Source organism: Oryx dammah, unplaced genomic scaffold, assembly GCF_014754425.2.
Source record: "Oryx dammah isolate SB20612 unplaced genomic scaffold, SCBI_Odam_1.1 HiC_scaffold_25, whole genome shotgun sequence".
Classification (NCBI taxonomy): Eukaryota; Metazoa; Chordata; class Mammalia; order Artiodactyla; family Bovidae; genus Oryx; species Oryx dammah.
The window spans coordinates 45,455,272-45,599,450 of record NW_024070209.1 but is presented as its reverse complement, the minus strand read 5'-3'; the positions used below and the strand labels follow the sequence as shown (position 1 = coordinate 45,599,450).

The window sequence follows — 144,179 nt, the reverse complement described above, 5'->3', positions numbered from 1 at the left end:
AAAGAAAGACATGGGAATATGAATTTCAGGGAATGAGGAGCAAGGTTAAAGGTTCTCTGACATTTGTTAAAATGGTAAAAAAAAAAAAAAAAAGACTTTCCTAGGAATATTGCAACAGGAGTATTGCAATAGGGAGAAATATCTGACTCAACTCTGAACACACCAGGACAAGGGGGATTTATAGCCAAAAGGCAGCTTGAAGGGCTCAGTGGATAGAAAATGACTGAGAGGAGACTTCAAAGGATTCTTGTTAAACTGACAGCAGAATTCTTGCTGCTAAAGCAGGTGAAGGACATATGTATCAAAGGTGGGGAATGAGGAAGTTGATCACTTGTCAAAAGTGAGGGCTCAGTGCAGTGCTCAGTCACACCCAACTCTTTGTGACCCTACAGATTGTAGCCTGCCAGGCTCCTTTGTCCATGGGATTTAACAGGCGAGAATACTGCAATGGGTTACTATTTTCTTCTCCAGGGGATCGAACCTAAGTCTCTTGAGTCTCCTGCATTGGCAGGCAGATTCTTTACCACTAGCACCACCTGAGGGAATTCTCCCTAAATTAATTCAGAGGATTCTTTGCTAAGACTGGGCAGTGCAGAATGGACATAGGATGGCAGCCAAGGTTAAGATTTAGTCAAGAGAAGGCCTGGGAGAAACTGACTTAAGTTTTGTTTTGTTTTGCCATTTGCATGGATGGACCTAGAAATTACCATACTAAAGACTCACAGACACAGAACAGACTTGTGTTTGCAAAGGGAGAGGAGAGAAAGGAGAGGGTTGGACTGGGAGTCTGGGGTTAAGTAAGTAAGTAAGTAAATATGGAGAAGGCAATGGCAATCCACTCCAATACTCTTGCTTGGAAAATCCCATTGATTCAGTGGGTTTTCATAGCAAAGAATCCTCTGAGGAGCCTCGTAGGCTGCAGTCCACGGGGTCACTAAAAAGTCGGGCACCATTGAGCGACTTCACTTTCACTTTTCACTTTCATGCACTGGAGAAGGAAATGGCAACCCACTCCAGTGTTCTTGCCTGGAGAATCCCAGGGACGGCGGAGCCTGGTGGGCTGCCGTCTATGGGGTCACACAGAGTCGGAAACGACTGAAGCGACTTAGGAGCAGCAAGTAAGTGTTAGTTGCTCAGTCGTGCCCGACTCTTTGCAACCCCATGGACTGCAGCCCACCAGGCTCTTCTGTCCATTAGATTTTCCAGGCAAGGATACTGGAGTGGGTTCCATTTCCTTCTCCAGAGGATCTTCCCAACCCAGGGATTGAACCCTGGTCTCCTGCACTGCAGGCAGATTCTTTACTGACTGAGCTACAAGGGAAGTCCTGTTTGGGGTTAGCAGATGCAAACTGAAACTGACTCAAATTTGATTAAGGAGAGAGTCTTTGTCAGAAGACAACCAGTCACAAGTGACCAAGACCAGGACTGAAAGGTACTTACTGCATGTGGGGGTCACTGTGGCCTTAGCCAGAGCTGTATAGAGTGTGGGGATATTTTTCAAATGGTTATATGTATATACATACTGAAAATACTTAATTTTAAATGTCATTTTTTATATCCATACAAAGAAATATTATGTAGCCATAAAAAGAATAAGAGACTTATTTAGATACTTGGGTTTCCCTGGTGGCTCAGACAGTAAAGAATCTGCCTGTAAAGTGGGAGACCCAGGTTTGATCCCTGGTTCGGGAAGATCCCCTGGAGAAGGAAATAGGAACCCTCTCCAGTATTCTTGGCTGGAAAATCCCATGGACAGAGGAGCCTGGCAGGCTACAGTCCATGAGGTCTCAAGGAGTCAGACACAGCTGAGCACACACACACACATTTCAGTTCAGTGCAGTTCAGTTCAGTTCAGTTCAGTTGCTCAGTCGTGTCCGACTCTTTGTGACCCCATGAATCGCAGCATGCCAGGCCTCCCTGTCCATCACCAACTCCCGGAGTTCACTCAGACTCACGTCCATCGAGTCAGTGATGCCATCCAGCCATCTCATCCTCTGTCATCCCCTTCTCCTTCTGCCCCCAATCCCTCCCAGCATCACAGTCTTTTCCAATGAGTCAACTCTTTGCATGAGGTGGCCAAAGTACTGCAGTTTCAGCTTTAGCATCATTCCTTCCAAAGAAATCCCAGGGCTGATCTCCTTCAGAATGGACTGGTTGGGGACTCTCAAGAGTCTTCTCCAACACCACAGTTCAAAAGCATCAATTCTTCGGTGCTCAGCCTCCTTCACAGTCCAACTCTCACATCTATACATGACCACAGGAAAAACCAGAGCCTTGACTAGCCAGACCTTAGTCGGCAAAGCAATGTCTCTGCTTTTCAATATGCTATCCAGGTTGGTCATAACTTTTCTTCCAAGGAGTAAGCATCTTTTAATTTCATGGCTGCAATCACCATCTGCAGTGATCTTGGAGCCCCAAAAAATCAAATCTGACACTGTTTCCCCATCTATTTCCCATGAAGTGATGGGAGCAGATGCCATGATCTTCGTTTTCTAAGTGTTGAGCTTTAAGCCAACTTTTTCACTCTCCACTTTCACTTTCATCAAGAGGCTTTTTAGTTCCTCTTCACTTTCTGCCATAAGGGTGGTGTCATCTGCATATCTGAGGTTATTGATATTTCTCATTTAGAGACTCATAATGGAATGATTACCAAGTTAAATTTTTAGGTGGAAAAAGATGTAGAGATTAACATACTAAGTGAGGTAAATCAGACAGAGAAAGACAAAATATCACATGATATCACTTATATGTAGATCTTGAAAAATAATACAAATAAACTTATTTACGAAACAGAAATAGACTCACAGACATAGAAAACAAATTTGTGGTTACCAAAGGGAAAAGTGGGGGAGAGGGAGGGATAAATTAGAGGTTTGGGATTAACATACACACACTATTATATATAAAATACATAAACAACAAGGACCTACTGTGTAGTACTGGGAACTATATTCAATAACTTGTGATACCCTGAGACAGAAAAGAATCTGAAATATTCTTATATAATTGAATCACTTTGCTGTACTAAAAATAATACAACATTGGAAATCAAGTATACTTCAATAAAAATTGTTTATTTTGAAAAAAATGTATAATATTAATAATTTAGCATTTCCATTAAAAAAAAAAAGAAGATCAAAATACACATACAGGGACTTTCCTGGTGGTCCAGTGGCTAAGACTCCAAGCTTTCAATGCAGAGGGACCAGGTTTGATTCCTAGTCAGGGAACTAGATCCTAAATACCACAACTAAGACCCAACACAGCCAAACAAGTATTTTTTAAAAATACACATACATACATGTGGGAATGTGCATTTACTGGTGTATACATAAGATGCTTCTTAAAAGATACACAAGAAACTGATAGCATAGGTTTCCTCTAAGGAAATGAACTTGATGAAGCAAGGGTTCAATTTGCATTTTATTGGACATCTGTTCAGATGACAATATAAGGAGATCTGTCTCCTTTTTTATTTATTAATTTATTTTTGGTCATGCTACATGGCATGTGGGATGTGAATTCCCTGACCATGGATGGAACCTGTGCCCCCTGCAATGGAAGTGCAGAGTGGTAACCACTGGACCACTGGGGAAGTCCCTGTCTTTGTTTTTAAATTATATGCATCCCATTTTTTGTCCAATGTTTTCAAGTTTTCATTATTGTGAATTAGATTTCAAGATGTGTTCTTGTACATTCACACGTGTACACTCATGATTTTTTTTCCCCCTTTTTGGCTGCATGGCATGGCATGTGGGATCGATCTTAGTTCTCTGACCAGGGACTGAACCCACATCTCCTGCATTGGAAGCACAGAGTCTTAACCACTGGACCACCAGGTAAGTCTGTGTATACTCAAGATTCTGTAAGCATAAATGCTTACAAATGAAACAAGATACTTCCACACTGCCTTCCAGAAAGGCTGTTCCAGGCCAAACACCTCTCCCTTCCACACCAGTGTGTTTCTAGTACTGTACCTATTCTATAGCCCTGTGCATTGTCCACAAATTGTGCAGGGTACCTTTGTGGCAAAGACAATACTGAGTGCTCACTTGCTTTGCCTCCAGCACAGACAAGTAGGCCCCATTTCCCTGCATCCCTTGCCATGAGGTGAGGCTGAGTCCTGGTTAGTGGCAGTAAAGATATACACCAGCACTTGCACAACTGGCTTCTAAAAATCCTCCCCATGATCAAGTTTCTCTCTCTCTCTTCCTTCATCTGCTTGACCTGTGCAGAAGTTCAAGTGGGGAGCTCTCCAAGCCCTAGAACATTAGGTTGAGCAGAGAAATAAACTTTTACCAGGGGACTTCCCTAGTGGTCCAGTGGTTAAGCCTCCACACTCCCAATCAGGAGTCCCAGGTGGGCTCCTTGGTCAGGGAACTAGATCCCACATGCCACAAGTAAAAGTTCACATATCACAACAAAGAATGCTGCAACTAAGATGTGGTGTAGCCAAATAAATAAATAAAAATGATTATTTAAAAAGGGATTATGGATATATTAATGTTTAAAAAAGAACTTTACCATCTCTCATTGTTGTCCGCTCCCCTCTCTCTTCCCTGGGAGTTGATCCCATGCCCTGGACCTAGAACCAAGTCTTTGCTCTAATGTGAACTTCTCAGAGGGTATTCCCCACCACCTAACCTAGCACAGCCTCCTGCCCCCTGCCCTATATATCTGAGCAACTTTGAGGGACATGGCTGTCTTCCAAGGTAAGCTGATAATTGCACTTCCAATGACCCTTCTTCCCTAGATGATGGTGCAACCTTGAAAAACTGGCTGGAGCCATTTAGGGCAGAGGTGAGGGAGAACAGTGGTCAAATACTGGGCCCCGAGACCTCAGCTCACCACTCCACCACCACTCTGGGGCCCTGAACCTCACCAGGACAACGCTGGCCACGTTTCTCAGGCTAAAGTCCTTAGAGTAGTCTCTGAAGCCCTACACCATCTGGGCATACTATTCCTGAACAAAGGAGGTGATCAAAGCATGGTGATCACCTCCTTCATTCATTCTAAAATATTTATTGGGGGACTTCCCTGATGGTCCAGTGGTTAGGGCTCCAAGTTTCCATAGAAGAGGTCACCAGTTCCATATTGGTTAGTGCATGCGGGACTCCACAGGCCTTGCAGTGTGGCCAAAATTAAAATTAAATTAAATCAAAAAAGTAAAATATTGGGGCTTTTCTGGCGGTCCAGTGCTTAAAAATCCACCTGCAATGCAGGGGACACAGGTTTGATTCCTGGTTTGAGAAGATCCCACATGCCGCAGGGCCATGAAGTCCACGCACTGCAACTACTGAGCCTACGTGCTGCAGTTACGGAAGCCTGAGTGCCTAAAGCTTGTGCTCCACAACAAGAGAAGTCACTGCAATGAGAAGCCGGAGCACCGCAACTAGAGTAGCCCCTGCTCTCAGCAACTAGAGAAAGCCTCTTGCAGCAACAAAGATCCAGCACAGCTAAAAACAAATAAATCTTCAAAAAAAAACACACCAAAATATCTATTGAGCATCTACCAGACATTATTCTCAAGCCTTTCGATATACCAGTGAACAGATAAGACAAAACTTCCTTCCTGTTCAAGTGGGAGAGACAGAGAATAAGCAATAACACTAATAAGTAAGGTAGGTGAAGAGGTAATGGGGCTTCTCCATTGGCTCAGCAGTAAAGAATCTGTCTGCTACGCAGGAGACATAAGAGATGTGAGTTCAATCCCTGGGTTGGGAAGATCGCCTGGAGGAGAAAATGGCAAACCACTCCAGTATTCCTGCCTGGGAAATCGCATGGACAGAGGCGCCTGGAGTGCTATGGTCTAAAGAACTGGACACGACTGAAGCAACTGAGCACACACACACACATGCACAAACATGTGAAGAGGTGATAAAGGGAAAAGAGCTGGTTATCTGAAGCACAAGGCAAGAGGTAGGTTAGGTGTCCATGCTAAGTAGGGTGGTAGGAAGGTGACATTTGAGAAGAGACTTAGAGGTGACAGTCATGTGTTTCTCTGTGAGAAGGTTCCCAGTAAAACAATGAAGTAAAGGCCCTGAGGCAGGGGCATGCCTAGAGCAGTCCAAGAGCAGGAAAGAGACCTTGTGGTTGGAAACTTGGCAGGAAATGAGGTCAGAAGGAGTGAGTGAGGAGAAGGGTGCCCAGATGGCCCAGGGCTTCGGAGGCTACTCTGGATTTTGGCTTTTGCTCTGAGATGATGTACATTTGCAGTTTTAGATGGGGAGGTGACAGATATTCTGACTTACATGTTTAAACGATCCCCTTTGGGGACTTCCTGGCAGTCCAGTGGTTAAGACTCCCAATGCAGGGGCCACAGGTTGGGTCCTTGGTTGGGGGACTAAGACCCTACATGATGCACAGCACAGCCAAAAAATGTAAAAAATAAAAGGATCCCTCTGCTGCTGCTGCTGCTGCTAAGTCGCTTCAATCTTGTCTGACTGTGCGACCCCACAGATGGCAGTCCACTAGGCTCCTCCATCCCTGGGATTCTCCAGGCAAGAACACTGGAGTGGGTTGCCATTTCCTTCTCCAATGCATGAAAGTGAAAAATGAAAGTGAAGTCACTCAGTTGTGCCTGACTCTTAGCGACCTCATGGACTGCAGCCTACCAGGCTCCTCCGTCCATGGGATTTTCCAGACTGGCCATTGTATTAAGAACACACTCAGGGCAGGAGGAAGGAGTAACTGGGTAGAAAGGACATGGAAATCCAGCTTTGAGGGATGGTGGCTCTGCTGGATTTGGGAAAAGGAGATGCTGAGAGGTAGTGGGATTGTGGATATATTTTGAGGAAGGAGTCAACAAGATTTCCAAACACATCGGACACTGGGTGTGAGACAAAAGCAGGGTCAAGGAGGCTCCCAAGGCTTTTGACCTGAGCGGCTGGAAGAATGGATCTGCCTGATTTAGGAAAAGCAGGAGTAGAGTAGTTTTAGGAGCAGAATCAAAGGTTCAGCTCTGAACACTGTAATACTGAGATGTTTCAAGACATAAAATGGAAATGTGGGTAGGCAATGGATATGCAAGTCTGGAGTTTCGGAGAGATGCCTGAGTGGAGATTAAATTTCAAAAGCTGACCACCTGCCATTGTTTGATTTGGCTATATTCCTTGGGGGATCTTAGCTGATCAGGGACTGAACTCATGCCCCCTGAAGTGGAAGCACGGAGACCTAACCACTGGACCACGACCTAATTCCCCAGTGGTTGCTGTTGCTGTTTCTCCCCCAATTGATAATTTGTGACTCAGAGTAATGAATCCTCCTTTGCTGCCTCACTCTAATGCAGCTTAAACGTGTAACTTCAGTACACTGCAGTTGTATGTGAACAGTCTTAGCAGATTAATTGTGCTTTGCACTGGGACAGTGATGGTTTAATTTTTAACATTGTGAATATAGTGACTTTGTTTCCTAGGAGTCAGGATAATGAAAATGAGAATGATTATAATAACAATGTCATGGACTTCCCTGGTGGTCCAGTGTTTAAGACTCCTCTCTTCCACTGCAGGAGGCATGGGCTCAATCCCTGATCCAGGAACTAAGATCCCATGTGCTGCACAGCATAGCCAAAAAAAAGAAAAAAACCCCAACAATGCCAACATGATCCAGATAGCACATAAAATACAGACTAAATTTTATGTGGGCTTCTGAGGTGGCTCAGTGGTAAAGAATCCACCCACCATTGCAGGAGACACAGGTTCGATACCTGGTTCAGGAAGATTCTCTGGAGAAGGAAATGGCAACCCATTCCAGTATTCTTGTCTGGGAAATCCCATGGACAGAGGAGCCTGGGGGAATACAGTCCATGGGGGTCACAAAGAGTTGGACATGACTAAGCACGATGCACAAATGGAAGGACACATATAACTGAATTAGGAAAGTAAGTAATCAAAATAGATCAGACTGTACACTGTACAGAAAAGAATGTGGGATTGCACATGGTGGAAAAGAGTATCTGAAAGCACATGTGGAAATTGAAACTCACAAGTTCAGGATGAGATAGGCAAGTTCTTCTAAATCTAGCAAAAGTGCATTTGTTTTTCTCCCCAAAAGACATCAAAACTCAGCTGAAAACAGCAGCCACTAAATTGACACAAACAAGCACAATTAGTGCATTGTTCCCTTGGCTGTTCTATGAAATTGAGCAGAATTACATTTCCTCATTCAGATACTGCAACTAAAATATCTTGTGGGTGAACAAAAGGGGAAATGCTAAAGCATAACAGATGTGCTGGATCCTTACAGTGCAAAACTGATTCCAGCAGCTCTCCCCAATGATCCCACGTAGCACACAGACTCGGCCAAGGCAGGGCAGCCACAGCAAATGTTCCCCTAGTGATTAGATTCTTTGATTTGAAAACTGGAGTTTCAAATAATCTCTTTAATTTCTACCAAGGTTGCCTTGAAATTGCAGAAGACAAACGATTGCTGATCTCTTATTAGATACAAACTGGTGGTGGTGGTTTGGTTGCTAAGTTATGTCCAGCTCTTGGGACCCCAAGGACTATAGCTTACTAGGTTCCTCTGTCCATGGGATTCTCCAGGCAAGAATACTGGAGTAGGTTGCCATTTCCTTCTTCAGGGGATCTTCCCAACCCAAGAATTGAACCCAGTTTCCTGCACTGCAGGTGGATTCTTTACCAACTGAGCTACCAAGACTTTGTTTACTAATCTGCATATTTGGCAGAAAATGCAATTGTAAATTTTGGCAAATCCCATTCAGTGTATAAACTGCTTACCAAAGAAAATGAAAAGATGTTAACTTGCTAAGTATCCTGGACATATTTTGCTAAAAAGAGATGTGATTACTTCCCTGTGATATCGAGGCTTTCATAATGCACATATTTGTCATTTTGCCACTTCCTCAAAATGTTAAGAATTAAATGAGATTTTTTTCTTTTTCTTTTACTTTTCTATTACATAAAATTCACTTTGCCTTGAAACTCTACTCTCAACAGGCCCACATCACACTGATTCCTTGTGTCAGGCCAATGTGATGACATCAAGCTAAACATTCTCTCAACAAAAGCTTTGAAAATGGAATCTTGAGGATTCTGTTTTACCAGTAAGTGAAAGAAAACAAGACACCCTAAAGACTGCAGGCAGTTTACGGAATTATTACTGGAAAAGGAAGCAGAAAAAGCAAAACTATTAAATACTGTATCATCAGACAGGAAGAAATATGTCATTATTTTTATTCTGTATAGGTTACATCCCACATGCTAGTAAAGTAATGCTAAGTAATGTTCAAAATTCTCCGAGCCAGGCTTCAGCAATACGTGAACTGTGAACTTCCTGATGTTCAAGCTGGTTTTAGAAAAGGCAGAGGAACCAGAGATCAAATTGCCAACATCTGCTGGATCATGGAAAAAGCAAGAGTTCCAGAAAAACATCTATTTCTGCATTGTTAACTATGCCAAAGCCTTTGACTGTATGGATCACGATAAACTGTGGAAGATTCTGAAAGAGGTGGGAATACCAGACCACCTGACCTGCCTCTTGAGAAATCTGTATGCAGGTCAGGAAGCAACAGTTAGAACTGGACATGGAACAACAGACTGGTTCCAAATAGGAAAAGGAGTATGTCAAGGCTGTATATTGTCACCCTGCTTATGTAACTTCTATGCAGAGTACATCATGAGAAATGCTGGACTGGAAGAAACACAAGCTGGAATCAAGATTGCTGGGAGAAATATCAATAACCTCAGATATGCAGATGACACCTCCCTTATGGCAGAAAGTGAAGAGGAGCAAAAAACCTCTTGATGAAAGTGAAAGAGGAGAGTGAAAAAGTTGGCTTAAAGCTCAACATTCAGAAAACAAAGATCATGGCATCCGGTCCCATCACTTCATGAGAAATAGATGGAGAAACAGTGGAAACAGTGTCAGACTTTATTTTGGGGGGCTCCAAAATCACTGCAGATGGTGACTGCAGCCATGAAATTAAAAGACGCTTACTCCTTGGAAGAAAAGTTATGACCAACCTAGATAGCATATTCGAAAGCAGAGACATTACTTTGCCAACTAAGGTCCGTCTAGTCAAGGCTATGGTTTTTCCGGATGTGAGAGTTGGACTGTGAAGGAGGCTGAGCACCGAAGAATTGATGCGTTTGAACTGTGGTGTTGGAGAAGACTCTTGAGAGTCCATGCAAGGAGATCCAACCAGTCCATTCTGAAGGAGATCAACCCTGGGATTTTTTTGGAAGGAATGATGCTAAAGCTGAAACTGCAGTACTTTAGCCACCTCATGCGAAGAGCTGACTCATTGGAAAAGACTGATGCTGGGAGGGATTGGGGGCAGGAGGAGAAGGGGACGACAGAGGATGAGATGGCTGGATGGCATCACTGACTCGATGGACGTGAGTCTGAGTGAACTCTGGGAGTTGGTGATGGACAGGGAGGCCTGGCATGCTGCGATTCATGGGGTCGCAAAGAGTCGGACACGATTGAGTGAGAACTGAACTGATAGGTTATACATCTACTTTAAAAAAATATTTACTTTTGGCTGTGCTGGGTCTTCAGGGCTACTCTTCGTTGCTGTGCCATGGCTTCTCTTATTGCGGGGCACAGGGGCTTCAGTAGCTGTGGTGCATGGGCTTAGGTGCTCTGCAGCATGTGGGATTTTCCTGAACCAGGGATCAAACTCATGTCCCCTGCCTTCACATGAAGATTCTTATCCACTATGCCATGAGGCAGGTCCTATATCTACTTCAATTGGTACTATTTTATTTGCCGTCTTCTTTTTTAAAGTCTCGCATTTCTATATGCTGAGAACACACATGCTTCCCTGGACCAGGTTTCCTGTGGCTTGCACACTGCCAGGTACAGACTCTTTGAAGTTGCTCTTTTTCTTCCTTTTTCCCATCTGCATTTCCCCCTTTTCCTTGCCAGCACCTCACACTGCTTCATCGCAGTTACCATTTTATCCTCAATGTTGTCTTACTGGGAAGTCAGAGATTATGCTTTGGGGCTATCTACCCATGCTTGGCAGCCAGCACAGCCCAGAGACGGTGTCCAGCCCTTGGCCCTTGGGAGACTCAGGAGGGTGGGTTGCCCTTATTGCACAAACTTGTCTATGTTCTTGACACTTTTTTTACTGCTTAATGCTTTTTAGAGTGACACCTTTTCCTTCTGACTGGTTGAACTGACACACCTTGCATCCCATAATTTCTGGCCCATCAGAGGAGGAGGAAAGGATGTTATTTGAATCTTGCCTTATTTGTATGTCACCACCTCACTGGTAAATATTCACTGTGTTAAAAAGAAATACTATCGTGGGCTTCCCTGGTGGCTCAGTGATAAAGAATCTGTCGGTCAATGCAGGATACACGGGTCTGATCCCTGATCCGAGGAGATGCCATGTTGTGGCGCAATTAAGCCCATGTGCCACAACTATCGAGCCTGTGCTCTAGAGCCTGAGAGCCTCAACTATTGAATCCACGTGCTGCAACTACTGAAGTCTAAGTGCTCTAGAGCCCACACTCCCAAACAAAAGAAGCCTGTTCACCACAACTAGAGAGTATCCCCCCACTCACTGCAACTAGAGAATGCCCACACAGCAACAAAGACCCAGCACAGCCAAAAATAAATAAAGTTAAAAAATACATATTGTGACACTCATGGGCTCCCAGAATCTGCAAATTCTGTTTTATCAGGGGGTTCAGAATAGGGTCAAAAACTTTCAGAATCTTATTTCCAAGCAAGTTAGTGTCATAAAATGTAGTCCATCAAAAATTAGGAATTCCACCAAAGCAGTGGCTCTTGATTGCGTATTGAAATCAATTTTGAAATTGGTATTTAGAGACTTTCCTGGCAGTCCAGTGGTTAAGACTCCAGGCTATCAATGCTTAGGGTATGGGTTTGATCCCTGGTTGGGGAACTAAGATCCCACATGCCTTGAAGCCAAAAAAAAGAAAAAGAAAAAAAAAAAAAAATCAATGTCTGGGTCTTTCCCCAGGAGATTCTGATTAAACTGGTCTAGGATGTGGCAAAAGAACTTTTTTGAAAAGCAGCACATTTTATGATAAAAGCTAGCTTGCTTTCTTTCAAGATTGCCATTTCTTGAGAGATCTGGCTTCTATTTGCACATATTCTGCCTGAAAGTTTTTGATGGTATAAATGAGGTGTTTATCCTTTGAAGATAAATGCTAACTGAACTATTTATTATCATTCACACAGTGAACGATTATCAACTAAGTATGTTCAGTGACAAGCACAAAATGCTCAGTTCAACCATCAGAGATGAAAATAATGATCCTTGAAGATGCTGCTTCCTGGTTCACATACTCCTGCCTCATCACCTTCACACTTCTTTGACTGGAATTCTGCCTCCTCAGAATTCTGAGCATTGTCAGCTCACTCAACCACTTTAGCATCCACACAAGTTCCCTCAACATTGCTGCCTGCCCTTCCCCACACTCTTCCCAGTTCTTACCCGCTTCATGCCCACCATTTCTCATTGGCCTCCTGGGTTGACTATAGCTGTTCCTTGTGAACTGAGTCAAGCATTTTGAAGGCATTCTTACTATCTCAATACTCCCCCCAACAGAGGCTGTAGTGTGATATGGTGATGGCGTCAGGAATGACAGGCAGCAAAGCTGGTCAGGATAATGGTAGCTGCTGATAAGGCAGCCATGACAGACAGGAGCAACAGCAGCTGTGGCCACAGAAGTGAATGGTCACAAGGTGGAGACCACTGAAGAGAACTGTGGGTGAGGCAGCCAAGACAGCAGCTCTCTGCTGGAGAACTCTCTACAGAGCTCGCCCCAACCAAGTGTGTGGCAAGCAGGAAGCGGCAGGAAATTAAAAACCCAACCCTTGAAACTTTGTTGGTGGCCCAGTGGTTAAGACTCCACACTTCACTGCAGGGGCCACGGGTTCCATCCCTGATTGGGGAACTAAGATAAAAATAAAAACAAAGCCCATCCCCTTAAGCAGCCCTCAATCAAATAAATGGTGGGGGTTGGTGTACAGACACCCTCACCACTTGAGTTCGAAACCTATTTCCGTCACTTCCCAGATTTCCAAGAGGATGAAGCTGTTGTCCACAGTGGTAACTTGCTTGCTAATGCACCTCTGATGAGCTGCTTTTCCGTCTGTCTCATTCCCCATACTCTTTTCAGTGCTTTCTGGGATCATCTCCCAAATCCTTGTCCCAACGTTTGTTTCTGGGGGAATCCAAGCTAAGATAATGCATCATGAACTCAGGATTATGATTCAAGCACATATGGCACATAACAAAAACAGACCCTATGCCAAGCCATAAAGTCTCAATATCTTTCCAAAAGACTGAAATCATATAAAATGTGTTCCCAGCTCAACTGCAATTAGACAAGGTAACCAGAAAAATCTCTATGTTTAGAAATTTAAAAACATAATTTTAAACACCTAAGTGGTATCAGTGAAAAAAGCAAAATAGCTATGCTTTGAGGAAACTTAAGTGTGTATATCAGAAAATGGAAAAGGCTAAAAATCAGTGAGCTAAACATTTAAAAAGTAGAAAACAAAATTAAATCCAAGAAAAGAATTTAATAATAAAGAAGAGATTTAAATTAAAAACAAATATAGAAAGTGGGCACCAACAAAGCCAAGAGTAGATTCTGTGAAAAGATTAATAGATAAATTCCTGTCAGGACTGACAAAGAAAAAAAGGAAGAGGGCACAAATAACCAACATCAGAAATGAGAAAGGGAACGTCCTTGGTAGTCCAGGGGTTAAGACTTTGCCTTCCAGTGCAGGGGATGTGGGTTCAACCCACACTCAGTGTGTTCCAGCTGCATCTTGGCTAAACAGAAGCAATATTGTAACAAATAAAGACTTTAAAAATGGTCCACATTAAAAAAAAATAAAATCTTACCCAGAGCCCAGGTGGGAACTAAGATGCCACAGCCAGGCAGTGCAGCCAAAAAAAAAAAAAACAGAAATGAAAGAGGGGCCTTTTATTATAGATTTGATGACCTTTAAAAAATAAGGATAAAAAAAACCAAATTAATAGCAATTAAAAAATTCAGATCATGTGAAAAATTCCTAGAAAATATATTTTACCCAGACAGATACAGGAATAGAAACTGAAGTTTCTGTGGGCAAATATAGGCAAAAATTCTTTGCAGGCAAATGCCATCAAGAGGCAGTCTTCCCTCTCCCTGCGCCTTTAATCTGGGTTGGCCTCAAGACTTATTTGACTAATAGAATGTGGTAAAGGTGGAAATTTTTATATTTTGCTCTCTCGGATCCGAGTAAAAGTAAAGTGTTAGTTGCCTAGTCGTTTCCAACTCTTTCCAACCCAATGGATTACAGCCCTCCAGACTCCTCCATCCATGGGATTTTCCAGGAAAGAATAGTGGAGTGGGTTGCCATCTCCTTCTCCAGGAACCCTGAGACTCACCTATTAGGAAGCTGGTCCAGCCTGTTAAAAGAGAGGCCCCTTAGAGATATTCTAAAACAGTCTCCACCTCCACATTGTTTGTTCTTACCACTTCTTTTATTCACTTGGAGAGAACCCCACAGCACCTTACTCAAGTAGAGAGGGCTAGGCTGAAAACACACACAGATCTGACGGCTCAACCTACAGCCCAGGGAAACTGAAGCTGGGAACAGAAAGACACCGAGACCCACACCACCCTTTCAGGAACCACAGGAAGGGAGAACAATCCACTCTCCACTACCTGGGTTTTCTTGTCTGGGTCTCACGGCGTCAACCTTGGCTGCACAGGACTTCCACCCTGGCTTCTAAGCCAACTAACAACACCCTTTGTTTCAGGAATCAAATCCCCTGGAGAGACTCCCGGCTCATTTTTCCAAGCCAGAGTGTAAGCTTTAGGATCTGGTCAGCACTCCGACATGAGTCCCCTCAAAAGAGAAACAACTTATCTGAATAGTGAAGCTGGGTGCGGACTCTGGACTTGCTCTCTCCCGCACACCTGCCCATCTGCCCTTTAGGACTTGCCTCTGCAGGAAGACAGATCAACCAACTGTGCCAGTGGAGCCTGTGATCCTGAAAACAAACACGGAGAAGCTGCAGTAGCCACAGCTGGCACCTACCCATTCCCTGAGCACGCTCATCCTGTGTGCTGAAGGCTGCTCACTTCATTCCCTGCTGCCCTCTGCTCAGGGTTCTTCTGCTGGTGGGAGGGCACCTGGCTACATACAGGGCAGTCAACGCCTGTGAAAACATCCCTCAATGTCAGATGGGGAGCTGGTGTACATACACCCTGATTTCCTTGCCCCTGGGAAGCGGAAACTGAGGGATGTTCTTTGCTCTCTCCCGGAAGTCGCAGGTGGGACAGAGCCTCAGGAATAATTGGCTTGATGATGCACCTTCCTGTCTACTCCCTACTGGTGTTCCTGGAATCACGCCCCCCAAATACTACCTGCATTCAAATTCACTCCTTTGTTGTTGTTTTAATAGCTCAGTCGTGTCTTGACTCTTTTGAGACCCCGTGGACTGTAGCCTGCCAGGCTCCTCTGTCCATGGGATTTTCCAGGCCAGAATACTGGAGTGGGTTGCCATTTCCTTCTCCAAGGAATCTTCCTGAACCAGGGATTGAACCAGCGTCTCCTACCTTGGCAGGAGGATTCTTTACCACTGAGCCACCAAGGATACCAGGGTTAGACCCTGGAAGGATGGAAACCATCACAGAAGAGAAGTCCAGGGCGGCAAACCCTAAGCCACATCCTTCAATGCAGATGTTTTCAATACAAAATCAAGTATTTTTCACCTACATCGCCTCATGTCCGTGTCTATCATCCAGCTGGTTCTGAACTCAGGCGGCAAGGAGGTATGTTATTTATTGTCCCCAAAGCCTCAAGGAAACACTCAGTGAAGACCTGGTAAATGCTAGAGTTAAAGGGAGAGAGAGCTCTTCTCCATATCCGTGCAGCAGGAACCAGGAAACAGATGTTGGCAGAGCTAAGGACAGAAGAGGGGTTGTCTTAACCCTGGTGAACAGTTGGCATGGCTTGGCCGGTGCCCCAGGACCTCTTTGGTACACTAGGTTAAGGTGGGGAAACAGGACCCCCTCAGGTGCTGAAGGCAGGAGTCAAGCCTGGTATACAGTCTTTATACAGTCTTTATTGTGAATCTTGATGTCCAGGGAAGCCAGGCCCACATGCAGGGCCCTCAGGACTCCACCTGGCCATTCTTCAGGGGCGGGAATATCCTGTGGCCCATCACTCGTCGTTTTCCTACAATCCGAAGGGTCCTCAGGAGGCAGGAAGTGGGTGTGCCTGAGAAAAAAACACATCAGCATCTACCAGCACCTCTTGTGTGCCTGGCTGGCCCTGGGACCATGCTGGGGAGACTGTGTAGACACAGCAGAGGCTGCCCTGGCAGAGCTCAGACTGGAGGGAAAGGGCATCAGGTGATGACCTCAGTTGTCTGTCATGTGAACACCTCGGGAGCAGGGAACTGTCACTGGGGTCAGAAATGCAGCGTTCTGTTGAGTTTACAGAGGACCTGCTGTGTACATACAGGATTGTGACAGGTTCCAGGGACCCAGCAGTGGACACAGACACACATCTCTGACTCCAGGGAGGACAGATAACAAGTGAACAAAAATTCGTTAGCTGATAAATCCCATGAAGAAAACTATGGACTTCCCTGGTGGTCCAGTGGTTAAGAGTCTGTACTTCCAGCTTCCACTACAGGGGGTACGGGTTAGATCCCAAGTCCGGGAAGTAAGATTCCACACGCCCCTCAGACAAAAAAAAAAAAAAGAAAAAGAAAAAGGAAAGGAAAGAAAAGACAAAATAACTACAGCTACATCAGGGTGAAGAGCAGAGGTGTGTGGAGTGTGTGTGTGGTGGTGCAAGTAGTACTTTATGCTGTCAGCTAAGCTAATACGAGATGTCTTTATACTGTGTTATACTAAATGAGTCTGTGCGTTTGCTATTTTGGAGACCAGAGAATACAGGAGGCCCGAATCTCAATGCCCCCATCAAAGAGGAAAAGCTACAACTGGGATGTTAACACAGGGCAGGAAAGGACACTGAGGAGGAGCTGGGTGTGGGGTTAATTACTCTGAGTGCACTGGAGAACCACCTGGCTTTAAAGGAGATGTGACCCAATTTCTGTTTTTAAAAGCTCCTCTGGATATCGCTTATGTATGGAATCTAAAAAATGGTACAAATGAACTTATTTACAGAACAGAAATAGACTCACAGATGTAGAAAAAAACTTATAGTTACGAAGAGAAAAAGGGAAGGGGGGGATAAATTGAAATAAAACAGATTGTGTGTGTGTGTGTGTATATATATATATACACACATACACGAAAAAATCAGTGATAGTCGCTCAGTTGGTCCAACTCTTTGCAACCCCATAGACTGGCTCCTCTGTCCAGCCAAGAGAGAAAGCTGGGATTCTGTTCTCAATGTGGATCGGAAGCTGCTGAAGAACTTTAGACAAAGAGGTAATGTGATCAGTTTTCAGTTCCTAAATATTCTCTCTGGCCACTGCATGGAGACAAAGTAAGAGGGGGGCTTCCCTGATGGTTTAGTGGTTGAAAAACTGCCTTGCAATGCGAGGGACACCAGTGTGATCCCTGATCCAGGAAGATCCCACATGCTATGGAGCAACAAAGCCTGTGGGCCACAACTACTGAGCCCATGCGCTGCAACTACTGAAGCCTGAACATCTAGAGCTTGTGCTCTGCAACAAGCTCGCCACAGCCAAAACCTCAAAATAAATAAATAAATAAATAAATCTTTAGAAAGGCAAGAGGGGACTCAAGGAGACCAGGGAGAAGGCTGAGGCAGGTCTCCTGGCGGTGGAGGTGGCTGGACTAAAGCAGGGGCTATGGAAGGGGTGAAAGAGGACTGTGTTCCAATGTCCTGGGGTCAGGACGCATGGTGAAGCTCTGTGTGGGGCTGAGGGTGACTCCCTGGTCTTTACTCTGAGCAAGCAGAAGGATGATGGGGTGGGACAAACTGCTGAGCCCCATCTTACCTCCAAGGTGGAGGGTCTGTGTGTTGGCTGCACCTGCTCTGCACACTGCAGGAATCGGCGCACATGCTCCGCACAGTTGCCCACAGCGGCCTCATTCTGTCGAAGACATTCCTCAAAGGCCTTGAAAGGCTCTGAACAGGCCTGACGGATCTGACGGATGATTGGGCTGTGGGACGCAGGGCATTTCAAGCCAGGGAGACTTCCACTACTCTGCCCACCCCCACTGCCCCGTACCTGCCCTCACTCACTGGGCGGATGTGCACTGGGCAATGCTCATCTTGAGATGGTGACAGTCTCGCTGCCATGACTCCGGTTTGGCTGCCACACACTGGCCATACTGCTCCAGCTCCCGGCCGCAGTAGCGAGCAGTGATCTCCAGGGCCGCCTGCCTGTGGGACACGATAAACTAGGAAAATTCCAGGCAGAAGGCAAGAAAGGGAGCACTCAGGGGCAGGTACTTGGCCCATTTTGTTCACGGCTGTAGCCCCAGGGCATATAGCAGTGTTCAGTATACAGTGAGTGTTCAAAAATCATTTGTTGAATAAATGAAAGTGTATCTGTGTACCATCCCATTTTAGATACTGTAGAGGACAACCTATTAGTGGCTCTTGTTTTTTAAAAGCATCTGCTTATACCAATGCATCCAATGAAAAGATTGAGACACAACAGAACAACTGAAAAACATGCCTATACTTTTACTGTTCAAGCATTCATATTTGTACACTGCATTTAGCTATTACTATTAGGAAAGAAAAACCATGATCATTTCTAAACCTAAACTAAAATTTAAAATTCTGTTCTTAAAGGCTTTCTGAAAAGAAATGACACGTTTTTACTGTCACATCAAAAAGATGGTTCTACTTGTTTGTGACCTTTCCTAAGATAATAAACAATAAATAAGAAACGCTTTTTTAAAAAGGGAGGTAGTTCTGATCAGAGTCAGGAGTGGGACTGGGGTCTTGGGTAAATCTGAAAAGTTTAAAGAATCCTGGAAAAGGGCCAGGGAGTAGAGAATTAAGCATGAGCCCTGAGGATTATGGAGCAGGCTGGAAGCTTCTGGGGAGACAGTGAAGGCCCTGGGAAAAAAAAAAAGTCTGATCATCTAAGGCAGGTTTTAAGGGTCCTGGAAGAAGGGTCTTGGGAGTCCAAGCATCCCCCAGTTTAGGCCTGGAAATCATGCAGAGAAGTCTTAGGGCCTTAGGACTAACACCTAGAATTCTCCAAGAGAACCTGGGAGCCCTAAATGAGTTTGAAGGCCCTAAAAGTGAGGTTTAGAGGTCCAAGTGGGTGACCTCTTGGGTCCTGGGGAAGGGTCTCTTGACCGAGGGTCTTAGCGATGAAGCCTGAAGACATGGGTACTGAAAGTGAGACCTGAAGCCCTGGGGCGGATTTGGGGGTCCTGGGGCAGGTCTCAGGGTCCTAGGGGCATGACCCCTGGGTTAGGCCGGGGCTCTGGGGTAAATCTGGAGGGTTCTACAATTGAGCTTTTCTCACTCTCAGGAACACGGTCTGGAAATCCAGAGTGAGATCAGAGGTGTCTAGGAACAAGTCTGTGGGCCTTATAGGTGAAGTCTGAAGTACTGGACAGATCTGAAAGGTTCAACAGGTACAGTCAGATGATCCAGGGGGAGGAATATGGAGCTCTAAGGACAGGTTTATTAAAAGTCCTAGAGCTCCTGAGAAAAGTCCGGAGTGGTAGGGTTACAGGGTGAATGACCAGACCTGGGGTTTCAGGGGCAAAGTTTGGGGTATTAAGAGACTGGACCCGAAAGGAGTGGAATTTAAACGCTCAGAGGGCTCTGTGAATACGCAGAGAACTGGGGTCTGTGAAGGACAGAGCTGAATCCTGAGGCTCGAATCTTCAGGGAACAGAGAAGTCAATCCTTCCCGAGGTCCTGGCCTACGTCCAGAACACTGGGGAAGACGAAGAGTACGGGGGTAGGAAAGGGGTAGGCGACCCAGCTACTCACATCTTGAGGCCGATGCTGGAGGAGGATCAATGAGGGAGAATAGTTCCGCCTTTTCCGATATCAAGTTGTCATGGCGGCGCCCAGCCTCCTTAACTCCTATTTTCGGTCGGTCGCAAAGCAGACAGGAAATCCCCTTCCCATCAGGCCCAAACAGTCATGGCGGCGCCCTGCGTAGCGACTTCCGCCTCCGGCCGGCTGGGTAGTTGACGCCCTTCTGTTTCCGGCTTGCCTTGGCTGCGTGAGGAATTCCCCGGAAGTACTGGGAAGTATCGCGGTACCTCCGCCATACTGTGCAGATTTGCGGGACGGTGGTACTTCGCCGTCGCCGATCGCTCTCTAAGCCTCCCGATTGGAGCTGGTGGCGAGCAGCTTCCGCTGCTGCGACCGCTCAACATGCTGCTGTTCGCTGCTTGGTTGGGCTCTGTGGCTGCGTGCTGCTGAGCGCTCCGACGCGGAACCTAACCCCTGAGGCCGCGCTGCACCTTCTGTCTGCGCATGCGCTCGTCCGCTACTCAGGAGGCTGGTCCTGCGCGTGGCTGAGTGGGCGGGAAGGGGGAAATCACCCCAACAGCTGTACCAGGAGACCTGGAAGTCTCCGTTACTCAAGCTGGGTTACCCAGGCTGTGACCGCTACCCGGGGCATACACTCTGAATCTAAGGACGGAAGTTGAGTTTTCATCTCGGGTCCCTGCCGCCATGGGGAAGTTAGTTACTTCTCTGTAATTCTTCATGTTATGACTATTTCCGCCTCCTCGGTGTGTCTTCAGGTGTGGAGGCTCTGTGTGAGTAATCCCTTGGGTTTGAGCGTCAGTCCTGCTCTCTCGTATACAGAGGTGTTCCCAGCCAAAATGAATGTAAAATGTAGTTAATCATAACGTCTAAAAGAAATAATAGCCGTTTGTGAGCAAGTGACAATTGCTTGGGCTTCCCTGGTGGTTCAGCGGTAAAGAATTCACCTGCAATGTAGGAGACACAGGTTTGATCCCTGGGTCAGGAAGATCCCCTGGAGGAGGGCACAACAACCTATTCCAGTATTCATGCCTGGAGAATCTCATGGATAGAGGAGCCTGGCCGGCCACATCCCGTGGGACGCAAAGAGCCGGACACACTGAGCAACTGAGAGATGCACACGTTTAGTGTGCCTGACAATTGCCTGGAGTCTCAGAATATTACCCAACTGAAACAGCACAGTTCAGATGGGGCTGGAACCTATGGACTGGGATTTTAACCTAGTCTTTTAACAGATTGCTCACCTGGTCTCAGGATTTAATGAAGCTCAAGTTCTTTATGTCTCTTCACAGAAACAATTCATTGAGAGACAAAGTGTTAAGTAGAGTTATTTCCAGAGATGCACACTCTATAAGCAGAATGCGATCCTTCTCAAAAGGGGAGAGCAGCCCTGAAATATGGGGTGGTTGATTTTGGGGGGCTGGGTAATTTCTTAGGCTAAGGAGTAGGAGGATATTCCAACTATTTGGGGGAAAGGGGTGGGGATTTCTTGGAGTTAGGCCACCACCCACTTTTTGCCCTCTTGTGGTCTGCCTTAGAACTGTCATGGGGCTTCCCAGGTGGTGCTAGTGGTAAGGAATCTGCCTGCAATATAGGAAATGCAGGTTCCATCTCTGGGTCGGGAAGATACCCTGGAGGAGGGCATGGCAGCCCACTGTAGTATTCTTGCCTGGAGAATCCCATGGACAGAGGAGCCTGGTGGGCTACAGTCCATGGGGTCACAGAGAGAGACACGACCGAAGCAACTGAGCACAGAACTGTCATGGTGCCAGTGGGGTGTCATTTGCATGTGCTAATATATTTACAATGAGTGTATCACGGGGGCTCAAAGTCTATTGGACGTTGAATTCCTCCCTCTTGGGCCTAGTTGGTTCTAACTGGTTTTTGTCATACTGACAACAGCTATGCTGTTCATTTAATTTTTGGCCTTGACACACAGCTTGCAGCATCTTAGTTCCCCAACCGACCAGAGACAGAACAACCTGGGCCCATGGCAGTGAAAGCACCCAAGTCCTAACCACTGGACCACCAGGAAATTCCCAGGGAATGGGTTTTAAAGACAGGGTGAGGGAGGGAGTTGTGGGCTGTGTGATCAGTTCTGGACATTCTTTTAATTGGTTAGTGGTGAGGTAACCAGGAGTCAGTGTCATCAGCCTTCTGGTTCCAATCAGTCGGTTTCATTTGCCTCAACCTGGTGTGGGTTTTGGTATCTGCAAAACAGCTCAAAGGGTATGGCTCAGAATATTAACTATAGCCATGAGGAGGAACTAAAGGTCCTTAGCTTTGTTTAATGGCTAAGCAATTTTGTCTTGTTTGACTTACCCTTTCTGCTTTTTCTCACTTCTCTGATTAAATTTACTCTTTGGAACTTGGGGAAGACGTAAAAGGCTGAAGTTTTACTATAGACAAGAGGCAGGTAGAGGACATGGGGTGGGAGGTCTGTTCTGAGAAGGCCCCATAGCATCCTGCTTGGTTGCAAGTGTGCTCGACTGTAAAGTGGGGACAATGACAGTGACATTTTTCACATAAGACATAGTGCATGTGAGCAGTTGCACGAAGCCTGAAAGAGGAAGGGAACAGCATCAGCATCTCCTCTCTTTGGCTTCAGATGTAGACTAAAGTCTCACATTCTCCCTTCCTGGGAGAATGAAATCTTAAGCTGTTCCCATGCCCTCTCCCTGAGTCTTATCCCAAAGTCTAGGTAATAGCTTCCTCTCAGGAACTGGTTCAAATGGCTGGGCTTGTACGTAGGTACAATGGAGACCTCAACAGGAGACCCCCCACCCCGCCCCCAGCCCCTTTGGGAGTGTGATATTCACGCCTCCAAACTTCTAGTTGCCTTTTGGTCTGTGGCTCAAGAATGTAACTGACTTCCTCTCTAGGGATCAAATGTAAGGGAGACCCAAGTGATCATGGGGTTTGGAGTGAAGCAGAGCTGGGTTTGAACTTGAGCTCTTGGAGAATGCTTCTCTTTGGGTTTCAGTTTCCTCGTGACATGTTTCAGGATACCTTTGGAAATAGGAACTTAGATGACATATACCAAGCACCTGGTATGGAGCACTTGGTATTCTCTTTCTAGCCTCGTCAGAGTTTGTTTAGTTGCTAAGTTGCGTCTGACTCTGGGACCGCATGGACTGTGGCACGCCAGGCTGCTCTGTCCTTCACAATCTCCCGGAGTTTGCTGAGATTCATGTTCATTGAGTCAGTGGTGCTGTCAAATCATCTCATCCTCTGTTGCCCACTTCTCCTTTTTCTTTCCATCCTTGCCAGCATCAGGGTCTTTCCCAATGAGTCTGCTCTTCACATCAGGTAACTAAAGTATCACAGCTTCAGTTTCGGAATCAGTCCTCGCAGTGAATATTCAGGGTTGATTTCCTTTAGAATTGACTAGTTTGATCTCCTTGCTGTCCGAGGGACTCTCAAGAGTTTTCTTCACCATCACAGTTCAAAAGCATCAAATGTACAGGGTGACAATATATAGTCTTGATGTACTCTTCCTAATTTTGAACCAGTGGTTCTGTGTCTGGTTCTAACTGTTCAGCATGGTTTAGTCACTAAATCGTGTCCAACTCTTGTGACCCCATGACTGTAGCCCACCAGGCTCCTTGGTCCATGGAATTTCCCAGGCAAGAATACTGGAATGGGTTGTAATCTCCTTCTCCAGGGGATCTTCCTGACCCAGGGATTGAACCTGGGTCTCCCACATTGCAGGCAAATTCATTTTGGATTGAGCCACCAGAGAAGCATCAGTTCAGTTCAGTTGCTCAGTCGTGCCTGACTCTTTGTGACCCCATGAATCTCAGCATGCCAGGCCTCCCTGTCCACCAACTCCTGGAGTTCACTCAGACTCACGTCCATCGAGTCAGTGATGCCATCCAGCCATCTCATCTTCTGTCGTCCCCTTCTCCTCCTGCCCCCAGTCCCTCCCAGCATCAGAGTCTTTTCCAGTGAGTCAACTCTTCTCATAAGTTAGCCAAAGTACTGGAATTTCAGCTTTAGCATCAGTCCTTCCAGTGAACACCCAGGACTGATCTCCTTTAAGATGGACTGGTTGGATCTCCTTGCAGTCCAGCACCACAGTTCAAAAGCATCAATTCTTCGGCGTTCAGCCTTCTTCACAGTCCAACTCTCACATCCATACATGACCACAGGAAAAACCATAGCCTTGACTAGATGGACCTTTGTTGTCAAAGTAATGACTCGCTTTTTAATATGTTATCTAGGTTGGCCATAACTTTCCAAGAAGTAAGTGTCTTTTAATTTCATGGCTGCAATCACCATCTGAAGTGATTTTGGAGCCCAAAAAATTAAGTCTGACAGTTTCCACTGTTTCCCATCTATTTGCCATGAAGTGATGGGACCAGATGCCATGATCTTCGTTTTCTGAATGTTGAGCTTTAAGCCAACTTTTTCACTCTCTTTCACTTTCATCAAGAGGCTTTTAGTTCCTCTTCACTTTCTGCCATAAGGGTGGTGTCATCTGCATATCTGAGGTATTGATATTTGCCTCTGAACTGTTGGAATTTCCTAAGGTTCGGAGAAGGCAATGGCACCCCACTCCAGCACTCTTGCCTGGAGAATCCCATGGACAGAGGAGCATGGTGGGCTGAAGTCCATGGGTCTTGAAGAGTCGGACACGACTGAGCGACTTCACTTTCACTTTTCACTTTCACACATTGGAGAAGGAAATGGCAACCCATTCCAGTGTTCTTGCCTGGAGAATCCCAGGGACGGGGGAGCCTGGTGGGCTGACATCTATGGGCTCGCAGAGTCGGACACGATGGTAGCAACTTAGCAGCAGTAGCAGGAGCAGCAAGGGATGAGAGGTATCTTTTGTTTTGTTAAGGAGGATCACACCTCAGTTCAGTTCACTCAGTAGCTCAGTCGTGTCCGACTCTGCGACCCCATGAATCGCAGCATGCCAGGCCTCCCTGTCCATCACCAACTCCTGGAGTTCACTCAGACTCACATCCATCAAGTCAGTGAGGCCATCCAGCCATCTCATCCTCTGTCATCCCCTTCTCCTCCTGCCCCCAATCCCTCCCAGCATCAGAGTCTTGTCCAGTGAGTCAACTCTTCGCATGAGGTGGCCAAAGTACTGGAGTTTCAGCTTTAGCATCATTCCTTCCAAAGAAATCCCAGGGCTGATCTCCTTCAGAATGGACTGGTTGGATCTCCTTGCAGTCCAAGGGACTCTCAAGAGTCTTCTCCAACACCACAGTTCAAAAGCATCAGTTCTTCGGTGCTCAGCCTTCTTCACAGTCCAACTCTCACATCCATACATGACCACTGGAAAAACCATAGCCTTGACTATACGGACCTTAGTCGGCAAAGTAATGTCTCTGCTTTTGAATATATTGTCTAGGTTGGTCATAACTTTCTTCCAAGGAGTAAGCATCTTTTAATTTCATGGCTGCAGTCACCATCTGCAGTGATTTTGGAGCCCTCAAAAATAAAGTCTGACACTGTTTCCTTGTTTCCCCATCTATTTCCCATGAAGTGATGGGACTGGATGCCATGATTTTCGTTTTCTGAATGTTGAGCTTTAGGCCAACTTTTTCACTCCACTTTCACTTTCATCAAGAGGCTTTTTAGTTCCTCTTCACTTTCTGCCATAAGGGTGGTGTCATCTGCATATCTGAGGTTATTGATATTTCTCCCAGCAATCTTGATTCCAGCTTGTGTTTCTTCTAGTCCAGCGTTTCTCGTGATGTACTCTGCATATAAGTTAAATAAGCAGGGTGACAATATACAATCTTGAGCTACTCCTTTTCCTATTTGGAACCAGTCTGTTGTTCCATGTCCAGTTCTAACTGCTGTTTCCTGACCTGCATACAGATTTCTCAAGAGACAGGTTAGGTGGTCTGGTATTCCCACCTCTTTCAGAATTTTCCACAGTTTGTTGTGATCCACAGAGTCAAAGGCTTTGGCATAGCCGATCAAGCAGAAATAGATGTTTTTCTGGAACTCTCTTGCTTTTTCCATGATCCAGCGGATGTTGGCAATTTGATCTCTGGTTCCTCTGCCTTTTCTAAAACCAGCTTGAACATCTGGAAGTTCATGGTTCATGTATTGCTGAAGCCTGGCTTGGAGAATTTTGAGCATTACTTTACAAGCATGTGAGATGAGTGCAATTGTGAAGTAGTTTGAGCATTCTTTTGCATTGCCTTTCTTTGGGATTGGAATGAAAACTGACCTTTTCCAGTCCTGTGGCCACTGCTGAGTTTTCCAAATTTGCTGGCATATTGAGTGCAGCACTTTCACGGCATCATCTTTCAGGATTTGAAACAGCTCAACTGGAATTCCATCACCTCCACTAGTTTTGTTGGTAGGGATGCTTTCCAAGGCCCACTTGACTTCACATTCCAGGATGTCTGGCTCTAGGTGAGTGATCACACCATCATGATTATCTGGGTCATGAAGATCTTTTTTGTACAGTTCTTCTGTGTATTCTTGCCATCGCTTCTTAATATCTTCTGCTTCTGTTAGATCCAGACCATTTCTGTCCTTTATTGAGCCCATCTTTGCATGAAATGTGCCCTTGGTATCTCTAATTTTCTTGAAGAGATCTCTAGTCTTTCCCATTCTGTTCTTTTCCTCTATTTCTTTGCATTGATTGCTGAAGAAGGCTTTCTTATCTCTTCTTGCTATTCTTTGGAACTCTGCATTCAGATGCTTATATCTTTCCTTTTCTCCTTTGCTTTTCGCCTCTCTTCTTTTCACAGCTATTTGTAAGGCCTCCCCAGACAGCCATTTTGCTTTTTTGCGTTTCTTTTCCATGGGGGGTCTTGATCCTGTCTCCTGTACAGTGTCACGAACCTCATTCCATAGTTCATCAGGCACTCTGCCTATCAGATCTAGTCCCTTAAATCTATTTCTCACTTCCACTGTATAATCATAAGCGATTTGATTTAGGTCATACCTGAATGACCTAAATAGGGATTGGTTGCTAGGAGAAACAACTGTGTGATTAGATGTTTGGAACTTTCAGTCTCACCCTTCTGACTTCTGGGAAGAGGGAAGGTCCCAGAGGTCAAATCAGTTACGTATGACCAGTGACTTAATTACTCATGCCTGTGTAATGAATCCTCCATTAAAAACCCAAAAGGAAAAGGTTTGGAGAACTTGCAGGTTGATGAACACCTAAAAGGATTTGAGGGGGTGACCTGGTGGAGAGCTTGGAAGCTCCATGCCTTTTCTCCATACCTTGCCCTATGCCCCTCTTCCATCTGGCTGTTTCCAAGTGACATACTCAGTTATATCTTGGTCCAACAGCAAGTAAAATATTTTCTGAGTTCTATTAGCCTCTCTAGCAAATTAATGGAACACAAGGAGGGTTCTGTTGAAAACTCCCATCTTCTCTAGCCAGTTGGCCAGAAGTACAGTTTAGCACAGCCTGGGCTCAGGGTTAGCCCCTGAAATGTACCTGCTTATGGGGCGGGGGTGGGGGTGAGGTGGGGTGGGCGGCGCGGGGAGGGGAGGGGCAAAGGAAGGCAGCCTTGGAGGACCAAGCCCTTAACCTGTGGAATCCGATGCTATCTCCCTGTAGAAACGGAAAGCAGATAAGGAAACAGTTTGCTAAAAAAAAAAGTTTATGTGTTCAGTGCACGGTGAGGCTAAAAAAACTGAAACCTGGAGGTTTGGAGCAGCGAAAGGTTTATTTCAGGGCCGAGCAAAGAGAATGGGTAGCTTGTACGCAAAAACCCCAAACCCTCCAAAGTTGTTTGTTTTTTTTTTTTTTTGGGTGGGGGTGTGTGTTTATAGACAATATAGGGTGAAGGCTGCAGGGTGTGTGACTTTCTTCTTTGTGTGTGTTACTTTCTTCTGATTGAACTTTTCTTAGTTCCTGCTTTTGCCCTCCCCTCCTCCTTAGGTGGAGAGGCCACGCCATGCAGCTTATGGGATTTTACTTCCCTGACCAGGCATTGAACCTGGGCACATGGCGGTGAAAGCACTGAGTCCTAACCGCCAGACCACCAGGGAATTTCCCTGCTTTTGTCCCTTCTTAAATAATTAATTGCTTGAGTCTCTCTTCTGAAAACTTGAGAGGGCAGGGAAACTAAGGTAGATTTTTTCTTTTTCTTTTTCTTTTTTTTTTTAAGGAAGGCAGGAGGTTGAGGAACCTGGAGGGGGCTGCAACTGGGATAGCCCTGTAGGGTTCCACTCAGTTTCCTTAAGATTGGTTGAGACCACCAGCCCTGAAACTGGGCCTGCACAAGTGTTGGATGAATGACTTTTTGACATCAGAGGGCTGGAAACTCCACCCTCAGATCCTGCTAATGCCTCCACCTTTGAGCAGGCATCTCATGAAGAAGCATGTAACTTGGATATCCTGTGCAGAACAACCTCATCTTTTTCCCACCTCTGGCCGGCCACCCCTCCCAATGCCTAAGGCCACCTTGCTTCTTTATCCCATAAATATCCCAAGCCCCTTGCCTTTGGCGAGGTGGATCTGAGACTTGTTCTGCCAGCTCCTCACTTGGCTGCTCTGTGAATAAACTCCTTCTTTGCTGCAGACCCCTGGCTTGGTAACAGTAGGGTCAGAATTCAGTTGAATTGTAGGCCACCCACCTGGTATCTGAAAAATTGAGTTGGTGGTGGAGACCTCCACCCACTGGAATTGCTGCAGAACTTTATGGACCTCCCAGAGAGGGAACACTGAACAAAGACCTGAGACGGGGAGAGAGAGCCCCAGGGACAAGTGTCCCAGGAGAGAAAACAGCAAATGCAAAGGCCCTCACCTGAGGCTGGAACATGCAGGATCTATTCAAGGAGCATGAGGACAGGGCAGTTTAGCTGGAGTACAGGGTGAACAATGAGGGAGGTCAAGGCACCAGGAGGCTGGATGCATGTGGCCTTGGGGGCAGTTACCAGGACTCTGGCTTTTGCACTGAGTGAGATGGTGTGTGGGGCTCCAGATTCTGCATTTTCAGTAAGCTTCCCAAGGCAAATCTACCTGTAATAGTGTTTGAGGATTCAGTGAGAAGCCACAGAGGCAGAAAGGAAGCCCCTTCTTTAGGCTATTTTATCTAGAAGGGAGGTCCTAGTATTGCTGCCCTCTGCTGAGGAATGTCCTAGAAGCAGAAACACTCAAAAACAAACACACAAAAACTGCTCACCCTTGAGGTGGCACTAGTGGTAAAGAACCCACTTGCCAATGCAGGGAACACGAAAGACTCAGGTTTGATCCCTGGATAGGGAAGATCCCCTGGAGTAGGAAATAGCAACCTACTCCAATATTCTTGTCTGGAGAATCTCATGGACAGAGGAGCCTGGCAGGTTACAGCCCTTAGGGTCGCAGAGAGTCAGACATCACTGAAGGGACTGAGTACACTCACTTGAATTAATTTGGGTTAAAAAGTACCTAGTTACAAATGCAAACCCCTCTGGGCAGGGTTAATGATTACTTTCTTCTTGATAGTTTAGCTGAGAATAGCACTAAGAACTGGGAGAGGTTGAGAAGGGAGGAGGAATCAGCTGTTTGATTTTATGTGAGATTTGCACATTTCAGCGGGAAGGGAGGAGGGTGTGGTGAAAAGAAAGGGGAGCAGGTCGCCTGGAAGCGGATTGGCCAGGTGACTGGCCAGGAAGAGAGTGGCCTCCATTGGGTCCCTTCACCCCCTCTTCACTGACCCCAGTGTTAAACATACTGTCTCAAGGGAGGCATCTAAATTTCACTCTTAGAGCACATACTATCCAACAGTGTGCTCTGCCTGGCGCCGAGCTCAGTCCTCAGATTCCTGAGGCTGTTGAACAGTCAACCACAAAGTGAGAAGAAAGATACATATCCTCTCACATTTCAAGCCCGAAGTTCAGAATCAGGGTGCTGGCAGGTTGATTCCTTCGGGAGACTGGGAAAATCTTCACGCCTGTTTCCAGCTTCTGGTGGTTGCCGACAGTTCTTGGCCTTTCTCTACTAATAGATACTCATTCAGCCTTCACTTACATCAACCTCCTCTGTCTGTGTCCTCTCCTCTTGTAAAGATACCAAGCCCCAAGCTCTAGGGGCCATGTTTGCTCACATCCTTTGCCACAGGCTGCACTCTGTATAATTGTCAGTAATTAACGCTTGAAATTCAAAGGCTTTCCAGGACTGACTGGTGTGAGTGGAAGGGCAGTCTGTAGTCTGCTGGCCGATTTCTTAGGCACACCTGCCTCCACCACATTTTAAATGCAAGTGCAGTGGTTTCCCCTCTAATCCTACACTGCTTCTCCCACACCACATGGCTGGGCTGGGGGTGCCAGACAGGTCCCAGAAGTGTGCTCATCCCATTGCTGCTGTTGTCATTTTAAAATTTTCCCAGTGGGAGCAACCCTTACCAAGAGAATCACTCCAGTCACTGAAACGTTTTTATAATACATCACGCAGTACCAGTTACAACCACTAGGTGTGTTGGCAGGTCCGTGTTTCAAGGGCACAGTTGGGTGGACAGAGTTGGCAGGATTGTTACAGCAACACTATATAACCTGAAGATGTGCCAAGAGTGGCAAGAGGTAGGGACTTCCCTGGTGATCCAGTGGCTAAAACTTGGTTCCCAGTGCAGGGGGCATGGATCCCATCCCAGGTCGGGGAACTAAGATCCACATGCTGCACAGCTTGATAAAAAGAGTGATGCAGGACCCCTAACAAATCTGGGTGAGGGTGAGAAGTCTAAGGCTGGATGTCTTGCACTTGCCCAGGCAGGTGGGGCTGTGGCACTGCCCTGTGATACAGCCTCTTGTATAACAAGACAGATGGAATCAAAAGTGGCTTCTCATGAGGAACTTAGGTGAAAGTATTTTGACTGCCCAACGGATCGAAGGCTGAACCTATCCCGTGGATTTGTCTCCAAGTGGGCTAGATCCGGAGGTCTGGCTTCTAGCAGCACCCAGGGATGGGTATCACCAGGAACCAAAATCTGCCATTCAATTGGGTATTTACTTCTTTGAGATACTCAAATTCTTTCATTATTTAACACTCCATTCATGGATATGTTACTTACTCAGTTTTATGTTTAGCCCTATCCTCTCACTGAAGATATTTTCCTGCAAGTTGCATAACATATAATTAAATCTTTTGAATGTATTTTTAAGTAATTTTTTGCTTGTTCATTGAGATTATATATTTATATATATATTTACCCATGAGTGTCTCACATACACATAGATCTTGTATATACCTTCTTATCTGAGTGGATATAATCATTTGGGTTCACCAACACTCCATTCATAGAGACATAAAACATCATTCAACGTGGCAGCTCATTTCCGCAGACACCCAGCAACCCATTCATAGGGAAGAAACCTTTCAGTCTTGTTTCTAAATCCTATTAATAGGGACAGTTACTTGTATTCTAATACTCCATATACATCACTTGTGTTCACAAACACTTCATTCATAGATACAAACACATCACTCATTCTGATTAGATACACGTCATTACACCAACATTCAATTCAGAGATAAGCAATCATTCAGCTATACTCTTGAGTAGATATATTAGTTTCCATTTTAGCCACATTTTATTCCAAATTCATAGTATGTGTTATATAGATGTTTCCTTTCAGTAGACACCTTTTTTCCCCCCCTTCTTTTTGGCTGCACTTTTTGTGGGACCTTAGTTCCCTGACCAGGGATTGAAGCCAGGCTTCTTGCAGTGAAAGCATGGGGTTCTAACACACGAACCACTAGGGAATTCCTGACACCTCTTTTTTCTACCAACGTGCCATTTAGACATATTTTCTATCACTCACTTTTGTGTATAAATCCTTCCTTTTAGTAGATACACTCATTTAGATTCACAAACTCTTCATTCATGGAGATATAAAAGATATATTCAATTATGTATATAGAAATTTCTCTTATGTTGAAATATTTTCTTCTATATTCTGTTTTCCTATTATAGATACATAGCATATAGCTGAGTTGGGTGTGTATAGTTGTTCCCACTCTATAGTAGTTTATTCTCAAAGATACCAATCATTCTTGTATTCAGATTATTTCCTCTGAGTAAATTGTTTTATACAAACTGTCCATTCATAGATATTAATATATTTCATATCATTCCATGTTGAATATAGCTCTTTTAGATTCATTTTTGTTATAGTCACGTAAGTATAAAATTCAGTTTTGAGTTATATCTTTCTATGGGTTTTAGCAACCATTCACTCATAGACATGTTATATACAGATTCAGTTTTATCACTTCTTCAGTAAAGATTGGCTTCCCTGATAATTCAGTTGGTAAAGAATCCGCCTGCAGTGCTGGAGACCTGGGTTCAATCCCTGGGTTGGGAAGATTCCCTGGCGAAGGGAAAGGTTACCCACTCCAGTATTCTGGCCTGGAGAATTCCATGGACTGTATAGTCCATGGGATCACAGAGTCGGACATGACTGAGCAACTTTCACTTTCAATAAAGACATTGTTTTTTTGTTATACAAAGACCCAGTTTCTGGAGACACACATCAATCTTTTGAATAACTTCTTATGGAGCAATATATTAATTTGTGTTCTATCCATAGTCCATAGCATAGATGTCAAGTTCAGTGTTCTTACCATAAAAACACCAAGAAACAACCCAAAGGGGCACAAGGAAACTTGGAGGTGATGTTTATCACCATGACTGTGGTGCATATGTTCAAACCCACCTAATTATATACATTAAATATGTGCACTTTTTGTGTAAACATACACTTCAATAAAGCTGTTAAAAATTTCTACATTTTTTAATGTAAGAAAATATAAAATTACGTATATGCTTACACTGTGTTTATATTGAGCTGCTCTGCTCCACATGGACAGATAAATGTTTGACAGTCACTGCCTGCTGAAAGCAGGATGCAGAGAACCTGGGGTTAGACAGACTTTTCCCTGAATATCCTTTTATTTGTCAATGTATGATTTTTAAAGAACAAATATACTGAAAGTCACTTTCAGTAGTTATACTAAAGCAACTGAGAAAGTCTGCCTTCTGAGTTGCCAGGTCTTGGTTGAGAGCTCTGACAACTATGAAAAACTCCAGAGTAATAACTATTAATAGCCTCACCAAAACAACCTCTTGTTTTAATCTGATAGCAGTCTTGACCCAAAAGATGTGCGTCAGGTTAAACGATGTCCAGCTTCACTTTGATGTTCATAGCTGCCAGTTCAGCTATAAAATACCGAAAGACATAAGGCACGGAGATGGTGTCAATGGTGTCACTGCGGTTACACAGGGCACAGTTGTACTTCCTGTTGCGCAGGGCGGACCACGATGGGGGCGGCTTCTCCAACAGCGGGGAGAGCAGACTGCCACACTTCACACACACGTGGGCCACTGACCGATCTGAGCAGTTGAAGAGGCGGTCGTGGAGGAGAAAAGATGTACCGTGAGCTAAAAGGGCATCCCGCTCCATCTCCCCAAAACGGATTCCACCCTGGACGTTTCTCCCCCCTATAGGCTGGTTAGTGACTTTGTCTCGGGCTCCTGTGGTCCTCACTTGGAATTTGTCGGAGACCATGTGGCGTAGACGCTGGTAGTATACCACGCCTATGAAGATGTCTGCTTCTAGCTCCAACCCACTAATGCCACTGTACAACCTCTCCGTGCCATAGTAGTTGTAGCCAGCGGCCTTCAGCATCTCGCCAAAATATTCCAGGGCCGAGTTCTCCTCTGAGAAGATGAAGGGGGTCGCATCGTGGCAGAGCCCATGCAGAGCTGCAGACTTGCCGGCCATGCTCTCGATCAGCATGCCTATGGTCATGCGGGATGGAAAACCATGGGGGTTGAACAGAATGTCAGGGACCATCCCACTCTCGGTGAATGGCATGTCCTCCACTGGCCATAGCCTGCTCAAGATGCCCTTCTGCCCATGACGACTGGCGAACTTATCCCCAATTGTTGGGTTCCGGGGGACTCGCATGGTGATGCACACACATTTGAACTTGCCATTTCCGGTATCATTACTGCACACTTTGATGTTATCCACAATACAGTTTTCTTTACTCCTAGGAAAAAGTAAACCGGACAGAATGTCAAAATATTTGTTAAAATGAATAGAACGTGCCTTAGAGTGTGGCTGTATTTGGACACTGGGGCTTTAAAAAGGTAATAGAAGTTAATAATAAGACCATTAGGCTGGTCCCTCCTGAATGCAATCTAATAACTGGTGTCACCATAAGAAGAGGAAATTTGGATATAAGGAGAGACAAGAGAGGCACACGAGCACAGGAAAAAATACCATGTGCGACAAGGAGAAGGTGGCCACCTGCAAGCCAAGAGGCCTCGGGAAACCAAACCTGCCTTCACCTTGATCTGGGGCTCTGACCCTCCACAACTGTGAAAAAATAAATTTCTGTTGTTTAATAAATAAATGTCTAGAGATAATTTTATTGATATATTAATATTTAGTGCTTCATAATGGATATTTGCAAAAATTATTCTTACCTCTATTCTTCACTACAAATAGAGCTGGTATCCCTAAAAATACTTATGGACAGGGCTATTGATTACATTCACTACAGAACTGATTGGAAAAACAGTAGCAAGAAAGGCAGCTAAGACCTAAAAAATCCAGTTTTAGTAACAGGGATAATGAATTCAACTTTTTAGCTAAGACACATTATTAACACGTCTGAGAGAGATGATCAAGTTTGAATAATAACAGTTGTAAAACAAATCACAGATAACTCATCAGATGTAACAGACTGACAAGAAAAGTAGGAAAACAAAGGCAATACAACAGACCACACAACTTTATCTGTCCATTCAGTTAATAACTAAGCTACCCTTTGTATTACTCCAAAAATTCTCCTGTTGAAAAATAACATTCACTGACTTCCAGAGATTTCACTGAGAAATAGTCCACAAGAAATAGCCCCAGGTATGCAAACTTACTTATAGTACATCACAAAGCCTTCCCCGGTGTTGAGGTTTAGGTAGCTGTAATATGGATCTCCATACTTCAGTTGTGCTCCAATAAATGGCAATCCATCATCATCCAACTTCTGCATAACCCGTGGGTCTCCAGCTTTGACTCCAAAGACCAGACTATCATCTCCTTGTTTAATTTTTTCAGACAGATCTATGAATTCAGACTTGTAAACACTCCCATGGGCAAAGCCTCGTTCCCAAGAGGCCTTATTCACAATCTGTGAAGTCAGAGGATCATTAATTTAACAGACTGAGGCCAAATGAGGGTTTTCAAAATAAAGCTGGTTCAGCAATCCCACTGCTGGGCATACACACTGAGGAAACCAGAATTGAAAGAGACATGTGTACCCCAATGTTCATCGCAGCACTGTTTATAATAGCCAGGACATGTAAACAACCTGGATGTCCATCAGCAAATGAAGGGATAAGAAAGCTGTGGTACATATACACAATGGAGTATTACTCAGCCATTAAAAAGAATACATTTGAATCAGTTCTAATGAGGTGGATGAAACTGGAGCCGATTATACAGAGTGAAGTAAGCCAGAAAGAAAAACACCAATACAGTATACTAACACATATATATGGAATTTAGAAAGATGGTAATGATAACCCTATATGCGAGACCAAAAGAGACACAGATGTATAGAACGGACTTTTAGACTCTGAGGGAGAGGAAGAGGGTGGGATGATTTGGGAGAATGGCATTGAAACACGTATACTATCATGTAAGAAACGAATCACCAGTCTATGTTTGATACAGGATATAGGATGCTTGGGGCTGGTGCACGGGGATGATCCAGAGAGATGATATGGGCTGGGTGGTGGGTTCAGGATTGGGAACTCATGTACACCCGTGGTGGATTCATGTCAATGTATGGCAAAACCAATACAGTATTATAAAGTAAAATAAAGTAAAAATAAGAATTAAAAAAAAAAACCCAAAAAACAAAATAAAGCTGGTTAGCATTATAACTGGTTTAGGATAATTGGCATTTGATTTTAAAACTCCACATCTCCCAAATCACCTGTGCTAACTATTAAAATCCAGACACATATAGATGGCTTAGAACCCAATCATGCATAAACATAAAAAGTAGATATTTCTAAGACTACTTTACATTCATTTGACATCTGCTTGTATTGTACACTCAAATATGCAGGCTATATGCATATGAAATATCTAGTGATAGCCCTCAAAGCTTGTCACTTTTTTGCGGGGTGGGAGGCCTAGATGAGCAGCATATGGGATCTTAGGTCCCCAACCAGGGATGGAACTTGTGCCCCCAACACTGGGAGGACAGAGTCTTAACCAATGAACCACCAGGGAAGTCTCCTTGTCACTTATAACTTAGACCAAGAATTAATTAATAGAACATTCATACACCAAATATTAGGTACTTGGGCACATAAGGAATACTCCTTCAGTGATCTGCTGGTAAACAGAAAAGTTAAAAATGAGAAAGGGTGGAAGTACATCTCTTGGCAGCACTTACCATGGCATCTTCCATATCATAGCCAGTGTAAGAGATAACAGCCACAATGGCATTTGTCCCAATTGGATAGTTATCCATGTCATAGTAATCATACATGTACGGTCTTACTAAGGGGCTCTGTGGAGTCTGAAGACGATACAGTTTATTATCTGATCGATCTTGAAAAGTGAGAAGTGGAAAGCCCATGGTCTGCTTACCTACAAAGGGAAAAAAAAATTAACATTTTGTTTTTTCCCCTTGATGTTAAAGATAACTTATATATAAAATTGGAAACCAAATATTCATCATAAGGGAATGAATAAATAAGTAAGTCATGCTGGTTATGTTTACTACAGACTAATACCTGGTGTGAAAATGAAGTAGACAAATGTGTATGAACATGACCCAACCATGAAAACAATGCTGAGTGAGAAAAAGTAGGGAATGACATTTACTAGGATATATTCGTGTAGATTTGCCATACAATCCAAACAGTTCTAGACCTAGTTTATGGAAATGTGCAATGTAAAAAAAGCATAAAAAGAGGATTTAAAGGATACATACAAAATTACAGGATATTACTATTACTGGTGGGAAAGGAGTGATAGTAACTGTTATCTAATTAGATTACTTTCTTACACAGACATCCACCTACCCACACACACACACAGAACAAAATGTCAGTATTGTTAACTGTGGGTAGTCAGGTATGGGATAGATTAAGTTTCTTTTTTGTACTTCCTTACAGTATAGATAATCAATTCAAAACAAAATGATTTTAAAAACTAAAATAGATAAATATATACATAGAGGAACTTCTAAAAAACAGAAAAGGAGATTTGCAGCTTCCAGTAAGAGGGGCCACTCCTACAATATCACTCTCAACATGTGTAAGTAAAGGATCCAGAAGAAAAACAAAAGCAGATTATATACATACACATACTAGCTGAAAGCACTGGAATGTAACCACAGGAAGTTACAAACTAGAGAGGGGTTAACACTTGGACAAAAGGAACTGCACTGAGTGAATTTCCAGTTCTTTCAGTTTTGAATGTTTTGTTTTTTATGTTTTGTCTGATGGCCCAGTCAGAACAGCAGTCCAAATCTTTGGTGGACTCTAGAACTATGCGGGGTGGGACAGACATAAGCAGTCCCGCTAAGGCTAAAGAGCAAATTTCAACCACTGGAAGCTTGCTTCCAGAAACCTGAAAACCAGCCCTCTCCAGAGGAACAGAATAGAATCCACTTTTTTTTTTCCTTTGACTACATGGCTTGCAGGGTCTTAGTTCAACTAGGGATTGAACCTGGGCCCCAGAAGTGAAAGTACTGGGTCCTAACCACTGGACCACCATAGAATTTCAGTCTTTACCACATATTTTCCAACTACAATACAATCCAGTATTACTAGATCTACAGAGAAACAGGAAAACATGACCTAGACTCAAGAAAGATGCAATCAGTGGAGATTGATCCTGAGACGATCCATACGTTGGAATTGGGAGGTAATGACTTTAAAATACCTGTTACAACTGTGTTCAAAATGTAATGGGAAAATACGTCCACAATGAATGGAGATCAGAATCTCAGATAAAACAGGTACTATAAAAATGAAACAAATGGAAGCTCTAGGCTAAAAAATTAAGTATCTGAAAGAAAAATTCAGCAACGACAGAAAAGTCAGTGAATATGACAGATCAATAAAATGACCCAATCTGAAGAAGAACGAAAAAAAAAAAGATGGAAAAGAGAACAGAAATTCAATGGCTTATGGGACAATATTAACAACTTATTGACTGGAGATGTATTAGTATGTCTTTTGTTACCCAAATGTTATTTACCAGAGACATTTCAACATTAACTTACACAACAAATCATCGGCCACACGCCTTAGTTTCTGCAAAAGTCCTCCAGTCAATAATGTGTTAAAAGGCTTAACATATATAATGCATAACAGACATCTCAGGACATGAGACAGAACAGTCTCATTATTTCTAGAAATAATGACAGAATATCTTATAGATTTGACTTAATTTTTTAAAACAGGTTTAGCAATATCAGTGAACTTCAAGCAAGATAAATACAAACAGCAACAAATTTAGGTGTATCACAGTCAATCATTTACATACCAAAAATAATGGGAAAATCTTAAGGACAGAAGAAAAATAACACTATAACCAAGCAAACAATAATACACAAAACCACTGACTTCTAATTGAATTGACAAAGATAAAAAACAGAGCATAACAACATCTTTTAAGTGCTGGGGGAGGGGGGAACCCAAAAGTCCTGTCAAATCGGAATTATATATCTAGTTTCTGCAAGTGAAGGTGAAATAAAGACATCCTCAGATAAATGAAAACTAAGAGAATTTGCAGCCAGCAACCTGCGGCTATAAAAAAATGTTAAAGAGAAGTTGTTCAGGCTGAAAATTCCAGGCTGAAATGACACTCCATGAAAACTTGAATCACCAGGCACAAAGGAAAGAAAACACTAGAGATGATAATGACGGGTGACCAAATGGCTTGTACTCTTAACAAATCTAATCACAGGACCTTAGGCAAAACCAAACTGATGGACATTCTACAAAATATATTTATCTTTTCCTTAAAAATAAGGTAAGACAGACATTTAAGGCTAAAGATCTAACTTAAAGAACTAAAGAGACAAGAGAACTGAATACAACATATGGTCTTAAGACTAGGTGCTACCCAGGGAAAAATTTCCACAAACTTTATTATGCTACAAAATAATATATTATTGTTAAATTTCCCGACTTTAGTAATTGTCCTTGGTTATGTAAGTAGACCGCCCTGTTGTTAGGAAATACATAGCAGGATGTTCAGGGGGTAAAGGAGCAGCTCACTTTCCAATAGGAAATAGTGCAAATGAGGCAAAATCTAGGTAAAGGGTCTATGGAAGCTCTTTGTACTATTCTTATAACTTTGAGCTTTTCTCTGAGTTTGAAGTAATGTCAGAGTTAAAAACTGCAGTCGGTTTCTTTTGTGGCCACCACCACTCTGCTCCGTCTTACCCATCTGGCACTGGTACATGTTTCTCGGACTCTGGTTGTGATCTGAGAAAGGGATGAAGTTGGCGATCACACTCAGCATGCTGTGAGGGAAGAGCTCCTGGTGCGTGGTGACCCCGGCCAAAACCTCATCCTCAAAGATGGCAACATTCACGAAGATCTGGAAAGAGGAAGGACCAGGAAGTAACTGTGACTGCTAACACGTGTTAGCTCTTACTATTGATCAGAGTTTAAGAAAACCTTCCCACCCACCCAGTATCACGAACACTGAAGGGATGCACGGTAAGAAATAACACATCTTAAACATTTCATTCTAAATCTACCCTGGTCCAGCTATGAAGGGGGATAGGAAGGAGGAAAAATTTTTTATAAGTAGCACAAAGCCTACAGTTTTGCAACTACAGAGATGTAAGCAAAGATTGTGAGTGATTTTAGCAGAATGTTCCAGTCTCACCACCCAAGGCAGAGCCAGGTGCAAAGAAACTTGGGGAGCTGAGTGGGATGGGAAAGGCAGCTAAGGTGACCACCAACCCTCTCAGGTTTGATGAGCATGAAAACTGCTTCATGCTGATCACAGAGGAGGAAGAAAATAAGTTGTGACTTTCTTTCAAATGCCTGACTGTCATGATAACTGTAACATTTTAACAGTTACTGAGTCTCTGAAAGCTGCACATTATATAATCACAGGGGTCTATGTACCTGTTCCATAGTTCCAATCAGTTCTTCTTTGCCTAGTTCCAAGTTCTGCACAGGCCTCACCAGTCGACAAGGAGTGGTAAAAAGGTACAATCCTGGGTACAGACTTGGTTTTCCTGTCATGGGGATCAGGACCACCTCCATCCAGGGAGGAATTCTTTTTTCTCTCAACACCTGTTTTCAATAAAAAGAGAGTTCAATGAAGAATAAGTGACGTCTGTCCCCCTGCCACCTAGGAGGTGGGTATGGAGAAGGAGATCTAACATGAAAAGCAACATCTTGAAAGGTTTGCAGGTAACACACGTAGTACCCTGCCAGCCTCAGCCCCCCACAGATGGCTATTCACCCCACATTGAGACCTGGCAAAAGCCCTACTTTCTTGGGGACTCAATCTCACTATCAGGCAAACTAGTAATGACTGAGACTGAGCAAAAGGTAAACCAAGAATGTGTGGGTAAACATAGTATATGAAATTCTGTTGGCTGATGTTTAAAATATAATATTACTGGTGTTATTTTAAAATGTATTCAATGCAAAAACTCTTCCACTTGGCATTTAAAAAAAACAAAAAATCTATGAACACTTGGGTGAAAGGAGAAACACTAAAATTACAGAAATGTGAAAAAAAAAAAGAAATCTGTACAGTAGAACTGATGGCAGTAAGTATAACTTTATTTAAGTATATATAATACTTAAATATATAATATATAAGTAGAACTTATATATTTACAATTAAATATATTATTAATAAAATGAAAGAATAAAAATAGATGAATTAATTCTTAGCCTCAAAGGTAAAACAACAAAGTACAAGAAATCAAAGATAAAATCTGAAATTAAAGAAGCAGAGAACAGAAAGGTTCAAACTAATAAAACATTTTTAGTTCTTTTGATGTAATTGAGAAGGGGACGGGTATTCTTTTTCCTTGTGGGGAAACCAAAGGTATGAATATACTGAGTAAAAAAAGGCAAAGGGGGGAAAAGCATGGAAACAAAATTTTAAAACCATGAGCCTGCTTTGCATATTTCTGAAACCAGATGAAATGGATAAAATGCAGGTGACGAGAACAGACCTCAGCAGAGGTAAAAAGCTTCAAGACCAACTTCTGTTATCAAGGAGCTGCCCCAAAGAGACCACTAGAGCCGGATGGCCTCACAGGTGAATTCTAGAAGACCTAAGACCAGAGGACACACTGCTGTGCAAACTGCTCCAGAGCAATGAACACCAAGGAAAACTTTCTAATGCTTTTTATCAAGCAGAAATTTGTGAATGTTGAATTTTTTTTAAATCTTAAATAAAATTGAGAAAGTATCTGTATTTATTAGGTATTAAAATAATAACCAAGTGGGATTTACTCCAGGAATGGAAGACTTGTTATTCATCTTTATTATTAAAGAATGATCTTTGTCAGGGAATGAATACAATACTTTTAATATGTCTAAGGAGAAAATCTCACAATTTTTTTCTCCATAGGCAAGGTATACAAGCAAAAGAATTGTGTGTGGGGACTAAAGAACACAATCTTAAAGTGATCACAGTTAAGCAGCCAGGAGACCAGCCTACATTAAGTGCCTCCTGAAATGATATCCTGAGTCTCATCATAAGAAAGCTACATATATCAAGAGACAGTGTTCACAGTGTTTTCTTTAAAAACAAAAAAGTGAGACATTAAAGGCTGAGGAACTGTCCCAGATTAAGGGAGATTGAAAAAACACGCCAACCACATGTAACAGGGGATTCTGGACTGGGTCCCAGACAAAAAAAATCGGGGTATCAGCTGCAGACTTCACCAACCTGAGATTTTTTAAGTGCATTGTGGTTAATAAAGAGAAAATCCTTATTCTTAGAAAATATACACTGAAATCTTCATGGAAAGGAGGACATGTCTGTATAGTCTTCAAATGGTTTGGAAGTAAAATGTACATAGTATTTATAGAGCATAAAGCACCTGGGGGAAAACATAACAACTGGTGTATCTGGGTAATGGGCATATGTGAGCTCTCTATGCGGCTCAAACATGCTTTCAGTGTAAAACCATCAAAGTAAAACAATGAAAAAACTGAAAAATGAAAAAAACCCAACTAAACAGGATAGAGCATAAACTACAAATTCATCTTACTGCCAAACTCATGGCCATTATCTAGGCAGCAAAGACTCTTTCCCAGAGAAAATTCTAAAGATTAGTTAGTCAAAGAATGTTATTCTATTTGACTTTTTAAAAAAGTATTTCAAGAAACAGAAGGCAAGCGGTTATGACTGCTACCTTGATTAGCTTCAGTATTACTTAAAATAGAAGGCCATATTTTGAGATCCCCTATTTGCCACTAGTATTTACAAAGGGAAAAAAAAAAGTTAGAAATGTGTTAGAATAGTAGGCTAGGGCCTCAATGAAACAAACCAAAAAAAAAAAAAAAAGCATGTAGCTCAAATACCTGTCACTGACCCTAACCAATGAGGCCAGTGTAAGGCAAGATGCTGCCACCAGAAGGACCCTATGGGCAATTCCAGAATTAGCTTCTGACCTCCAACCCCTTGACACTCAATAATACCCTAGGGCTACCTCAACAATTAGAAAAGACATGAAAACCTAAGATGGAGGGACAAAACAATTCACAGAGACTCAAGATCACCTTAAAATGTCGGAGAGAATCGGCAACGCCAGGGGCAATCTCCTTATCGGCCCAGCCAATCATGACACCGTCCAGCAGGACAGGGTAGCACTCACTGTATGGCCGATGTGGAGTTCCATCAACTGGAGTGATCCCTGGTGAAGTGAACAAATGGAATGATCTCATCAGGATGCTTTCCCAACATTTAAATTTCCCTCCAGATTCAACAACAGCTTTACCTTTCTAGGCATCTAGGCACCTTGTCTCTAGACCAGAATGTTTTTATATTGCTTGAGGAAACATTTAAGTCTTTCAGCAAGGACCACCAGGCCTAGGGTCTCTGGCTTTGAGCAGAGTAGCAGGGGTATAAAGGAGGCTTTTTTCTGTATACCTTTTATATTTGTGTTTCTGAGCCAGGTAAACATATTAACTTTTCCCCCAAAATCTAATTACATTTGCTCATTATTCACACATAACAAATTTGCCAACGTGCTAAAATGTATCTGTAACCCCAGCATCAATACTAGTGGCTCCTCTCGCATCATTTGAGGACATCTAGTGAAAATTTTCAATCACCAGAAACATGTTTCTGGCTGAGGTCACACAAGGGGATGCAGGTGCAGCTCACACTGTAAATAACGGTCCTTGCTGCACTGTTCAGTGCCGTATTTTTCGCATCTTTGTGCTTTTGCTGTTTAAAATGGCCTTCAAGCACAGTGCCAAAGTGCTGGCCCCTAAGCACAGGGCTCTGCCGAGCCTTATGAAAAAACTACTTGTTAAGATGAGCTTATAGTTACAGTGTAGTTAGCTGAAAGCTCAGCATCAATGAATCAACAATATATATTAAATAAGGCATCTTTAAACAGAAACATGCATAAAGCAAGGCTATGGACCCAGCAGCTGATGAAAATACTGTCATGAGAGGTATGCAGGAACCTAACCTTTTCTTCCCCAGGACCAATGACTCAGTGTCTGCTAATTCAGTGCCAGTGGTGACTTAGAGAAGTAACGCATACAACAAGAATCTACTCTAGCTAAGTAAAGGACACTCATCCATGAGCTGTCAACACCCTCTGTAAAGGTGCTTTACAAAATGGCACAGGTTATGCACAGTATGACACCATCACCCTTATATGAATTCTCTGCTCAAACCCCAGAGAAGCACAACTTAATAGCTTTGCACCTGTAAAACCCACACAAGCAAACAAGACAGACTGCTGCCTGCCAAGAACCACCTACCCAAGCTGCAGAGTAGAGCCGGAATAGATGCTGTGTACACAGACTGTGTGACGACCTCACAGATGGAGGTTAAGTGGTTCATCAGACCACAGGGCTCCCCGTCAGGGGTGTGCACGGGACAAAGGAAGCCCCAGGATTCCGGCAGCAGCCTGCGCACAGTGGTGGTCCGCATTTTAGCAAAATCGGCCCCTCTGTGCACACAGCGGAAATGGGAGAGATAGCGTATGAAGTTCAGCTTGTCAGCCACGACGCAAAGTCCAGAATCTTGCAGGAAGCCAAGACCTTAATAAAACAGACATCATTGAAAAATGGAATAAACTGAAAAAAAAGAAAAAGCCCCTTTTTATTGGAGGCTCTGAAAAGATAATAAAACTTCAGAACACATTTGAGATCGTGCATGCTCAGTTGCTAAGTTGTGTCTCTTTGGGACCCTGTGGACAGTAGCCTGCCAAGCTTCTCTGTCCATGGGATTTCCCAGGTAAGAATACTGGAGTGGTTTGACATTTCTTTCTCAGGGGATCTTCCCGACTCAGGCATCAGCGGGCAGGTTCTTTATCACTGAGCCACCTGGGAAGCCCACACTAGAGATCACAGAGTGGTTATCATAAAGCTTATTCAGCTGTGGTGAGAGGAAGAGCTTACAAAGGAAAAAATATAGTAAAAATCCCCAGATTTCACAAACTGTATTAGCCTTAACTGTTTCCCCATCTCTTTCTCGTGATGTCTATGGAGAAACATAAATGAGTAACAAAACAGCAAGTAATTAAATGGGATTCATCCGAGAGAGAGTTGTATAACACACAAGCACTTGTTAGCCCTTAAGGAATTTGCATCAGTACCATCTCCTTTAGAAAAAAAAAAAAGATTTCTGGGCCTTCAATAACCACTTTGTAAAGTTTTCCAGTTGTTCTGATATGACTGGTTTAGGGATGGGTATGTCTAAAAACCCTCCCAGACTACCACTTAGTTAACCTTTCCTCAGAAATCTAAGCAGTCTCCGGTTTTCTAGAAGGAGGCATGGGAAATGCATTCATTCATTAAAATCAGATTTAAGCTATACAGACAACCTGTCTAAAGCCCTTCAGCCCAATATACACCTGTCAAAATTCACAACCTGAAATTGGTCTTTAATGAGTGAGCAGCTCACTTTCAAAAAGAACCTCTCCCGGGACTTCCCTGGCAGTCCAGGGGTTAAGATTCTGAGCTTCCACTGCAGAGGGCACAGATTTGACCCCTGGTCAGGGAACTAAGAACCCATGGGTCATGTGGTGTGGCCAAAAAACCAAACCAAACCAAAACAAAAAAACATCTCTCAAAGTAATATACAAACTGACATTAAGCAAATAATTTGAAAAACTGTAACAAAATGAAGCCCATCTATTTAATTTCACCTGTTTTAGAACGTAGATTCCCAGTAGCAAGAAGGTATTCAAATGGTTTTGTAAGGTCTATTCCCAGACTGAAAATCTTCATCAAATTTTCACTGTTTAAGGACACATTGGTCTTCTGAGACTTCTTGTCTATAGCTATTTTAATAGACACTAACCAAGCTTCCAATTTTTCCTGAAATAAGAAAAACAGTTTAATTTTTAGGTGTTTTAATTAACCACAAATTTCATATTTACTCAGTCCGTGGAATTTTCCAGGCAAGAATAGTGGAGTGCGTGGCCACTTCCTTCTCCAGGGCATCTTCCCAACCCAGAGATCGAACCTGCTTCATGTACCTCCTGCATTGGCAGGCACATTCTTTACCCCTGTATCACCTGGGAAGCCCTAATTATTGATAATGACTTTGGAGATTTTTACTTCAGTCCTCTCCATCTTTCCTGTCATTATGTTATCTCTTAAATTCTTTTTAGGGATAATATTAAAAATAGAAAATGCTACTCAATCAACTTTCTTATAAAATTATTGTTAACATGCTCTCCCTAGACACACACAGATAACCAGAGTTCTCATTATCTACAGTAATCACGTCCTACAACGTCTCTGTGAACACTGCACAGAACCCCTGCTCCCAGAGGAAATGCAGGGTCAGATGTCAGTGAGTTTTCATTTACTGACAACATCTTTGTCAACTGATCAACACATGACCTTCTTTTCTGTGTTTGTGAACAGACATCTTAGTTTACACTGTTGATTCTTTGCCACTGAGCTCAGAGCAAACAGCATCATAACTCAACACCTGTACAAAGTGTGTCTAACGCAAGTGTTTCCTCTATAAGGCAGGCACAATGCAGCCTTCTTGAGCTTAGCACCACGGAAAGGGACTTCAGTACTGAGCATGGGGGCCATTTTAAACAGCAAAATCACCAAGAAAAAGCAGAAAAATGTGAAAAACATGGCACTGAGGAGACACTCGTTTACTGCTCATCAGAACTGAGCTGGGCCTTGTGCCTCAAAAGACTAACTTTTCAGCACTCTGTACATGTCTGCAAATGACCAAGAGTGTGCCGCAAGTACTGATATTGCTGGGTTAAAAATAAATGTTAGTGAGTAGTTGAAGTTAATAGTACAGAATCTGTGAATAATGGGGACTGACTATAAGTGAGTATATTGGCCATTTACACTTCATCATTAATGTTACGACCAAGATTTGACAGTTCTTATTTAGCGTCTATAAAGATACTAAAGAAAGTCCTGAACCTGCCATAGCTAAGACCTCTGATTAAGTCCCTTACTGCTAAACAAACAAAAAATAGAAGGAAAAATAAAACACAACCCTACAAAAAAATGCTCAAACTAGAAATTATAAGCATGCAAGAAACAATACTGCTGAATATGGCCACACCATCCCATAAGAGGTAACGATGCTCCAGGGTGAAACAGCCTGCACTTACCTTCAGAAACATGAGGAAGAGTTGACCAGGAGTTAGAACCTCCTGGTTCATTAAACTGTCAGGATTCTCCTCCATGCACTCTCCTTTGGCTAAAGCAAAGAGCTTCCGGGTCATGAGACAAAGCACATAGAACTTCTCAGTGTTGGATTTCAGGTGGATACAGATACACTGGCTGCCGAAAGAGAAAGCTTAATCCAGCTACTGATACTATCCGATGTCCTACTAACCAAGGTCCCCAGTCCACATTTACCCCAGACGTCTTCAGTCATTTTCCAAAAACTGCTTTTCACTTTTGCTGGCAACATTAGCAAAAGAACAGAACGGGCTCACAATATCTAGGATTGTAGAGACAGGCCATAAGTGGCAATTAAAAAAAAAAAAAAAACAGTTTTTCAGTTGAAATGGCCCTGAATGTGGCTTGTGGCTACAGATTGCTCAGTGGAGGACTACAGCAGGGCTCCTTTAACAATTACACAGTGGATACAGAAGACAGAGTCCCAGCCTTGGGGAAATAAAGGGACATGATGCCTGCAGCTTTTAGATAATGCACAAAGAAAAACGACGTATATGTAGAGAAAGTAAGAAAGATGTTAATAAACTGGTGAGTTGGAAGTCTGAAGTTATTTCAACATAAAACCTTAAAAGTAAAATATAAAACAGGAAGCTAGCAGGAAGAGAAAGGTGAGGATGGCTGCAGGAACAAAGTTAGCCCCTATCTCACTACACCAGAATCCCACCCCCAGGGCTATTCTGATTTCCAGATGACTCACCAGCCCCATGTATATCCTTACTGGTAACCACAGACACTGCCCAACCCTAAGAAACAGTTTCACGTACTTGAATAGAAACTCTGCAGCTTGTTCGTTTGGGTACCAGTCAGGAAGGTTGAGTTTCACTCTGAAGCGCTCCCCCAGATAGTTAAGGACCTGTTTTTGTGTGGAACATCCCTCTTCCATTACGATCCTTAACATCTGAGAAACCGAGTTCCTAAAGAAAGAGTCATCCTCCTTTCCTTTGATGAGCTCCTGAAAAATCTGATAATCGGAAAAGCTGACAAGTGCCTAGAAAGGAAAGAAAAAAAGATTCTTTAATTAATTTATTTTAATTGAAGGTTAATTAATTTACAATATTGTGGTGGTTTTTGCCATACATTAACATGAATCAGTCACGGGTATACATGTGTCCCCCATCCCAAACCCCCATCCTGCCTCCCTCCCCATCCCAACCCTCTGGGTTGTCCCAGTGCACTGGCTTTGAGTGCCCTGTTTCATGCATCAAACTTGGACTGGTTATCTATTTCATATATGGTAATATACATATTTCAATGCTATTCTCTCAAATCATCCCACCCTCGTCATCTCCCAGAGAACCCAAAAGTCTGTTTTTTATATCTGTGTCTCTTTTGCTGTCTCGCATATAGGGTCATCATTACCATCTTTTAAAATTCCACATATATGCAAAAAACAGTTGCTTTTTCAAAATTGTTAACCATCATTTAGTAATGGTTCGTTATTTCTTTTTAAAACCCAAGAAAAATCAGCCCTCTACTATTGCTGAGTCTAAGCAAGCTCTTCAAAATAAGGGTCACACTTGTATGGGAGACACCAAGATGTCCCAATGACCCTTCCCTCTTGGTACCCACAACCTTGGTCTCCTCTGCCTTGAACAGGACTGGCCTGTGTGACCAAGGGAGTATGGCAGAGAAGCTGAAGTGTGACTCTCAAGGCTGGGTCGTGACGGGCACTGCAGCTCCAGCCTCATTCTCCTGGTGAACTCTCTGGGGAAGACAGGTACCTCAAGTAGCCTGTGGAAAGGCCTGTGAAGAGGAACTGAGACCCCCTGCCAAGAGCCTGTACTGACTTGCCACCCAAGCTCAATCGACCTCAGAAGGGGATTCACCAGCCCTGGGCAACCCTTCTACACAGTAGCAGCCCCCACTAACATCTCATGGCAACCTCCTGAGACCCTGGCCAGAACTGCCCAAATCAGGAGCTACTTCCAAATTTCTGACCACAGAAATAGAGAGAGAAATATTTAGTCATGTTTTAACCACTGCATTTTGAGGTAACTTGTTATGGAACAGTGGATATTAGCATAGCATGAATGCTGATGAGGACGACCTATTCATTTTGCACTTCCAATGATTTGCTTCCTAACAAAAGAAGTATATTCAGTAAGTCACACCTTAAGTGCAAATCCCAAAGGAAGGAAAAACAGTTCTTTCCGGTAAATAAAGTTCAACATAACCGTGCCATTTTCCAAGTAGTGAAGGTTCATATTGACAGCAGAATGTTCCTCTCTCACACAGTGCATTGAAACTCCTATTGAAACAAACAGAGCAAATAATCAGAAACTCAGCAACACTACCATTAAGCATAGTATCCACGGCTATAATTAGAGACAGATTTTTAGCTCAATTGTAAGAATAAACTGTTTAACTATAGGATTCCAGACTGCAAAATGCTATCTTGAGAAGCCAGGCCCTGTCATGGAGAGTGATCAAACAGAAGTCAGGTTGCTATCAGTCAGAGACCAAGGCAAATGCCGTGCCTCCTGAACTGGAAGAATTCAGAGGCCTAGACCCACCTCTGACCAAGTCAGCCAGGCTTCAGTATCGTAAGCAATAACATAAAAACTCATGTTCAGGGGCTTCCCTGATGGTGGTGAAGAATCCACCTGCCAGTGCATGAGACATGGGTTTGATCCCTGAGATCTGGAAAGATCCCACATGCCACAGAGTAACTAAGCCTGTGAGCCACAGCTATTGAGCCCACATGCGGTAACTACTGAAGCCCACGGCACCCCAAGAGCCTGTGCAAAGTCACTGAAACAAGAACCCCATGAACTGCAACTAGAGAGTATCCCCTGCTCGCTGCAACTAGACCTGTGCAGCAACGAAGACCCAGCACAATAAAAAATAAATAAATAAAATTATTAAAAAAAAAAAAGTTGATTCTGTTCAAAAAAAAAAACTGAACACAGTAGAAACTAGGTGTCCCACTATGAATGTATAGCACAGAATTGCTTAACAGAAAAACAAACCAAAAATTATATATATGAGAGAAAAATATCGGACTCTATGTGGATACATCTACTTTTAATAAAACAGCTTAAATATTTCTGAAAGAACATTCCAAATATCCCTGCAACTTACCATACTGAGTGTAGCCAGGCCCTCTGCTTTTCCACTTTGGTCTTACCATTGCAATGGGGAAATTTCTGCGAGGCATAATCAACATTCGGATGACTTTTTCAATGCCATTGATGATAAAATAGCCTCCCATTTCCTGCCAAAGAGATGAATTAAAAATTTTTAAACAAAGACACATAACTACCCGCAAACATGATACTGAACAAGGGCAAGTATCACCCTCATTCCTAACCAGATGTGCACAAGAAGTGCCCTTAGGCAAGAGGACCTGTGGGTCCCTGGGAAACTGCCAACTTAATTAAATCTTCTCGAGCACATTAAAAAGGCTGTAAAGACTTGGGAGAAAAGTATGGAAGGAAATCATGGTACTTCCTTCGACCAGACAGGTTGGATATAACCTGCCACATTCTTATCCCTAAAATGACTGCACTCTTCAATGACATTAAAAACCAAAAACAATTTACTCCAAAGTTGAAAACAGTAATAGTTTTGTTTCCACACAAGTATGGTTTCTCATGAATCTGGCATGGGCTTCCCTGGTGGCTCAGTGGTAAAGAATCCATCTGCCAATGCAGGAGACACAAGACGATGTGGGTTTGATCCCTGGGTTGGGAATACCCCCTAGAGGAGGAAATGGCAACCTGATCTAGTATTTTTGCCTGGGAAATCCCATGGACAGAGGAGCCTGGTGGGCTACAGTTCATGGGGTTGCAAGAGTCAGACACGACTGAGTCCATGTGTGTGTGCACGCACACGCACACGCACACACACACAGAGCAGGTATATCATGCTGGGTGCTCTATGTCAGCACAAGTGGGACAACTACATGCCATTTTCAAAAGAGAAAACTGGGCCTCAGGGAGATTAAACTTCCCAAAGGTACACAAGGGGAAAGTGGAACAGCTGGCTGTCAAACCCAGATCTGCCACCAAAGGCCTCTTCCCACCACATAATACAGTCTCCCTATTGTAGGCAGAGTCTGCACATCTTGATTACTTCAACACAAGCCACCTAACCGAGCTGAAGGGAGGGTATATGAGGCATTTAATACATCCACAGAGTTCGACTGTAGGTAAAGCAGACATATTAGACACGTTTTGTGGGTTAAAATGTTGAGAGAGCTGTAAAAATTCAAATACATCTCTAAATATGTATCATTCAGAAAATTAGGGAAAAACCTACCAATTACCCCCCACAAATAGTAATATTCTCTAACTGGAGAGTTCTTTTTTTATTTTTAATCACAAATAATGCTTTTAAGTATTTAGCTTCTTATAGTACTCACGTAATAGAAACTGACAAATCCATCTTATTGTTGTTTAAACGTTAAGACATGTCAAACTCTGTGACCCCATGGACTGTAGCCGGCCAGGCTCCCCTGGCCATGGGATTTCCCAGGCAAGAATACTGGAGTGGGTTGCCATTTGCTCCTCCTTTTTTTCCTTTTTTTGCTGATGCCACACAGCATGTGGGACTTAACTCTCCCACCAGGGATTGAATCCACACCACTTGAAGTGGAAGCATGAAGTCTTAACCACTGGACCACCAGGGAAGCCCCTAGAGTGTTCTTTTTCATACTGTCTCATCTGAGACTTGTTATGAAGCCTACACAGAACATAGACAAGACATCAAGGCCCCTGTTACCTATCTAGAAATTAAAGCAGAGAAAGAAAACTGAACTCCCTGACAAGCTTTCTGTGCTCACACTCCCAGTTCTGGCCCTTTCTACTGTCACCAGGTCTTTCAGGGCACGGCTCCCCTGTAGGTACCTCTGGTTCCTCATGGTGCTCGATGAGGGCTTTTGGAGGAAGGTTGTATAAGTTGCAAAGCTTGGATTTCACCATGATGGGAACGTAGCCCAGAAACTGCTTAATGACTCCTTTTGAGATTCCATTCACTGACCAGCTGATATCAGCCTAAGTGAAAATGAGAGAGAGAGAAAAGTTAAAAAAAAAAAAAAAGGGAGGGGGGTACTATCTAGATCTTTAGGAATAAATGAGTATTCTAGGGGAGGGAGACAGAGGGATGGACTGGGACTTTGGGGTTGGTAGATGGAAACTATTACATTTAGAATGGATAAACAACAAGGTCCTACTATAGCACAGGGAACTATATTCAATATCCTGTGATAAACCACAATAGAATACTGAAAAATAATATGTATATAAAAAAAGAATAGATGAGTATTTTAAAAGATTAAGGCAGAGGACCATAAACTAAATGATTTTATGCTTTGGGTTTAAAAGATGGGATTGCTTGGACAACAGCACTGAGGAAGCCAAATTCTGGTATAAACCGTATTAGGCACTGGGCTTATTCAAAAAAAATGTACAGTGTGTGAGTCGCATGCTGTCACTCATACTCACTGTCAGCTTTCCTCGGTAGGTGCTCCTCCGGCCTCGGCACTCTGCTGGATAAACGTTGAGCTCTTTGCAGATGCTCCCTTTGGGAACGGCTGGAGGACTGATGACGGCATCCACAATGGTGAGAGAGATCCGCTCATCTTTGAAAGCAAATTCAAAGGGAGGGACGGCCTGAAATACAGTTGAGACAGTCAACAGCTTGCACTTTCAAGGCACTTTCTCTCAAAGACTCTTTCAAATCCCAAGTGTTCTACAAGCACTGTGTCATGCTAATGCGACACATCTAAGAAGAGCCAACACCACATCTGGCCTACTCATACCCTAAGTACCTAAAACAGCATTAAGAAGATGTTTTTGGTCTACTGACTGTTGGATTCTATAATAGGTTCTAGGGATACAGCTGTTTACGGACAAAGCTGTCCTCTGAACCAAGTACCTGACTTCAGTAGTGTGTATATGTTAATCCCAAACTCCTAATTTATTTCTGCTCCACATTTTACTTTGTACTCTTTTTGTGCATATGTTGTTGTTCAGTTGCTAAGCAGTGTCCAACTCTTTGCGACCCCCATGGATTGTAGTCCCGTCAAGCTCTTCCTCAAGAATACTGGAGTGGGTTGCCATTCCTTCCTCCAGGGGATCTTCCTGACCCAGGGACTGAACCTGGGTCTCCTGCATTGCAGGTTCTTTACCATCTGAGCTACCAGAGAACCCATTTTAGTGGAAAGATTCCTTGATCATCTCAACGCTGGACTCTTTTTCATTGTTTTAATAAATCCCAGGGTCAATTAACTTATAAGCAGATTTACAATTTTTCTCATAGACATGATACAGTGAGTCCCGGCACGATAGAAATTATTTCCCATCAGACAAAAATATCTCATCTTTTGCAAACGGGTGAAGCAGTATTAATCTTCGAAGAAGCCTCAATGGCTCCCCCATTATTTGCAGAAGAGAGTGCAAGCATCAGAAACTGACGCAGCTTTCAACATTCTCTCCACCTCTCCTGCAGAACAAGCCCTACCCAACAAAAGCATAGGGTAGAGACCCCTGAGCTCTGCTCCTGCACTTCCCCTGGAGGGAACGCACTCTTCTCTTGGACTCATGAGGTCCTGGCCTGGGTTAGCTGCACCTCCCTCCTCTGTGCCCCCGAAATACCCTACATAGCCCCTTGGCAAGAGCATTGCTCCAGAGTACTGGCACTGACTGCCTTCACAGCTCCACCTGCTGCTGCTGCTAAGTCGCTTCAGTCGTGCCGACTCTGTGCGACCCCATAGACTGCAGCCCACTAGGTTCCTCCGTCCCTGGGATTCTCCAGGCAAGAATACTGGCGTGGGTTGCCATTTCCTTCTCCACCACAGTTCCACCACCTCCACCCAAAACACGATCGCAAGCAAGAACTATCTCTTACATAGGTCTGCCTCTCCCTCGCTGTCAGAGCCCAGTGCCCGGAGACACCGGGATGCTTACTAAGTGAGACCCTACCCCATTATTTTAACCTGAAGCCTGCTACCATCACCCTCTAGACCAATCACTTTAGTTTGGAGTAAATGTTACCTAATGACGTTACCAATCTCTAAAGGAAGACCAAAGGTTTCCCACTGAATCTCGCTTTAATGCCTCACTGGCACCTTCCTCGACATAGCCCGGCGCTGGGCCTGTGCCCCACTCCCCCGTCTCCTGGATCCCTCCTCCCCTCTTCCAGGCCCCCAGCCTCACTCACCTCTCCCTCTTCCTTCTCCAGCGCCTCACACACCCCGCACCCCATCCGCCGCGCCGCCAGGCCCCTTTGCTCCACCCGCCTGTAGCAGGGGCTAGAGGGGCCGGAGAACCCAAAATTGAGGAACGGCTGGGAGGAGGCCAAGCTCACCTGCACCGCGTGGCTGAGCCCCTCGCGCACAGCGTAGTTGAAAGACTCGACATGCGCCCGCGTCAGCTCCTGCAACGCTGGCTTTTGCTGCTCCCGCGGGATCCCGTAAGAGGGGTCGGTCAAGTGCTTTAGGCTGGGCCCACTGGGCAGGTTTCGCCACCGGCCGCCGGGATCCATGAGTTTGCCTGCACACCGGGCGCCAGGGACTGCTCCACACGCGCCGGAAACACCGCCCGGCGCCCAGCACCCATGACCTGCTGGGAAATGTAGTTCCTCTTGGTCTGCCGGCCCTGGGTCCTCAGATTTTACAGGGTCGACTAGAAACTAATACTTGGAGCAAGTGGGCCCGTTCAAAATTCTGCAGAGTCGGAGAGCGGCGGATCGGCCCCGTCTCCTCTCTTGCGGCGTCCACCCCTGTAGATCTCCGTTCTCCACTCAGAAAGAGGAAGTCCGCTCCACGACCAATTCCGCGTGTGAAATCTCCATCTTTCATTTGCGGTTTAGAACCGGCGGAGAGCGGTGTTCAAAGATTTCCTTCTCTTTCCTTGACCACTTTGCGATCCAATATTGATGCAGACTCTCGGGGTGACACCCAACCAGAGTTCTGGCTTCAGGGAAAAAGCAGTTGGGCACCAAACGATTGCCCTCTACCCAGCTGTTAAGTCGGGAAGGTTCATCACTGGGACCGTCTAGCGGTGGTCCTCCCCCCATTAGCCCCTCCCCGCGTCGTCTAGACTCGAGTCTTGAGCGGGAGCCGGCGACGTGTGTGCAGGCGGGCGTCCTAGCCCTAATATCCTTTAGTTATTTAGTCGCTAAGACATGTTCAACGCCTTGCGACCCCATGGACTCTAGCCCTCTAGGCTCCTCTGTCCATGGGATTGCCCGGGCAAGAACACTGGAGTGGGTTGCCATTCCCTTCTCCAGGGGATCTTTCCCAACCCAGGGATCCGGGGATCTTAGTTCCCTGACCAGGGATCAAACCTGTGCGCCCTGCAGTGGAAATGCAGACTCTTAACCACTGGACCTCCATGGATACTTTGAGTCTCTAAATCCTATACTCCATTCATCTCCCCAGAAAACGATTTATCGGAGACTGTCTGCAGCTGTCTTGCAGCGTAATCCTTCCTGTGTGTGTGCGTTTAACTGCTCTATTGTGTACGCGGTATAACTACACACAATAAATTACACCCGTTTAAAGGGTACGCGCTGGTAAGTTCTGACCTACGTATATATATATACCTCCTGGGCTTCCGTGATGAAGCTATCATCACAATTAAGATAATGAATTCATTCACCACTTACAGAAATGTCCGCCTGACGCAATTCCACCTTTACCTACGTCAGGTGGTAATTCTCATTCCTATATCAATTTTAAAAATTATCTTGTTTCTTTCTTACGTTTACACCATCAAATCTCCCAAGATGTGTGCAGTTGTGACCTAAATTCTGCCTTCTCTTCCTTTACAGCGACTGCTACTTTTAGGAAAAACTCTCTTCCTCTATTCCCTCTCCCTTGGTCAGGAAGGTAGGAGAATGAGGGGATTATGACAGGTGCAACTGTTTCCATCAGCATACAAACTTGCTGGAAAAGCTGTTAGAAAACAACTCACTGATCTCTTTCTTGTCCCCTTTAGAACATGGATCTTAAAAAGGTTGATCATCATTCCTGTCTCTCCACTGCTTTCAAGGTTCATCCATGTCTCAGCATATTTAGTTCTTCATTCTTTTCACAGCTGATTAAGAACCCATTGTATGGAGACCCATTTTGTTAATCTGTTCACCTGTCGATGGACATTTGGATTGTTTCCACCTTTGACTGTTGGGAGTAACACCGCTAGAAACATCCATGCACAAGTTTTTGTACAGACATATGTTTTCAATTCTGTTGGGTACTACAGCTGTTTATGGGACATATGGTAACTAACTTTTTGAGGTACTGCCAATTTTTTCCAAAAGCAGCTGTACAATTTTACATTCCCACTAGCAATGTATGAGGGTTTTACTTTCTCCTGTCTTCACCAGTATTTACCCTCTGTGTTTTAAAAATTATATCCACCTAAGTACATGGACAGGGAGGCCTGGCGTGCTGCGATTCATGGGGTCGCAAAGAGTCGGACACGACTGAGCGACTGAACTGAAGTACATGTGAGGTAGTATCTGTTCGTGATTTCTGTATTTCTCTAATGATGAGTGATATTGAGCACATTTTCATGTGTTACCATTTGTATATTTTCTTTGGAGAAATGTCTGTTTAGATACTTGGTCCATTTTTCAGTCTCTTTTAAGGTCTATTCAGCATTTATCTTCTTGAGTCAGTTTCATCAGTTTGAATGTCTTTCTAGGAATATGCCCATGGTATCTAATTTGCTGGCCTACAGTTGTTCATAGGATTCCCCTATAATCCTTTTTATTTGTAGTAATATCCCTCTTTCATTCTTTATTTTAGTAATCTGAGTTCTTTATATTTTTTGTTCACCAGCTAAAGGTTTCTCAATTTTGTTGATCTTTTTTGAAGCACCAACTTTTGGACTCATTGATTTTATCTATTGTTTTTCTATTCTCTAATTCATTTATTTCCACACACCTTTATTGTTTCTTTCTACTTTCTTTGAATTTAGATTACTCTTCTAATTTCTTAAGGTGGGAGGTTAGGTTATTGATTTGAGACCTTTCTTAAAAATAGTCTTTTAAAGATATAAAATTTCCTTTAGGCATGGCTTTAACTGCATCCCAGAAGTTTTGGTATGTTGTGTTTTCATTTTCATTTATCTCAAAGTTCTAACTTCCCTTGTGACTTCTTTCTTCAATCCATTGGCTATTTATGACTGTGTTTTTTAATATTCATAGATTTGTGATTTTCCCAGATTTGTCAATGGTTTCTAGTTTTATTTCATTGTGGTCAGAGAACATATGTAGTATGATTTCATAATTCATTGAGGCTTTATGGTGTACCATATGGTTTGTTCCTGAGAATGTTCCATGTGTACTTGAAAAAATGTATATTTGCTATACAAATATATTAAATATATAATTGGGTAGAGTGTTCTATAGATATTTGTTAGATCTGACTAGTTTATATTATTTTTTATTTCATTGTTGATCTTCTAGACATTATTGAAAATGGGAGATTGAAAACTCCAACTATTGTTATTGAATGTCTATTTCTGTCCAGTTCTGCCATTTTTTGCCTCATGTATCTTGGGACTCTTTTGTTAGGTGCATGTGTTTATAATTGTTGTATCTCCTGATGGACTCATCTTTTTTATTATTATAAAATGTCCTTCTTTGCCTGTAGTGACAATTTTTTTCTTAAAGCCTATTTTATCTAATATTTGTTTGGCCATCTAAGCTCTGAGTTACTGTTTGCATGGTATATTTTTTCTCATACTTTCACCTCTTGGGTCTTTGAATCTAAAGACCATCTCTTGTAGATAGCATTGAGTTGGATCGTGGTTGTTTTGGTTTTTTATCCATTTTGCCAGTCTCTGCCTTTTGATGGGAGTCTTTAATCTATTTGCATTTAATGAAATTACTGATAAGATAGGAATTTATGTCTACATTTTGCTATTTGCTTTGTATATGCCTCCTACCTCCCCCCCATCCCTTCATTACTGCCTTTTCTTTTGTTAAATATTTTCTAGTCTAATATTTTCCACCAGGGCTTCTCTGGTGGTTCAGATGGTAAAGAATCCGTCTACAATGCAGGAGACCTGGGTTCTATCCCTGGGTTGGGAAGATCCCCTGGAGGAGGGCATGGCAACCCCCTCCAGTATTCTTGCCTGGAGAATCCCCATGGACAGAGGAGCCTGGCAGGCTACAGTCCATAGGGGTCACAAAGAGGCAGACATGACTGAGTGACTAAGTGGCACAGTGTAATATTTTAGTTCCCATGTCTCTTTTTACTATATATTAAAGTCATTTTCATAGTGGTTAATGTGTCTTGGGGTGGATCTCTTTGAATCTATTCTATTTAGAGTTCACTGAACCTCTTGAATGCGTTTTAATGGTTTTCATCAAAGAGGGAAAGTTTTTGACTACTTCTTCTAGTACGTTTTAGGATTCCTGTTATGTCTATGTTGCTGTACATCTATATTTCTGGAGCCTGTACATTTTTCCCTCATTCTTTTTTCTTTCTATTCCTCAGACTAGATGATCTCAACTGAATTCAGATTCAGTGATTCCTTCTTCTTTTGCCAGCTCAAACCTGCTTTTGAACACCTCTATTAAATTTTTCATTTGCTTTATCATACTGTCCAATGCAAAATTTCTACTTTGCTTTATTCAGAAAACAATTTCTATTTCTTTAATGATATTGTGTCTTTGGTGACACATCATTCTCTTTTATTTCTTTAAACATATTTTAAATAGCTGAATTAAAGTGTTTATGTAGTTAAGTTCAATGCCTGCACTTCTTCAGGGATGATTCCTATTGACTGTTCCCTGTGCGGGGCATGCTTTCTTTTTCTTTGCATGTCCCATAACTTGTGATGAAAACGTTGATAATACTATGGGGCAATTTTGGAAAACCACTCTTCCCTCCTCAGGGTTTATTGTCGTTTTTTTAGTGACTTTCCTGAACTAGTTTTGTCAAGCCTGTATTTTTTGATGTATGGCCACTGAAGGGTCTGCTCTATCAGCTTAGTGGTCAACTAATGATTCAACAGAGATTTCCTTAAACACTTGGAACAAGTACATCTCCCGGTCTTTGGCACAGGACTGTGTGTGTATGTTTGTGTGTGTGTGTGAAAGGTATGCCTTCATGCTCAGGCAAGCAGTTTACATCCCTGCCCTAGTCTTCACTTCCTGCTTGTGAATATCCTCCTAGTCAGACAGAGGTGAAGGCTGAGGGAATTCAGTTCTCCTCTGGGCACATACACAGTCTACACTTGTATTTTTAGGAATATACTGAAGCTTTTCAAAACTTATGAACATCTCATTCCCCATCTTTCCCTTCTAAATTTTTTGTTGTTCTTCCAGCTGCTAAAACCATCTCAGCAAGTTGAGGTGTTAAACAGTTGCTGCTGATTATTTTTAACAAATGCACCCAGGGATAGGCTGCTCACAATGGGCACACTCTAAGACAGGTCAAATAAAATAAACTCTAAGATGAGGACTTACATGAAACTGCCAGTCAGGCCAAATAAGAACACCTCATTAGGAATGGAGCTTTGGGTGAGCTCCAGCACCATTCTGCACCCTCTAATGGCTGCTAGGCTGCTGGGTTTCACCAAGACTCTGGGGCTCTTGGTTTCCAAGGCTATCACAGAGATGATATAAAGATGATATCACAGAGATGATATAAAGGAGATGAAAATGGGGCAAGTTAAAACATCACCAAACTTGCTGTTTTTATCAACATGCAAACATTTTTCTTTAATAAATGCTTCCTGGATTGTTGCAAGCTTTTGGCTAATCTGCCACTGTTCTGATTGCTTTTATGCAAGATGGGATTTTCAGAGGCTCTTACTCTACTCTTCCCCCTGATGTTTTCACCTGTGAATTTTGAAAAGGAATTTTGATTGTAGCAATCTTCAAGTTGTGCCAGCAAGTATCCCATGGACAGGGACTCATTTTCCTTTGTCTTTAGGGATGCTTTGGGGAAAACCTCTTTAAAGTATTACTGGAACTTTTAGGCCATGGGAGAATATCAGCTTAAGGGGAAGGGGCAGCTACTAACAGCAAATGGGACCAGACTCTAAAAGAAGTTCTTTGAACCTGTCCACTCTCAGGATTCTAAGTAGCCGCCTGCCTGGGTCCATGAATGTCTGCTGATCTTTGCACCCTACCCATGCAGTCCCCACTGAATCCAGTGGGTATGTGTTATGTCACATCAGAAACTTGTTTGGAGTGGGGTGTTTAAGCCAAGGTTCCTGGTGTGGAAGCTGCTATGCAAGGCAGGCCAGCTATACACAGGAAAGGAGTTCAAAGCATCCAGCCTCAGTTGGAAGGTTTGTCCACAAGTTACAAGTTTAATTACAGTTTACATAACTGAAGCCCTTTCTAGCCATGTGACTAAGGGTCTGAGGTAAGACCAGTAGGTACTGATATGATGGTGGTGGTTTAGTCGCTAAATTGTATCTGACTCTTATGACCCCATGGACTGTAGCCTGCCAGGCTCCTCTGTCCATGGGATTCTTCAGGTAAGAATACTGGAGTGGGTTGCCATTCCCTTCTCCAGGGGATCTTCCTGACCCAGGAATTGAACCCAGGTCTCTTGCATTGCAGGCAGATTCTTTACCAAACGAGCTACAAGGGAAGCCGCTAGGATATGCCTGCTGGTGTTTATATGGCCTTAGTAAAGTCTTAAGGACTTCTTGAACTTCTGGCTAACTGGAGAAGGAGCCTCACTTTAAAGCACACAATCTGCAGCATGATTCAGATGATACACACGTCATGTAAAACATGATGGACTAGACTTTGGTAGCTGAAATTGTTCAGTGCATCATCCTGGAGCAGCTCACAGTTTTAAAGGACAAGTCTATTGGCTTACATACCAACATTCTTAGGTCAACAAACAATGGCCATGTATGTGCTTATTTTTGCATGGCCCGTGAGCTAAGTTTTGTTTTCTTAATATTTTTTAAGAGTTAAGGAAAAAAAGAAGAATATGCAAGAGAGAACTAGTTGGGCTTGCAAAGCCTAGAATATTTACTACCTAGCCCTTTATAGAAAAAGTCTGCCTGCCTCTAGTTTAACAGAATCACGGATTTCAATAACCAGGCATATCGGAGGACAGTCAACACCCACAGTAAGATGAGAGAACCAAAGGGGACAAAAACACTTGAATACGATTCCTTTAATGCTCCAGGCATTCAAACATTCATAGAATTGCCTTGTTTCAAAAGTCATTTCCTCTTAGGTACAGATTCTGTGTCCAGGAGCAGAGACAGTTTTCTCCACGGCACCCACTAGTGCTGTGGGGACCCTCTCCAGCACGTCATCTTCTCTGGTAGAGTCCCCACGACCCATGGCAAGGCTGGACGCACCCCTGCTTGACACAACCTCCACTTTAATGGAAACACCCTTTGTAGCGTTACCACAGCTCATGGGTCCATCCGTTTCCGGCACAACCAGACGTCCCGAGTCTGGGACCATCACCCTGAGGTGCTCCTGAAACACCACATTAGCTGGTTAAGTCCACCAGCACCTGCTCCACTATATCAGACAGACACTGAGGCACTTTCATGTCCTGGGGAAACAGAGTTTACAGTCATCATAGGAGTCCAGTGAGACAGAAGGGGCTTTCTTCTCAATAATTCATTTGTAACCCTAACACATATTTAGCAGATTTATAAATTCATGTCTGGTTACATTTGACAACAAGTCTTCACAAAGTAGATGAAAGCATATTAAAGTAGATGAAAGCATATTTAAGTAGATGAAAGCACGGCTGAGTTTCCAAAGGCTATGACGGGGAGCAGAGAGAGAGAACTTGTTTGGATGGAATATGCTGTATATCACGTCAGCATCCGGTCATCCTTAAAGAAATGCCTGGCCTTCCAAAAGGAATTTAAAAAAAATCTCTAACCCTTATTGGATTCTTCCAAGGTAATTATATTATCTGTCCTTCCTTCTCCAGCAGTGGTTCGAGGCATCTCAATGCATCTGACGCCTGAGGTTCAGACCTAACGGGCCAGGGGTCATGAGGAGGGAGGTGTGGACACCAACATTCTTTAAAGCTTCCCGAGTGACTCCAGCAAATTATCAGCATTGAGAACCTTGGTCCTCAGGGCTCTCCAGCCTTCCTAATCTCATGTGTCCTCACTGAATGCCCTTGAGGTAGTCCCAGGATCAGGCAACAAGTTCTTCCACAAGATAAGAAACTAAGGCACAGAGGTTCATGGGTTTCTCTGATGCTGTGCAGCCAATGAGTCGAGACTGAAATCAACATCTCCAAACACCACCACCACCTCCTTCCCTAGCAACTGGCGACATGAACACAGACTACACGGATGAAGACTGACGGGGGCGAGGCATGACCATCTGTGCCACGGATATCACTGAAGGATATGGAAGAGTTCTGTGCCAGCTGCTCTCCCTGATCAGACATAAATCCACAAAACAGATACTTATTTGAAACCACGTGAGGAATGAAGCATAATTTCCTCTTTAAAGCCTTTCTTCCCTCACATATATTGCTATCAATTCTGTTTTCTTAGAAAACCCATCAAAATCCACAGACTTCCTAACACCTGGATTCTTAGTTCTGTCACTGTAAAAGACACTGGAAAATTCTCAAATGTCCCTGTAATTTAGGTCCAAAAGATCATTACAAATCTGCATTTGCTTGTGACGGGACTACAAAATTCTCCCTGCTTTTTTTTTTCCTCTTGTTTTTTGGCCGCACTGGGCAGCATGCAGGATCCTAGTTCCCCAATCAGGGATTGAACCAGTGCCCCCTTTAGTGCAAGTGTGGGGTCTTAACCACTGAATGGCTAGGGGAATCCCCAAAACCTCCCTACTTTTCCCATCACTGGCCCACTCAGACTTCCCAAGCCCCAGAACCCTACACTTTCTCCATGGGTGCGCACCTGCCCACAATCTACTCAGAATCTCCCCAAACACTAACCCATCAGCTGCTTTGGGCCTCTAGGATTCCAGTAATACTTGTTTTATTTTGCTCTGGATGCAAACTTCATCATCTATACATTCTGGGTACCACTGGCATGTTGATTTTTTAATTCCAAACTGCCGGGCGAGCCCAGCCGGCTGGGCCTTCCTCCACTTCACCGAGACACAATACTTTCACATCCCACACCCACTGGTGCATCCATGAAATCCTTTCCATCATTCCTTTTTTTACCATCAGCTCCCACATCTCATCATATTTGAGGCTGCTTTTTCTTTGCTTTGTAAAAAAGTCTCCCCTGGCTGCAGAACTCTTTTCTGATGACAAATGGAGATGAATAAGGGAGGGCACCTGTGCCAGAGAGAAGGACCGCACCCCTCCCCACCCCCAGGCCCAGGGTCCTGGGGTGGAGGGTGCATGCCTGTTCAGTGGGTCTGTGGAGGGTGCATGCCTGTTCAGTGGGTCTGCGGGGATTCCCATGCATTGTGCACTCAGCTCACACTGGACACAAGTGGCATGTGGGGGCTCCTTCTTCCAAGTGAGGTGGCCTCCCACAAAGTCTGTAGAATATTCATCCATGCCACGGGTAGTAGAAACTACACCTAAGGGGACACTGCTAACATTTGCTGATTGACAGGGTGCCATGTGCCGCTCTGAAACCACACCTTTTCCATTTCAAGAGTTCTCTCTTTCGGGTGAGACATACACTGATCCACAGCCTCTCCCGGACGTTGAGAGGAACAAGGAGATGAAAAATCTTCCCTGGAACAAAACCTAACCTTCCAACTCCTAAAAAAAGGTGTTCAAAGAGCAAGAAAAACAAAATGGGGAGGAGCCCCCTGGGGTGGGGTAGGGTGAGGGGAATTCTACTCCCCTGGAGGGCTTTCTAACAAAAGTTAAATCCTCCGAAAAATGAACAAAAAGGAACCTGTCCAAAGGGCATGTAGAATTCTGGTTAAAACAAGGAGATTTGAGAATCACCATAATCGTCATATTTCAATGACCCATCCCACCACCCACACACACCCAGCTATTAAGTAAAGCAAGACATCGTGTTTTTTCCTCTCTCATGCTTATTGAATGCTTATGGGTTCACAGCAAACTTTGCTGCTTGGTTTCTAAAACATGCAGAGAGCAGACTGAGAGCAGCGTTCGGCGCCCAGTCCACGCCAGCCCTGACTGGTGACCGGCCAGACACCATCAGGATCGGGGTGAGCACGCCCCCTGGCGGCGAAGCGGCGCCTGCACAGCCAGGCCCCAGGGACAGATGGTGAGCATGTGTCCAGACGGTTGGGGGAGTGACGGGAACGAGCTGGGAGTGCTCTCACATCCCGTCCCCACCCCAGACCGGAGGCCGCAGCTGGGCACAGAGCTAAGGCACTAACGCAGCAGTGGACAGTCACCAACCAGGTCCGACGGCTGCCCGCCCTGGGCGGGAGACCCGCTGCTGCTCAGAGCGCTGCCTTAGGATATAATTCAGATCTTTTCAAAGAGTGAGAAGGTAAAGTAAGTACATCCCTGTTTTTGCCCCTTAGAAGAATATCTGGCTCTCCCGTCTGAGAAATGTGCTGCAGTTTTCGAATCTCCGTAGCAGGGCCGAGAGCTCCACCTGGGGACCTCTGGGCAACCAATCGCTCCTGGGGGAAGCTCCTTTGTTTTCTCCCAGCACGTCTCTCCAAGTTGCCTCTCTTCTTCCCTTTTGGCTTGACAGCAATTCAGACACATCTCCTTCCCCTGGGGCAGGGCCCCCCTGCGTGCTTCTTCCGAGGCATCTCTGCGCACCTCCCTGGGTCACAGCTTGATGAAGGTGGCCGGCTGGGGGGGCTGCTGCTCCGCGTCCGGGGGCGGGAAGACGCTGGCAATGGCTATGTCCACGATGCCCTGGCACAGCTCTGCATAAAGCTTCCTGAAACAGGTTCGGAGATCTATTATTGAGGATGCACATCAAAGTGCAGGAGAAAATCAAAGGTGGTTTTTTTAAAAAAAAATCAGGATTGTTTAGTTGCTAGGTCCTATCCAACTCTCTTCCAACTCCATGGACTAGAGCCAACCAGGCTCCTCTGTCCATGGGATTTCCCAGGCAAGAATACTGGAGTGGGTTGCCATTTCATTCTCCAGGGGATCTTCCTGACCCAGAGATTGAACCCGAGTCTCTGGTTTCTCTGCATTGGCAGGTGGATTCTTTACCACCGCACCACCTGGGAAGCTCTTTCACCAGGATCTGCCCCAGAATTCCACCTGGTATTTATAAGACACATGTCAACTGTCCATACAAATACTGCAGGAAGTACTACTGCAGGAAGATAAAGCATCCACTTAATGGATATTTCTGGAAGGTCTTGCAGGTGAACAGACAAGGCAGCGCCTGCTCTAACTAACTGCAGGGAAGACAGGCAATTCCAAAGAGAACAGGGCCATCTTGCCTGTCTGGGGGGGGTACACATGGAGACACAGGCTCTCCCCAAGGAAAACACCCATGTGCTGTGGTTGAGGGGCCTTGAAGGAAGACTCCTCAGAGTAACAGCTCATCTGAGACGTGGAGAATGAGTGACAACGGACAGAGAATGGATGACAGGGCAGAAAAGAGGAGGAAGGAGAGGGGAGTCAGACACAGAGAACGAGGGTGGTAAGATCATCAGTACCATTTTTCTAGAGGCCACATATATGTGTTAATATACAATATTTCTGTTCTGACTGACTTCACTCTGTATGACATTCTCTGGTTCCATCCATGTCTCTACTGATAGTATTCCACTGTATATACACACCATACCTTCTTTATCTAGTCCTCTCATTTGCAAAGCAGAAATAGGGACACAGACGTAGAAACGAATGTATGGACATCAAAGCGGGAAGGGGTGGGTGGGATGAACTGAGAGACTGGGATTGACACACATATGCTATGCATTTATATAAAATAGATAACTAATGAGAACTTACTGCGTAGCACAAGGAACTCTACTCAGTGCTCTGTGGTGAGCTAAATGGGAAGGAAATCTAAAGAAGAGGGCATATATGTATAAGTACAGTTGATTCGTGGACTTCCCTGGTGGCTCAGATGGTAAAGAATCTGCCTGCAATGCAGGAGACCCAGGTTCAGTCCGGGGGTTGGGAAGATTCCCCTGAAGAAGGGAATGGCTACCCCCTCCAGTATTCTTGCCTGAAGAATTCCATGGACAAAGGAGCCTGATGGACTACAGTCCATGGGGTCACAAAGAGTTGGATGGGACCAAGTGACAAACACTTCCGTAGCTGATTCACTTTGTTGTACAGCTGATTCACTTTGTTGTCATGCAACTATACTCCAATAAAAATTAAAAATAATAAATAAAAAAGAATGAGGGTGAGATACAGAGACAAAGGAGGGGAGGGAGAAAGAGAGAGGAGGGTGAGAGAGAGGAAGGGCCATGCAAATATAGGGAAGGGCATCCACCAAGCAGAGAACTCAGGAAATCTGGGAAAGGAGGCCACTGCAGTGTGAGGCAGGGGACAAGGTGGGGCCTGACGCCACGTGCTGGCACCTGGACTTCAGCCAGAGGCCAAGGAACCACCAAAGCCACGGAGGAACACCTCCCATCCAGAGCTACAAGGAGGCCCTCAAACTCCGCACCCCCTTGTTCCCTACAGGATTTCTGTCTGCTTCATACAGCAGTGTATGAGGCAAGCTCTTTTACGACTGGCTCCAACACAGGGAGGGCTTCCCAGGTGGCGCTAGTGGTGAAGAACCTGGCTGCCAACGTAGGAGATGTAAGAGATGCAGGTTTGATCCCTGGGTCGGAAAGATCCCCTGGAGGAAGGCATGGCAACCCACTCCAGTATTCTTGCCTGGAGAACCCCATGGACAGAGGAGCCTGTTGGGCTACAGTCCATGGGTTGCACAGAGCTGGACATGACTGAAGCAACTTAGCACACACTCATGTCAACACAGGGAAAAATCAGAGACATATGGTTCAAAGAGAAAACCCACATCTGAGACGATGCTCTGGGCCAGATGTGCCTATTTGCTATGTGCCTAACTTGCTCAGGACTGCTGGGATACAGGTGGCAGGAGTCTAGGCCAGCCCAACCTAGAGGAACAGACGTCTTCACTGTCCTGACTTCCAGAAGATGCTATCTCCCAATCTCCACTAGGTGGGAAATCTTCACAACCGAATTCCGGTCCCTCCTGATCCAGTGGCAAATCTCTGCTATTTTCCTCATCATAGAAACTTTCTCCCACCCCTCATCCCCTTCTACTGCCCTTGAAGCTGGAACTGCTATGTCCTAACCTTTTGTAAGGCCCTCTGGGAAGAGAACTCGTGCAAAGCCACGCTTCTCTTGTCTGTCTTGGTAAGCCCTAACTACTGGCTGACCTTCGTTTCTCCTGCGAGATGTCTACTCTTTCCTATCTCCCCTCCCCCCACCTCCCAGCCCCTGCTTCTTCTGTCTGCATGGATCAAGCCCCAGGGTCTAGGCTATACCAATCAACCTTCCCCTTCTGAAGGGACAATGATCAGGAGGCCTGCATGGGAGGGCTGGTAGTTTGGGTCCTAGTAGTCTTGGGTCTTGGCAAGTCACCAAGAGCCAAAACCATTGAAATAGACAGTGTTTGGTGTTCCATGAAGTGTGTCATTAGTCACCTTGGGAAAGCTTTTCTGAAGGGGATGCTGGGGATGGGGCGAGAGGACGTAGCTTCAACTTCGTCAAGTCAACTAACAACTTCGATATTTCTGGCATAGGAGGTACCCAATATACAAGCAAGTATGGGTCTTTGAACATCCTGCTATGTTCATACAGCAGGATAAGTAAGTCCTGTTTTAACATCTGCACAACAATGAAACCGTGCTTCCTGAATAAAGACTTTCCTTTGACTACACCATCGTATCATCATCTCCATCAACTCTCTTCCCATTTGTCCTTTAGGAAGCAAGCATAAAGGCATTTGAAAGTTTATTTCCTTCAAGGACTTCCCAAGGCAAAGGTTAAGACTTTGCCTTCCAATGCAGAGGGCACAGGTTTGATCCATGGTAGGGGAACTAAGATCCTCCATGCCTTGAGGCATAGCCAAAAAAAAAAAAAAGAAAGAAAAAATCAGGAAAAATCATATATCATTGTTGTATAAAAAAAAAAAGTTTACTTCCTTCAGCATAAGAACAGAACCCATCCACCTCATGGTGTGGCCTGGGTCCCTTGGGGCTTTCCAAGCCACCTCACAGTAAGCCCCCCATTTCAAGAGCTCTCCCTACTCAAAATTACGCACCTAAAAGATAGATGAGCTTCCCTTGTGGCTCAGTGGTATAGAATCTACCTGCAATGCAGAAGACCTGGGTTCAATTGCTGGGTCAGGAAGGTCCCCTGGAGAAGTGATTGGCTACCCACTCTAGTACTCTTCCCTGGAGAATCCCAATGAACAGAGGAGCCTGGAAAGCTACAGAACATGGGGTTGCAGAGTCGGATACGACTGAGTAACTAACACTTTCACTTCACTTCTTCTAGAAGATAGAATCTGTTTCTTTTCTATGACAGCAACTGTAACTCAAAATAATTCATACAATAATTGACTAGGCAGTGTCCGGCTCCCTCCTCCAGTGGACTCTTTAAGGATGCTCATTTTTACATGTTTCTCAAAACCCCACTCTTCTGCTAGACCCCACTGCTCTCATCAGGACTCTGAGCAAAGCGGATCCAGAAGATGGGAAGTAGCTTTGAGGGGCTAGTGAGATGCAGCCCAGAGAAGACAGCAAACCCTGATGCCCAGTGGCTTATCACTAGAGGCCTCTGTCAGGCTCCAGCATGACCAGATCCTGCAGAGCATCTCAGCAAGCAAGTGAGCCTTCACCAGTGTGTGGATGCCACTGATGGAAAAAGAGGTCAAGGATATTACTCATCACTCCAAGTGAACTGAGGAATTGCTGTTTCTCTGCCCTCTCTAGCCTTCAATCCTTACATGAATACAAAGACGCAGATCCACCTTTTCCTATCCAGAGACTAGAGGTAAACCCTTGAGCCAAAGCTGGAGGCAGAATTGACCAGGCCTGATGGACAGAACCTTGGGGGTCATGGAAAGGGGGAGGCTGGGTCTTAGTTGGGTTTCTGGCTCAGGACCCCAAAAGAGGGGAGCTGGACATTCACTGAAATGGGCAGCTCTGGGGTGGGACGCCCACTGGACATCCACACAGCTCCTCGCAGGAGGCAGGGAAGACAGGTGCAGATACTGGCCCAGGACTCAGAGATACAATGTAATTGGCTGGCTTTAAAATCCAGGAGTGCAAGATGGACTTGGCTGGAGACCTGGAAAGAGCAGTTTCTGTGAGGGTGGATGGAAGGCAGCCTGGAGTGGACCACAGTGTGGATGGGGACTGAGGAAGAGGAGATAGTGTGTGCAGACGTGGCTTCTCCAGATGTGTGGCTGTGGGCATTTCCCTGGTGGTCCAGGGTTTAAGACTGTGCTTCCAGTGCAAGGGGTGTAGGTTCGATCCTGAGTCAGGAAACTAATAAGATCCCACACTCCATGCAGAGTGGCTAAAAAAACAACAAAACAAAACAAAACAAAAACAAGTGTGGCTGTGAAGGGAGCAGGGAGGGAATGGTTAGTGGAGCAGGACAGGGCATCAGAGGAGGGCGTTTTTTTTTTCCTTTTAGCCTCATTGCACAGCGGGCGTGTGGGATCTTAGTTCCCTGACTAGGGACTGAGCTTGTGCCCTCTGTATAAGACGGATGGAGTCTTAACCACTGGACCACCAGGGCAGTCCAGGAGGGCTCTTTGTAATCACTGGGGAAATCTGCTGGGTACCACATGCTGGTGGGAAGTACTCAGCAAAGAGGGAGAAGGTAGCTGAGCACAGCATCCTCATCCTGCCCTCCTGCCTGGAGGGAGGGGACTGAGTCAGAGCACAAGGAGGGACGTACTGCTGACAGGAAGGACAGGAGAAGGTGGGTACCCCTAAGGGCATGATGAAGGGAGAATGTGAAAGGTTCCATACCCCTCCACCCCAGCCTCCTTCACTCTCCTCCTCCTTCAGATCTCAGTCCCAAGCATCACCTCCCAAGGGGACCTTGTGCTCAATTTTATTATCTTCTAACATCTTTCACTCTATGACAGCATGTATCCCAGTCTGTCATCTATATTGTCTTGTCCTTGGTCCTTCCCAGTCTCCCTCTACAAAGGGTGGACCTAGGTCTCTCGGTACAAAGGCTGAGACCCAGAGCCCAATCCAGGGCCAGGCAGGTGACAGGGACCTAACAAGTACCATTAGCTGCAGGCATGGATGAAGCTGCAACCTTTGAGGATGAAGTGTGAATGACTCCCATACATGGAAGGTTTCCCATAGGTAGACTCCAACTCACCTATACCCTCACCTTTTCTTACCCCACAACACTCATGCCATGCTGCAGCCAGACTCCTCCCAGGAGGAGTGGAAGCTCCCTGAGGGCAGGGTCTGTTCATCTGCACATCTCCCCTAGAGCCTGGCCCAGAGCAAGGTGCGGCTGGAGGCTGGGTCCCTTTCCCCTTGGCACAGGTGACCCTCTCCTCTTCCAACCCAGCTTCAGCTCCACCATGTCCATGGCACCTTCTCAGACCACCTCCTGTCCAGGGAGCCCCTGAAATGCTTGCTCATCACTATCTCCCCCGCTCACGGGACCTGCTGACCCATCACTTTGCCACACAAGAGGGTCTCGGCTGCTACTACTGGCTTTGTTTGGAACTTTCATGGCATCCACCACCCACCTCAGCACAGGCTAAATGCTCAGCTCATATGGGAAGGAGATGGAAAAGGGAATGACTCGACATGGCCCCCTGCTGGCCAGGGTCCAACCAAAGCACTACCATCGCTGGTACATCCTCCTTGACATCATTCAAAGGGTCTACGCTAGAAGACCCAGTAATGGGCTTCCCAGGTGGTGTTAGTGCTAAAGAACCCACCTGCCAATGCAGGAGACCCAAGAGACATGCATTCGATTCCTGGTTTGGGAAGATCCCCTGGAGAATCCCATGGGCAGAGGAGCCTAGTCGGCTCCATGGGGTTGCAAAGAGTTGGACATGCTGAAGGACTTAGCAAGCATTCTTGGACACCCCGGAAATGGGAGCTCACCCCATGTCAAGACAGACTACCCCACCCGTGGAACCAAATTCCCACTTGTTAAAATCCAGTGGTGGTAGTTCCATTTTTAGTTTTTTAAGGAACTTTCATACTGTTCTCCATTCTGGCTGCAGTAATTTACATTCCAAACAATAGTGCTACAGGATTCCCTTTCCTCCACACCCTCTCCAGCACTTATTGTTTATATATTTTTTGATGATGGCCATTCTAACCCGTGTGAGGTGATACCTCATTCAAAAAGACACAGGCATCCCAATGTTCACTGAACCACTATTTACAATGGCCAGGACATGGAAGCAACCTGGATGTCTATCAACAGATGAATGAATAAGAAGATGTGGTACATATACAGTGGACTATATTACTCAGCCATAAAAAGGAATGACATTGGGTCATTTCTACAGACAGGGATGGACCTAAAGTCTGTCATACAGAGTGAAGTCAGAAAGAGAAAAACAAATACCACATATCAATGCATATATGTGGAACCTAGAAAAGTGGAACAGACAAATCTATTTGCAGGGTAGAAACAGAAATGCAGATGTAGAGAGTGAACATGTGGACACACGAGGGGAGGGGAGGGTGGGACAAACTGGAAGATTAGGACTGATACATATATACACTATCAAGTGAAAAACAGCTAGCTAGCAGGAAGCTGCTGTATAGCACAGTGAGCTCAGCTGGCTGCTCTGTGATGACCTAGAGGGATGAGGCGGTGGGAGGGAGGTTCAAGAGGGAGGGGATATATTATACATGTAGCTGATTCACTTCATTGTACAGCAGAAATCAACACAACATTGTAAAGTAACTATACCCCAATAAAAACACGCACACACAAAAAATCCCCCAGTGGTGTTCAGACTTACTGAGCACAAGCAGGGGCGCCATTGACTTCGATGAGCCAGACCTTCAGCTCCTCATCCACCATGAAGTCAAAGCCGAAGAGCTGAAAGCTCTGGTAAGGGAGGTGCTTGGTGCTGATGGCGGGCTCCACGCTCATGAGGCAGCTCCTACGGGGCACAGGGAAGAGCTTGCTGAGGATGGGGTGGTCTGGGCAGCAAGACCAGGGGAGGGGAGCTTGGATGATTTTACATCCGGTGTGCCAATGAAAACTGGCCTTGGCTTAATTATCTCTTTTGAATGTATTACCAATAGATTATTCAAGGAGATGCAACTTATTTGTTAGAAAACTCTGCCATCACTCTTATTCTGACAAGTAGTGGCTGCTTTCCCAGCAAGCGCTGAGTCATCACGGTCCCTTTAAATGTGGGTTCCTCCAACGGGTGGGCTGCTACCACATCTGCTGATAATAAACAAAACACTTCTATATATTGTTGCCATATTAAAAAAAATGGCCCACCATTTTGTGACACAGAATTTGCAAGGAGAAGGCTGATCTCATTCATTTCTTTCACAAGCTCCAGTTTGCTGCTTTTAACTCAAAGCCTTATATGTTGAAACAAGATATTGAAATATGGGACTGTATTAAGGTCAACTACTGTTTGCAAAAATTAGAGGATTTTAGTGACAAGGAAAAGTTGAAAGTGAATCTTAGAAACCATGATGAAACAGTACATGAAGCCTGAGGTCATGCTGCCGAAGCCAGAATCTCAGACAAATTTTTTAACCTCTTTAAGCCAAGTGTTGATGTCATTGTGAAATTGGGGTAAAAATAACATATATTCCCAGTGCTGAGTTGGTTCAGTGATATAATTACCTAAGGAACTTGTCATACCTCCTGGAAGCTGGGAGGCATCTAATGAATGCTATTACTAGTGAACAAGTATATTTTATTAATTTATCATTAATTTTTGATAGTCATGAATCTATTACTTATGAATGAAAAAGAACTCTTATCCAGTACAACATCCCAGAAAGTCTATGACATTTCTATTTTATAAAACTCCTCCCTGGTTTTTCCCTCAACTGGATGTTGGGGCAAAATGTTTATTTTAGTAAACACAGTATGTCAGGATGACTCTAAGGCTATCAGAGAAAGCTGTCCTACTCAGCTGTATATGTAGAAGGAAAAAGATATGTCTTATAAGTAGGTTTTGGCTTATGACTTTAAAGAAGAACTGGGGCTTCTGTATTCTGCAGTTTCTGTATTTCATCTCTGTGAGAGAATACCCTTGACTTCTGCAATTAAAATGCTCTTTACAATATTATAATTAAGAAAAAATTTAAAATTTAATGGGTTCTCATGATAAAAAGTTTATTACATTAAAAAATTTTTCTTAAATACAAAAACAATACTAAAGGATAAAGGATAAAAAGCAAAAGAAACATTACACTCCAGCACTTATAGGAAAAATCAGAAGTCAGAACCAAATCAAAACAAAATATTTTTTTTATTTGTTGGGAGTTCAAGTTAATAAACCACTTTAGAAGAATTTTTTAAAAATATAGTGTATCTAATTTTTTTTTAGCTGGAGTAGGAAGTCTGGGGGAAGTTAGCTGGGGGAGAAAAAAAAGAACATAAGATTCAGGAGGAGCTTTTATAGCTCTTGAGTAGGAACACTGTCTGAGTGGCACAGAACAATGGGAAGGAGGGGGATAGCAAATATCAAATACATCTTTTGCCTAAAATGGGAATTCTTTCTTCAGTATATTTGATTTATCTGGTGTCAGAATTCTAAGCACGTATAATCCCTGAAGAAATGGAACTCTGAGCCTTGTAATTATTCTGCTGGACTCTATGTAAGAATGTTGTTTTATTGTTTAGTTGCTCAGTACTGTCTGACTCTTTGTGACCCCATGGACTGTAGCCCGCCAGGTTCCTCTGTCCATAGCAATTCTCCAGGCCAGAACACCGGAGTGGGTTGCCATTTCTTTTTCCAGGGGATATTCTCAACCCAGGGATTAAACCCCATGCATCTCCTGCGTTGGCAGGCAGATTCTTTACCACTGAGCCATCAGGGAAGCCCAGTATAAGAACACATTGAGGAAAAAGGTTCAGTCATCATGGCAGGGTGGCAGCGACGGGGCAGATAAACAGACACAGAACAGAACAGAGATCCCAGGAACAGACTCTTGCATAAATGACCACCTGATTTACAACAGGAAGGGACACCAAAACGTGGTGGGAAAGGGAGAGTCACATGTACAAGTGAGCCTGGGTCAATAGGATATATTTCTAGAAAAACACGACACTTGACATAAAACAATTCAGAGAGGTTACAGGTCTAAAATATGAGAAAAAACCCAGAGGTCCATCAACTCCAGAAAGGATAAACCATGGACCACTCATACAATGGAATATGACACAGAAACAATATTGAAAAAATCAGAACACAAAGCAAGAATTGCAGTCTAATTCCACGTATATTAAGTTTAAGAACAAGCAAAAAGAATCTATGGTGATAAAAGTCAGAGAGTGGCTATCTCTGGCAGAGAGTATATATTTTGAGGGAGTTCAAGGGTATCTTTTAGGATGCTGTAAATATTTTATATCCTGATTTGCATTATGATTAGATGAATGTGTGCATAATTTAAAATTCACTAGATTTTTACCATATATGTACATTTCTCCAAATAATGTATTACTTAGCTTTGCTTGTTTTTCAATTTATATGAATAGGGCCAGTTCGTAATTTTTTGCTTGACATTATGAGATCCAACCAGTCCATTCTAAAGGAGATCAGTCCTGGGTGTTCAATGGAAGGACTGATGCTAAGGCTGAAACTCCAATACTTTGGCCACCTCATGCGAAGAATTGACTCGGAAACGACTCTGATGCTGGGAGGGATTGGGGGCAGGAGAAGAAGGGGACGACAGAGGATGAGATGGCTGGATGGCATCACTGACTTGATGGATGTGAGTCTGAGTGAACTCCAGGAGTTGGTTTTGGACAGGGAGGCCTGGTGTGCTGCGATTAATGGGGTCACAAAGAGTTGGACATGACTGAGCGACTGAACTGAACTGAGTGATAAAATCCTTCAGGAATAAGGAGAAACCAAGACATTCTAAGATGATGGAAAATCAAGAGGACTTATCACCAGCAGAACTGCTCTAAAAGAAATGCTGAAGTCTGAAGGGACATGAAACTTGGAATTTTAGTGCTGAAGCAAGAGCACAGGAAACAGCAAATAACTGGGTAAATGTAAAAGAGTGTTTCCCTCCTTTGTATTTAAAGTGGGCTTCTTGTTAACAGGATACAGTGGTCTTTTTTTTGATCCAACAAGATAATCTGTTACATATTAGGTTTATGTACATCATAACCCCTGGAGTAACCATTAAAAAAAACAAACAAACAAAAATACAAAGAGATATAGCCAAATACTCAACAGAACTCTAAAAAGTTCAAACAATTCAGAAGATGGCAAGAAACAAGGAAATGAAAAACAAAAAACAAAAAAGAGGGGACAAATGGACAATGAATGATAACATGGTAAATGTAAATTGCATCAAGCAAGTAGTTACTTAGAATGAGAATGGTATAAACACAGCGACTGAAAACCAGATGATACACTGGATTAAAAGCAAAACAAAACAAAATCCAATGATATGTCTATTAGAAGCCCATTTTAATTATACGATAGAGAGGAGGAGTAAAGGGATGAAAACATACAAATTATTAATCAAAAGAAAGCTGGAGTGACTATATTAATATCAGGCAAAATAGACTTCAAAATAAGAAATATTACCAGAGATAAAGACAGGAACTACATAATAATAAAGAGGTCAATTCTTCCCAAAGAAATAACAACTCTAAATGTATATACATCTGAAAACAAATCTTCAAAATATACAAAGCAAAAAACAAATAAAACGAAAAGGAGACATAGACAAGTCCACAATTATACTTGGAGACTTCCAAAGTTTTACCTCTCAATAATGGACAGAACAAGTAGAACAGAAAATCAGCAAGAATACAAAAGACTTGAATGACACTACCAACTGCCTTCACCTAATGAGCATTTATAGAACAACCTGCTCAACTACAGCAGAATAAACATTATTTCTAGTACATGTGGACATTCACTAAGATGGACCGTATTAAGAAAAAAATTTAAATAAGTAAAGATAGAGCATATTCTGGACCATGAAACAAACTTTAACAAATTCAAAACCATACAAAGTATGTGCTCTGACCATAATGAAATGAAAATTCCTTGAGAATCCCAAATATTTGAAAATTCAGCAAAAATTGCTAAATAACACACAAGTCAAAGATGAAGTCACAAGGGAAACTAGAAAGTATTTTAATAAAATGAAAACAAAAACATGACAGCAAAATCTGTGGGATGCAGCTAACAAGTTCTTATAGGAAAGCTGATGGCATTAACGGCTTATATTTAAAAAAAATATCTCAAATCAGTGATCTGACCTTATACTTTAAGGAAACTAGAAAAAGAAGAGAAAAGGAAACCCCTCAATAGCAGAAGAATAAAAATAATAAAGAACATGAAGAAATTGAAGACAAAAACAACAGAGAAAATCTATAAAGCCAAACACTGACTTTTAGAAATGATTAATAAAACTCATAAGCCTCTAACCAACCTGCCCAAGTGAAAGGGAGAAGATATAAATTATCCATATAAGGTAATCGAAGGATTAAGCATAAGGATTTTAAAAAACTTCATCACTACAGATCATACAGATATTAAAAGGATAATAAAGGGATATAACAAATAATTTCTGTCCTTAAATTAGACAATTAAAATGGAACAATTCTTTGAGAGGCACAAACTCCCAAAGCTCCTCCAAGACACATTTAACCAAAAGAGATAGGATTAGGTTACCTTATTATATGTTTGATTTGTAGTAAGATACTACTTTCCAGGGTGATGTTCAAAGCACTTGTTAGGTACTGATTGAACGCCTCAAAGAACATTTCGTTCCCTTCTTCATACTTCCCATAGTTCTTTGAGTACTCCTTCTGAATGCAGTGATTGGTCAAGTGGCAGGTTTTATCTTGGAAATTATCCATATGATATGGTTCTGAAGCAGTCCGAAGGACACCCTCTCTATAGAGGTAGATATTAAACTGATGATCCACCAAGACCCAGCTTCTGCAAAGTCAAAAAATAAAACACTATTTTATTCAAATTATCCAAAGCTTCTCCATGTTCTATTTATCATCCCCACACCTTGACTATTCTGGGAGGAAACAGAGGAAGGAGGTAGTTTCTAAAATTATATGAGGTTACCAACTTCCCTGGTGATCCAGTGGTTAAGAAGCCGCCTTGGGATGCAGGGGACACAGGTTTGATCCCTGGTCGGGGAACTAAGATCTCACATGCCGTGGGGCAACTGAGCCTGCACACCACAACTAGAGAGAAGCCCCCGTGCTGCAAGGAAGACCCAATGCATCCAAAAATGAATAAACAAATATTAAAATAAGTAAATAAAATTATATGCGGCAAGCCATGACAATTAGCCAAAAGAGCAAATTATCACTGTAATGAGGCAAAGAAAACATTTCACCATAACTGACAAGGAGACTTTGGTCCATTCAAAAGACACAGTATTTTGAAGAGATCTGAGTGGGCTGGTTTTTACGGTTAACATGAAACCCCCAGTTGCCAAGTTTACTCTTTTAGTAATCTTAGGAAGACTGTTCCTACTGAACCTGGTCTGACAAGACAGGTGTTTGAGAAGCAGTAAGTCAAACTGAAGGCATGAAGGTGAGAGAGTCCTGGTTGGGTGATGATAGAAAGGCCTGGGGCAAGCTGGGGCCAGGGCTATGCAGCTTTTGAAAGCACCCACAACCTCCTTCTCCTTGCCATGTCCTTTCTTGGAAACATAAAGTCCAAAACCCTAAGGTGTGTTCAAGAAACCCTTAAAAAGTGGGACTCAGATAACAGAGGGAGGACACAGCCTTTAGCAGGGTCATGCGATCTGCTGTGTCTGACTATGTGTTCTGTATGTATTTCTTTGCTTCTTTCATAAGCAAGCCCCACACACTGATGCCCTTCCTTTTGGATCCACTAGTCATCTCCAGATCCCAGGGACGGTGGAGCCTGGTGGGCTGCCGTCTACAGGGGTCGCACAGAGTCGGACACGACTGAAGTGACTTAGCAGCAGCACTAGTCATCTCCAGTAAAAAGAATATTAAAGGGACTTCCCTGGTGGAAAGTGGTTTAGAATCCCACCAATGCAGGAACACGGGTTCAATCCCTGTTCTGGGAAGATCTCACATGCCATGGGGCAACTAAGCCCATGTGCCACAACCACTGAAGCCCGAAAGCCCTAGAACTAGAGTCTTGTGCTCCACAACAGGAGAAGCCACTGCAACGAGAAGCCTGCGCACCACAACTAGAGAGTAGTCCCTGCTCGCAGCAGCTAGAGAAAGCCTGTGTGCAGCAACAAAGATCCAGCGCAGCCATAAACAGCTTTTAAAAGACAGAATACTAAAAGAAAAAGAGAGAGAGGAAATTCATCATTTTAGCCACATTTTATAGAAAGACAAGAGAAAGAGTGACAGAAAACCAGAAAATGAAGTACAGAAACTCAGTTCCGTTCAGCCACTCAGCTTGAAAGTGCTAGTCACTCAGTCGTATCCAACTCTGTGCGACCCCATGGACTGTAGCCTGCCAAACTCCTCTGTCCATGGGATTCTCCAGGCAGGAATACTGGAGTGGGTTGCCATTCCCTTCTCCAGGGGATCTTTCCCACCCAGGGATCAATGCACTGTGGGCAGATTCTTTGCTGTCTGAGCCACCAGGGAAGCCCAACTTGGGTGACATTGAATGCAGTCCAATACTTTCTCACACTCCAGATCACACTGCTCATCACGCACGATTGCATTTTCCCCAGATTCGAAAAACAAAAACTCCAGACGTGGATGTGTTACCGGATGTCAAATTTGCGATGACCGGGCTCCAGGAGCAGCGGGCGCTCCAGGTATTTCTGGATCACGTGCACCTGGCCTTGGTTGTCTATGAAATCCAACAGTTCAGTAGCGTCTGAGGAGATGAGGATTCCTTCACCTAACAGGGCAAAAGCAAAGCCAGATCAGTCTAGTTCATCCCAAGAGGAAAAAGAAAGGCTCTCCGCAAAGCCAGAAGGGAAATGCTGACAGCAGGAAGCTGTTATTGGCCGGCTCGCTTTTCTTCTCCATCCCTTCCCTCCTTCCATCTCTCATTCTCCTGTCTCCCTACAAAAGCACCTACATTATTCAATCCTACTCTCTATTTACATAGGATTATAAACACCATCATGGCAGGCTCCAACCATGAAATTTCATTTTGATGGATATTCAAAATCTGAGCGTGCTGAATACAGGCCACTACTCTTGGTCATTGGTATCACAATAAAGGTTGTGTGTTGCTTATAACCAATAAACCCACTGGAAACACTATATTTTACAGAAACATCAGTAAGGTTACGGCATGAAGACAAATGTAATAGAACATTCTTGCAGCACTGTAATAGAAAACACTGGATACATTCAAAGTGTCCATCAACTGAGAGATAATCATACTGAGTGAAGTCAGACAGACAGAAAAAGACAAATATCGTAGGATACCACTAATATGTGAAATCTAAAAAAAAAAAAAAAAAAAGATACAAATGAACTTATTTACAAAACAGAAATAGAGTCACAGATGTAGAAAACAATCTTATGGTTACCAGGGGTGAAGGGGAGGGTGATAAACTGTGAGACTGGGATTTACCTGAACATACGTATTGGAAGAAGCACAAGCTGGAATCAAGATTGCCGGGAGAAATATCAATAACCTCAGATATGCAGATGACACCACCCTTACGGCAGAAAGTGAAGAGGAACTAAAGAGCCTCTTGATGAAAGTGAAAAAGGAGAGTGAAAAAGTTGGCTTAAAGCTCAACATTCAGGAAACTAAGATCTTGGCAGCTGGATCCATCACTTCATGGGAAATAGATGGGGAAGCAGTGGAAATAGTGTCAGACTTGATTTGTGGGGGCTCCAAAATCACTGCAGATGGTAGTTGCAGCCATGAAATTAAAAGATGCTTACTCCTTGGAAGGAAAGTTATGACCAACCTAGATAGCATATTCAAAAGCAGAGACATTACTTTGCCAACAAAGGTCCGTCTAGTCAAGGCTATGGTTTTTCCAGTGGTCATGTATGGATGTGAGAGTTGGACTGTGAAGAAAGCTGAGCACCGAAGAATTGATTCTTTTGAACTGTGGTGCTGGAGATTCTTGAGAGTCCCTTGGACTGCAAGGAGATCCAACCCATCCTAAAGATCAGCCCTGGAATTGCTTTGGAAGGAATGATGCTAAAGCTGAAACGCCAGTACTTTGGCCACCTCATGCGAAGAGTTGACTCATTGGAAAAGAGCCTGATGCTGGGAGGGATTGGGGGCAGGAGAAGAAGGGGACGACAGAGGATGAGATGGCTGGATGGCATCACCAACTCGATGGACATGAGTTTGAGTAAAATCCGGGAGTTGGTGATGAACAAGGAGGCCTGGCGTGCTGCGATTCATGGAGTGGCAAAGAGTCGGACATGACTGAGCGACTGAACTGAACTCCTACATATAAAACAGATAACTAATAAGGACTTACTGTATAGCACAGGGAACTCTACTCAGTACTTGATAATGACCTATATGGGAAAATAATCTAAAAAGATATATGTATATGTATAACTGATTCACTTTGCTGTACACCTGAAACTAACACAACATTGTAAATCAACTAGATTCCAATAAAAAGTGTCCCTAACATTAAATAAAGGATGCAATATTTTAAAAGAGCTTTGAGATATTTTACATACTATAAAATTCACCCTTTTAAAGTGTAAAATTCAATGGTCTTTGGTATATTCGAGACGTTTGCAACCATTACTACAATCTAATTTTAGAATGTTTTCATCACTTCCCCCCAAACTTCATACCCACTAAACACTTATAACCCATTCCTTCCTCACCCAAGCCTCTGATGACCACTAACCTACTTTCTATCTCCAGAGGTGTGCTGAATCTAGAGACTTCATATAAATGGAAATAAATAGTAAGGGGCATTTTTTTGGTCTAGCTTCTTTCATTAACAGTTTTTTTCAAGCTTCATCCATGTTGCAACATGTGTCAATATGCCTTTCCACCTTTCTATGACTAAATATTCCACTGTGTGGATGACTACACCACATTTTTTTCAATCAATCAATCGATGGACATTTGGATTGTATCCACTGTTGTTTGGCTTTTTAAAAAACTTTTATTTTATATTGGAATATGTTGTGTTTCAATGTTGTGTTAGTTTCAGGGGTGTAGCAGAGTTGATTCGATTATACATATATATATATATATCTTTGTTTGCGTCTTAAGCCACCTCATGCAAAGAGTTAACTCATTGGAAAAGACTCTGATGCTGGGAGGGATTGGGGGCAGGAGGAGAAGGGGACGACCCAGGATGAGATGGCTGGATGGCATCACTGACTCGATGGATGTGAGTCTGAGTGAACTCCAGGAGTTGGTGATGGACAGGGAGGCCTGGCGTCCTGCGATTCATGGGTTCGCAAAGAGTTGGACATGACTGAGCGACTGAACTGAACTGAACTGAACTATAAGGTGCTATGGAGATTTGTATCATAGTCTCTATTTTCAAAAACTTTTGAAAAATGTTTCCATCTCTCTTGGAAATTATCATTAGCCTTCTTTCTGACTAGACTGTGGGTCCATGAGTGCAAGAGAACCATGTCTGTCTCATTTATCTCTACCTCCAAATGTTCATTATTTCTCTTTCCATCCATCCATCTATATATTCATTCATTCACTCAATATATATATTGATCCTCTGTTGATTGTCAGGTGCTAGCCTGGTCCCAGAGACAGTGTTGAGTACAAATGTGACATGGTCTGACTCTGCTCTAATACGATCTCTGTCTACTGTCCTGTGCGGAGATTGGGAGAATGGCCAAGAATAGGAGGACAGGGAGCAATGCTCCAGGCGACGGTGAAGGTGACTCAGATCCAAGATGGGCGGTGGAGACGGTAAACAGTGGTTTGCTCTGAATATAGTGTCAAGTTATGCCAACTATACCCAGAAAGCACTAAGTACTATGTGTTTGTTTAACAAGAATACAATTCATTCATTTAGCTATTCATTTCATTTTGTAATTCCCAAATAAAACAAATCCACACCACTAATCTCCTCAGCTCCTAAAGTGAAATGTCTTCTCTGTTTGGCATTAATTCTGTCTGTATCTCCCTCTGCTGCTGAGCATCACTCTCTGTCTTGTGTTGCTGAGGGTCCAGGGACCACCACGGTGGGATCACTGCCATGACCTGACATGTCTTTCTGCCCAAGGCCTGCCTCACTCCTCGTTCTCGTGCCAGTCAAGTCCATGACACACGGATGCAAGACGTCCTCATGGTGGCCACCCTGACTCAAGTCTCCATCTACAGGAGGAATCTGGACTACTGTAGATGACTATTTCCTCTTCCAATTCTCCTGTTTACTATTGGAACAAAACTAGGGGACAGTTCTGCAGAAGAGGTCACAGGAGGGGAGGGAGAGGTAGGTGAGGCACCTGAGGATTCTAGGTGATGCCCTTTTGTCTCACAGTTGGTGAGAAAGAAGGTGAGGTCCACTGGACCTGGGATAAAAATAAGGACCAATGTGTTAGGGAGAAGGATGGGGAGAAGGGATAGTTAGGGAATTGGGGATGGACATGTACACACCGCTGTATTTAAAATGGATAACTAACAAGGACCTACTATACAGCACTGGAAACTCGATTCAATGTTATGTGGCAGCCTGGATGGGAGGGGAGTTTGGGGGAGAATGGATACATGTGTATGTATGGCTGAGTCCCTTAGCTGTTTATCTAAACTAGAAAATCACAACACTGTTAATCAGCTATTCCTCAATACAGAATAAAACTTTTTTTTAAAGAGATAATTACCAAAATGATGGTAATAGGTGTTTTAATTTGTAATAGGGGAATAATAGTATCTGTACATTCTAACTTCCTATAATGAACCTGTATTGTTTATAAGATCAGAATTGAGGTTGGAAATAATAATGAAGTTGATTTTGACTCAAAAAAAAAAAAAAAAAGAGTACCAATGGCCAGATGGTCTTTCAAGGCAATCAAAGAAGCATAAGTTCAAAATGGAATGGTTTTTAAGACAGCATATGATAGTAGTTATAGAGAAGGATCATGTCTATGTGATCATTACATTGGCAACTGCCTTATTTTAAGCCTGAGTTATGACATACCTTATGCCTTCAGTGCATTCACTCACACACATTAAGTGCCTGCTGGGAAGGTACAGAGATGAAGAAAACAAAGTCTGTGTTTACATGGAGCTTGCAGGATTATGGAGGAGATGAAGAGATAAACTAATAAGTAATAGAGTGCTGGAAAAGGTTAGTGCAGGGATGGAAAACTAAAGCAGGAGAAAGCATAGAAAGCAATGGACATAGAGGCTATTTTAGATCAGAAAAGCCTCTCTGACAAGGCACCATCTGAGCTGAGAAACGAAAAACAGCTCGTGGAAGTGCGTTCCAGGTACAGAGATGAATTTAGAGTATTTGAGGGACTCTAGGCAGGCTTCCTGGCTACAGTACAGGGAGCAAGGCCAAGGATTGGGGGTGAGATCAGAGAAACGGGCAAATATCAAGTGGTGTCGACTTCCAGCAGGACTTGAGTTTATTCTAGTTGCCTCAGGGAGCCAGCTGGTAAGTCTTGAGTGGGGAGTAATATGATCATGTTTCCATTTTTAAAACATCATTGGGCCCAAGAGCAGGAGAGCTGCTGTGGAAAGGCACTGTAATTACCTAGGTTAGAGAGAACAGGAGCTTTGGTGTCAAGTGAGAGCAGTGGAAATGGTAAGAAAGGTTCTATTTGAGACTCTATTTTAAAGGTAGAGTTAGCAAGACTTGCTGATGTGTTAGAGATTGACTGTAAAGCAAAAAGCAGGCAAGAAGGACTCCCAGGTTTGGGGTTCAGGGGCTGGATGAAAAGTGGGATCATGTACTCCATGAGCAGGCAGAAAGAGGAGCAGGCTGGGGTGGGTATAGTTCGAAAGGAAACAAAAGGTTCTACATCAGACATGTTAAGTTGAAAATGCTTACCGTTGGGTCTGGAGCTTAAAGAGAAAGCCCTCAGCTAGAGACACTTTTGCTTATTTTATTTTACTTTATTTTAGTATACAGTAAGTCCCCTACATATGAATCTTCAAGTTGCAAACTTTCAAAGATGAGAACGTGTGTTTGTATGTCAAAATCACGTAAGGTAATTCACACGTCTGGAGTACATGGTCACAGGCTGCATCCTCTGCAAACGGTTGTGCAGCTTGCCCTTCGTCCCCTATTGCTGAAGACCCTTCAGCTGTACCATCTGCCACCTCCTCTCCCTCCTCCATCAGTAACTCTTCTTGCCCGTTCACTCGATGCCAGCCCCTGGTGCCAGCTGTTGCACTGTTCTACCGTACTTTTCGAAGTACTGTACTGTGAGATGAAAAATGTTTATTTTTTTTAATGTCTTATTTGTGTGAAAAGTATTATAAATCTATTACAATACAGTACTATATGGCTGATTGTGTTAGTTGGGTACCTACGGGAAGATCCCCTGGAGAAGGGAATGGCTACTCACTCCAGTATTCTTGCCAGGAGAATCCCATGGACAGAGGAGCCTGGTGGGCTACAGTCCATGGGGCTGCCAAGAGCCGGACACGACTCAGTGACCAAGCACACACACAAACAAACTGGGCTTATGAATGTGCTCTCAGAATGGAACTAATTCGAACATGGAGAACTTACTGTAAGTGATTTGGAGATATACATTCCTAGGTCATCAGAACCTAGATATTTTAAATTGTGTAACTAGATGTGGTCTCTAGTCACTCATCTAAAGACATCATTTGAATCTAACAAAGCGTATCAAGCACCTGCAGGGAAGGGAGAAGGGGCAGTGATGCCAACTCACCTTTGGCTCCGGCTGATGACTTTGCAATCCAAACGTTGCCCTCTCCCTCCTCTTTCTTTCTGTTATATGAAGCCAGGAAAAATTCTCTCTCGTCTGTCCTTGAACTATGGAGCGGTGGATGGATTCCATTCTGAGCTGGAGCAACTGGGGTCTTGAGGTTGGTTGGATAAATCACGTAGGACTCAGGGAACCATGTGCAGGACTCAGCCAGTTCTGGGCTGGTTTTGATGAGCCTAGCAGATGACAGAAGGTCAATCTCTCTTCTGAGGACAGTCTCTCCCTCTATTCAGAAAAGCTAGTGCTTCGCCCCACAGCACTCCAAGGAGGCACGGCCAGGGCCCAGAGCTGGTCTCCTTATCCCATGCCTCACTCTTGGCCTCACTGGGCAGACCTCCAATGGACCACAGAGCAGCACACAGCTGTTACACACGACCTTACAGGCACACTCCATGGAATTCCAAAGGGGCTTAATGTCCAGAACTTTAACTCCTCTTAAAATGCCTCACTAAGGAAACTTAATTTGCAGTGATCCTGAAACAACATATTTCCAACAAATATGCTATAGCCAAGCTAGACCTGCACTAACAAAACCAAGTGGAGAACTGAGGAAACTATCTGGAATACTAGCAAAAATACTACCTTGGCCCAACTCTGGAGAGAAAAGCCTAATACTTCGGAATTTGAAGGATCTTAGTTCCCAGACCAGGGATCGAACCTGAGTCACTAGACTGCCAGGGAATTCCTAGGAAGAGTCTTTCTACTGGAACACAGGACTCTGATGCTCATAACTATGAAACACATCTCCTGCCTCCCAAATAACATAACAAGGGGGATATAACATCAAGCACTTAATAAACACAAGGGCTTCCCTCGGCATCGCCTTCCCAATGAGATCCGTAGGGGGAGGCACCAGCATCACCTTTCATGGATGAGGTACTGGGTCACAGAGAAGTGAACTTCCCAACATCATAAAGGTAGTGAGGAACAGGCAGGATGCAAGCCCTGAATCGTTCCCAAGTCCTGACTCTAAACCCATCCTTGGTCCCCATCCCCAGGAATCAGAGGAGGGAAGAACCTAGCCAAAAACACTCACAAGCATCCCCTGAGCTGCACTTCCTTGTCTCTCTAAAACAGAAATGCCAGAGCCTGGTCTGTAATCAGCAAAACTCAGCCGGTGAGCCAACAGCAGAAATAATGAAAAGAAACTATTAACTGAGATTTTTAAATAAAGCTCTTCTCTGATAGCTCAGTAAGGAATCCGCCTACAATGCAGGAGACCCCGGTTCAATTCCTGGGTCAGGAAGATCCTCTGGGGAAGGGACAGGCTAGCCACTCCAGTATTCTTGGGCTTCCCTTGTGGCTCAGCTGGTAAAGAATCCACCTGCAATGTGGGAGACCTGGGTTCAATCCCTAGGTTGGGAAAATTCGGTGGACAAAGGGAAAGGCTACCCACTCCAGTATTCTGGCCTGGGAAATTCCATGGACTATACAGGTCGCAAAGAGTCAGACACAACTGAGTGACTTTCATTTTCACTTTCTTTTTAACTCAGAGGCAATGGAATTTAACTTAAAGAACTCAAAATAACCAAAAAAAAAAAAAAAACCCAACCAAAAAACCCACCAAACCATGCATTTCTACTCACAGACCATTCGGCTCTATCTGCACCATCAGATATGGTGGCCATGAGCCACATGGAACTTTCAAGTGCTTCGCAGCACTTGAAAAGTGGCCAATGCAACTCAGGGACTGAATTTCCAACTGTGTCTAGTTTTAATTTAAAAGCTGAAGCACCATAAGATAAGTTTCCATGAAGCACAGCAGTACTGTTTGGCAAGATGATGTTTCCCTTTCACCACTGGATGACCTAAGACGCTGCTGCTGGAGGGTGGCCTGTGTGTCCGGTGCACATGCTGCTGCTGGTAGTAAACATAAAAGCACACTGTTCTGCTTGTGGACAATAGATGGATTCATGTGAACTGTTTTCCAGGCACTGATGAAACACTATAACATGCTTATTATGCTCATAGCACAAGTTATAGTGATAGCCTTCCTATTGTTGTTTGCTTACTTAGTAAGTTGTGTCCAACTCTTTATGACCCCACGAGCTGTGGCCCTCTAGGTTCCTCTGTCCATGAAACTTCTCAGGCAAGAATACTGAAGTGGGTTGCCATTTCCTTCTTCAGGGGATTTTCCTGAACCAGGGAATGAACCTATATTTCCTGTAGGTGATTCTTTACCACTAAGCCACCTGGGAAGCCCCAGTAATAGCTAGGTAATCATAATTGGTAAGCAAGCATAATTATTTTTCTAATTAAAAAATGTGTATGGACAAGATCTTCAATTTAAAACAAAGATATACTACTGATATAAAACTGAGTGGAGATGCAGAAGCTAGAGCTATAACCACACAATAAAGGAAAAATAAGCACTAGAAGACATTCAAATGTGTGTCACAGATTTCACCATGGACGGCAATTAAAATCTGCTGTGTTTCGGAGAAGGCAATGGCAGCCCACTCCAGTACTCTTGCCTGGAAAATCCCATGGATGGAGAAGCCTGGTAGGCTGCAGTCCATGGGGTCGCTAAGAGTCGGACACAACTGAATGACTTCACTTTCACTTTTCACTTTCATGCATTGGAGAAGGAAATGGCAACCCACTCCAGTGTTCTTGCCTGGAGAATCCCAGGGATGGGGGAGCCTGGTGGGCTGCTGTCTATGGGTTCACACAGAGTCAGACACGACTGAAGCGACTCAGCAGCAGCAGCAGTGGAAGGAAAAATGAAGTTTGTTCTATAAAGGGGACATTTTCAAGAAACATAGGGAATTCGATAAGTGTTTACCTTTCAACAGTCAAAAAACAAACAATGAAATTAGTGGCTAAAATCAGAATTAAAAATTCAACAGAAAAGAAAACTTTAAACATTTTTAATAGGATCTAAGTTTGTAACTTTGTTCAGCTATGAAATGGCTTGGATTCTTACACAAAAAAACAGTATCATTTTAGATGGAAATGTAGTAAAAGAATTTTGAGGAAAGCCTAAAAAAATATTTTACAAAAACTGAAAGGTCTTTACTTAAGATATCAATAACTGCCCAGAGAGTACAAAGCATTTCTAACAATATCAAAGATTGAATCAAAATTTGAAAATTTTGAAATATTTTTCCTTAGTTTTAGATGAGTTGGGTGATAGAAGCTGCCCAATTAATAATTTGTATGTTTTGCCTCAAAAGTTTTCCAAATATATGAAAAAATACTGTCAAATTGCAGCCTAAAATAGAAACTCATGGTAAAGATATTTTCTAATCTTTTACATTTGTCAGATGAATTTCATCTATATGTGAAAAAATAGTTTCTATCATGACAGACATTACTTCAGCTAACCTGGGTTAAAGTCTGGATTTACTGGGACTTAAAGAGTCAGACACGACTGAGCGACTGAATTGAACTGAACTGAATGAGCGCCGAAGAATTGATGCTTTTGAACTGTGGTGTTGGAGAAGACTCTTAAGAGTCCCTTGGACTGCAAGGAGATCCAACCAATCCATTCTGAAGGAGATCAGTCCTGGGTGTTCTTTGGAAGGAATGATGCTAAAACTGAAACTCCAGTACTTTGGCCACCTCATGTAAAGAGTTGACTCACTAGAAAAGACTCTGATGCTGGGAGGGATCAGGCGCAGGAGGAAAAGGGCACGACAGAGGATGAGATGGCTGGATGGCATCGTGGACTCGATGGACATGAGTCTGAGTGAACACCGGGAGCTGGGATGGACAGGGAGGACTGGTGTGCTGCCAGGGGGTCGAAAAGAGTCAAACACGACTGAGCGACTGAACTGAATAGACTGATGTTTGCTTTTTTTTTTCTTTATTGCTACATTCTATTGCATGATACATATCGACACATACTAAAAACATTTGTACTCAGTGTGGATAAATTGTTAAAATGGTTCAGCACATACTTGCAAATGATACAATGAAGAATGGAAGAAACACAAGATGATGAATTTAATGATACTGTGTTCTTTACCAATGCCCCTGAGTAAGAGATAGAAGAATTTTACCAGGGTTCTTGTATTGTTAACTCCAATTCACATTTTCTTAAAATAAGGGGAATGCTTACCAAATCATTCTTTTCAATTATTATTTCACTCAATAATCAAAGATAAAAAATGGCCTTGTGATTTATACTTTTTCACTATATCCATGCTGCATATGTCTTTCTTTTTCTTCCCCCACACCCCAAGGCATGCAGGATCTTAATTCCCAACCAGGGATCAAACCTGTGCCCCCTTGCAGTCGAAGAGCAGAGTCTTAACCACTACACCTCCTGGGAAGCACACCAGTGAAAATTTAATGTTTGAGTTTAGCCGTGCTATAAATATAAAATACACACCAGATTCTGAAGACTTGAATACAAAAATAATATATCTCATTAGTTGTTTTTTATATTAATTACATGTCAAACTGACATTTTAGAATTATTTGGTTAAATAAAATATATTACTAAAATAAATTGTACAATGTCTTTGTACTCATTTTTTTAAATTAATCAATCAATTAATTAGTTTTTTTGGCTGTCTGGGCCTTCGTTACTGCACGGACTTTTCCCTAGTTGTGGCGAGTGGAGGCTACTCTCTAGTTGTGGTAAGCAGGCTTCTCATTGTGGTGGCTTCTCTTGTTGCAGAGCACGGGCTATAGGGCCTTTGGGCTCAGTAGTGTGGCTCCCAAGCTCTAGAGCACACGCTCAGTAGTTGTGGTACATGGGCTTAGTTGTTCTGAGGCCTGTGGGATCTTGCATCAGGGACGGAAACCCAGTCTCTTGCATTGGCAGGCAGATTCTTTACCACTGAGCCACCAGGGAAGCCATCTTTGTACTCATTTTAATGGGGCTACTAGGCAATTTAAATGATACATGCAGCTAGCACTCTATTTACTTTATTTTGAATCTGCCAGCCACGCAGGGAACCTGGGTTCAACCCCTGGAGAAGGGCATGGCAACCCACTCCAGTATCCTGCCTGGAAAATCCCATGGAGAGGACCCTGGTGGGCTACAGTCCATGGAGTCGAAAAGAGTTGGACACAACTGAGCAACTAACCCTTTTACTTTCACTTTGAGCCATATAAACTATGGGACAAAGGGAATGACCGCAGTCCTTCACAGGACACCTGAGAGAGTGAAGGAAGTTTAGAGGATGATGACGACCTCCAGCCCGCATAAGGCACGTCACCATGTATAGGGTGCCATAGCAGACCACGTCACATACCTTGGGGAGGCAAGAAGCGGGCGTGATCCCCAACATCCTCACAGATGGGACATGGGGATTCTGAGTGGCGCTGTCCAAGGCCACAGAGATCCAGACACTCAGATCTACTCACGCCTCTAGCTCTGAACTCTCTTCATTTTATCTTAGCTGCCAAGTATGCAAATACAGAGAACATTACTTTTCACAGTATCCTCTGCTTTTTACTCAAAAAATATCCTACCTTTATCTTTAGAAAAAAAATCATAGAATGAACAAGCATTTCATCAAAATATCTAAATGAATAACCTCAATAAACAATCCCACTTCTACTCCTAGTTCTTGTGAAACAAACTTCTGAGTTCTCAATATGTAAATAAGGGGACTTCTCTGGTGGTCCAGTAGTTAACAATCGACCTTGCAATGCAGGGGACATGGGTTTGATCTCTGGTCAGGGAACTAAGATTCCAAAGGCTATGGAACAACTAAGCCCGCACACCATAACTAGAGAATCCTTGCTCTACAGCTAAAGATCTTGAACGATGCAACAAAGATTCTATGTCACAACTAAGATCCGATGCAGTCAAGTAAATAAATGGTAGAAAACAAATAAATACGTAAATATGTAAAAAGAAGACTTTATGAAGCTTTGTTCTCCTTTAGGAGTAGCTGATAAATCATGAAAATCCATCACAGGGAGAAGTGGTACTCACTGAGGGCAGTGAGTCTGAGCCAAAAGGTGGAAATATTCCTATCAACACAAGTCTGTAAATATCTAGAGCCCGAAAAGCAGTGTGACTGGGGAAAAGAGTATTTTCATTGAGTCATGGCTTCTCGTGTTGTCTTACCTAAGTGATGTGTTTGGCTACATACACATTCACACTAGTCACTGTACAGGGAATCCTGGAGACCTGATTTTAGGGGCACCACCCCTCTTTCATTTATGCAGTATGGACTCTGACCCTCGAATGAGTCCAAGACTTTACATAAATTAATTCAACTAATCCTTACAACAACCCTGAGGTAGTTGCTATTATTCTCCTCATTTTACAGAAAAGGAAACTAAGGCATAGGGTCAAATGCTCAGTCTGTGCCATTGTTACAGACATTCTGTGCATTGGATGCACTGAGGCTTACAGGGATTAGAAAATTGGCCCAAGCTGTTAAGAAGAGTTGAAATTAAAACCCAAGCTGCTGATCCTAGATCTTAATCACTGGATCAGGCTGCTCCCTTCCACCTTATGACACCGCTCTTCTTTTTTTGTTTTGTTCTGTCACATAGCAAGGCATATGAGATCTTAGTTCCCCGACCAGGGATGGAACTCGTGCTCCCTGCATTGAGGAGGAAATGGCAACCCACTCCAGTATTCTTGCCTGGAGGTTCCCATGGACAGAGGAGCCTGGCAGGCTACAGTCCATGGGTCACAAAAAGTCGGACACTAGACTGACTTAACCACTTTGAGTCTTAACCACTGGACCATCAGGGAAGTCCCATGATGCTGTTCTTTTGGTAGCAAGCCATACGCGAACTGCTCAGAGATGGGCAGTGCAGTAGATACTGGTATGTTCTCCCCAGGTGTCCCTTCTGAGGGGACCCTGGCTGCTGCGAGTTGACTGCTATAAGCACATGTGCACCCCTTCTCCAGGGACCAGCTGCTGCCTAGAAATGCTGGGAAGGTGTGTCCTCCCATAGCTAGTGGCTGACCGACATCAGAGTCTAGACTATCAAGGGGCCATTTGCTCCCAATTTCCATGGAATCAGGCTGAGTTGAGATTTCAGCTGAAACCACCTCTTTGCTTGGCTGCTTCCCGGGCTTCCCTGGTTCTCAATGAGTTTCTCCTGCGAGCCCTCTCCTCAATAATCACTGCCATGAGAAGCCCCATCTTAGGCTCTGCTTCACGGAATCCTCACCTATGAGTTGTTATTGTTGTTGAGTCGCTAAGTCGTACCCAACTCTTTGCGACCCCATGGACAGTAGCCCGCCAGGCTCCTCTGTCCATGGGATTCTCCAGGCAACAATACTGGAGTGGTTGCCATTCCTGGGGAATATTCCCGACCCAGGGATCGAACCTGTGGATTAGCAGGCAGATTTTTTTACCACTGAGGCACCAGAGAAGCCCCACATGTAAGAGGCAGGCAGGCTTTACCAGACACATACAGCAAAGTTTGGATAACAATCAAAACTAATATTTGGGGACTTCCCTGGCAGTCCAGTGGTTAAGACTCCTAGTTTCCAATGCAGGAGGCACAGGTTTGATCCCTGGTCAGGGAACTAAGATTCCGGCAATGTGGCAACACACACACACACCAAAACTGATCTTTGATTGCTTTCTAAATGAAAGTATTTTCACCCTTAAACGACAATTCCACATTCTGCTTAAGTGCTTCAGGATGAAAGCTTACGTTTAGGTGACAATGGAAAACACTGGGTCTTAAAGAACACTTACTTCACTAAAGATGCTTTGCGACACAATTTGTCGGCCCCTCTGTAGTAATTCACCAACTGCATCAGCCCAGGCTCATGACCTGTGAAGCAGAGAGGAGGTTCAGAAAGGAAACAGACCGTTACTCCGATGGAAAACAGTGTCAGCACCTGCATAGAGGACACAGAGCAAGCGTGTCATGCTTAGCTCATCTTTCCCCCATTATCAGACTGGGTGTTGGAAAGAGAGTGATTCTGTTGCCCTGAGCCTCAATGCCCCTTTGCTCAGTTTTCGGCTTGCAATTCTCACCCTTCCCAGAGTGGAGATTATACCAGTATCATGGGTCTGTCAAGGACCACTGTTGCCTTTGTTCCTAGGGTAGACAAGTATTTTCTATTTTTGCCTCTCCTGGATCCCCACCGTACCCGACTCGTGGCTTAACACATGGATTTAATAATCTCTATACAGTAAAGACTCAAATGGTCAGACTTCCTCTACAGCCATCGATGAAGGCAGTAGAACTAAGATCCTGCTATTCGCGAGCATGTCTACCTCTGCAAACTTTTAGGAGAGCCATTAGCTAGCTGAGAGGGGATGGTGGAGAGGTCGTGTCTATAAATTCAGAAGCCCTGAGAATATGTGCATACTTCTGTGCATACTCCCACAGGGAAACTCATTAACAGTAGGTTGCACTGCATGCCCCCTCCTCTATAAAACTAAAGCAGAAGGATACAAATAAAAACAAAAGCCTCAATTAAAAAAATTTTTATTGAGGTAGTTGATTTACAATATTGTATTACTTTCAGATGTACAGCAGTGATTCAGTTATACATATATCTCTCTATATTTCAGATTCTTTTCCACTGTAAGTATTTAATAATCATATCCATTACAAGATATTGAATATAATTCCCTGTGCTATACAATAAACCCTTCTTTTTCATCTATTTTATATATAGTAGTGTGGATTGGTTAATCTCATAGGCCTAATTTTTCCCTTCCCCTCCCTCCCCTTTGGTAACCATAAGTTTCTTTTCTATGTCTGTCAGTCAGTTTCTGTTTTGTAAACAAATTCATTTGTACTATTTTTTCTTAGTTTCACATATATGTGATACATAATATTTGTCTTTCTCTGTGTGACTTATTTCACATAGTATGATAATCTCTACAAAACCCTCAATGTATATTTAACATCCTAACAAAATGCACTGAGTTTTCAGCCACACAAAAGTAGAATGAAACAAAGGGAGTTAGAATTGAAGATGCCAGATGAAAGAATAATTCATCAGAGGACAGCATATAATCAAATAATTTTCAGGCACTTACTAGTTCTTATTATCTCCCTAAGACAGGTGGACTGGTTCACTCCTAAACTGCCCACCTTCTCATCTCCACGGCATCAGCATTCTTGGGCCTTTATCTGGCTGGGCCATCTCCTTGGGTTTCTCACTGTGTACAAAAGGTAAATACCCCTAACATTGAAGTCATATAACCACCACCCGGCTGTGGGATGCTGTTTTGCCTTTTTTTTTTTTTTTTTGCTTGCTTTTAAGAAACTAATCTTAAAAAAAAAATTTATTGAAGTATGCGGGTTTGTTTATTTTTTGGCTGACATTCTTTTTTAGAATTTCTTTTTTTAATTTTTATTTTATATTGGACTAGAGTTGAATTGGGGCTTCCCTGGTGGCTCAGTGGTAAAGAATCCACCTACAATGCAGGAGTCGCAGGTTTGATCCCTTGGTAGGGATGATCCCCTGGAGGAGGGCATTGCAACCCAGTCCAGTATTCTTGCCTGGAGAATCTCATGGACAGAGGAGCCTGGTGGGCTACAGTCCATAGGGTTGCAAAGAGTTGGACACAACTGAAGAGACTTAGTGCGCACGCACACAGTTGTTATTTCTGGTTATACAGCAAAGTGATTCAGTTATACATATATAGAATACTTTGCATTTGCTAATATCAAACTCCGAATCAGGATGCTTGGGAGTTAATGTCATACAAGTTTCTGTTGTATGATGGGGACTGCGTCGAAGGACTGAGTCCAACCCCCAGAAATCCTGGAATAAGAGAATGTGCCTGGAGATTGCCTTTTATCTCCCCAGGAAGCCCTCAGCTTTCTCATAAAAACCAAATGTTTACTGAGCAACTGTTGACTTCATGGTACCGGTGTGTAGAATTCTGCTTCTACACCCTAGTGCTGAGCCCCTCAGCAGTGCTGATGGCCCCCTGCTTCCACCACCACTGAGCCACTGTTGTCATTTGTTTTTTTCCTAATTTACTTATTTTTTATTGAAGGACTGTTGTCAGCTTTTAATTTTAGGATTCCAACCTCAGCTCTTTCAGCTAGGTACCACCCAGTCCAAAGAAGAAAGTCTGTCAGGCAGGGAAGCAGAGAGAGTGAGGAGGAAATTTAACATTCTCAACAATAAGCAGGGCTTTTTCTTTCAGGGAAGGTGGTATTCTTGCTGAGGGCTTCCCGGGGAGACAGTTTAACAAAAGGCAATCTACACGCACATTCTCTGTATTCCAGAATTTCCGGGGGTTGGAATCAGCTCTTCCATGGAGTCCCCATCATACATTAGAAATTTGTGTAAGAATAAAGAGTTGTTTGTGGTCCCATTTTAATGAAATTTCAGTAAGAATAGGGTGAACCCCGTTCACTGCTCAGATCATTACAATTCTACAGCCCCCCTCCCAACTGTGCTCTTTCTGTAAGCTCATCAAGGGCTTATTGTTTGGTCGCTAAGTTGTGTCTGATTCTTTGCGATTCCATGGACTCTAGGCCACCAGGCTTCTCTGTCCATGGGATTCTCCAGGCAAAAATGCTGGAGAGGGTTGCCATTTCCTTCTCCAGGGGATCTTCTCCATCTTGAAATTGAACTCATGTCTCCTGCCTTGGCAGGTGGATTCTTCACTGATGAGCCACCAGGGAAGCCCTCAGCAAGGGCAAGTCAATTTCAAATGGCTATTTTCATTCTTTGCCTCTTCCATCTCTCCACCCTCTGACCACACCTATTTCTAAAAACGGTCTCCTCTACTAGAGGTAGGACACTGCCCTCTTTGGGAAGCCCTCCAAGGCACAGATGACTTTTTCTCATTATCAGTCCTCTCCCTCCATTCTTTGGCAATATGATGGGGTCCCAAATCCAGGGGAATTTTGGCAGGGCGCACTGGCGACCTCGAGTGAGGCTGCAGTTCCCGGATGACTGTGCAGTGAGGAGTGGCCGTGAGACTATGCTCAGGTCAATGGGATGTGAAAGGAAGTGATCCGCACAACTTCTGGATTACGTCATCTAAAAAGGAGCCGCTGGTCCTCTCCTTCTCCAGCCCCTTCCTACAGGCGGATATGGAGATGTTGTGCTGCCTGCTGCAACCATTGGCGCGAAGGGAACTCCCTCGGAGAGAGCCGTACAGAGAATCCAGTGTCACGAAAAATCTGCATTCAGCACGCAACTGTGGAAACGTGTTCTTTGGTGGTCTAAGGAATGGTCCAAAATCAGACACCCTTCCGCCCTTCGCCGGGCTGGGCTCACTGGTTTTGGAATTCAGAGGTCTTTTCCAAATCCCCTGACAGTTTATTTGAGTCTTCGGGGAACTCAGTGCTCAGGGCTTTCAACACACGCAAGCACCCCTCCCGAGCCCACACAGGCAGGGCGGAATCCTCAGAGGAGGAAATTTGCAAGAGGACTCCGGCCAGATATCCGTCCCCGGCTCGCGGAGCCTCGCACCGCCCGGCGATCCACCCAGCCGACCTGCCCGATTTGGGGGTGTCGGGCGGGAACAAGCAGTCTCGGCTCCCCGCCCCCGGAGAGACCGACGCCCCCGGGGGGAGGGGGCTGTGGGACCGGTCATTGTCAGGAGGCAGCTGCCGTCCCGGTGGCCCGCACAGCCACTCCCGCCCCAAATTCGATCGAGGGCACGAGAAGGCAAGAAAAACGCTGCGCCTGGCCCTCTACGGATGCAGTTTTCGATCTGACCGAGGAACGACGGAGGGGAAAAGGTTTCCGACCTTAAACAAAAGCGCTCCTACGGGGGGAGGGAAGGAGCAGGAGGGCGCAAAACGGGGACGCTCACCCAGTCTGCCGAAGGGCAGCCGGTTCCTTTCTCCCAGCATCAGGTTGAACCTGGGGTTGTCCCGCCGCAGCCGCTTCCAGTGGCCGGTGGCGAGCAGCAGCCGGGACACCTCGGCGTAGACGCTGCTGTTCTCGTCGCGCACCACGAAGGTGTACATGGCGAAAGGCCGCGCGCCCGGGCCGCCCCGGCAGCCGCCGCAGGGACCAGCCGGCCGAGCGGCGGCTCAACTAGGGACCAGCCCGGGCGCTAGCCGCGTGCCCGCCCCGCTCCGGCTCCGCCCTGCACGCTCCGACAGCGCCCCCACGCCCGCCCCCAGCGACTCCCGGGTCCCGGAGGCTGCCCGCGGTCGGGCGCCTGCGCGTCTGCTGGAGCCGCTAGCGCAGCCGGGAGGCCGCGCCCACTCCCTGCGCGGCCCCGCCCATCCTGGGCGCGACCACTCCCACCACAGGCGCGGCCCCGCCTCCGCCCCGTGATTCCGTGCGGCCAGCTCTGCGGCTGGCTACGGGGTGGAGGCTTGTACCCACAGGCGCGCCCGGCACCCTCCCCGGGCCGCCTCCCTGGGCCTGAGGGTGCGGGGGCTGGCTGGAGGAGGGGGAGCGCGGCGGCAGGTGCGGGCCCTGGAGAGGACCGGAAACTGGGGCGGCCCTCCCGAGCCCAGGGTCACTGTTGAGGGGCGGGAACTAGGCGGGTCGGAGGATCACTTTTCAGGGGGTTTGCTCTAGTAGCTTTCTACCTGCTATTTCAAGGGGACATTTTATGGATTAAAAGCAAGTTCTACGGCTTCATTCTGTGTCTACGATGCCCTTTTACTCTCCTGTTTAAAGACCGCAGAGAACCAGAAGCGTTCCGGTGGCTGCTGGTTTCCTTTGGGGCGAATGCTCCTTTCACCTTCTGAGACCTCCTGGGTGGCGCACAGCCGGAGGTTGGAGGTGACTTTAGATTCCTTAGGTCACTGGCATGGGACTTCCCTGGTGGCTTAGTGGTAAAGAATCCACCTGCCAATGCAGGATACACAAGAGACTGAGGTTCAGTTCCTGGGTGGGCAAGATCCTCTGGAGAAGGAAATGGCAACCCACTCCAGTAGGCTTGCCTGGGAAATCCCATGGCCACAAGAGCTTGGCGATCTACAGTCCATAGGGTCGTAAAGAGTGGGTCCCGATTGAGCGACTAAGGTTGTTGGTTCCCTGCATACAGGCAGGGGAGCCCTGGATCTGCCCTGCTCTTACCAGCGATGGATCACTCGTTTTCCCTTCTTCAGACCCATTTCTCCTTATGAGTGAGGGGAGAGTGGTACTTTGAAGTCCGTTCAGTCCTGATCTCACTCTGAATTCCTTTTAGGAAACAATTTTTGATGCATTTGAAGGAAGGAGAGAGGATTTCACGCAGAGGTTCCTAGACTTCCTTATAAATTACCCACATCAGCCTTCAAATCTATTACTCTTCTTTAGCGAAACAGCATCCTGGACCTGCTTTCCCAGGGCTCACGGTATTTATCTAGCATATTGTTAAGAGCGCTCTCCTCGTTCGCATTTTGCCCTTACTCCCGGGGGCGAGTACTTGCCTGTTTTGTGCACAAGCTGCCAGTTGGGCCACTATCTGGGGGCATCACTGGCTGTGAGAAGCTAGCTCAGCGGGGAAATGGAGCAGGCCCAGGAAGGCTGGGGTGATTACATTTGCTCACCCCTCAAGCTCCACCCCCAGCAGTCCAACGTCCCTGAGGAATGAGAGTTGGTAGATAGTCCCCCAGCTTCCTCACTCCTCCAGTGGATGAATCTGAGGGGAGGCACACTTCCTACACTTTAATTCAAGGTCATCGGCAGAAGCACTCCAGTTGTCCACAGCTGTAACCTGTTCATTCATGCATCTTCTCTTGTTGGATTCCTTCCTTCTTCTGGTTTACTGTCCCACCTCTCTTGGGATCACTTACCAAATAAACTCCTTGCTCTCAATCCCTTTATCAGGGCCACCTTTTGGGGGAATTCAGGTGAAAACTGTAACTGCTTCTCTTCACAGCCAGTCATATTAAGTATTTATTTATTTGGCTGCGGCATGCAAGATCTTCATTTATGGCATTCAAACCCTTAGTTCCCTGACCAGTGCTGGAACCCAGGCCCCCCTGCATTGGAAGCATGGAGTCTTAGCCACTGGATCCCAGGGAAGTGCCATTCACAGCCAGTCATCTTGACAGTGACACCCACTTTCAGCCTTCTTCATCACTCACTCCTCCTGCACTGCCCACTCACCCCTGCAAGCTGGCTTCTCTCTCTACTGCTCCACAGCCATGAATTTCATTAGGACTCTAGCTGTCTAAATTCAGTCATTTCTTTTCTCCCTTTTCTTACCTACATTTTGTAGTGAACATTATCTTGTTTGTTTTAGTTTTTGTACAGCATCCTTTATCTGTGATAATGGACTCATTTTTCTGCTTGGAACCCACTTTGTGTGATTCTGGTGGGATCAACACTGTGCATTATGGGCATTGGAAAATGAATATCCAGACTTGGTCCAACAGGCCAGCTCCATCCCTTTTGCCATCGTGATTGGTAAAACATAAGAGAGTAATCCAAATTTTCTACCTGAGCTATGGGTAAAGATAGACCATTCAGGTATGACCTAAATCAAATCCCTTATGATTATACAGTGGAAGTGGGAGATAGATTTAAGGGTCTAGATCTGATAGATAGAGTGCCTGATGAACTATGGACTGAGGTTTGTGACATTGTACAGGAGACAGGGACCAAGACCATCCCCGTGGAAAAGAAATGCAGACAAGCAAAATGGCTGCCTGGGGAGGCCTTACAAATAGCTGTGAAAAGAAGAGAGATGAAAAGCAAAGGAGAAAAGGAAAGATATAAGCATCTGAATGTAGAGTTCCAAAGAATAGCAAGAAGAGATAAGAAAGACTTCTTCAGTGATCAATGCAAAGAAATAGAGGAAAAGAACAGAATGAGAAAGACTAGAGGTCTCTTCAAGAAAATTAGAGATACCAAGGGAACATTTCATGCAAAGATGGGCTCAATAAAGGACAGAAATGGTCTGGACCTAACAGAAGCAGAAGATATTAAGAAGAGGTGGCAAGAATACACAGAAGAACTGTACAAAAAAGATCTTCACGACCCAGATAATCATGATGATGTGGTCACTAATCTAGAGCCAGACATCTTGGAATGTGAAGTCAAGTGGGCCTTAGAAAGCATCACTATGAACAAAGCTAGTGGAGGTGATGGAATTCCAGTTGAGCTGTTTCAAATCCTGAAAGATGATGCTGTGAAAGTGCTGCACTCAATATGCCAGCAAGTTTGGAAAACTCAGCAGTGGCCACAGGACTGGAAAAGGTCAGTTTTCATTCCAATTCCAAAGAAAGGCAATGCAAAAGAATGCTCAAATTACCACACAATTGCATTCATCTCACACACTAGTAAAGTAATGCTCAAAATTCTCCAAGCCAGGCTTCAGCAATACATGAACCGTGAACTCCCTGATGTACAAGCTGGTTTTAGAAAAGGCAGAGGAACCAGAGATCAAATTGCCAACATCCGCTGGATCATGGAAAAAGCAAGAGAGTTCCAGAAAAACATCTATTTCTGCTTTATTGACTATGCCAAAGCCTTTGACTGTGTGGATCACAAGAAACTGTGGAAAATTCTGAAAGAGATGGGAATACCAGACCACCTAACCTGCCTCTTGAGAAATCTGTATGCAGGTCAGGAAGCAACAGTTAGAACTGGACCTGGAACAACAGACTGGTTCCAAATAGGAAAAGGAGTACGTCAAGGCTGTATATTGTCACCCTGCTTATTTAACTTATATGCAGAGTACATCATGAGAAACGCTGGACTGGAAGAAACACAAGCTGGAATCAAGATTGCTGGGAGAAATATCAATAACCTCAGATATGCAGATGACACAACCCTTATGTCAGAAAGTGAAGAGGAGCTAAAAAGCCTCTTGATGAAAGTGAAAGAGGAGAGTGAAAAAGTTGGCTTAAAGCTCAACATTCAGAAAACGAAGATCATGGCATCTGGTCCCATCACTTCATGGGAAATAGATGGGAAGACAGTGGAAACAGTGTCAGACTTTATTTTTGGGGGCTCCAAAATCACTGCAGATGGTGACTGCAGCCATGAAATTAAAAGACGCTTACTCCTTGGAAGGAAAATTATGAACAACCTAGATAGTATATTCAAAAGCAGAGACATTACTTTGCCGACTAAGGTCCGTCTAGTCAAGGCTATGGTTTTTCCCGTGGTCATGTATGGATGTGAGAGTTGGACTGTGAAGAAGGCTGAGCGCTGAAGAATTGATGCGTTTGAACTGTGGTGTTGGAGAAGACTCTTGAGAGTCCATGCAAGGAGATCCAACCAGTCCATTCTGATGGAGATCAACCCTGGGATTTCTTTGGAAGGAATGATGCTGAAGCTGAAGCTCCAGTTCTTTGGACACCTCATGTGAAGAGTTGACTCATTGGAAAAGACTCTGATGCTGGGAGGGATTGGGGGCAAGAGGAGAAGGGGACGACCCAGGATGAGATGGCTGGATGGCATCAGGGACTCGATGGATGTGAGTCTGAGTGAACTCCAGGAGATGGTGATGGACAGAGAGGCCTGGCATGCTGCGATTCATGGGGTCGCAAAGAGTTGGACATGACTGAGCGACTGAACTGAACTGGAAGACACTCTGCCTCTCTTTTCCTAACTGGACTTGTTTAGCTTGGAGATTGTGTGGCACCCTAGTTGGGGAAAACCCTGTCTGAGAGTTGTTTCCCGTCTTCCTTTGCATTAGGCCTGGCCATGTAGGTATATGGACTTGCCATATTATGTAAATGAAGTGCTGTGCATTTCTTGCAAGTCTGGACCTTAGAATTTGGACATGCCTTCTCCTTCTTCTCCTGGTAGCAGGATGCACAGTCAATAACAGTAGTGGAATGCAAAGTTGTAGAAAATTTATCAGAACTCATTGAATGCTGGGTCATAAAGTAAGCCTCAACAAATTTCAAAGATCTGAATTGATTCTGAACAATTTCTGTGACTGTGGTGGAATCAAGCTGCTCAGAAATTAAGTAAAACCCTTCTAAATAGCCCATAAGTTAATGAAGAAATCACAATAATATGCAAACATTTTTTTCTATCTGATGGTAATAAAGATGTGGTATATCAAAACTGGTAGAACACAGCTAAAGATGTCCTTAAATGTAAATTTATAGTCTGTAGTTCATATGTTAGAAGAAAGACTGAAAATCAACTATCTAAACTTTCACATCATGAGATTTAAAAAGAATATCTAATCAAACCCAAAGTAAGTGAAAGGAAAGAAGGAATAAGGGAAGAAGCCAAGGAAATAGAAAACAAATGTACAATAAAAAAAGTAAGTAAGCCAAAAGGAGGTTTTAAAAAAAATTTAAAGACAGTTCAAATTGTTACAGATTCAAACCAAACAAACAAAAATGAAAGGAAACACAAAGAACCAGTATTAAAATAAAAAAGTAGACATCACTAGAAATCCTGAAGACATTAGAAAGAATAAGATACTAGAAATAATTTTTTGCTAGTTAATTGGACAATTTGGATAAAAGTAGACAAATTCCTTGAAAAACCCAGTTTACCAAAACTGACACATAAATACAAAATCTGAATACTCATATCTATTAGAAAGATTGATTCTAGAAAAGGGAAAAAGGGAGGGACATATGTATACATATGGCTAATTCATGTTGATGTATGGCAGAAACCAAGACAACACTGTAAAGCAATTATCCTCCAATGAGTAAAAAGGGAGCTGTATGTCTAAATATTTTAAAGGTATAAACCAAGCCAATAAGTTGCTAAATAATGTGTCTATCCCTCTACCTTACAAATATACATTTATGAGAATGACCTGGAAGGTCAGGATTTTTAGAATTCTGTGACTCATCGGAGTTCCATGCCAGACCTTGATAATACCAGAAGAAATGGCCCTGGCCCCTGCCCACAGCCCACCTCCTTGACTCCATCCTATGCTGTGAAGAGTCCTGCATCATTCATGGGGACACCTGGTAGCCAGGGAGTTTAAGCTCCACCCACTCACCAAACACCTCCCACAACAGCTGGTCTTCTCCCACTCTGCAGGCCTAGAGGTGCCCACACCAGCCATGCCACTGACTCTTGGGAGCATAGACCCAGGGAAGAAGCCTGTGAGTGCCTAGGCCATGAGCTGGGCTGTTTGGACAGTGAATTCTAGTTCTCAGGTATCTAGACTAGTCTAGAAAGTGCAAAGACTATAGTCTTGGGGTGCCCATATCCCCTTGACCTCATAGATATCTCACATAGAGAAGGACTTGGCTAGAATGGGAACTTCTAAAGAATGGGAGCTTCTAAACCAGGACCTTTTTTTTTTTTTTTAAACTTTTTATTTGTATTGGTGTATAGCTAATTAACAATGCTGTGACAAATTCACATGCACAGCAGAGCAACTCAGTCATGTATATACAGATATCCATTCTCCCCCAAACTCCCCTCCCATCCAGGCCACCACATAACACTGAACAGAGTTCTTCAGTATACAGTAGGATGGACATTTTTTACACAACCTAAGGGCAATGCTCTGAAGGTGCAAGTTGCAAAATCCTCAACCACCCTTTCCCCTCTCTTCGCTCTTTGTGTCTCCTACTTGGACACTGAAGCAACTCAAAATTGTTTTACTTTCTACCATCCGTAACATCACCACAATCATTGCATGCTTCCGTTACTGCTTGTGCCTCCTGGCTGTTCTTCTTGTTTTAGCTCCTTTATCTTCCCTCTTCCCTGAACATCATTAGTGGGTTAATCTTTCTAAAACACAGCATTCATCATGTCTATCCACCCATCAGAAACTGCAATGGTTCATTGAAACCAGAATCCTTAGTTTCAAGTTCATAGTCTTTCATTAAGTCTTCCCATTGGAAGTTCCCTACAGTTGTCTCCCACACTCTTTCAGCCAGTTTCTAAAGTGCCCTGATCATCATCAAGGTCAAATGAAACTGTGTTTTAATGTTGAGTGTGTACTGAACCTGCCTAAATAGATGAACCAAATACCATATGAACTGTAAAGTCCTTATTAATCAAAATCTTTAATGAGCCAGCATTTTCTTTCTCATAATTATGCTAAGTAAAATAAGACTTACTATTTCTTTGGCTTGAGGTCTCAGTTTCTCCTAAGCATTTTGGAGATACTCTTCAATGGAGACGTTGACCTCTTTCCTGAGGAAGAATGCCCACAACATCCTCTGCCCCCAGAGAACGTGCATTGCTCTTCTCATGATGCTAAGCGCATGATGTTATGTTCCCTGGATCATAAGCTCAAGGACCATGTTGTTCAGTTTTACATTTCAGCATTTCTTTTCAGGCTTTCCCATGGCAGGTATTTAATACTTTCTGAAGAAAGAAAAAAAAAAAATAGTCCTAACTGTTGTGAACACATGATGGGAGAGTTTTGTTTGTTTTTCCAATCAGGACGTGAAACTATGAAATGAAAAGCTTTCACATACGGGAAAAGTTTAATTGGAATCACTCCTTCTGCCTTTGACAGACTGATTTCAGCACTCTTCCTGCATATTATGCTGTATACAAAAGTCCATGAACCACACAGGTCTTTTTTTTTTTTTTTAATAATTTTTTACTGGGAATTCCCCAGTGGTATGTGGTCAAGACTTCACCTTCTGAAACAGGCGGTGCGGGTTTGATCCCTCATTAGGGAGTTAAGATCCCACGTTTTTGGGGGCAAAAAAAAAAAAAGATACTTAGAAACATAAAACAGAAGCAATATTGTAACATTCAATAAAAGAGTTAAAAAATTTATTTGGCTGCGCCCCTTCTTATTTGTGACAAGTGGGATCTTGTGGTTTCAGCTTGTGAACTCTTGTTGCAGCATGTGGGAGCTAGTTCCCTGACCCTACCCCAGCTCAGCCCACGCCCCACACTAGCCAGGGCCCCACTGCACATCCTGGTGCTGTTCTTTTAAGGCAGTGGGGTAAGCTCTGACCAGATAACTCCTTTCCCGTCAGATTCCTGCCGGACCTTGAGAGTGGGATGGGTTTGCAGCCCATGAACACAAAGAGGAGACCTACCTCTACACAGTTCATGGAGTCACAAAGAGCTGGACACAACTTAGCAACTGAACAACAACACATCCAACCATGAAGTAGAGCCGTGGAAATAGGACCACTAGAGACAGAATGCACCCACAATTATGACTATGGAACAGGGCTGGAGCACTAGAGACCAGAATGCACCCACAATTATGAGTATGGAACAGAAGGACTGCAGGAAGCTACGAGGTCTGTCAATGGTGGGTAATACCAGAATCGATGGGGTTCTTTTGGTTTGTTTTTGCTTTATTTTTATCTTTCAGCTATACTGCAGGGCATGTGGGATCTTAGTTCCTGGCCAGGGATTGAACCCTACTTCCCTACATTGGAAGTGTAGAGTCTTAACCACTGGAAAACCAGGGAAGTCCTGAGAATTGTGTTTGTTTTTTTTTTATTTTTTTTTTGGTACTGCATTTTATGTCAAGAGGTGTCTGCCAAGACATAGAGAACAGACTTGTGGACACAGTGGGGAAGGGAGAGGGTGGGACAAACTGACAGAGTATCATTGAAACGTATACATTACCGTATATAAAATAGGCAGCCAGTGGGAATTAGCTGTATGGCACAGGGAGCTCAAACCTGGTGCTCTGTGACAACCTAGAGGAGTGGGATGGGGAGGGAGGTGGGAGGGAGGTTCAACAGGGAGGGCACATATGTATACCTATGACTGATTCGTATTGATGTATGGTAGAAACCAACACAATACTGTAAAGCAATTACCTTAAAATTAAAAATAAATAAATTTTAAAAATGTGTCAGTCTGCTAATTACCAGATTTTTCAACATTTTTGGAGCCACTCTGCCTGGAGAGTGTTGCACTCCTCTATCCTCATTCAGCCCATCCACGCAGCCAATGGACATCAAATTGACGCACGAGGTTATAAAGTCCTTGGAGGACAGCACCTTGACCTTTCCATCTTTAGGTCCATCCAAACATCTCTCATACCACAACGAGAATATTTTCCACTTCAATCGAACTTCTTAATGCTGAGATTGCAGACTGTGTTGGTATTTCTAGCAGCATGGGTGGTTGAAACAGAGGCTTTGGAACACAGGAAATGCTTTATTCTCAAGGCATGAACTGCTCATTCAATATTTAACAAATCCTTGTTGCAGATTTCGCTCCCCAAGGCACAGAGGACACAAGATGCTGCCTGCACAGAACTTCTGTTCCTGGGGAAGTCTGGATTTTCCTGGATGCTAGCAAGAGGAATTTTAACTGGAGGAGCACTTATTTCCACTATCTCTGCAGCTGCAGTTCTGGGTGGGGATGATAGTTGTAAGGGACAAAAATACCTTCAAGAAGCCTCACACCTCACCATGTCGGAGGAAGTAAATTTTCCTCTGTCTTCATGTTCTTTCTGGAATGAATGCAATGACTCCCATGCAGAGATATTGGAAAACAGAAAAATAACTCAGCGAGCTGCAGTCAAAGGACATTGTGAAATCTGGACTTACAGGGTACCAGTGACTGAGGTGACACCCATGCCTCCTATTCAGTGGAGCCCACACCCTCCTTCTGCCTGGATCATGTTTCTGCAATGTGATCCCTGCTCAGAGTTTACGCACAGGGTGACAGACCTGTGAATAACCAACTTAACTAGATATTGGTGGCATCTTTTCAAACCAAGACATCCAGGAAGTTGCCACTTAGCATAAATTAAAAAATTATTTATTTATTTTTGGCTTCACTGGGTCTTCATTGCTGCTTGTGAGCTTTCTCTAGTTATGGCTTTTGGACTTATTTGTTCCATGGCATGTGGAATCTTAGTTCCCTGACAAGGACCATCCTTGAGAAGCACTGTTTGTTAACTCATTGTTATCTTAATTTCTTTCAAGTCTTTGCACATAGTTTTCTTTGAACACACTATATCTGCTTTGAAAACATTGATAAATATAACTTTTTTGTGAATAAACTTAACATTTTTAATCACTTAGAGACAGTTTCTACTGATTGCCTTTTTTTCTTAAATACTGGTAACACTTTCCTTTTTCTTACATGTCTCATAATTTTTGTTAGAAATTGGTCATTTTAGTGACTCTGGATTTCTTTTTTCTCCTAAAGTTGTGACAAACATAGACAGTGTATTAAAAAGCAGAGACATCAGTTTGCCAACAAAGGTCTATAGAGTCAAAGCTAAGGTTTTTCCAGTAGTCATGAATGAATGTAAAAGTTGGACCATAAAGAAGGCTGAGCACTGAAGAACTGATGTTTTCAAACGGTGGTGCTGGAGAAAACTCTTGAGAGCCCCTTGGACAACAAAGAAATCAAACTAGTCAAGCCAAAAGGAAATCAATCCTGAATATTCATTGGAAGGACTGATGCTGAAGCTCCAATACTTTGGCCACCTGATGGGAAGAGCTGACTCATTAGAAAAGTTGGGATGTTGGGAAAGATTGAGGGCAGGAGGAGAAGGGAGTGACAGAGGATAAGATGGTTAGATAGCATCACCGACTCAATGGACATGAGTTTGAGCAAACTCTGGGAGATAGTGAAGGTCAGGGAAGCCTTGCATGCTGCAGTCCATGACTGAGTGACTGAACAACAACATTTACTAGTCTGCTTGGACTATATCTGTGAAATCTGCCTATCTCTTCTGTGGTGTGTGACCACATATTCATAGATGGCTTTACTCAAGAATATATTTTTGTTTTTATTTTTTAGCCTTGTTTTTTATGGTTTCCCTATGTCTGCACAGCTCAGTGGTCAGCCAGTGATTGGACAGAGATTGTACTCAAACCAGTTAGGCTTCATCTTATGCGGATGCATTTGTATGTAGACAGAAGAGCCCATTCATGATGTAGGCTGTTCTCAGGTCTGTGCAAGTGGTTTCATTTCTGATGGGTGCTTTTGGGTTTTCTATGCTTAAGTCCAAGACCTTAGCGACAGTCAAGAGTCCATAAATAGCTTGAGGATTCTTGATCTGTCTTACATATATGCAAAGTGTTAGCTGGGAATGTGCTTGCCCCAATCACAACCTCAACCTCTGGCCAGCAGAAACGAGTCCTTGACTCTCTTAAACTCTCCCGGCTCTGGGAAACCACTTTCACTGAGTGGGATTCTAAGAAGGATCCTGAGTGTGGCCATTGTCCGCAGCTCCAAATTGAGTGAGTCTCCTTTAGTGGCAAAAGAAAAGTTGCTAGTTCTCATGGCTTTTTCCTCCCTGGTAGAACTCCAAGTTGAAGGGAGAGATGGGACTAGACACAGACCAGAATGCCATTGATTTCCACCAAGTCCAGCATTTGTTCAAGTGTAAACTTCTCAGATTGTTAAATGCCTCTGGCCAGTTTCCAGAGTGCAGAAATGATTGGCGGCAATTCTGTCCATCTTTATGGTTGTTTTTAGGGGAAAGCACTTTACAGTCTCCTCACTCAACCATATCCAGAAGTACTGCTTGAAATCAACTATCCTTCCCAAAGCATATTTAATTCTTTGAATCCAATTCCCTCTGTTTTAAGTACCTAAACTGATTTCTGTTTCCTAATTAGACACAACTCAGACACCATGCAGTCTTTAGGAACTTATTGCAAATAGAGGAATGAGTGGTAATTTGAATAGGAAATAATTCTCAAAGGTTTGGCACCATTCATATGCCCCAGTCTTTTGTTTCCTCACATGTAAAGAGGAATTCAAAATGAAATTCATAACACTTATCTAATTAAATTGGTTTAGGAAATAAGGAAGATGATGTACGGAAAACATCTGGGACTCAGTGTGTGTGTGTGTGTGTGTGTGTTAGTCACTCAGTCCTGTCTGACTCTTTGACTCTGACCCCACAGACTGTAGTGTGCCAGGGTCCTCTGTCCATGGAATTCTCCAGGCAAGAATACTGGAGTGGGTTGCCATTTCCTTCTCCCGGGAATCTTCCCAACCCAGGTATCAAACCCTGGTCTCCCGCATTGCAGGCAGATTCTTTACCATCTGAGCTACCAGGGACGCCCTTGGGACTCAGTACACACATTAAATACATATTTAATTCTATTTCCTCTCCACCTTAAGACTCCATTTCTTTTATTGTTCCCCAGGAAACACCAGCCTGAATATTCACTCACAAACCAGATTCTTGCAAAAATCTACACATGAGGGAGCTGGAAAGGAGCCAGGTTAATTAAACTGCTTAGCGATCTTACTTTTAGAAGTCTAATTTCCTTTCAGTTGCCCACAACAAAACTTTTCAAAGACACTGGGTCTTATTTTTATGACTGAATTGATTAAAACATTTAGATTCTTTCTCAGACTGTATCTGATTCCTGTTTCTGTAAATAAGCAGGACTTTCAATACTGCAGAAACAGTAGACCTTCAATAGTTCCATGCATAAATTATGATGTTTGATTGTCAGTAATACTGTCGGTGACGTCAGTGACAGAGTCAGCTAACAGTCAGGAGATACCACAGTCTCGAACTGCAGTGTGGATGTGAATCGATTCCTGTGGCTGGTTTTAAAAAACTGGATTTCTTACATATACAGTGAATCCAGTCTTCTGCTCTTTGGCTTAGTGTGGAAAGCATCTTCCCATCAAGGTAAGCAAAAATGTCCATGTTTCCCCCCTTGTTGGTTCTCTATGGGTGGCTGCACTTTCATGATTGTCAGTCAAAGGTGAATCAAACGGTTTTTATGAATCATGCTGTTGCTGTAAGATGGTGTTGGATGATCTCTAAGCATACTCAGATAGCAGGAATAATCATATTCTCCTTTTCTTATATGGAGTAATTTTTAAAATCTAGAATAAACTCTTAAACTCTTTCTTATCTGGAATAATTAATTTTATAATACATTTTTGGTGCATTAAAATGTTTTATGAACAGAGTTCATACTAAAAATATTGTGTGGGTATCCAATTAAAAATGATCCACTAAAATAATAAACTAAAAAATACTAAATAAAAACAAATTTTATATTTTAATTTTTTAACCATTGAGACACAGAAGAAATAAGTTAAAAATATTTATTTATTTTCTTTTATTGCTTTAGAGGTGTCATTCTATTATCTTTTGGATTCTTTTCTTCCTATGGGGAAGTCACCTGTCAAATTTAATAGTATTCCTTTAGAGATAGGATAACTTTCTCTGGATGCTTATAATTTTTTTCTCTTTATATTTAGTTTTCAGCAATTGGACTATGTAACATCTCTAAAGTTTGGGAGGGTGTTTTTATTATAAAAATTTTCTTTTTGTTTCCTCTAGCACTTCTTTTTTTTTAACTTGGTCCTAATTATTTTTTATTTATTTATTAACATTTTTGATTGCACTGGGTTGTCATTGCTGTGTGTGGGCTTTCTCTAGTTGCAGCGAGCGGGGGCCGCTCTTTGTTGCAGAGCACAGACTTTAGGGCTTGAAGGCTTCTGGAGTTGCGTCATGGACGTAGTTGCTTCTCGGTGTGTGGAATCTTCCCGGACCAGGGATTGAACTCATGTCCCCTGCATTGGCAGGTGATTCCTATCCACTGTACCACTGGGGAAGTCCAGCACTGGACTTCTAAATCATGCAGGCCTTGTTCCTCAAACTGTGCCCAAAATTAACAAATTCCCCCAAGAGAACAATCATCTATACTGACTCATCTCCAAAAGATTCTCTCATCTCTGGAATTTTAATGTCTCATAATCCTTGCTTCCTTAGCTCTCTGACGTGCTTGAAATGTAATTTTTACCATTTCTCTGACTTCTGTCAGAGCAGGGACTTGGACCTGTTGTAATCTATTACATCCCAACTAGATGGTTGAGTCCGAGCCGCCTTCTTTCCATCTCATTCGTGTCACACTTCTGTCCACAGATGGAGTCTCTCCTCTTGAATGAAGTCGGCTCCATGATAGACAACAAAGCCATCGAGAGAATCATCTCACCGATGACTGTTCAGCTTTGTCATCTGATCCTCTCAATGGAGAAAAAAGGCATGGAGAATGAAGTGTTTGCCTCTTTGGAGAAGACGGCAGAGGAGCTGGTTCAAGCTAGTGAAGAGTTTGTGCAAGTTGCCCAAAGGTAATAATTTCAAAGATCCCTTTATTTTGATCAGTTTGCTGAAGAGTATAAACACATCCTTATTAGAGTCTCAGATACTTTTGGGAAGAAGTCAGAGGCGACAAATAAATTGATAAAAACATAAAGCAAACTTACTTAATATGTTGTTATTTATTAGTTGGGATGTAATTTCAATAGGTAAACATTTCAGAACTAGCTGAGCTTTCCACTAAGAAGCCATCATATGTCCCATCAAAAGGTTTCTAGAGTCATTATTATTTCACAGATTATTATTTTTTTGCACTTCTTTTTCTAAAAATTAATTTATTTATTTTAATTGGAAGCTAATTACTTTACAATATTGTGGTGGTTTCTGCCATACATCGACATGAATCAGCCATGGGTGTACACGTCTCCCCTTCCTGAACTCCCTCCCATCTCCCTCCCAATCCCATTCTTCTGGGTTGTCCCAGGGCACTGGTTTTGAGTGCCCTGTTTCATGCATCGAACTTGGCCTGGTCATCTGTTTCACACATGGTAATATACATGCTTCAGTGCTATTCTCTCAAATCATCCCACCCTTGCCTTCTCCCACAGAGTCTGAAAGTGTGTTCTTTATATCTGTGTCTCTTTTGCTGTCTTGTATATAGTGTCGTCACTGCCATCTTTCTAAATTCCATATCTATGCGTTAATATGCTGTATTAGTGTTTCTCTTTCTGACTTACTTCTTTCTGTATAATAGGCTCCAGTTTCATCCACCTCATGAGAACTAACTCAAATGCTTTCTTTTTAATAGCTGAGTAATATTCCATTGTGTATATGTACCACAACTTTCTTATCCATTCATCTGCCAAATGGATGGACATTGGGGTACACGTGTCTTTCAATTCTGGTTTCCTCGGTGTGTATGCTTAGCAGTGTGATTGCTCGGTCGTATGGCAGTTCTATTTCCAGTTTTTTAAGGAATCTCCACACCGTTCTCCACAGTGGTTGTACTAGTTTGCATTCCCATCAACAGTGTAAGAGGGTTCCCTTTTATCCACATCCTCTCCAGCATTTATTCTCACAGACGTTGTGATAGCAGTCAGTGACTATACCTCACTGTGGTTTTGATTTGCATTTCTCTGATAATGAGTGCTGTTGAGCATCTTTTCATGTGTTTGTTAGCCATCTGTATGTCTTCTTTGGAGAAATGTCTGTTTAGTTCTTTGGCCCATTTTTTGATTGGGTCATTTATTTTTCTGGTATTGAGCTGCATAAGCTGCTTGTATATTTTTGAGATTATTTCTTTGTCAGTTGCTTCATTTGTTATTATTTTTTCCCATTCTGAAGCCTGTCTTTTCACCTTGCTTATAGTTTCCTTCACTGTGCAAAAGCTTTTAAGTTTAATTGGGTCCCATTTGCTTATTTTTGCTTTTATTTCCATTACTGTGGGAGGTAGGTCATAGAGGATCTTGCTGTGATTTATGTTAGAGAGTGTTATGCCTGTTTTCCTCTAGAGTTTTATAGTTTCTGGTCTTACATTTAGATCTTTAATCCATTTTGAGTTCATTTTTGTGTATGGTGTTAGAAAATGTTCTAGTTTCATTCTTTTACAAGTGGTTGACCAGTTTTCCCAGAACCACTTGTTGAAGAGTTTGTTTTTTCTCCACTCTATATTTTTGTTTCCTTTGTCAAAGATAAGGTGTCCATAGGTGTGTGGATTCATCTCTGGGCTCTCTATTTTGTTCCATTGATCTATATTTCTGTCTTTGTGCCTGTACCATACTGTCTTGATGACTGTAACTTTGTAGTACAGTCTGAAGTCAAGCAAGTTGATTTGTCCAGTTCAATTCTTCTTTCTCAAGATTACTTTGGCTATTTGAAGGTTTTTGTGTTTCCATACAAATTGTGAAATTATTTGTTCTAGTTCTGTGAAAAATGACATTGGTAGCTTGATAGAGATTGCATTGAACTATAGATTGCTTTGCGTGTGTACTCATTCTCATTATATTGATTCTTCTGATCCATGAACATGGTATATGTTTCCATCCGTTTGTGTCATCTTTGATTTCTTTCATCAGTGTTTTATAGTTTTCTATATATAGGTCTTTTGTTTCTTTAGGTAAATTTATTTGTAAGAATTTTATTCTTTTCATTGCAAAGGTGAATGGGATTGTTTCCTTAATTTCTCTTTCTGCTTTCTCATTGTTAGTGTATAGGAATGCAAGGGATTTCTGTATATTAATTTTATATCCTGCAACTTTACTATATTCATTGATTAGCTCTAGTAATTTTCTGGTGGTGTCTTTAGGGTTTTCTGTGTAGAGGATCATGTCATCTGCAAACAGTGAGAGTTTTACCTCTTCTTTTGTAATCTGGATTCCTTTTATTTCTTTTTCTTCTATGATTTCTGTGGCTAAAACTTCCAAAACTATGTTGAATAGTAGTGGTGAGAGTGGGTACCCTCTTCTTGTTCCTGACTTTAGAGGGAATGCTTTCAATTTTTTGCCATTGAAGATAATGTTTGCTGTGGGTTTATCATACATGGCTTCTATTATGTTGAGGTACGTTACTTCTATGCCTGATTTCTGGAGAGTTTTTATCATAAATGGGTGTTGAATTTTGTCAAAGGCTTTCTCTGCATCTATTGAAATAATCATATGATTTTTATCTTTCAATTTGTTAATATGATGTATCACATTGATTGATTTGTGAATATTGAAGAATTTTGGTCATGATGTATGATCTTTTTAATATGTTGTTGGATTCTGTTTGCTAGAGTTTTGTTGAGGATTTTTGCATCTATGTTCATCAATGATATTGGTCTGTAGTTTTCTTTTCTACTGGCATCTTTGTCTGGTTTTGGTATTAGGGTGATGGTGGCCTCACAAAATGAGTTTGGAAGTTTACCTTCCCCTGCAATTTTCTGGAAAAGTTTGAGTAAGATAGGTATTAGGACTTATCTAAATTTTTGGTAGAATTCACCTGTGAAGCCATCTGATCCCGGGCTTTTGTTTGTTGGAAGATTTCTGATTACAGTTTTGATTTCCATGCTCATGGTGGGTCTATTTTGATTTTCGATTTCATCTTTGTTCAGTTTTGGAAAGTTACACTTTTCTAAGAATTCATCCATTTCTTCCAGGTTGTCCATTTTATTGGTATATAGTTGCTGATAGTAGCCTCTTATGATCCTTTGCATTTCTGTGTTATCTGTTGTGATTTCTCCATTTTCATTTCTAATTTTGTTGATTTGATACTTCTCCCTTTTTTCCTTGATGAGTCTGGCTAATGGTTTGTTTATTTATCTTCTCAAAGAAACAGCTTTTAGTTTTGTTTATTTTTGCTGTAGTATCATTTTTTCTTTTTCATTTATTTCTGCTCTGATTTTTATGATTTCTTTCTTTCTACTACCTTTGGGGTTCTTTATTTCTTCTTCTTCTAGTAGCTTTAGGTGTAAAGTTAGGTTATTTGTTTGACTTTTCTCTTGTTTCTTGAGGTAAGCTTGTACCGCTATGAGCCTTCCTCTTAGCATGCTTGTACTGAATCCCATAGGTTTGGGGTTGTTGTGTTGTCTTTTTCATTTGTTTATATGCATATTTATATCCCTTTTGATTTCTTTCACAATCTGTTGCTTATTCAGAAGTGTGTTGTTTAGCTTCCATCTGTTTGTATTTTTAACAGTTTTTTCCTATAGTTGGCATCTAATCTTACTGCATTGTGATCAGAAAATATGCTTGAAATGATTTCAGTTTTTTTGAATTTACCAAGACTAGATTTATGGCTCTGGATGTGATGTATCCTGAAGAATCTTCCATGTGCACTCGAGAAAAAGGTGAAATTCATTGTTTTGGGGTGAAATATCCTCAATTCAGTTCAGTTCAGTCACTCAGTCATGTCTGACTCTTTGTAACCCCATGAACTGCAGCACGCCAGACCTCCCAGTTCATCACCAACTCCCAGAGTCCACCCAAACCCATGTCCATTGAGTCAGTGATGCCATCCAACCATCTCATCCTGTGTCGTCCCCTTCTCCTCCTGCCCTCAACCTTTCCTAGAATCAGGGTCTTTTCAAATGAGTCAGCTCTTCACATCAGGTGGCCAAAGTATTGGAGCTTCAGCTTCAACATCAGTCCTGCAAATGAACACTCAGGACTGATCTCCTTTAGGATGGACTGGTTGGATCTCCTTGCAGTCCAAGAGACTCTCAAGAGTCTTCTCCAACACCACAGTTCAAAAACATCAATTCTTTGGCGCTCAGCTTTCTTTATAGCCCAACTCTCACATCCATACATGACCACTGGAAAAACGATAGCCTTAACTAGACAGCTCTTTGTTGGCAAAGTAATGTCTCTCCTTTTTTTTGATATCAATTAGGTCTAACTAGTCCATTGTATCATTTAAAGTTTGTGTTTCCTTACTAATTTTCTGTTTGGTTGATCTATCCATAGGTATGAGTTGGGTATTAAAGTCTCCCACTATTATTGTGGTACTGTTAATTTCCTCTTTCATACTTGTTAGCATTTGCTTTATATATTGAGGTGCTCCTGTGTTGTGTGCATATATATTTATAATTGTTATATCTTCTTGGGATTGATCCTTTGATCATTGTGTAGTGTCCCTCTTTGTCTCTTTTCATGGTCTTTATTTCAAAGTCTATTTTATCTGACATGAGTATTGCTACTCCTGCTTTCTTTTGGTCTCTATTTGCATGAAATATATTTTCCCAGCCCTTCACTTTCAGTCTCTATTTGTCCCTTGGTTTGAGGTGGGTCTCTTGTTGACAGCATATATAGGGGTCTTGTTTTTGTATCCGTTCAGCCAGAGTTTGTCTTTTGGTTGGGGCATTCAACCCATTTACATTTAAGGTAATTATTAATAAATATGATTCCATTGCCATTTACTTTGTTGTTTTGGGTTTGAGTTTATAAATCTTTCCTGTGTTTCCTGTCTAGAGAATATCCTTTAGCGTTTGTTGGAGAGCTGGTTTGGTGGTGCTGAATTCTCTCAGCTTTTGCTTATCTGTAAAGCTTCTGATTTCTCCTTCATATCTGAATGAGATCCTTGCTGGGTATAGTAATCTGGGTTGTAGGTTTTTCTCTTTCATCACTTTAAATGTGTCCTGCCATTCCCTTCTGGCCTGAAGAGTTTCTGTTGAAAGATCAGCTGTTATCTTTATGGGGATCCCCTTGTGTGTTTTTTATTTGTTGCTTTTCCCTTGCTGCTTTTAATATTTGCTCTTTGTGTTTGATCTTCATTAGTTCAATTAATATGTGTCTTGGGGTGTTTTGCCTTTGGTTTATCCTGTTTGGGACTCTCTGGGTTTCTTGGACTTGGGTGGCTATTTCCTTCCCATTTTAGGGAAGTTTTCAACTATTATCTCCTTAAGTATTTTCTCATGCCCTTTCTTTTTTTCTTCTTCTTCTGGGACACCCATGATTGGAATGTTGGGGCATTGAACATTGTCCCAGAGGTCTCTGAAGTTGTATTAATTTCTTTTAATTCTTTTTTCTTTGTTCCTCTCTGTTTCATTTATTTCCACCACTCTATCTTCCACTTCACTTATCCTCTCTTCTGCCTTAGTTTTTCTACTATTGGTTCCCTCCAGAGTGCTTTTGAACTCAGTTATTGCATTATTCATTATTGACTGACTCTTCTTTATTTCTTCTAGGTCCTTGTTAAACATTTTTTGCGTCTTCTCATTCCTTGTCTCTAGTCCATTTATCTATAACTCTATTTTGTTTTCAAGATTTTAGATCATCTTTACTATCATTATTTTGAATTCTTTTTCAGGTAGATTCCCTATATCCTCTTCTTTTGTTCGGTTTGGTGGGTATTTATCATGCTCTTTTACCTGCTGAATATTTCTCTGCTTTTTCATTTTGTTTAGATTGCTGTGCCCTTTCTGTAGGCTGGACATTTGTGGTTTCTCTTTATTGTGGAGTCTGCTCCTTGTGGGTGGGGCTGGACTAGTGGCTTGTCAAGGTTTCCTGGTTGGAGGAGCTTGCATCCGTGTTCTGGTGGGTAGAGCTGGATTTCTTCTCTCTGGAGTGCAATGAAGTGTCTAGTAGTGAGTTTTGGGGTGTCTATAGGTTTTGCATGGCTTTCAGCAGCCTGTCTTTTAATGCTTAGGGTTGTGTTTCTGCTTTGCTGGAGAATTAGCATGGTATGTCTTGCACTGGAACTTGTTGGCTCTTGGGTGGAGCTTAGTTTCAGTGTAGGTATTAGGTATGGAGACTTTTGGGGGAGCTCTTGTCTATTAATGTTCCCTGGAGTCAGGAGTTCTCTGACGTTCTCAAGTTTTGGAGTTAGGGCTCCTGCCTCTGGCTTTCAATCGTTCTCTTACAGTAGCCTCAAGACTTCTCCATCCATACAGCACAGATGATAAGACATCTAGGTTAATGGTGAAACAGTTCTCCACAGTGAGGGACACCCAGTGAGATTCACAGACTTACATAGAAAAGAGGAGGGGGAGGAGGAAGATAGAGGTGGCCAGGAGGAGAATCAGTTCAGTTCAGTCACTCAGTCGTGTCTGACTCTTTGCGATCCCATGAATCGCAGCATGCCAGGCCTCCCTGTCCATCACCAACTCCTGGAGTTTACTCAAACTCACATCCATCGAGTCGGTGATGCCATCCAGCCATCTCATCCTCTGTCGTCCCCTTCTCCTCCTGCCCCCAATCCCTCCCAGCATCAGAGTCTTTTCCAGTGAGTCAACTCTTCACATGAGGTGGCCAAAGTACTGCAGTTTCAGCTTTAGCATCATTCCTTCCAAAGAACACCCAGGACTGATCTCCTTTAGGATGGACTGGTTGGATCTCCTTGCAGTCCAAGGGACTCTCAAGAGTCTTCTCCAACACCACAGTTCAAAAGCATCCATTCTTCGGAGGAGAATAGGGGGAGTCAAAATGGGAGAGAGCAATCTGGACAGTAATCAGTTCCCAGAGTGTTCTCCACAGCCTGGAACACCCAGAGCCATTCACAGAGTTAGGTAGAGAAGAGAAGAGGGAGGAAGGAGATAGAGGTGACCTGGGTAAGAAAAGGGAGAGTCAAAAGGGTAGAGAGCAATCAAGCCAGTGATCACATTTCTCCTTTTTAAGAAAATGGGCTGCCTTTCTGGGTGCCTGGTGTCCCCTGCCAGCATTTAGAAGTTGTTTTGTGGAAGTTGCTCAACATTCAAATGATCTTTTGATGAATTTGTGGGAAAGAAAGTGGTCTCCCCGTCCTATTCTTCCATCATCTTGGGACTGCTCCTCCACAGATTATTGGTTATTATAGAAATAATCAGAGTTGTCTAAACATAGTTTTTATGCCTGTCACTTGGTACATGCGGCCTGATTCTTTACTTGCAAATTGGCACACAGATTATTTCCATATTAAACTTCCAGTTCCAAGGTTAATATAAAAGAGCTTAGTTATAGCAACAGAACCAAACTCTGTAAATGAAAGTTGAATACTACAAAAAGTTGAAAACATTTACATTTTTATAGCTCCAAACTTAATGTAAATGCTGGAACTACATTTCCTGTGTTTGAATCCCATCCCCACCACTTACTTATTGTTTGGTTAAAGCTAAGTTCTTGAAATTACTCCATGTCTCCCCTGTGAAGGTAAAGATAATAACCAAATCTCATAGGATTATCATCAGGGTATGAGAAATAATACACGCAAGTCACTGAGCACAGTGCCTGGCACGTGGTAGCTGCCACATGACTGCTTCAGTTATATCTTTAAAATAAAAAAAAAAACTCATAAATATTCATGTCTTTCATCTGACATGTATTTATTGACCACCTAGCATGAATAGGAAACTCACAGGGGAATTCCCTGGCAATCCAGTGGTTAGAACCCCACGTTTCCACTGCTGATGGCACGGGTTCGATCCCTGGTCTGGGAACTAAGATCTCGGAAGCCTCAAGGCATGGCCAAAAAAAAATAAAAAAACAAGATGTTCACAGTCCTTGCTCTCATCAACAGTGGAGCAAACAGAAAACATACAACTATATCAATGAGGAAAAGTCAAATACCTAAATAGAAAAGTGAGGAAACTATTTCTCAACTATTTCAGTGAAGAAGAAACAAAAGTGAATTTTAAAATCTGAAATATATATTAAATCTTAGTAATCCTCAATAATTGTTTTATCAAACATTTAGCAAAGAAGTGCAAATTAAAGTAGTAAGACATTATTTTTCTGGTCCAACCTGTTGGCAAAGATTAAAGAATAATGATAATATTCAGTGTTGGCTGAAATGGGTCATCTCATATACTCATGATAGAAATGGTAATTGGTGTCTTTGAGCATAGTTTGATAAAATAGATCCAAGACTGTAGAAATACATACCTGTTGACTCATTAATTCCAATCTTACTAATTAATCCTAAGGAGACACTGACAAATATGAGCTAAGATGTATTTACAGAACATTTATTGTGTCATTATTTAAAATTGGGAAAAGTAGAAACAAGCAAAATGATCTAGTTTAGTAAATATTATGGTGAAACATTAAAACAAAATATATACTTAAATATCGATTGTGTGTATGTGTGTTAGTAGCTCATTAGTGTCCAACTCTTTGCAAGCCCATGGACTGTTGCCCACCAGGCCCCAGGCTCCTCTGTCCATGGAATTCTCAGCAAGAATACTAGAGTAGGTTGCCATTCCATTCTCCATGGGATCTTCCTGACCCAGGGATCAAACCTAGGTCTCTCATACTGCAGGCAGATTCTTTACCTTCTGAGCCACCAGAGAAGCCCAAAGTGTCAATGAACATTTGTTAATTAGAGGAGATATTTATAGTGTTGATTTACAATGGGGAAGAAGGCTATGAAACAAAATTTTTAAGCTAATATAGAACTAGAATTAATATAACAGAGAATCATCTATCATAGTAATAACTATTACAGGCAAGGGTCATGGTAGATGCCAAAATAAGTGCTAACAAACAGCAGTATATTTATATTGTTTTTAGGTATTTCCCTTCAGGGTATTTACTACTTATAAAGGGGAAATAGTAATTTTACAGAGGAGAAACATGGCAGATATCATTTCACCTAAGTAATCAAAATTAACATTACTATTATTTGGACAAAAATGACATCACATACCTGCTGATGTGGTCCATCGAGAAGGACACAGCACCACTTTTGTGAAATCAGTTCCAAAGATGTAAAACCTGAATCTATTAATAAAATACCAAGGAATTCCCTGGTGGTCTAACGGTTAGGACTCAGTGCTTTCACTGCTATGGCCCAGGAACCAACCCCTGTCAGAATACGAATTACTTGCAGTGTTGCTCCGATTTGATGGGCTGGACCACTTCCCATGGCCATGAGCAAAGATCATTATAAATAGATCTTTATAAATAATTTGCTTGCCCATAATGGATGATACAGCAAAGGCATTTATAACGGAGCAGACCAAAATGATATTTAACTTCTCCCAAAGTTTAGTGTGCCCTTTTTGTGTGTGATAACAAAATGCATTGCATTAAAAACTTAGAATGTACAAAGGAGCAATAAATTAGTGTGTGTGTGTGTGTGTGTGTGTTAGTTGCTCAGTTGTGTCCAACTCTTTGCAACCTCATGGATTGTAGCCCACCAGGCTCCTCTGTCTGTGGGATTCTCCAGGCAAGGATACTGGAGTGGGTAGCCAGTCCCTTCTCCAGAGAATATTCCTGACCCAGGGATCAAACCTAGTGGTCTAATGGTTAGGATTCAGTGCTTTCACTGCTATGGTCTGGGTTCCATCCTTGGTTGAGGAACTAAGATCCCACAACTCACATGGCATGTGAATTAGAAGCAAAGAGGATTCAGTATTGTACATAAGTTCTCAAAAAACCAAAAATAGAATTATCATATGATACAGCAATTCTGGTGGCTCAGATGGTGAAGAATCTACCTGCAATGCAGGAGACCCAGGTTCCCTCAGCTTTCCGGGCAGCTCCTCCACTGGTACTCAGGAAAATGCAAGTGGACATAGTCAGTAGAGAACGTGCTAGATGTATCATGGGATATACATTTAGAAAATATGGATGTGATAAGGAAGAAAAGAATTATCCATAAACCTCTAGCCCATAGGCAACCACTGGGAACATTTGGTATATACTGATTCCAGAGATTTTTTCTTTCTTTCTCTCTCACCTTCCTACTCCCTCTTCCTATCCTTTTTCCTTCCCTATCTCTCCCTTTTTATCTAAAAAATTCATATAAAGCATATCTACTCATCGATACACACACATACATACACACAAATGCATATATCTATATGTGTGTGTGTAATATATTAGATCATGTTGTTTTGTTGTTGTTTAGTCAGTTAGTCATGTTCGACTCTTTTTGTGACCCTGTGGATTGTAGCCCACCAGGCTCCTCAGTCCATGGGATTTCCCAGGCAAGAATACTGGAGTGGGTTGTCATTTCCTTCTCCTGGGGGATCTTCCTGACCCAGGTATCAAACTCTGTGTGTCCTGCATTGGTAGGTGGGTTCTTTACCATTGAGCCACCTGGGAAGCTATATTAGATCAGATAGGAAAGGGCCCTGGGGTACCATGTGCTTCAGGGTCTGGGTGAACAGTGCCTTTGGGGCTGTGCCTGCACAGTCTTCCTGGGCATCACAGCAAACCCGGGAAAGGTGTTGGTTAACACATCTTGTCTCCTCTTCACTTCTAACTTTAGTCTCTCCTGGACCACACAGTTGAATGTTTTCTAGTTATCTTTCTGATTCCTACTGTAATGTACATTATGGTCCAATAAATACTCTATACAATTTCTCTTCTATTATGCAGTTATGTATCTTTAAATTATTCCTTTAATGTTGTACACTGTGCATTAGTTAGTTCATTACAACATGAATCCTTAACTTTTTAGACTCTAATACACATTAGTATTGATTTTTTATTAATACAAATGTATAAAGGCAAATCAGTGAATGTGGTTGTTTTTCAACAAATAGTGCTGAAATAATTGGATATTCATATATCAAAAAGATGAACTTTGATATATACCTCAAAACAGGGGTCTCCACCCTCTGGGTTCTAATGCCTGGTGATCTGGGGTGGAGTTGATGTAATAAAAATAGAAACAAAGTGGCAATAAATGTAATGCACTTGTGTCCTCCTGAAACCATCTCCCTGCCCCCTGGTCTGTGGGAAAATGGTCTTCTAGGTGCCAAAACGGTTGGGGACCACTGCCTTAGATCACAGGGCTTCCCTGGTGACTTAGTAAAGAATCTACCTTTAACACAGGAGGCTCGGGCACACAAAAATAGATCATATACAAAAATTAACCCCAAATGAATCACAGACATAAATATCAATTACAAGTCTATAAAACTTCTAGAGGGAAACATAGGGAAAAAAATCTTTGAGATCTTGGCTTAACAACCAGTTTTATAGATGTAACGTCAAAAGCATAATCCATAAAAGAAAAAATTACTTAAAAAAAGATAAAACACTTTTGCTCTTCAAAAGAAGAGGATGAAAAGAAGCTACTACTGAAAGAATGAAAAGAAGTTGGAAACTGGGAGAAAATATTAATAAACCATCTATCTGAACAAAGGTCCATATAATCAAAGCTATGGTTTTTCCAGTAGTCATGTATGGATGTGAGAGTTGGACCATAAAGAAGGCTGAGTGTCAAAGAATTGCCGCTTTTGAACTGTGGTGTTGGAGAAGACTCTTGAGAGTCCCTTGGACTGCAAGGAGATCCAACCAGTCGATCTGAAACGAAATCAACCCTGAATATTCATTGGAAGGACTGATGCTGAAGCTGAAACTCCAATACTTTGGCCACCTGATGCAAAGAGCTGACTCAGTAGAAAAGACCCTGATGCTGGGAAAGATTGAAGGGAGGAGGAAAAGGGGATGAAAGAGGATGAGATGGTTGGATGGCCTCACTGACTCAATGGACATGAGTTTGAGTAAGCTCCGGGAGATGGTGAAGGACAGGGAAGCCTTGGGTGCTGCAGTCCATGGGATCGCAAAGAGTCAGACACAACTGAGCAACTGAACAGCAATCTGATAAAGAACTTATATAAAAAATGTTTAAAGAACCATTAAATCTCAGTAATGAGAAACAAATTCATAAAAATGGTCAAAAGATTTGAACTGATGCTTTACCAAAGGATTTTGGCAAGTAAGCATATGAAAAAATTCCTGGGAAAGAATTTATTTTCATATGAAAGTAAAACATTATTAGTCATTAAGGACATACAAATGAAAACCACAGTGAGATAGCATTATAAACTTGATTGCAATAACTAAATTTTAAAGGACTATACCAAGTGATGGTGAGGATGCGGAGGAACCAGCCCTCTCACAGGGCTGACGAGAATGCAACACAGTACAACTGCCTTGAAAAACACTTCAGCAGTTTCTTTACAAGTTAAACATATGTCATCTGGACAAAACTATTCAAAAAGATACATGTACCTCTATGTTCATAGCAGCAATATTCACAATAGCCAAGACATGGAAGCAGCTTAAATATCCATCGACAGATGAATGGATAAAGGTGTGGTACATAAAATAATGAAATAATGCCATTTTTAGCAACAGAGATGGACCTAGAGATTATCATAGTAAGTGAAGTAAGTCAGAGAAAGACAAATATCACGATATGTAGAATCTAAAATATGACGGAAATGAACTTACCTATAAAACAGAAATGTGGTTGCCAAGGAGGGTGGTGGGAAAGGGATGGATTGGGAATTTGGGATTAGCAGATGCAGACTATTATGTACAGAATGGATAAGCAACAAGGTCCTACCCTGTAGCACAGGGAACTATATTCAATATCCTGTGATAAACCAAAATGGAAAAGAAGATGAAAAAGAATATATATATATGTATAACTGAGTCTCTTTGCTATACAGCAGTAATTAACACAATGTTGTAAATCGACTATACTTCAATAAAGTAATTTTTTAAAAGAAAATTAAACATATACCTACCACCCCTAGGTGATTTCCTGAAAAATGTCATATCAAGAGAAATGACAGCATATGTGCACCCAAAATCTTTTACACTAATGTTCATAGCAGCTTTATTTGTAACCAACCAAAAGCTAAAAACAACCCCAAAATCCATCAACTGACAAAGGAATAAACAAACTGGCATAGGCGTACAATATAATACTACTTAGCAGTATGAAGGGATGAACTATTTATCATATGGTTACAGGTTAAATTTGCAATTTCTTCATGTGTATAGGGCTGAAAATTAGTGGATATATTGTGGATAATGAAAATAAAAAGGAAGCATCTCTGGTGGCTCAGTGGTAAAGAATCCGCCTGCCAATGCAGGAGACATGGGTTCGATCCCTGATCCCAGAAGATCTCACATGCCACAGAGCAACTAAGCTCATGCACCACAACTACTGAGCCTGCATTCTAGAGCCTGGGAGTTGCCAGGGAAGGCCCCTCAAGGTTTTCATTATGAGAAACAGATTGACTAACTAAAGGGAAGCATTTTTATGTAGTTGTTACTATTTTTACCTTGATTCTCTCCTGGAAAAATTCTGTTCTCTAGAGTTATTTAGGTTTGTTCTTTTCTTCTCCATCCCCTTCAGTGTAATTCATTTGTAATTGTATTGGTTTTCCACTGTTGGGTTACAAATTACCACCCAGTTAGCAGCTGAAAACAACACCCATTCATCATCTCAGAGTGTGTGTGGTTAGGAGTTTGGACCTGGGGTAGCTGGTTGGCTGCTGGGGAGTCTCATTGGGCTGGGTGAGCTTGGTGACCCAGGTGTCAATTAGGCCTCCATCTCATCTGATGCTCACGTCCCCTTTCAAGCTTCCAGCTTGCTGGCAGAATTCCGTTCCTTGGATTGAAAACACCAAGGCCCTGAGACATGGCCTTCTCCAATATGTGGCAGTTTGCTTCTTCAAGGCCAACTGGAGAGTGTCTCTGATGCTTCAAATCTCTTTAAGAAGGAAGCACTTGCCCTTTTAAGGGCTCACCTGGTTTGGTCAGGCTAACCCAAGATACTCCTCCTTTGATTAACTCAAGCCAATGATTAAGGACCTTACTTACGTCTCCCCAAACTCCTTTTCCTATTATCACAAGGTGCCTTCTCATCTTTTTCACAGGTCCCCCCACACTCAAGGAAAGGAGAGCACACCGGGGATGAGAGCCTTGTTTTATTTATTAGGCTGTGTTAGGTCTTGGTTGCAGTGCAGAGACTTTCTAGTTGAGGTACGTGAGCTCCAAAGCACACAGGCTCAGTAGTTGTGGTGTGCGGGCTTAGTTGCTCCATGGTATGTGGGATCTTAGTTCCCTGACTAGAGATCGAACTGGCATTCCCCTCATTGCAAGGTAAATTCTTAACCACTGGACCACAGGGAAGTCCCCCTGTCTTTGGGTTTTGAGTCATAGTTACAAAGGTTTACTCACACCAAGATTAAAGAGGGATTTATTTATGTTTTCTCCTAGTAGTCGTATAGTTTTTATTTTATATCCAGATTCTCTAATCCATTCAGTCTTATGTATGCCTTAAGATAGGAATCACACTTTATATTTTTTAGAAGACAAGAAAATTAGAAGTCAAGCCACAGACTGGGAGGAAATATTTGCAACAGACATCCAACAACAGATGTCTTCTCAGTTGTCCCAGCATTATTTATTATAAAGTCTCTCTGTGTGTTAGTTACTCCATCCTGTCCGACTCTGCGGTCTCATTCGGACAGATCATCGCAAGGTTTGAACTCTGTGTGGAGTCCCTGGTGTCTGACTCTTTGTGACCCCATGGACTGTAGCCTACCAGGCTCCTCTGTCCATGGGATTCTCTAGGCAAGAATACTGGAGGAAATCCCTGGTACTCAAGGTCATATATTCAAACACTACTATTAATTGCCTTGGCACTGGATTCCACAACCTTGTTTCACATATACAACCCTGATCCTTGACTGCTTTGCATCTCTCCCATGAGAAAACCCAGGGAATTAGGAAGAGAGTGGGAGCCTCAGCTCTGTAACTGAACAGCTACCAGGATGTGGCACAGTCAAATTTATGGGTTGAACAGCTGATATGCAAGTTCTCCACAAGAAGTCAAAAATAAAATAAGGAAAGACAACAGCTGTCACACATTCTCCCCACAATTCATTTGCCTCAATGTTTTGGCATTTTTTCTGTGCTGGGTTGTTTGGGTTGGCATGATTCTGCACACTGGGTACTCAGGGAATATTTTACACAACGATAGCTGGATAGTTGGGGGAAGAAGGGATAAGGGAGCTCTGAAATTGGCTACCACTAGGTAAGGGATCAAAACTGAGAGGAGCTTCTCTGGAATCACTCAGGCGGGTACTTCTGTGTCTTGTCTTCCCATACTACAATTTCAAAGGTACATGAGACCTCCCTGGTGGTCCAGTGGCTTAGACTCCATGCTCCCTATGCAGGGGGCCCAGATTGAATCCCTAGTCAAGGAACTAGATCCCACAGGCTGCAACTAAGATCCATGCGTGCTCAGTCCTTTAGTCCTGTCCTCTTTGCAACCCTATGGACTGTGACTGGCCAGGCTTCTCTGTCCATGGAATTTTTCAGGCAAAACTACTGGAGTGGGTTGCCATTTCCTCCTCCAGGGGATCTTTCTGACCCAGGGATCGAACCCGAGTCTCCTGCATCCCCTGCACTGGCAGAAGGATTCTTTACCACTGAACTAAGATCCAAATAAATAAATAAAATGTTGTATTTTTATTTACTTATAAATAAATAAAAATAAATAAATAATTTTTAAAAATTCCAAATAAATAGATAAAAATATTTTTAAAATTCCAAAGGCATATAGTTCAGCCTCATGTGCAAAGAATAACTATTATGTGATTAGGCAGGAGGGGGTCTTTTCTTATTTTGTTTTGTGTGGTTAGGGATTAGTATTGAAAAAGAAATGTTTGCAATCACATGAACACCGTTGCCGTGGACATCTGTGTTCATGGAAACTGATTTTTGTTACACAAAACCTCTCCTCTGGATGACACAGATTGAAATGAGATTCTAGAGATTTCTTCCTTACAAAAAGAGACTTATTGCTTTTTGTAGTAAATGTACATGTTCAGTGCAGAGAAAATAAGAGCAATTCAAAAGGAATGGACCATATTGTAAGATATCAAGATAGAACCAGAGTTTGATAATTATTCTTGTAGATAAATGATTTTCTACGTAGATCAGTGCATAACTGAAAACAAATGAGATCTTGCCATACACACTATTTTGTAGTTTGGTTTTATTCACTCAATATCATATCTTAGAGAGGCTTCTGTCACCATACATATAGACCTTACATCTCTAAGGTAGGCTTTGTGTGTGTGTGTGTTCAGTTGCTCAGTCCTCTCTGACTCTTTGCAACCCCACGGACCGTAATCCACCAAGCTCCTCTGTCCATGGGCTTTTCCAGGCAAGAATACTGGAGTGGGTGCCTCTTCCAGGGGTTCTTCCTGACTGGAGATGGAATCCACCACCTCCTGTACCTCCTTTATTGGCAGGCAGATTCTTTATGACTGTGCCATCTAGTCTTCTGTAATTTCTATGTGTCATAGTTTATGTGTGGTGTTGTTTCTTTTTTTGTAACATTACATTCACGGAGTAGACGCTGGTAGACGCTGAGCTAAAACCTATCTGTTCAGGCTGGAAGGAGACTGCGAGGAAGAGTGACTGCGGGAGGAAATGGGGGCTGCTGCTGAGTCTCTGCTCCTGTCCTCAAGGAACATCACGCTGGTAGCTCAGAAGCTCCATCTTCAGCCGGAAAGTCAGAGCCACCAGGAGGAGCTAGTGGCCAGAGCTCAGCAGATCCTGGTGGACACCATGAAGGTGAGGCTGATGTCAGAGCTGGCTAGCCGACTAGTCTGGACAGAGAGCTCATTGCTGGGAAGCATGGATGCGGCAGTTCATTTCCACAAGGGACGCCCACCCCAGAGACAGAAACCTGCCCAAGTTTATGCCAAGTTCACAGACACAGAATTCATTACCAATTTAATGAATGCTGAATGTGGAAAGCTGCCATAGGGAGCTGGGTAGACATGCTGAGTTAGAGTCTATGATTTTAAACCCATGTGCAACCCTTCATTCCCTACACTTGGCCACCAAATCATAATGATAAGGAATGCATTTCCCACCCAAGTTAGGGCCAGGAGCTATGGGGTAAAACTACTGAAACCTCTGCACCTTTCAGCCTATTTGACTAACCTGCTGCACTGCCTGCAGCTGGGAGGATGTCAGGGGCCAGGATAACCCCCCAGCCTCCAAATAATCCCCTTTCTCCATCCTGACATTCCACCGTCAGACACAGTTCTTTTAGCTTAGGGCATTGCTCCCTGTTAGAATCTATTTGCCTCTAATATTATCAAATATAATGCTCATCATTAGAATTTTTAGTATTGTGGGTTATTGGGCTTCCTAGGTGGCTCTAGCAGTAAAGAACCAGCCTGCTAATGCAGGAGATGGAGGAGATGCAAGTTCTATCCCTGGGCCTGGAAAACTGGAGGAGGGCTTGGCAACCGGCTGCAATATTTTTGCCTGGAGAATCCCACAGACAGAGGAGCCTGGTGGGCTACAGTCCATGGGACTGCAAAGAGGCAGACACAACTGAAGCGACTTGGCACGCACACACCATGCATTGTGGGTTACTGGGGGGAGGGTGGTTATAACTGTAATTTAACAGATCCTCGTTGAAGTAAGATTGAGATGGGGAGATGAGAGAGGCAGAGCCAGAGGGCTTTGGCACCTGTTGATGGGAGGAGAAGAAGGGAAGAAGGCAGGCTCTTGAAGTGGTTGGGTACCAGCTCTGCTGAGGACATGAATAGAGTGGTCAGGGAGCAGAGTCAGACCAGGAAAGATTTCTTGGAAGCACTTCTTGGACAGGTCATCCTGCCAGAGCCCATCATCCTCATGCAAACAGTTAAGTCCTTCCTAATCACTCTTAGGTTCCTGATGTGTTGGTTATTACCACATGGAAGGTTGACCATTCCTCCTCTAATCTGGAGACATGAACACTTCAAAGCCAGATTGGACCCCACATTAAATGTAGCTCAGTTTAGAGGGGTTTACATTTTTGGTGAAGCCTAATGTTTTCTTTAAAGGTCACTGTTAAGTGACATCATCATCATGATTACTATTATTATCTCTGAGAGCCTCTTTAGTCTGTGTTAGCTGCTCAGTCCTGTCCGACTCATTGCGACCCCATGGACTGTAGCCCGCCAGGCCCTTCTGTCCATGGGAGTCTCCAGGCAAAAATACTGGAGTGAGTTGCAATTTTCTACTCCAGGGAGTCTTCTTGACTCAGGGATTGAACCCAGGCCTCCTGTATTGCAGGCAGATTCTTTACCATCTGAGCTACCAAGGAAGCACCAAGGGAAGTCTTTGGAGGACGTTTATCTGCCCAGTGGGGTAAAGCAGCTGACGTGGCTCTCGCTTCGGCTGCAGAAACATGCATGCATTCTCCAGCTTCTCTCCCCCTGATTGTCCACACAGGTCCTGCTACTGGAAGACGCGGCGATGGCGAGGAATGTGGTGCGGACAGCGGGTTGGCGCCTGACCTGCCTGGACGCGCTGGAAGCAGCGGAAGCCGCGACCTGGCGGCGGCGCTGCAGAGTCAGGGCGGCCCGACAGCGCACTGATCCGGGGAGCGCCTGGGCTGCGCCTGCTCCGGGGCTGCGTCCCCGCGCTACTCGTGGCCGCCCGCGGCCACCTCCGGAGTTCCCGCGACCCGCGTCTGGCCGCCTCCCGGCACTAGGTCTTCTCTCTGGCCAGGAAGACCCTGGGCGAACTCCTGGGGCGCCTGGAGCTCCCAGCGGCCGGCGCCCCGCACCGCGCGCTCTCCCGGTGGCTGAGGCAGCTGCAGGAGTTGCTGGCAGCGCCGGAGCGAGATCGGCTGCGCGGCCCCTGGCGGCCTTGGTCTGGCACTGTATGCGCCTGGCGGCCTGTTCCCCGCAGCCGGAACTCAGGTGCCTGGTGGCCCGCTGCCGCCGGTTGCTGGAGCTGCGCAGCGCCGACGCCCGGCGCCTGGATCCGATCGACGGGCCTCCGGGGACGGGCGAGGGCAGCCAGGAGCTGGAGGAGAAGTGCGCAGTGCTGCGGGCCTGGACTGAGCACCTTTCCCAGGGGGTCCGCACGGGGCTGCTGCGCCAGATCCTGGACACGTTCACCGACACGCAAAGTCCTCTTCTAAGTCTCGTTCGGGCCGCTTTGGCGACTCCCCCAGGTTCCTCTGGGTGTGATGGCAAGGCCTCGCCTCCGAGCCTCCAGCTTCTCCTCGCTGCTCTCCGAGCCCGGGCCAAGCGGATGCTCAGAGTGGCTCCCCTGGTCTTGGTTTGCTGCTTGCGACAGCAGACTGGCCAAGACATGGAGGCCTCTATAGCTGGCCTTTGGGGGCTTGCGGTCAGAGTGCAGCAATTTTTCTCACAAAGTCCCCAAGGGTCTGGTCTGGACTGGAGTCCCGCGGCCCTGCAGGCCTTGCTTAAGGAGTGGGTCAGGGCATCCGAAGGCCTGTTAGCATGTTTTTGATGTTCTCAATATTCCTGAGTTCATGAGTGTGTCCATCCAGGAAATAAACAAGTGCTTGCGCTTTTTCACGTGGGCTCTGAGGAGTGGAGATCCCAGGGAGTTCGCTCCGCTTGTGGCGTATTTACAGGGTTGAGTGAGACATATAGTGCAGGTTATGAACAAGTTTGTGGACCGAGATCGAGATCCCATTTTCCGGAATTGGCTGAGAGTCTTGATCCAGCAACTGGAGCAATCCTCCTGGGTCCTGGGTGCAGCTACCCAGTGCTGTTCAGGTGGGCGTGGCCCTCAGGACCCGGATACACTTGTAACCGCAGCGAAACATGTGATCTCTTCAGTTCAGAGCATCCAAGAGGGGTTGGATGGACTAACCACCCAGATATCCTCAGCCTGCTTCCGGACTGAGTCCAGAGGTTTGACATGGCTAAGAGACAGCCTTATTTCATTCTCCCCAGCCTCCAGGGTGGCACAGTTCCTGAACTGAAACACTGAAGGGAGCCTGGGTTGGGGAAAAGTGACCCAGGTTCCTTCTATCCATCTAGAGACCATATTTTTTGCCCCCTGATTCTTGACACCAGTCCACAGAGTGGGGATTGTCCACTGCCTGCCATCAGCAACCCCATCCTTGACATAGCAGGAACCACCAGGGAAGGACCTCAACTCCCACCATCCTGCAGGAATGGAATGGAGCTGTGGATGCAGCTCAAGAGGCCCTGGCTGGCGAGAGACCACTGGGGTCAGAGAGGATGACTGGCCTCCAAGAAATTCCATTGCTGGCACCTCCTATTATTGCCCAAGCAAGGGAGATAGAACATTCCATAACCGTTAGAACTGATGCGTTCCTGGAAGTGGCTCTCCAAGGGTCTAGGAAAAGCAGAGAAATCAGGCAAGGTTTGGCAGCCACAGCCAGTGAGTGGTATTCTCTGTGTCAACAGCTGTTTTGCAACAACTCTGATCTTCAAGAGAACGTGACAGTGTTCACGGAACTTCAGCAGAATTTAGCCTCAGTGGTTCAACTAGCGGCTAAAAGTGGGCCCATGGATTCGAGGAAGAAGGATTCTATCTCCACTGGGCATCCAGAAGCAAGTTTACAAGTGCAAGGCATATTGGAGGAGTTGGAGACCCGTGCCAAACAGCTTTTGGACAAGGTTCTGGCTTCTGATGGTTTCCAGGCCCCCAGGTCATGGGAGGAGAGCGTCGAGGATGAGTGCCTTCTGTGGTCAGTGGCTGTCCAGAACCTTCTCCAGGGCCTGGAGAGGCTCAGCAGGAGACAAGGCCTGTTCCTCCAGCCCTTGAGACAGGCTGCGAGGGACCTGCAGGGGCTGCAGGAAGGGCTGGCTCGGGCAGCAGACGTTTCTCAAAGGCTACGAGAGGCTGCCAGGCGCTCTTGCCTCCTGTGTGCGGATGAGCAGGTCAAGCGCAAGAGCTCCTTCCTTTGTGGGGAAGTTCGTGTGCTCACAGATGCTCTGCTGGATGGGGCTCAGATCCTGGCTTCCTTCCCCAAACCATCTCCCAACCTGTCCACACGCTTTGAACTTCTCTGCCTGGAGCTCACCCTGCAAGCCAGGGCCCTGACTGGTCACCTCAGCAGCATCAACACAGACTATGAACATGCCTTCCGAGACGCCCTCTGCCCAAGGCTCTCTGCAGAGACCCCCAGACCCAGCCAGAAAGCTCTCTGCAAAGAATGGTGTCTGGTATCCAAACTGTGCAGGGAATTGTGGCAGGAGGCCAGGAGTCGGGGTCCTGTCAGGAAGACCTTCTATGGCTCTGGAGAACATTCTTGTCCTCACCAAAGAGGTGGCCCAGCAGGTCCCCATGCTTCAAGGACACCCAGACAACTGGCTTCAGCAGGAGTGGGCAGCCAAGGCCCACCATGCTGTGGCCCAGCTCCAGGCCTGGAAAGGCAGTCACACCAAGGCCTGGAAACTCCTGGCCCAGTGCTTGAAGCCCAGTGATGAACAAGACCCTGCCCAAGTCCATTTCTACCATGGGGCAGGTGCATCTGGAGGTGCTGAAGGCAGCAGTGTAGATTCTCAAGGCGCAGCCCCAAGAAACACCCTCAGGAACTCTGTGGGGACCTGCACTGCCCATTCAGGCGTCACCAGGACAGTTGCAGAGGTGTGCACGGTAGGAAAGACAGCATCTCTCTCCTCTCCCCCCCAGCCTTCTTTCCAGTCACCAAAACTTCCTGTGTCGTGCGCTGTGCTCAGCTGCTTCAGTTGTGTCCGACTCTTTGTTACCCCATGGGCTATAGCTCACCAGGCTCCTCTGCCCTTGGAATTTTCCAGGCAAGAATACTGGAGTGGGTTGCCATGCCTTTCTCCAGGGGATCTTCCTAACCAGGGATCAAACCTGTGTCTCTATGTCTCCTGCATTTGCAGGTGGGTTCTTTACCACTAGCACCACCTGGAAAGTCCCCAACCCCCACCTCCCCCCAAGAAAAGGTTCCAGAAAAGGTTCTCTTGGTGCCCACATGTGTAATTCACACCTGGCAGGCACACAGTCTTTGAGAATCCAAGATCAGGAACCAGATCATGGCCTGGACTGCGTATGCGTCTGCCATTTTCAAGTTCTGAGATCTCAGAGGAGCTTCTTAGCTATTCTGGAAGATTCTAGTCTAGAAAATGGGCACATTGATACTTTCCTGGAGGGGGGGCTGATGAAAGTGTCCCTGTAAGTACTTGCCCTGGCCTGGCCTATGGTTAGTGCCCAGTGGTAGGGCCTACAATGAATGACTTCTGTGGAGTTTTCCCCACAGCCTCCAGGCTTCCCTGGTGGCTCAGACGGTAAGGAATCTGCCTGCAGTGTGGGAGACCTGGGTCTGATCCCTGGGTTGGAAAGGTTTCCTGGAGAAGGGAGTGGCAACCCACTCCAGAATTCCTGCCTGGAGAACTCTGTGGACAGAGGAGCCTGGCGGGCTACCATCCGCGTGGTCGCAAAGAGTCAGACATGACTGAGTGACTAACACTTTCATTTTCTGTGAGGAGAGGGTTCCTCTAGTTGTGACTGACTGCACTCCTCCTGTGGATCTCGCTGCTTCGTGCCACCTTGACCTCCACGCTGTTGCCTGCCTTCTCCCATCAGGCTTCTTCGGTTTGCGCGTGGCAGGAATGCAGCTTGAATCCTCGTAGGCAAAAGGAAAGATTCACTGAAAACCTTTCATGTTGAATGCCTTTCATGCATGGTTGTTTTCTTCTGCTGCACCAGACAGGGTCAGACACTGTGGAGCCCAAACATTTGATTTGCTTCCACTCCTGCTGAGCCATTGTTGTCCGTTTTTAATTTTAGGATTCCAACCTCAGCTCTTTCAGCCAGGTACCACCCAGTCAAAAGAAGAAAGTCTGTCAGGCAGGGAAGCAGAGAGAGCAAGGAGGAAATTTAACGTTCTCAGCTCTAAGCAGTTCTTCTTTCAGGGAAGGTATTCCTCTTGCTGGGGGCTTCCTGGGAAGACAGTTTAACAAAAGGCAATCTCCAGGCACATTCTCTGTATTCTAGGATTTCTGGAGGTTGGAATCAGCTCTTCTATGGACTCCCCATCATACATTAGAAATTTGTATAAGAATAAAAAGTTGTTCATGGTCCCATTTTAATGAAAAAAATTTCAGTAAGCCTAAGGTGAGCCCCCTTCATTGCTCAAATCATTACAATCTACAGCCTCCCCCGCCAAACTGTGCTCTGTCTGCAAGCTTATTGTTGTTTGGCCACTAAGTTGTGTCTGATTTTTGCGACCCCATGGACTCTAGGCTGCCAGGCTTCTCTGTCCATGGGATTCTCCAGGCAAAAATGCTGGAGAGGGTTGCCATTTCCTTCTCCAGGGGATCTTCTCCATCTTGAGATTGAACTCATGTCTCCTGCATTGGCAGGTGGATTCTTTACTGCTGAGCCAGGAGGGAAGCCCTCAATAAGGGCAAGTCAGTTCCAAATGGCTATTTTCACTCTTTGCCTCTTCCATCTCTCCACCCTCTGACCACATCTATTTCTGAAAACGGTCTCCTCTTCTGGAGGTAGGACACTGCCCTCTTTGGGAAGCCCTCCAAGGCACAGATGACTTTTTCTCATTATCAGTCCTCTCCTTCCATTCTTTGGCAATACGTTGGGATAACAACCCCAGGGGAATTTTGGCAGGGTGCACTGGTGACCTCGAGTGAGGCTGCAATTCCCGGATGACTGTGCAGTGAGGAGTGGCCCTGAGACTATGCTCAGGTCAATGGGATGTGAAAGGAAGTGATCCGCACAACTTCTGGATTACGTCATCTAAAAAGGAGCCGCTGGTCCTCTCCTTCCCCAGCCTCTTCCTCTCCCCAGCGTATATGGAGATGTGGTGTTGCTTGTTGCAACCAGGGGCAGGAAGGGAACTCCCTCGGAGAGAGCCGTACAGAGAATCCAGTGTCACGAAAAATCTGCATGCAATACACAGCTGTGGAAACCTGTTCTTTGGTGAAGCCAAGGGATGGTCTAAAATCAGACACCCTTCCGCCCTTTCCCAGGCTGGGCTCACTGCTTTAGCAAGCTTAAGCTCCTGCTTTCAGAATTCAGAGGTCTTTTGCAAATCCCCTGACAATTTATGTGAACCTTCAGGGAGCTCAATCCTCAGGGCTTTCAACACACACAAGCACACCTCCCAAGCCCACACAGGAAGGGTGGAATCCTTGGAGGAGGAAATTTGCAAGAGGACTCCAGCCAGACATCCACCCCGGCTCGTGGAGGCTCGGGCCACCCAGCTATCTGCCCAGCTGACCTGCCCGATTTGGGGGTGTTGGGCCCCAGGGAATCTGGGGAATGAGCTGCCTTGGCTCCCTGCCCCAGAGAGGCTGGGGCGGGGGCGGGGCAGGCTGTGGAGATCTGTCATTGTCAGGAGGCAGCCACAGTCCTGGGGGCTGCACCAGCACTCCTGCCCCTAATTCGATCCAGAGAATGAACAGATGGAGCCAAAGCAAAAATAGCAACCAGTTGTGGATGTGACTGGTGATGGAAGTAAAGTCCTATTGAAAGGTTGTTGTTGAATTACGACGCCGGGATTCTTGGCCCCCGGAGGAGAAGAATTCAATCTGGGGCCAGAGACGAGGCTTGATTGCTCAGAGCTTTTGTGTAACAAAGTTTTATTAAAGTATAAAGGAGGTAGAGAAAGCTTCTGACATAGGCATCAGAAGGGGGCAGAAAGAGTACCCCCCTGCTAGTCTTTAGCTGGATGTTATATAGTCACCAGCAGTCTGTTAATGAAAGAAAGGAATGTCTCAAAACTTAGAATGGCACCAGGCCCCTCACCCATAAGATATATTTTGGGATAATCTTGGCTCCAAATGGTTCATCTTGGGCCATAAAAGGATTAACTTGAATCTTGAAGAAGGGCAGAACACCATACAAATAGTGTCGTTTACACAGATTATAGGAATGATATCGGAGTATAACATACTGGTTTATTAAGTAGGTCCTGAGCCCAAAGGCAGAACCGACTTGAAGATAGAGTTTGGGGTAAATGCATAGTACATTAGCATAGCTTAAGATAAACATTTCCATAAGAAAAGGCATTGGTTAACTTCAGGTGAAACCAGGTGTCACGGCAACACAGAATTTTAAGAGAAACCTCCTTTTAAATTTGTATAGAGAAGGAAAAAAAAATATTGCTAGTTTGTTTCTTCCTGCCGCTTAAGGGAGATAAAAATGTCTGACACTTGCAGGCTATTTCCTCCATTTGGAGACCCCTGGCCTTCCTGCCTGTTACCCTCTCACTATGTTGTAGAGAACAATACTGCATAGGAACCTGGAATGTTAGGTCCATGAATCAAGGTAAATTGGAAGTGGTTGAACAGGTGATGGCAAGAGTGAACATGGACATTTTAGCAATCAGTGAACTAAAATGGACTGGAGCGGGTGAATTTAATTCAGATGATCATTCTATCTACTACTGTGGGCAAGAATCCCTTAGAAGAAATGGAGTAGCCATCATAGTCCACAAAAGAGTCCAAAATGCAGTATTTGGGTGCAGTCTCAGAAACAATAGGATGATCTCTGTTCCTTTCCAAGGCAAACCATTCAATATCACAGTAATCCAAGTCTATGACCCAACCAGTAATGCTGAAGAAGCTGAAGCTGAATGGTTCTATGAACTGTTCTACAAGACCTTCTAGAACTAACACCAAAAAAAGATGTCCTTTTCATTATAGGGGACTGGAATGCAAAAGTAGGAAGTCAAGAGATACCTGGAAGTGAAGTAAAGTCGTTCAGTTGTGTCCCATTCTTTGCGACCCCATGGACTATAGCCTACAAGGCTCCTCCATCCATGGGATTTTCCAGGGAAGAGTACTGGAGTGGGCTGCCATTTCCTTTGTCAGGGCATCTTCCCAACCCAGGAATTGAACCTGGGTCTCTTGCACTGCAGACAGACACTTTACCATCTGAGCCACCAGGGAACCCACCTGGAGTAACAGGCAAATTTGGCCTGGGAGTACAAAACAAAGCAGGGCAAAGGCTAACAGAGTTTTGCTAAGAGAATGCACTGGTCAGAGCAAACACCCTCTTTCAACAATATAAGAGATGACTCTACACGTGGATGGTGACCAGATAGTCAATACCGAAATCAGATTGACTATATTCTTTGCAGCCAAAGTTGGAGAAGTTCTATATAGTCAGCCAAAAAAAAAAAAAAAAAAAAGACCGGGAGCTGACTGTGGCTCAGATCATGAACTCCTTATTGCAAAATTCAGACTTAAATTGAAGAAAGTAGGGAAAACCACCAGGCCATACAGGTATGACCTAAATCAAATCCCTTACAATTATACAGTGGAAGTGAGAAATAGATTCAAGGGATTAGATCTGATAGAGTGCCTGAAGAACAATGGATGGAGGTTCGTGACATTGTACAGAAATGCAAAAAGGCAAAATGGCTGTCTGAGGAGGCCTTACAAATAGCTGAGAAAAGAAGAGAAGCTAAAGGTACAGGAAAAAAGGAAAGATATACCCGTCTGAATGCAGAGTTCCAAAGAATAGCAAGGAGAGATAAGAAAGCCTTCCTCAGTGATCAATGCAAAGAAATAGAGGAAAACAACAGAATGGGAAAGACAAGAGATCTCTTCAAGAAAATTAGAGCTACCAAGGGAACATTTCATGCAAAAATGGATTCAGTAAAGGACAGACATGGTATGGACCAAACAGAAGCAGAAGATATTAAGAAGTGGCAAGAATACACAGAAGAACTATACAAAAAAGATCTTCATGACCCAGATAACCACGATGGTGTGATCACTCACCTAGAGCCAGACATCCTGGAATATGAAGTCAAGCAGGCCTTAGGAAACATCACTACAAACAAAGCTGGTGGAGGTGATGGAATTCCAGTTGAGTTATTTCAAATCCTAAAAGATGATGCTGTGAACGTGCTGCACTTGATATGCCAGCAACTTTGGAAAACTCAGCAGTGGCCACAGGACTGGAAAAGGTCAGTTTTCATTCCAATGCCAAAGAAGGGCAATGCCAAAAAAAATGTTCAAACTATTGGACAATTGCACTCATCTCACATGCTAGCAAAGTAATGCTGAAAATTCTCCAAGCCAGGCTTCAACAGTATGTGAACTGTGAACTTCCAGATGTTCAAGCTGTATTTAGAAAAGGCAGAGAAATCAGAGCTGGAACTGCCAACATCCACTGGATCTTCAAAAAAGCAACAGAGTTCCAGAAAAACACCCACTTCTGCTTTATTGATTATGCCAAAGCCTTTGACTCTATAGATCACAACAAACTGTGGAAAATTCTTCAAGAGATGAGAATACCAGACTACCTTACCTGCCTCCTGAGAAATCTGTATGCATGTCAAGAAGCAACAGTTATAACTGTTATAACTGTTATAACATGGAAAAACAGACTGGTTTCAAATTGGGAAAGGAGTACATCAAGGCTGTATATTGTCACCCTGCTTATTTATTTTGCAGAGTACATCATGAGAAACGCTGGGCTGGTAGAAGCACAAGCTGGAATCAAGATTGCTGGGAGAAATATCAATAACCTCAGATATGCAGATGACACCACCCTTATGGCAGAAAGTGAAGAGGAACTAAAGAGCCTCTAAATGAAAGTGAAAGAGGAGAGTGAAAAAGTTGGCTTAAAGCTCAACATTCAGAAAACTAAGATCATGGCATATGGTCCCGTCACTTCATGGCAAATAGATGGGGAAAAAATGGAAACAGTGAGAGACTTTATTATTTTGGGGGCTCCAAAATCACTGTAGATGGTGATTGCAGCCATGAATTTAAAAAATGCTTGCTCCTTGGAAGAAAAGCTATGACCACCCTAGACAGCATATTAAAAAGCAAAGACGTTACTTTGCCAACAAAGGTGCATCTAGTCAAAGCTATGGTTTTTCCAGTAGTCTTGCATGGATGTGAGAGTTGGACATAAAGAAAGCTGAGTGCAGAAGAATTGATGCTTTTGAACTGTGGTGTTGGAGAAGATTCTTGAGAGTCCCTTGGACTGCAAGGAGATGAACCAGTATATCCTAAAGGAAATCAGTCCTGAATATTCATTGGAAGGACTGAGCTGAAGCTGAAACTCCAATATTTTGGCCACCTGATGTGAAGAACTGACTCATTGCAAAAGACCCTGATGCTGGGAAAGATTGAAGGCAGCAGAAGGGGAGGACAGAGGACGAGATGGTTGGACGGCATCCCCGACACCATGGACATGAGTTTGAGTAAGCTCCGGGAGTTGATGGTGGATAAGAAAGCCTTTTGTGCTGCAGTTCATGGGGTCGCAAAGAGTCGGACACCACTGAGGGACTGAACTGAACATGGCTAATGATGGATAATATTTTTACATGCTTGTTGACCATTTGTGTGTCTTATCTGGAGAAGATAAGATGTCTTATTGAAATCCTTTTTCCATTTAAAAACTTGTGTGTTTGCAGGGGCTTGCAGCACACCCTGGCCCAAGCCAGGTCTGCCAGGTGGTTGGTCCTCTTGGTGGCATTGGTCTCAGTGAGTCCAGCCTGGCGTGGTCTCTATACAGGGGAAGTTCCGTACCTGGGCATCGTTAGTGGCGTTACAGGGGCGCTGGTTCCTCCCTGTCGCTTGCAGGGGAGGGCACTCCAAGTCCTAAGTGCTCCGGCCTCCCGCAGTGCAGTTTGGGGTGTGTATGTTGCGGGGGGAGGGGAGGAAATCGGCGGCTCCACGTGGACGCAGTCTTGGTGGTGTGGGATTTTCTCGGCATTGGCTGTGTTTCACCTGCGCGCACCAGCGAGCTCCGCGCACCTCTCCCTGAAGTAGGCGTGTCGGGGTGGAGCGGAAGAGGCGTGAGTCAGGGGCGGAGGGCACCTGGGCGCATGCTTGCGCGTCTCCTCTCTGCTCTTGCCATTCGTCCCAGGCGAGCTGGCAGGGATCTTGGGAGGCAATGTGCGGTGGCTGCGAGCGCCCACTTCGTGGGATCCTGGCTCCTGATTGGCATCCGTGCGCAGAGCGGAGGGGTGCGGACTACAGGTAGGGGACTGGGACTCGGTGGCGGAGAGTGGAGCAGGGAGCCACGTATTACACCCTCCCGGTTGGCACAGTCTCGGAGCCCCTAACCTGGTGGTCGCAGAAAGGGCTTGCTTTGGGGGTAAAGGCTTTGAGGACATTTCCAAGCCTACCCACTCGCATAAAGCTCCGTCCTGCGTGGTTTTCCCAAGCAGCCTAGTGCCCCCAGCGAGGTTCTCTGCAGACCCTGAGAGGGGGTGTTGCTCTGAGAGAGTCGCCCTTGGCCTACGGGAAGTCCAAGAGTTTATCCTGCATGGTGATTTCACCTGCTGGGATCCCGCAACCCCCAATTTGGCCGGCTGGCTGCCCCCTGCTTCCTACGCTTTTGCAGCCCAGCGGGCCCTTGGCCACCTGCTGCGATGGGAAAGGGAAGGGTCTCCGAATTGCCCCCTAGTAACTTGCTAAGGTGCATGGATTTAAAAACCTGGTGGCCACCCAGGCAGAAGAGAAGGGAGGAGGGCACCTTGCTGCCCTTTCATGGTGCAATCAGTGCCTGTCCCACCGAGAGGGGCCTTTCCATGGTGGCCCTATGCAATGAGTTGAGTGTCTTGTAACTGAATAATTAGAATGTTTTAAAATTTTAAATTACATGGTCCTTTAATTTAAAAACAAAACTCCTAGAACCTCTAAGTTTTTTGTAAATTGAGGTCTAAAAGTTGAAGGCCTATTTTCCTTCCACTCTGGGATTCTGTGAAGAAATGTGCATTTTTTTGAGAAAAGAATGAGAAAAGGGAAGGAAGCAGAAAACCCAGCGGTGCCCCTGTAGTTTGTCAAAGGCCATGGGAGGTCACTTGTAAATGCTGCTGGCTGTTGGGAAGCAGTCTCTTCCTGTGGCTGATGGGCGCAAAGCTCTGCAGGGTTGTCCTTTGCATGGATACTCTTTGTGGAAATCCTGCTCAGAGTTGTCTCTTGATGTATTAAAATTCCCAAGACTAGGTCCTCAGGCAAATGCAGGGCCAGGGGTTCCTTCCTTCATTGTATCTGTCTGTTTGACTGAAAGCCAGCAATGACATATTTTTTTAAAATCTCATTTCTTTAAATCTGATCTATCATCCAGGCCTTAGAGTAGGCCTGAGTGATATTTCCCACCTCCCTCAATAGGCTTGGGTTCCAGGAATGAATTATAGTCGGATGGCCATATTTTCACAAGTGAGGAAACTGAGACCCAGAGAGGGTGGAGGACTGGCATTTGGAGAATGGCATAGCCATCCAGGAGCCCTGGCTCCTGGGTTTTTAATGAGCTTCCTACACAGCATAGTCATTAATCGACAAGTGTTAACACTGAGGATAAACTGTTGGTGAAAATGTAAAAGGCTTTTTTAAAGAATGTGCCTACCAGTTGTGCATCTTATGGAGAATTTTCACCATATCCCCAACCCTGGGAGAGTGCTGGGCACAGGGCAGCTGCTTTATAGTTTTTATTGAATAAGTTCAGTTTCACATAATTATATCCCTACTGTCAGCAACACTATGATGAATATTAGAACAGTGGTCCTCACAGTTGGTACTTCACAGACTAGTAAAGAAAGAGAACTCTTTTTATTAGGAAGACTGTAACAGAATTGCTAAGTTTTAAGTTTATCCCACAAGGATAATTTTTAAAAGTGAAGCAAATCTCTCCCATCATCTCCAAGGCTGTTGGAGGTCTGTTGAGGACCCCATGCAAGGGAAATTCTCTTGGGACACCCCTGATCCAGCATCTCCTTAAGCCAGCAACCTGGGACAGCTGAGTACACTTGAAGTTCCTTCTTTGACTTTGGGGTTTTTTTGTGGAAGACAATTTTTTGACAGACAGGGGTGGGGGAAGGCTTTGGGATGATTCAAGTGAAGTACATTTATTGTGCGCTCTATTTCTATGGTCTTCCCTGCTGGCTCGGTTGGTAGAGAGTCTGCCTGCAATGCAGGAGACCTAGGTTCAATCCCTGGGTCAGGAAGATCTCCTGGGGAAGGAAATGACAACCCACTCCAGTTTTCTTGCCTGGAGAATTCCAAGGACAAAGGAGTCTGGTGGGCTACAGTTCATAGGGTCACAAAGAGTCATACATGGCTGAGTGACTAACACTTATTTCTATTATTATTTCATCTGCTCCACCTCAGATCATCACACATTAAATCCTAGAGGTTGGGGTCCCTGCTTTAGTTCCCTCTTTCATCTTCTACACAGCTCCAGCCGGCTTCCTCTTCCTCTTCCACCTACAGAACTACCTGCTGGATTCCCTGAATGTGATATGAGCCTCTTTCCCTCACTTCCTTTCCTGATCCTGAGTCCCTTCTCTTAATTGGGTTTCCCTGATCTCCATTCAGGCACCTTTGCCCCAGGTGGCACTAGTGGTAAAGAACCTACCTGCCATTGCAGATGTTCCTGGGATGGGAAGATCCCCTGGAGGAGGCATGGAAACCCACTCAGTATTCTTGCCTGGCGAATCCCATAGACAAGAGGAGCCTGGTGGGCTATGGTCCATAGTGTTGCAAAGAGTCAGAAATGACTGAAGCAACTTAGCACAGCACACACAGAGGAACTTTGAACTCTAGACTCATGTGATCGTTCTGGCTCTTTGGAGTCCCTTGTAATTCCACATGTCTCTTAGGGTCAACTTATATATTTTCTCCGAAAGGCCTTTTGTAATTCATATTGAATCTTCTTCCACAGTGATGGAAAGATTTCAGATGGCAATACTATGCAATGCATCTTCAGTCTGAAATGAATTGTCCAGGGAGATGAGTGCTGTCAAAGCCAGAGACTTTATTGGGAAGGGGTGCTGGGGCGGAGGGCAGGAGGGTGAGGGAAACTGGGAGAACTGCTCTGCCACGTGGCTCACAGTCTCAGGTTTTATGCTCATTGGGTTACTTTCTGGTTTGTCTCTGGCTAGTCATTCTGAATTGGAATCCTTCCTGGAGGCACATGCATCACTCAGTTGAGATGGATTCCAGCAAGGGGGATCCTGGGAGGTTGGTAGGACCTATGGACTGGAGTCTCCTGTTCCTTTTGACCTTTCCTGAATTCTGGTTGGTGGTGGCTTGTTAGTTCCTTGTTCCTTGTCAGGACCTCCTGTTGTAAGATGACTCTTGCAAGTGGTTTCTCTGGTGCCTGGCAAGGGCAGGTTGTCAGTGGTTCCCTCAACAGTTTGTCTTTTGGTTTTCTTGAATAAGGTCCTTCACAGAGTAAATGTATAAATTTAAAAATGTCAATGTTTTAACTAATTTATATTAAACATTTGGTAAGTTGGCTTTTTTGTTGTGTGTTAGGACTCATCACCAGACTAAAGGTCATGTAGACCTTTTGTTGTTTTCTAAAATTTTTATAGTGTTTTAATTGATTTGTGATGTCAGTTGCAAAGTTTGTGTTTATATTAATTTCATTCCATATGGTTTTAAAAGTTATTTATTTTTAATTGATTGATGATTGCTTTACAATATTGGTTTGATTTGTCATACATCAACATGAATTAACCATAGGTGTATGCATGTCCCCTCCCTCTTGAATCTCCCTCCCACCTCCTGCCCAGTCCCACCTCTCTAGGTTATTACTGAGCCCCAGTATGAGTTCCCTGAGTCATACAGCAGATTCCCATTGGCTGTCTATTTACATATGTTGGTGCATATGCATTCATGCTGCTCTCTCCATTCATCTCATCCTCTCCCTCTTGCCCCCACCCTTGTCTGTAAGTCCGTTCTCTATGTATGCATCTCTATTGCTGCTTTGTGAACAGATTTGTTGGTGCCATTTTCTACATTCCATATATATGCTTTAATATATGATATTTCTTTTTTTCTTTCTGACTTCCTTCACTGTTTAATAGGCTCTAAGTTCATCCACTTAATTAGAACTGACACAAATGTGTGGCTGCATGCCATATAGTTTTTAATTGTTCCTTAGCTATGTTTTGAGAAGGGTCATGGAGATATTTGGCTCCATTTCAGTTTGGGTTTGCAGTCTTAGTGTACACAGCAGAGCTGCCTTCTGGATGAGACTTCTGGGGTTTGTGAGTGCGGTGCTGCCAGCTCTTCTCTGGTGGCCCACAGTTCAGTTCAGTTCAGTCGCTCAGTCATGTCCGACTCTTTGCAACCCTGTGATTCACAGCACACCAGGCCTCCCTGTCCATCACCAACTCCCGGAGTTCACTCAAACTCACCTCTATTGACTCAGTGATGCCATCCAGCCATCTTATCCTCTGTCGTCCCCTTCTCCTCCTGCCCCCAATCCTTCCCAGCATCGGAGTCTTTTCCAATGAGTCAACTCTTCGCATGAGGTGGCCAAAGTACTGGAGTTTCAGCTTCAGCCTCAGTCCTTCCAATGAACACCCAGGACTGATCTCCTTTAGGATGGACTGGTTGGATCTCCTTGCAGTCCAAGGGACTCTCAAGAGTCTTCTCCAACACCACAGTTCAAAAGCATCAATTCTTCCAAAAGCATCATTCCTTCCAAAGAAATCCCAGGGCTCATCTCCTTCAGAATGGACTGGTTGGATCTCCTCACAGTCCAAGGACTCTCAAGAGTCTTCTCCAACACCACAGTTCAAAAGCATCAATTCTTCAGTGCTCAGCTTTCTTCACAGTCCAACTCTCACAACCATACATGACTACTGGAAAAACCATAGCCTTGACTAGACGGACCTTTGTTGGCAAAATAATGCCTCTGCTTTTGAATATGCTATCTAGGTTGGTCATAACTTTCCTTTCAAGGAGTAAGCGTCTTTTAATTTCATGGCTGCAGTCACCATCTGCAGTGATTTTGGAGCCCTCAAAAATAAAGTCTGACACTGTTTTCACTGTTTCCCCATCTATTTCCCAAGAAGTGATGGGACCGGATGCCA

At 43.9% G+C, this 144,179-nt stretch overlaps 3 protein-coding genes across 3 annotated transcripts; all 3 read right to left on the bottom strand.

Moving 5' to 3' along the window:
• Positions 1 to 12,034: 12,034 nt before the first annotated feature.
• Positions 12,035 to 20,400, bottom strand: CHCHD5 (coiled-coil-helix-coiled-coil-helix domain containing 5). Its single transcript, XM_040224221.1, has 4 exons — positions 19,915 to 20,400; positions 18,193 to 18,333; positions 17,945 to 18,110; positions 12,035 to 16,224 (listed from the first exon to the last, which is right to left on the bottom strand). Coding segments are annotated over exons 1-4 (333 nt in total). The 5' UTR covers positions 19,917 to 20,400; the 3' UTR covers positions 12,035 to 16,200.
• A 12,095-nt stretch (positions 20,401 to 32,495) lies between these two features.
• POLR1B (RNA polymerase I subunit B) lies at positions 32,496 to 54,471 on the bottom strand. The gene is made up of 15 exons (XM_040224220.1): positions 54,084 to 54,471; positions 52,220 to 52,387; positions 51,623 to 51,769; positions 49,857 to 49,989; positions 48,887 to 49,023; positions 47,540 to 47,763; positions 46,703 to 46,874; positions 45,254 to 45,425; positions 43,863 to 44,144; positions 42,645 to 42,778; positions 40,017 to 40,187; positions 39,321 to 39,477; positions 36,311 to 36,507; positions 34,779 to 35,032; positions 32,496 to 33,889 (listed from the first exon to the last, which is right to left on the bottom strand). Exons 1-15 carry the CDS (start codon positions 54,258 to 54,260, stop codon positions 33,007 to 33,009), a joined length of 3,408 nt encoding a protein of 1,135 aa, XP_040080154.1. The 5' UTR covers positions 54,261 to 54,471; the 3' UTR covers positions 32,496 to 33,006.
• A 6,393-nt stretch (positions 54,472 to 60,864) lies between these two features.
• TTL (tubulin tyrosine ligase) lies at positions 60,865 to 96,587 on the bottom strand. The gene is made up of 7 exons (XM_040224219.1): positions 96,336 to 96,587; positions 92,286 to 92,364; positions 84,598 to 84,830; positions 78,532 to 78,667; positions 76,478 to 76,747; positions 71,600 to 71,743; positions 60,865 to 64,558 (listed from the first exon to the last, which is right to left on the bottom strand). Exons 1-7 carry the CDS (start codon positions 96,490 to 96,492, stop codon positions 64,444 to 64,446), a joined length of 1,134 nt encoding a protein of 377 aa, XP_040080153.1. The 5' UTR covers positions 96,493 to 96,587; the 3' UTR covers positions 60,865 to 64,443.
• Positions 96,588 to 144,179: the final 47,592 nt, after the last annotated feature.

Coding starts and splice junctions, on each gene's coding strand:
- CHCHD5 (XM_040224221.1), bottom strand. Junction 18,111..18,192: donor GCCCAGTGCACATCCGCCCA/GTGAGTGAGGGC, acceptor TGCGTCCCACAG/CCCAATCATCCGTCAGATCC. Junction 16,225..17,944: donor ACAGACCCTCCACCTTGGAG/GTAAGATGGGGC, acceptor TTTTTTTCTCAG/GCACACCCACTTCCTGCCTC.
- TTL (XM_040224219.1), bottom strand. CDS start 96,492: ATGTACACCTTCGTGGTGCGCGACGAGAACAGCAGCGTCTACGCCGAG. Junction 92,365..96,335: donor GCTGCCCTTCGGCAGACTGG/GTGAGCGTCCCC, acceptor TCTGCTTCACAG/GTCATGAGCCTGGGCTGATG. Junction 84,831..92,285: donor CGCAAAGCATCTTTAGTGAA/GTAAGTGTTCTT, acceptor GTCATCTGCTAG/GCTCATCAAAACCAGCCCAG.
- POLR1B (XM_040224220.1), bottom strand. CDS start 54,260: ATGGATCCCGGCGGCCGGTGGCGAAACCTGCCCAGTGGGCCCAGCCTA. Junction 44,145..45,253: donor GAATCTACGTTCTAAAACAG/GTGAAATTAAAT, acceptor TGTTTTATTAAG/GTCTTGGCTTCCTGCAAGAT. Junction 39,478..40,016: donor TGATTGGAACTATGGAACAG/GTACATAGACCC, acceptor TCCTCTTTCCAG/ATCTTCGTGAATGTTGCCAT.